Source organism: Rhodamnia argentea, chromosome 3, assembly GCF_020921035.1.
Source record: "Rhodamnia argentea isolate NSW1041297 chromosome 3, ASM2092103v1, whole genome shotgun sequence".
Classification (NCBI taxonomy): Eukaryota; Viridiplantae; Streptophyta; class Magnoliopsida; order Myrtales; family Myrtaceae; genus Rhodamnia; species Rhodamnia argentea.
Window position 1 is genome coordinate 33,118,463 of NC_063152.1, and position 139,426 is coordinate 33,257,888.

At 40.4% G+C, this 139,426-nt stretch overlaps 14 protein-coding genes and 1 non-coding gene across 26 annotated transcripts; 11 read left to right on the forward strand and 4 right to left on the reverse strand.

Annotated features, from left to right (window-relative positions):
- The first annotated feature begins 20,107 nt into the window (after nt 1-20,107).
- Nucleotides 20,108-24,700, forward strand: LOC115748062 (auxin response factor 9-like). The gene is made up of 14 exons (XM_030684438.2): nt 20,108-20,642; nt 20,772-20,896; nt 21,053-21,148; nt 21,484-21,540; nt 21,633-21,785; nt 21,875-21,959; nt 22,080-22,170; nt 22,277-22,441; nt 22,533-22,646; nt 22,743-22,815; nt 22,935-23,085; nt 23,188-23,798; nt 23,886-24,073; nt 24,175-24,700. The coding sequence occupies exons 1-14, from the start codon at nt 20,621-20,623 to the stop codon at nt 24,311-24,313; spliced, it is 2,070 nt and encodes a 689-aa protein (XP_030540298.1). The 5' UTR covers nt 20,108-20,620; the 3' UTR covers nt 24,314-24,700.
- A 1,730-nt stretch (nt 24,701-26,430) lies between these two features.
- Nucleotides 26,431-29,734, forward strand: LOC115748070 (26S proteasome non-ATPase regulatory subunit 8 homolog A). Its single transcript, XM_030684466.2, has 6 exons — nt 26,431-26,631; nt 27,533-27,611; nt 27,947-28,049; nt 28,239-28,502; nt 28,866-28,977; nt 29,379-29,734. The coding sequence occupies exons 1-6, from the start codon at nt 26,527-26,529 to the stop codon at nt 29,517-29,519; spliced, it is 804 nt and encodes a 267-aa protein (XP_030540326.1). The 5' UTR covers nt 26,431-26,526; the 3' UTR covers nt 29,520-29,734.
- A 2,335-nt stretch (nt 29,735-32,069) lies between these two features.
- LOC115747981 (probable disease resistance protein RF9) lies at nt 32,070-37,737 on the forward strand. The gene is made up of 4 exons (XM_030684333.2): nt 32,070-33,288; nt 33,390-33,500; nt 34,960-36,620; nt 37,564-37,737. Exons 1-4 carry the CDS (start codon nt 32,286-32,288, stop codon nt 37,735-37,737), a joined length of 2,949 nt encoding a protein of 982 aa, XP_030540193.2. The 5' UTR covers nt 32,070-32,285.
- A 14,093-nt stretch (nt 37,738-51,830) lies between these two features.
- On the forward strand, nt 51,831-55,593 carry LOC115747982 (probable disease resistance protein At1g58602). The gene is given in 2 exon segments (XM_030684334.2): nt 51,831-52,964; nt 53,891-55,593. Coding segments are annotated over 2 exon segments (2,715 nt in total). The 5' UTR covers nt 51,831-51,952.
- Nucleotides 55,594-69,507: 13,914 nt separating this feature from the next.
- On the forward strand, nt 69,508-72,199 carry LOC115748069 (protein ABIL3-like). Of its 6 annotated transcripts, none has more exons than XM_048276896.1 (10): nt 69,508-69,609; nt 69,737-69,868; nt 70,125-70,207; nt 70,300-70,450; nt 70,793-70,892; nt 70,986-71,114; nt 71,258-71,300; nt 71,366-71,451; nt 71,590-71,683; nt 71,827-72,199. In XM_048276896.1, exons 2-10 carry the CDS (start codon nt 69,764-69,766, stop codon nt 72,011-72,013), a joined length of 978 nt encoding a protein of 325 aa, XP_048132853.1. In that variant the 5' UTR covers nt 69,508-69,609; nt 69,737-69,763; the 3' UTR covers nt 72,014-72,199. The 6 variants fall into 6 exon arrangements, with proteins under 6 accessions (XP_048132853.1, XP_048132852.1, XP_030540325.1 ...); XM_048276895.1 differs by having other exon boundaries at nt 69,512-69,637; XM_030684465.2 differs by lacking the exon at nt 71,827-72,199 and adding an exon at nt 71,784-71,806 and having other exon boundaries at nt 69,527-69,868; nt 71,586-71,683.
- A 282-nt stretch (nt 72,200-72,481) lies between these two features.
- On the reverse strand, nt 72,482-78,699 carry LOC115748064. Of its 5 annotated transcripts, none has more exons than XM_030684443.2 (13): nt 78,506-78,699; nt 77,984-78,218; nt 77,767-77,838; nt 77,591-77,665; nt 77,115-77,212; nt 76,660-76,900; nt 76,090-76,164; nt 75,180-75,277; nt 74,682-74,922; nt 74,194-74,331; nt 73,590-73,835; nt 73,424-73,485; nt 72,482-73,094 (listed from the first exon to the last, which is right to left on the reverse strand). In XM_030684443.2, exons 1-13 carry the CDS (start codon nt 78,608-78,610, stop codon nt 72,927-72,929), a joined length of 1,854 nt encoding a protein of 617 aa, XP_030540303.1. In that variant the 5' UTR covers nt 78,611-78,699; the 3' UTR covers nt 72,482-72,926. The 5 variants fall into 5 exon arrangements, with proteins under 5 accessions (XP_030540303.1, XP_030540302.1, XP_030540306.1 ...); XM_030684442.2 differs by having other exon boundaries at nt 77,767-77,841; XM_030684446.2 differs by lacking the exon at nt 77,591-77,665 and having other exon boundaries at nt 77,767-77,841.
- A 5,637-nt stretch (nt 78,700-84,336) lies between these two features.
- LOC115747983 (putative disease resistance protein At1g50180) lies at nt 84,337-89,142 on the forward strand. Its single transcript, XM_048275683.1, has 5 exons — nt 84,337-85,348; nt 86,218-87,857; nt 88,294-88,345; nt 88,479-88,542; nt 89,085-89,142. Exons 1-5 carry the CDS (start codon nt 84,337-84,339, stop codon nt 89,140-89,142), a joined length of 2,826 nt encoding a protein of 941 aa, XP_048131640.1.
- Nucleotides 89,143-97,168: 8,026 nt separating this feature from the next.
- Nucleotides 97,169-101,447, forward strand: LOC115748058 (protein NLP7). Of its 2 annotated transcripts, none has more exons than XM_030684433.2 (5): nt 97,169-97,595; nt 98,221-98,792; nt 98,947-98,994; nt 99,102-100,020; nt 100,152-101,447. In XM_030684433.2, exons 1-5 carry the CDS (start codon nt 97,286-97,288, stop codon nt 101,294-101,296), a joined length of 2,994 nt encoding a protein of 997 aa, XP_030540293.1. In that variant the 5' UTR covers nt 97,169-97,285; the 3' UTR covers nt 101,297-101,447. The 2 variants fall into 2 exon arrangements, with proteins under 2 accessions (XP_030540293.1, XP_048132847.1); XM_048276890.1 differs by having other exon boundaries at nt 97,263-97,584.
- Nucleotides 101,448-102,069: 622 nt separating this feature from the next.
- Nucleotides 102,070-105,143, reverse strand: LOC115748068 (beta-amylase 1, chloroplastic-like). Its single transcript, XM_030684454.2, has 4 exons — nt 104,479-105,143; nt 103,520-103,730; nt 103,326-103,442; nt 102,070-103,089 (listed from the first exon to the last, which is right to left on the reverse strand). The coding sequence occupies exons 1-4, from the start codon at nt 105,018-105,020 to the stop codon at nt 102,301-102,303; spliced, it is 1,659 nt and encodes a 552-aa protein (XP_030540314.2). The 5' UTR covers nt 105,021-105,143; the 3' UTR covers nt 102,070-102,300.
- A 2,857-nt stretch (nt 105,144-108,000) lies between these two features.
- LOC115748063 (luminal-binding protein 5) lies at nt 108,001-111,765 on the forward strand. Its single transcript, XM_030684439.2, has 8 exons — nt 108,001-108,230; nt 108,969-109,236; nt 109,315-109,529; nt 109,639-109,881; nt 109,967-110,446; nt 110,575-110,729; nt 110,839-110,921; nt 111,030-111,765. Exons 1-8 carry the CDS (start codon nt 108,173-108,175, stop codon nt 111,529-111,531), a joined length of 2,004 nt encoding a protein of 667 aa, XP_030540299.1. The 5' UTR covers nt 108,001-108,172; the 3' UTR covers nt 111,532-111,765.
- Nucleotides 111,766-112,840: 1,075 nt separating this feature from the next.
- Nucleotides 112,841-125,823, reverse strand: LOC115748059 (glutamine-dependent NAD(+) synthetase). Of its 2 annotated transcripts, XM_030684436.1 has the most exons (14): nt 125,812-125,823; nt 120,627-120,835; nt 119,727-120,032; nt 119,079-119,302; nt 118,766-118,869; nt 117,959-118,093; nt 117,273-117,441; nt 116,394-116,529; nt 115,289-115,427; nt 114,989-115,165; nt 114,452-114,619; nt 113,850-113,945; nt 113,450-113,578; nt 112,841-113,357 (listed from the first exon to the last, which is right to left on the reverse strand). In XM_030684436.1, exons 2-14 carry the CDS (start codon nt 120,818-120,820, stop codon nt 113,151-113,153), a joined length of 2,184 nt encoding a protein of 727 aa, XP_030540296.1. In that variant the 5' UTR covers nt 120,821-120,835; nt 125,812-125,823; the 3' UTR covers nt 112,841-113,150. The 2 variants fall into 2 exon arrangements, with proteins under 2 accessions (XP_030540296.1, XP_048132848.1); XM_048276891.1 differs by lacking the exons at nt 113,850-113,945; nt 125,812-125,823 and having other exon boundaries at nt 120,627-120,981.
- Nucleotides 123,227-132,363, forward strand: LOC115748060 (ABC transporter F family member 3). Its single transcript, XM_030684437.2, has 18 exons — nt 123,227-123,611; nt 123,972-124,187; nt 124,343-124,532; nt 124,700-124,908; nt 125,015-125,170; nt 125,826-125,954; nt 126,049-126,150; nt 126,290-126,436; nt 127,076-127,138; nt 127,380-127,426; nt 127,517-127,576; nt 128,680-128,762; nt 129,064-129,158; nt 129,433-129,519; nt 130,855-130,942; nt 131,124-131,209; nt 131,683-131,745; nt 131,836-132,363. Exons 1-18 carry the CDS (start codon nt 123,408-123,410, stop codon nt 131,956-131,958), a joined length of 2,148 nt encoding a protein of 715 aa, XP_030540297.1. The 5' UTR covers nt 123,227-123,407; the 3' UTR covers nt 131,959-132,363.
- Nucleotides 132,364-132,798: 435 nt separating this feature from the next.
- Nucleotides 132,799-132,869, reverse strand: TRNAG-CCC. Its single transcript has one exon. It is a non-coding gene; the product is annotated as a tRNA-Gly (tRNA).
- Nucleotides 132,870-134,250: 1,381 nt separating this feature from the next.
- Nucleotides 134,251-135,241, forward strand: LOC115748072. The gene is made up of 2 exons (XM_030684470.2): nt 134,251-134,671; nt 135,156-135,241. Exon 1 carries the CDS (start codon nt 134,306-134,308, stop codon nt 134,660-134,662), a length of 357 nt encoding a protein of 118 aa, XP_030540330.1. The 5' UTR covers nt 134,251-134,305; the 3' UTR covers nt 134,663-134,671; nt 135,156-135,241.
- LOC125314507 lies at nt 134,664-136,957 on the forward strand. The gene is made up of 3 exons (XM_048276900.1): nt 134,664-134,919; nt 135,125-135,241; nt 136,669-136,957. Exons 1-3 carry the CDS (start codon nt 134,881-134,883, stop codon nt 136,846-136,848), a joined length of 336 nt encoding a protein of 111 aa, XP_048132857.1. The 5' UTR covers nt 134,664-134,880; the 3' UTR covers nt 136,849-136,957.
- Nucleotides 136,958-139,426: the final 2,469 nt, after the last annotated feature.

The window sequence follows — 139,426 nt, forward strand, 5'->3', positions numbered from 1 at the left end:
GGAATGGATCGCGGGCGATCAGAGGCCCTACACGTCGGGGCTTGATGAGACCTCGATTTCGATCGTCCAAAATTGGAACTCGAGATTGGTGGGGGAGCAATCAAGACGGAACCCTAGCCGCACACGTGTGCCCCGGGCCAAGAAAAAGCGACACATCCATTTTGGGCTCTCTCTAGATTCAAATTGATATTATGGCATTGATTTGAATAATTTGCTATGTGGAGTATGGAAAATTGCTATAAAAAAAAAACAAATTCTATATTTATGTCAATTTATTCTTTCTTTTTTTTTTTTGCATTTGTGCCAATTTATTACCATGCTGACTCGCCAAAGTTGGTCTGTACCGGAATAGGTGCATTCAAGATCTATCGAGATGCTGAAAAAGTTATGAAAATCCTTCCAACGCGTCGCCGCCGTCGGCACATACTAGGAAAAAGATTGTTTTGCGAAGCAATGTTGTGTCGTAAATGCACCCACCAGGAGGAAGAGATCTACCGTGAATCTTTTGAAATCCTCTGAAGGAGTGTCGGCACTCACAAGGCGATGCACCGAGAGGCGACGAATGCTGAAGTGGACCTTCGTTTTTGGATTAGCCCGCAATCAATGGCTTTTCTCCCCAAGACGTCGGTTGGTGGTGTCCCAGCAGGACATGGACTCTTACGGCCCGAGTCCAAAGTGGGCACCGTGTTCCTCGCAACGAGGAGTGCTCCGATGTAAACGAGTCGCGATCGCGAAGATCCGGTTCTCGACAAACGATCGTGGGTGGGTGGAAGTGAAGATCCTAACAGGTCATGGACGGTTGGAGAAGTTGCGGTTCGATTTGGCTTCTTCTTCCTCCTGCGTTGAGAGCTCGGAGGCACTGTGCCGCCTGTGATCTCGCAAGTGACTCGAGAAAGTCTCCCGAGGCTCGTGAGACGAGACCCTTCTGCATCAGTTCAACAGTGGACCCATGTGACGATCGGATTCGTGAATCTGTCTCTAGACGCCTCTCCACGGCATGAACATCTCGTGAACCCAAAAAAAAAAAAAAAAGATGTTGGAAGTGGCCCGTGCTTTACGAGTCGAAGAAAAAGACAGTCCGAGGAATAATTAGTGTGGACGATCAGCGTTACTTCTGTCCATACTTATAGCTTCATTAGTGAAATCAAGGGGGATAGGCTCGTTCCATAGGTTCTTGAGAGTGGAACTCGCCGACGCGGCGACGCCGATCGACGCCTATGAAGATATAACTTTCCGAGGAACACTTGCCCTCCTGGCCTCCTTCGTCGATAGTTGTTGAGTTACCATGGAAAGGGAAAAGGAGATTGCTATGGTGAAATGGGACTAATCGGGCCTTCTAAGAGCTCGTATGACAACCATTCCGATCCGAAAAATTGATTCTGATTAAAATGACTTTTTCTGATTCTGCTCCCGGAATAAGTTTTAAAAAATCAAAACGCGCTTGGTAATCGTATAAAATTTATGTTCCTAAAACATAAACGCGTTTGGTAATCGCACATAATTTCTGTTCCCGAGAACAATTGCTCTTCTCAATTTTTGTCATTTAAGTCAAATAATTATGTAGTTACTTTGTGAAATTTCATCCTACATTTCGAATTAACCGAAAATTAATTCATATCGATTCTCTTATATAACATATTGCATATTGAAATATGAAAATAAATATTAAGAATCATCACAAGTCATATTTTCCATATATTGTGGGGTTTCATCCAACTCTTTTAAGCGAGCGGACAATCGATACGAGCGACACTCCCGTTTTTGCAATGAAAATGCACCGCACTGCGCTGCGCTACATTGGTGTGCATTTTTTGTTCTAGGCAATCAAATCTCAATCTTAATTCATCCAAAACTTAAGAACGAAAGCTTGCTAAGTATTCAAGCTGTTTTTTTTTTTTTTTTTTTTGTCTTTTTCCAAAATTTTCTAAAACTAGACTGCATCTAAAGTACATAAACTTATGAAAATCACAATCAATAAAATCAAGTACACAATCAAGGAATCATGGCATTGATAAATCGCATCATAAAACCTTAACAAAACCCCGAGGGCTTAAAGAAATGCGGTTCGAGTTTAATTTTAAAGGAGTTTATGATTTTCCTAAAAAAAATATAAAATCTAGGAAATCTAAGCCCAAATGTATGAAAATTCAGTCAATCTAGGCTAATCTAAGCTTCTTCTATTTTTATGGATTTTTCTGAATTTTTTTTTTTTTGGAATATTTCCAATTTTTTCAAATTTTTTTATTTTTATTTTAATTTTATTATCATGTATATTTTTCTTTGAAAATGAGACCTCATTCCGTTTTAGGTCAAGGGAGCTAAAAGGAAAAAGTGAGAGATGTTGGACTTCATTCTATTTTGTGATTCTCAAAAGTGATTCTTTTTTCCCGAACCAACTTTTTTTTTGTCCTTGTTTTTGCTCCAAAACTGTTTGTAGAAATAGAATCATAGTCGGAATCGGTTATGTTACCAAACGGAATTCCCATCTTTTTTTTTTTCCTGGGAATAGAATCAGAGAACCGGAATGGTTACCATACAGGTCCTTAGAGAACTAGACAGTGAAGTGGTTGAAAAGAGTCAATGGAGAAACATTTGAAGGGGGGAAAAAGGTTATGATTTCACCAATAATAGAAGCATCATGGTACCTGTAAACCGATAATTCATCGAGTTGTAATTGGAGGGAAGAGGCTTTTAAGCTCTCATTGCCCGTTGCCCGGACAAATGGGCCGAATTCAAATCATGGGCCTTGCCCTATAGGTTCCATATTCAGGAGAGCCCATGTCCTTCTCACAAGCCTCTTTCTCGCTACCCACTACTGGCCCACCTGAACTCATCTTCAGTTCTCTTTGGCCCATGTCATACGTTTTTCCTATTAATTCCCTTTCTAATAACACTATTTCACGTGGACAAAAACATAAGTAACCAAAGAAAGTGAGAAAACAAAACACAGAGATTATGAAACGACTCCATACACGCACGAAATCCTATTTTTGAGGTGTTCAGATGCCGCAGCAATTCACTCGATGTTCTACGTTCTTATCGGTTGGATCGAGCTGGGTTCAACACATCGAATGCCACGGGCATGTCATTAGGGACCTACGTTCGGACCCCAAAAGGAGATTTGTAGTCCATTGACCGTGGACGGTCAAGGGAGGGTTCCGATTTCTAGTAGCATGCATAATCATTTTTTAGACTTTTGGGTTTATCAAGACCAAACCCTACTTTTGTAGGGCCATCCACCCAAAAACATCATTAGCTTCGGCAAACATTCTTCGCTTATGGCGTTGCCCCATAGGATCGAAGGTGGACGAGGGAATGGTCAAGATTACCACTTGATAATGGTCAAGATTACCACTTGATAATGACCCAGTTTTGCGTTCTTTTTAAATCCAAATTTAATCTATCCACGAGCGAAAGTGCCACATACTTCGTTGAATCCCCAATTCTTTTTTTGCCTTGAGATCCCAAAAGAGAGTTTCGGTTGGACATCAACCTCAAACTTCATCATAAAACGATGGCGATTCCACGATTTAAAAGCTCGAAGATAAGAGTACCAAAAGGCGTGCGCAATGATGATTTGGGAGTTGATTAATTAAGATAAGATAGGGTAAAAACTTAATGGTCTTGGTACAACAAGATAACGCTATTAGCAGACCTACCAAAACGGACTTTCCCTATCTACTGGCACTGCCCGATTCGCTAATGAATGATTAAGCAAATATAATTAAGTTTAAGCAACACCTCATCGATTCGTCATGCTTATGTCACTAACTCGTAATGAACTTTGCATAAAATTTTTAATGTGGTAAATTCGTGGTGGAGTCAAAGCAGAGGGAAGTAAGATCATTGTTCTTGTTGACGCTTTAGATGGAAGTAAGAGACCCCGGAGAATGGAAATAGTCAAGTCCTTAAAGGATGGTACGGTGAATAATTTTTGCTCGACTATGGAGTCTGCCCCTAGTAATGAAAATCAAGAAAATCAGAATATTGACCGGTAAGGAATTTTCTTCATGGGCCTCGTATTCTTTCCAAATTATGAAGATAGCCCAATTATATCTTTCGGAAATTTGTTTCGTATGTCGATTTGACCCCTAGAGTTATATTTTTACATCACTTGCCCCTACCTACATTTCCACATTGCAGAATTGTATTGGGACATGAACACCTTGAATTAAGCTTACTAGACCAAATATAGGAAAACTAAGTAGTGATCCTCGAGTACTAAAGATGCGCTCTCATTTGTTTCTTCGGCCTCAAATTCATACAACCGGGCACGCACGCTAAACACGGGGTCTATTTATTCGAGCGATTATCAACGTTTTAAGACAGGAATATCGTCTTACATCAATGAAGATTGGTCAAGTACTCGAAAAGCTCAAGTGCCCATAATTTGTTTAAGATTAAAATTTTGCGATTACAACATTGTTTGAGTGCCTCCTTGGGGAAAATGCACGATTAGGCCCGCCCACTTAATCGTGCAAGCAGCAACTAATCTCAAGATCAGTGGCTCTCATTTCTGGAAAAACCGGAAAATCAGTAGGCAAGCAACACCTAACAACCTTGGACAATCATATATATTTTTTTATTTTTAAGTGATTGATTTAAATAATCCTTTTTTATAAAAGAAATTAAATTCGTACGTGAATATGTAGGACCATCGCAAGTGCATGCTTATTCCATTGGAAAAACATTGAGCAAATCTGTCCTTGAGATTCTGCCCACCCGCCCAAAAAAAAAAAAAAAATGGTCCTTTAAGATGTTTGCAATTTAAAGATAGATTGTGACATGCTGTTATTTAATTAAGCAAGTTGTTCTTCGTAATTGAGCAATTTGTCGTTAATTACATGTTATCCATGACTAATGAAACCTTGGGTGACGCGTAAAAGAATGAAAATGATGCCACTTCTTGAGATTGCATTTTCAACCTAAGCATCCGATAATTTTTAAACTTGGTATTAGTATCGATGCTTATCCTCAGATGCTGGAGCGGCTGCCTTCGTTGACTCCCCACAAAGGAATCGGAGTCTCCGGATTTAAATTGCAAAAACGGAAAGATTTGTACAAATTAGACCTTGCTAACTAGCGTACCTCTCGTATATATGCAACCAATGAACTTATGTGGCTGATGTCTGCAGTTGAATTTGTGCTGCACGAAGAACATAACTAATAATTAACAATGAATCACAATATGTTAGAATTAAATTTTTAGGACGAGTGGAAAGCGAAATTTAGATAAGTTTTGGTAAGCGAAAATGGGCAATATAATTTTCAAACTAACATCGACATATTATCTTCAGCTCAATTATTATAAGGAATTCCTAATGTGTCTTCCCAGGCATTGCATAACAAATTTAACAATCCTTTAATTAGGAAAAAATCCAATTAAGGACCCAAAGTGCCCTCATTTTCTCAAATAAGAGATTGAAACGGTCTTTATTTCAAATAGGGGCTTGAAGTGCCATCCTTATTTCAAGTAAGAGCCTACAGTGGTTATGCTTATTTCAAATAAGAGCTTGATCTCGCTGGCCAAGCTAAATATTCCAACCAATGAAGGGCATATTTGTCAAAATACAAATTTAGTTCGATTTTTAGTTAAATTAAATTAAAAAATTAAATTTAAAATTAAGATTAAAAAAAAAAAACCAAAACAAAAAAAGAGGAAACACATGCGGGAGAGGGATATGATTGCCATCGGCGTCCCAGCCCTCTTCAAGGTGCCGGCAACCTCGACGGCAACTCTCGTCGTCCCACCGGGGGTGAGGTAGCATCCACAAGCGGGAGGCAGCCCCTCCCTCCTATATTTATTTTTATTTTTTTATTTTTTAGAAAATAGAAAGAGGAATAACTAAAGAAAAAAAATTATAAAAAAACGTAAATGATGAAAAAGCTCTTGATCAACTGGTGGGAGGTCCTTTTTTCAGACCGATATGATCATTTAGGGTTTTTATTTAAAATAAGATTCACTTCAAACCCTTATTTAAGACAATAAGGGCACTTGGGATGCTTATTTGAAACAAAATCCATTTTGGGTCCTTATATTTGAGAGAATGAGATCACTTTGTGCCCTTATTTAGATTTTTTTTTTTTTCCCTTTAATTATGAGAACAGCCCTTTTCTGTTGGGATTGTAATACATTTGTCCCTGAGCATTAGGGACAGACAGAAACAGTAGTCCTAGAAAGCGTCCACAGGAAAAGAGTATGGAATATGTGGTTTTAAGATTCTACTTCTAAACGCGCATGTTGGGCGGCTCAAAGGTTGAGGTCGACCTTCCGTTGAACGGGGGGAGACTTTGCCCAAACAAAAAGCGACGACCAACGGTCAGACGACCCCATTTGACCCAAACAAAAGAAGAAGAAAGGCTCCGATAGAAGTCCCCAGCGTAAAAACAGGTGTTGACGAAAGTTTATCTCATTCATAACGTGCGATCTGTACTTCCCGCGATGCTTAAATGAGCGTAAAATTACTCAAAAAGTATTTTAATTTTATCAATCGAGTCTTAAATTATTTAACATTTTATCAATTAAATCCATTAAGTTAATTTTGATTGGAAATCAATAACATGGATGTTGGTCATCCTACATGACACGATCGATATTGACGTGAATAATTTCTAATATTTATTATTATTATTATTTATTAATTTTTCCGTTTTTATTTTTTCCTTTTTTTTCTTTATTATGTTTCTACTTAAAGTGGCCGGCAAGGGTGGTAGCCCTCGCTTAGATATGAGCAAGGTTGCCTCGCCCATGGCCACAGTGGCCTCCTCCAAAGCTTGTCAAGAGCCATGACTCCCACCGGCCACAGTAAGGAAAAAGAAAACGAAGAAAAGAAGAAAAAATAAAAACGGAAGTTTGTTTGCGTGAATAAATTCTTGCCGCTAATATCGTATATCGTCCGTCGGATTTGCATATCGTCCGTCGGATTTTAATATCGTATGCTCTCGACATAGAGCATGGTTGTGGTGTTTGAATGACCAAAGAGAGATATCGATAACTCGTCAAATGCACGTGACGCGGATCCAAACATGTACACAGGGATAAAAGATCTCTATCCATCGAGAGTCGTCGTAACTCATTGAAATGGAGAGGATATAAGGATCAAGGTGCACGCATTCAGTGGTCACTTAAGTCAACGGCTACTGACAAAAAACAAAGAAATTAAGAGCCGTCCGTTGACCATCTTGCTGAGCATTTTGAGCTGAGCCCAAGGAAGACGTTGACGAGATCTTTCTCCATTGTCCCTTAGAGGTTAAAATAGAAGTTTAGTTTAGTCTTTATGTGCACCTAGGTTGTTTGCTCATGTAATTCAAGCACCCTTCCAATTCAAGTTTGAGTGAACCATAGTAGCTCTAAGTATTTATGTAAGAGATGTTGACTGTTTGTAAATTTACCATTTCGCCCTCGCCATGTTAACTGCAAAGTCCCCAGTTGGCCTAGTTCTCGGCCCCTCTCTTTTCTCTCTCGATCTTACATCAATCCACGACCTTTAATCATCCGAATCATACGTATCACATCTATTGATTTTAGATTTGTCTTATAATGACGAACTTGCATTGCCAGTTAGTGAAGGTCGACAATCCGTCGAAGCTTCCGCGATAAGGCTACATCGTGATTTTGGAATCAAGTAAGCTTCAATCGTGCTCTCCATCTGCATTTGTTGCTTATCAATATCCTAGATCTAGTTGCATCGTTGGGATTTTATTCATTATGCTAACAATCTATCCGTTGAAGTTTGGTTGCAAAAAGTTGCCTTTTTTAATCCCACATAGGACGAAAAGAAGAGTGCACGTATCTTTATTAGTTAAAAAGCTACTATGGCCTCACTATACCGGCGTGTGATTGCGCGATTATTAGACGCGCTTAGCACTTTGCATGCTTGTGTGCAGTGGACGGAAATAAACCTTAACAATTTTTTAAAAATTTATTTCGAAATCAATTATTTTATAATTATATTCCATTATTTTTTTAATTGTGACTATTTGGACATAAACGATTGCGTCCGAACGGCGGTTATCACACACGAACGGTTGTGTCCGAATGGTTGTTATTACACACGAACGATCATGTCCGAATTGCAAGTTTTCGGAGATGAATAGACACGATGTTTCGGAGATGAATAGGTGCATTTGTATATGAACAGTTTGGATACCAAGATGTGTGTTCTATAAATATTATATAATGGACAATTCTGTTCAATTTCAGTTAGTTACTTTCATTTTTTTTTCTTTTTTCCTTTTAAAAGAGAGATATCCATATTTCAATTGTTTCGCAGAGAGTTTTAGCAAATTTACTGGAATTGCTATCCAGTATTCTCGTCCCGACTTTGATGTATCATGAAGGGAATTTGCCAGAAACCTATAGTAATTTCGTGGGGCAAATTGATCTTGAAATAGAGTGATTACACGCATCAAAGTCCGACTATATTGTTCATCCACTTACTCCAGTTATTTTCCAACACAATCATCAATTAAAATCCCCGGTAAAATCTCACAAGAAAAATCTACGAGCCCGAAAGGCTAAACCCCGCTTAAAAGCTCAAGAACTAAGTTGAAGAACATGTGAACTCGCGCAATCTAAATGCCGAGGCCATCGCTTGATTGGGTTGTGCGAAAATAGTACTTGCGTCTTCCAGGATCTGATCTAGAACTACTCAAGGGTGGGGCCGGTTCCCTTATAAGTTATGACCAGCTAAGTCTAACCGGTTCTTAAGTTGAATTAGGATCGTCATCGACCCATAAAAGAGCACACTTGAGCTCAAGCGTGGCGTTAACTTGTCCAAAGATTCGGAGAGAAGCGAGGAAAATGTACCCTTAAATGTCAAATGATTCAAACCATAAGATGCGTAATATATTTTTAGACAGAGACAAAATCACAGAATTAACCAAAAAGAAAGAAAGAAAAGCGAGGAAAGTGATATCTTAATACCAAAAGGGTAAATGTTGGTTCTTTATTTCTAGATATCGGAAAAAACACAAAAAATCTGTACTTCAAATTATAGCTCGGCAAAATAAAGACATTACAAGATGGTACGTGGACGCATTAACTACTCCGGCAACCGTCACATGCCAATTTAATGCCGTATGGACAATCACCTATTGTTGAACATCGAAAAAGAGAATATTCCCTTTATTTCACGAAGAATCAACAATTTGATTACAAAAATTGTGATTTCGATTGTTTCCACATTTAGAAAAACGAGTCAAAAAATGAGAGTATCTTTATTAATGAGGACCATCTATGGCTATAGAACTTCTATTGGGTAGGAGAATATTTTTCGTGAACTTGTTTTCCGAAACGACATGACTAAAAGGCAGTACGACAAGTTGGAGGGACCGGAAAGTTTAGTCTAGTGACCTTGCTAAAAGGAGGCCTACTTAAGCGATGACGAAATAAGTAGAGTACCATTAGCTTGTTGAGTACTACTTCAGCCAAATAGCTTTTAGGCCCTTAGCTTCATAATTTTCTTTGATCATGTCGCAACAATTTTCATCCCCTTTGGTTGGCTAAAACTACCTTTGTTCATTCTCATCCAAGTTGGTTGATAATTTTAGCCCTAAAGTAGATTTGCTTTAGGGTTTTGAGCATCCAATTAGAGAGTGGTAACATGGAGACTTTGTGATAATTGCTCCCCGAGTTATGAAGCTTGACCAATCTTGAGATATTCTAATTAATAATTTTTTTCTTTTTGGTTTGATAAGCATCGCGAGGTGGGAATTGTGGAACTTTTAATCGGTTTTAACAAAAATTAAATGTTGATCGCAACCTCGCAAATCTTTTGGCTTGGGAGACCCCGCCCTTAATGTGATCTTGGCCAAGGTAAATGCTCGACGAATGTTGCTTTCTCTAATCCTCGTGACTTTTTGAAGACTTGTGGGGCAAAAATTAGAGCCAAGTTCATTTGTAATTGTGCTTTGACTCCGTCATCATTCCTTTCTGATGTGAAATTAAGGATCGTCGAGCGATTTCGGGCAATGATTCAATTGATCTATTCGATCAAATTAGCTGAGAAATCATTTCTTTTTGCTATGTCCTATCTTATTTACTATTGTAAATGACACAAACCTTTGATTGAGATGGTAAATCCACTCTCAATTAGGAAGTACAAACGATGGGCCCTATAAAACTCGTAAAAATCAAATTTGAGTATGTTTTTTTTCCCCCTACTATAGGACAAGACATTTTGTGGTGGCCAGCGATTCCACATAAACATGTTATGTGTCCGATTGGCTATTTCCACGAAGGACAATTCGATTTATATGCTTTTCGACCCTTTTAATTATACGAAGACAAAGGGGGTATGAAATTAGGGGTCCAGTTGAACTCTTAAGATTTTTGGACTTTGGACAAAGAAGTCCACATCAGCACAAGCACCCAAAAACGAAGCCTCTGACGTGGACGATCCGACGGGGGATTGAGAGCCTCAAATTCAGGTCAAAAGGAGAGTCAAACTTGTTCTCTCCCCAAGGAGGAGGAGGGGACCAAAATGCCACTTCCAAACCCTAAAATTTGTACGCCCACCTCTCCCTTTCATTGATCCATTCTTGGACATGCTTTACAAGGAAGAAACGAACTCAAAAGCCCACCCACATAAAAACAACAAAAAATTAGAAGAGAGAAAGAGATTAAACATAGTATAATGTCACCATGATTGTCTTCACATGGATTCCAACACAAAAGGGTTGAAGAACATTTAAAATTTTGGAGGGTGGGAGGGGGGGATTAGCTTTGAGCCTCAAATAATGGAAACCCTAATGGCAATTAGTTTAGTGGTTTTTTTTTTGTAGGCTATACCCCAACAGAGTAATGGGTTTAGGGAGAAAGATGCTGAAAATGGCTTTGACTTGGGTAGAAATTTGAGGGGAAAGGGGGGAATGTTTTCAGCTGCAAATTCTGGGGGGGCTTTTGTTTAGTTTTGGGGAAGAGAGTAATTAGGGCAAAAGCCAAGGAACACCATCCAAATTGGTCTCCACATGGGGAAGTGCACTCATTTTGTCATGAGTTCTCCCAATCATAGAGTGCACACTTGCACACACGCTCCCACTTTAACCCCCCCTCGCTTTTGTTTTTTCCATGGGTTTACGACTTGCCTTTTGGAATGGTCCTCCCACCTCTTTTCTTCTCTTGGTTACTATTACAATCAAACTTTTTTTTTTTTTTGGGTATCTTTTTAGAGCATTGGTGGCTTGATTTATGGTAAGATGTTGACGGATTAATCAAACTATAAAAATTCGGTGAGAGGACGATAAAATTCGTTATCGCTGTCATAGGCATAGTTACGATGTCGAGATCTTAAAATTCTTTCCATATATTCGATGTTTCCATTACAAGATGCCCAACTTATTGAACACTGGTAATGGTAATTGTTCTTTTTCAAATGTCAATCAATCAAATAACCTATTCAACTTTCTTTTTGCTTTTTATGGTAAACGTTATCTTGGGGTAACTAATTTGTTCTTTCTCATTGACTAGTCGTTGGATAGAATAGATTATTGAGAATTTAATTGGATCGTTACATAACCTTTCTCATTCTATTATATCTTTGATACTTATTCCTTTTTTTTTTCTCTTTTGGGCTATCTCTGGTCCTGCCCTTTGAAAATTGTGTCATCGCATATCCACTCGATGTCATGGATCAACCTCGTATTGGCATTACGTTACTTATATATACTAGCAAATGCGCACTCGAGCTCCATGTATGCACTATGTGCAAGCGTGCGGGTAGTTAACACTTAGCACGTAGTGGCAGCAACTATCCTAAGGGACCTAACAAGACATCATGGGTAGTTGTCATCTCCTTAATTATTAATAGAGAAGGGGAACATAATTTGTGCGTGGCTATCATCTTTTGAATTAGTGGATGATTGGTACGCATTTCTCCAACCGCTTTGATCTTTTTGACGGGTGATTAATGGGTTGGTTTATAATAATAGGTCTCAACGAAAGAATTAAGGATGGAAAAATCAAGGACATCTTTTGTAATTAAGCAAAACCACCTTATTAGAAATTGTTAATGGAAATAAGCTGTTGATAGAATGTACAACAATAAGAAATTATCAGAAAAATGTTTGTAAAAAGAGAAAAGACGTTTCAAATTTTGAAATCTTCTAAGAAGATTGTTGTCGGATAAAAAAAATTCAAATTCTAAGATCGAACCGCGTGAGAAGTAAAAGAGAATTAGCAATTAACACATTTATTCAAAAATAGGAAAAATGCAGAATAAATAATTAAGGATTTGGAAAAAAAGAAGAAGGACAAATTAAGTGAGATCTCTTAAAAGTAGAAGGTCCTCTTTGTTTCAGACAATAATATTGATGTAGGTCATATATACTTTTCATGCATCATTATGTCAAACTGGATTGTGATATATGCTTGTGAGCTCCTCTCGGCTACAATCACCATAAAGAAGGATTCAAAAATCGTAGACCTACTATACAGCGGCCAATTTAGTCCTAAACATTTTAATTTGGTCAATTGAGTTCTAAATCTTATGAAAATTTTTCAATATAGTCCTTATGGCCAATTTTTTGCTGGAAATTGCTAATGTAAACAACTTTTGTAAAATTTTTAAAATATTTTGTAATTTTTTTGTTTTATTCTATTCCTTTTCTTTTTCCATTGTGGATTGACGAAAATTGTAAGATTGTCCATGTCAACGTCGGCCTTGCTGCGTAGGGTGTCAACGGTTTTCTACCAAAATTTTGCCGGAAGGATTACATTGTAACATCGTCAAAACGTTTAGGACTAAATTAAGGGGCGAGTAGTTTCCAATCCGATCCGGTTCTCAATTTTTAGGACCGTGAACTGGACCGATAGACTCGAGAAGAGAACCTGACCGGACCAGACACAGGTGATCTAATGGAACCGGTTAAAACATCATCTTCTGGGAATATGACTCTCAACTCTTTAGCCATACTTCACTACACAGCATCTTTCGTACCTTACGTAGGACTTGAGTCTCTCAATTACATATAATTTCAGAACAAAATGGTTGAGACATACAATGCATAAGATTTGGCTATACTGATAAACTACCGCAATGCATTAACTCCACCAAACCAATTAGGCAGCCAACCCATTCATGACAAGAAAAAAGGAGATGGTCAGTGAACGTAAATGAATGTTTAAACAACAAGGGACTGTTGGAATTGGGAACATGCAATATTACATTTAGGGTTACTTTAAAAAAGTAAAAATAAAAACAATCGGTCCGGTCTTATAACCCTGGAACCGAAAACCAGATCACCCGGCCACCAATTCCAATATTAAAACCATGAGCCGGAAACCACCACCCTTTAGAACCGGGAACCGGACCACTAGTCCGAGTAGTACCCAGTACGATTAGTCCGATTTGTTCACCTCTAGACTAAATTGATCAAATTGAAAAATTTTGGACTAGATTGGCCCCCGTACAATAGGTTTAGTACTTTTCAGAAAATCCTCTCAGCATTGGCATCCGCTTGTTTAGCGAAAATGAGTTATTTAAAAAATATATTTTAATAAATGATCACTCATATCGCTTACAAAAATAAGTGAACAATAGATACTTTCATTGTCTTAGCGAATTGTAGACACAATTTGTTGTTGGTAATGAATTTTTATTTCGTTGACAAATTATTTCAAGCAATGCAAGTGATCGATTATAGAAAAATATTTTTCGAAGCGCTCGTCCGTGAATCAAATGGAGCCTTAGGGGAAAAGAGTATTCTGACGTGGACACGAACGGTTTGAATATTTGCACAATCTAATGTAATATTCATGCCACGATGATTATCTGAATTCCAAGTCCATCAACCGTTCGAACCTCGATATCTAATCACCTCTTTTATAGAGAGAGTTAATGCTTGTTAGGTATTTTGATTTGACATTGCTTTACAAGCCCCCAAAGGAACGTGAATATCTAACGTACATAACTATCGCCACACGTGCGCACGCGAACTGTCACACACGTGTAATTGTCCAAAATTGCAGCATCTTTCTTGAAATGTAAAAGAAACGACGTCGGCTTCTTTGCACCGAACGGCGACGCCAGGGAGAGACAATTCTGTGTGGCACGGGGGCGAGAGCGAGAGCGAGAGAGATTGGATCGTGGCCGTTCAAATTGAAGGGTTGGTGGGGGGACTATTGAGGCATTGTCTCTTGGTGGGTGAGGTCAGGCCGGGCTGGGAGGGCGGAAACCGGTCAGGGTCAGCCACTTCCCTTCAGTTTAAATAAACAAATAAAAAAAGAAAATGGTCTTTTCGTATGCCAACCGGCCAAAAAACTGCCACCGTGTAAAACAATGCCCTCCTCAAATTAACCGAATCAAAAGACAATAAAAGATGATTATGACGAGGTTTTAAATGTTCTCCTCCGCCGCTTCCAAAATTAGCCGGGACTTTAATGCTACCTCGTGCGTTACGTCAACAGTTGAGGATGTTTAGGTCCACTGATTAGTTTATTAGGACGGACACGAAAAATCTAGACATCATTCTCATGGTACGAGAGTCGAGTTCTGCCCCCGACTTATTTCACGCGCGAGGGGTCAAGACCCGCGTGCGCGCACTTCGTGATTTCTGTTCCTTCCTGTATCGACGAATAGTGAAGGTGCATTTCATCATCCTCCTCGATCAACTTGCTCTGTTTTGCATTGACCGCGTAACTAAGTGAAGCTTCGCATGTACATTCTCTGTCCATGCTCTTTTCCAATCTAAAGATTTCTCTATCGCTCACGTCATAACTTGTTCGGGATAAGATGAAGCTGTCTCGCCTCCTCTCTAAATTATTATTATTTTTCTTTCTTTGTCAATGCAGAGTCCTCACTTTCTATTAACCAAACAAAACCCGAAAGCAAAGCAAAAGTGAGAAACAAGGAATCGTTGAATAACCGTCTCCCACCAGAACCTCTCATCCAATTTCAGATCATGCGCAGTGGCAATTGTAGTACCGACTCTTGAGAGGAGGCAAAGGCCAAAATGCTGCTAAAAAAACTAGAAAGCACGGTTCACCTATCGTTAGCAAAAGGGACACGTGTCGGCCCATAAAGCTGTGCTTAACAAATTTATCAATTTGTCCTAATTATGCACCAGGGACATACGAACCCTCACTAATCCAAACCCTGATTGGTTTGTCCTTTTGTTCCCCCTCTCCCTATTTCCCCCTCCTCTCGTTAAAAAGCACTCCAAAGGGTTTTTTTAGTACCTAAGTTTGAGAGAAAGATGCTCATCCACACCCCCCCACTAGAACCCAAAAAAAAAAATTAAATTAAATTATTAAGTGGAAAGCCATGGTTGACGGGGACTCAACAGAGATGGGTCATGCTTACCTAGTTTTCTTTACAAATGTGATGCCCCGTCATTTATGGACAAAAAATTCACATTAGGTGACCAAAAGTCGGTCCTTAATTTACTTACAATTGATGTCGTCATGATCGGTTCTAGGTTGAGTACGGCTCTGATTCGACGTAACCATGCCTTTTTCTGAACATGAAGAATCACCATTTAACGACGCTCGTGTCCATCGACGCATATGCCGGCGTTGATAAGATCGGGATGCGGATTACCAATTGAGAGAATTTCCATCGCGAATTCGGAGCGTTATTCTATGATTACCACATAAACTATTATATCGGAATGGAATGAGAATACGATATAATCGTCGGTCGATGGAGAACAAAAGCATCGGCTCATGGGTAAGCAAGCATCTTGGACATTCCTCATTGGGGACGCCGGGATTGCTATACAATGTCGTAAAGGTACAAAGCTAGAGCACAAACCGTAGGGTTAATCAATTCGTTTTTCATTAAATTAACCGACTAATTTAGGTAAAAGTTAGGTTCTTAAACAAATGGCGACCGCCTTTATGCTGTCTTCCAGGAACGAGGAAGGAAAAGGAGGAAAAAAAAGGCTTCGTCCTTCGCCAGACCTGTTCGCTTTTCACTGGTTTCTACAACTCATCACCGCAATAATGTCTGACGAGAATAAGGAAATAATTTCGTCTGGGGGGGCTCAGCCAATCTGCCAGGGTGTGTGCAGTCCTTAGCCGACCTTATAACGTGCATTTACAAAACCACGACCGTACTGTTGGGGTTGGACGAGATGGGTGATTTGATCATCGATATGATGCCTTAAATAAGCCGAGAAAGTTGTCCGAGAAAGTCTCGAAGTCGTTAGATGACGGTGAATGCAATCATATAAACTTTGCGACTTCGCCAAATTTGGTGTTAAATATTTTAACCATTTGTTAATATAATCCTTCCAATAATTTTGGCGAAAAATGTCGTTGTGACACCGGCCATCATATGTGGTACAACCGACATGTAAGTGATTTCCGATCAAAATTAGTCAAAATAAGTATATTGGCAAATTGTAAAAAAAAGTTAGAATTAAATTGATAAAATTAAAATAAGCTTGGACATGTCAACTGTTCCATCGGACCAGAATCTTTGATTAGGTTAGTGCTTTTCCTTAATACATTTCTACATGAGTACAATCTTTGGCTAGTGGGCTCTCTCTCTCTCTCTCTCTCTCTCTCTCTCTCTCTCATATCTTCCTAATTGTGTAAGTATTTTTCTCACTAAACTTATCTATTAAAGTCAATAATGGAAATTGAGTTAATATCACTAAAATTTCCAAACTGGTACGCACGTGCCGCATTTACCCCAAACTAAATTTTATCACGGAAAATCCTAAATCATCATATCTATATCATATTTACCCCAAACTTTTTGTATGGACAAAAATTTCGTACAAAAACTCTCAAGTATGTCGAAAGCTAATGATTTGAGTTTGAGATAAGAGAAGTGAGGCTAACAGGTAAGAAGTGTCCAGAGGTTTTTTATAATTGAATTAATCAGCAGCAGGAAAAAATGGCTTAATCACATGTTAATAAGGTTGGACTTTGGAACAAGATACTTAACAGATATTGATGTGATAAGAAACATTTTAACTAGGCTGATTTTTTAGATTTTTTGTCACACAAAAATAAGTTTGGGACAAATGTGCCGCCGGTATAGTGGTTTCAAATTTTTTGTGACATCAAATTAGTTTGGGGCATGTGGCACGAGTACATCAGTTTGAAATTTTTCATGACAAGAAAATCGGTTTGGGATAACTGTGAAATGGGAATACCACTTTGTGATTTTTGTGATATCAGCCCTTGGAATTGTTATAAAGGCTAGCTAACATTAATGGTGTAGTGTTTTAGTTTGTGAAAAATAAATTGTTGTAAAGCAAATGAAATCCATGAAAAAATGTTAGACATCCCGAATACAATTTTGCGATCATTTCATATTGGATTCGAGCTAGAATATGGTTGGATAGTCCGTGCAGGCAACATTAATAAGGGATTCATACGACTTCTTGCGTATTAATCGATTCAAGATGGTGGCTTGCCAAACAAGGTATGTGAATTCGATTCAAATTTGGGTATTCTAAATTCTATATACGGGTATTAGGTTATTGATTTTCAAACAGAAAGGTATATACATTTCTATTTTACTCAGCATTATGCACCCTTTGTAACTTAATGTAGTTCTTTATTCAGATTTAATATGTAATTATGACTATCGGATGACTATCTAATTTGAACCATTGACCATAATTCATTGTGAATGTCATCAAGTCAAGAACTCAACGACTGTGGGATGATTTTCATTTGTAATCTTTTATGTTCTAAAATATTGCTGATTCATATATTGCGCTATCAGTTTATCACAAAACGTTCAAAAGGGTTAGAGTGACGGTGTATGTTACAAAGGGTTTATTAACGAGGATCGCCTCGCCCAGGCCCTTGCCAGGCAACTTTGGAGGCCAGGCAACAGCAAAAATAAAAAAAAGAAGAAATAAAAAAGGACAAAAATAAACTAAAAGTAAAAGACTAAACTATCATAAGATTAGGTTTTTATTCAAGACTATTATGACAATTTTAGTTTCACATTCAAGGTAAAATTCACTTTTGGCATTTATTTGAGATAATGAAGGCACTTCAAATTTTTATTTGAAATTAGACTTCAGATCATTACTTGAAAAATAATGAGGATACTTTAATTTCTTATTTGAATTTTTTTCCTAATTTCTTAATAGACTGCTTAACAACTACTTTTCGATTGTTTATGTAACGTCGGCCCTCTAATTACTCACAAGTTCGAATTTGAAACCAACGTGGACCGAGAGGATAACACGATGCGAGTACGTAATCATTGCAGCCTGACCTCTGTCCGATCATCGTCTGTCCGCCCCCCCACAACCGCATGTGCATCGCAGCAGCAGCACCTACCGAGCAAGCCCTGCTCAGTTCTCGGGTCATCATTTCCTGTACGTCCGGACACGTCACCATCACCCCCTCCCCAAAATTTCAGACCAAAAAAAAAAAAAAAAAAAGGAGAAAATATAAAAAAAAAAGAGAGAGGGGGAAGGGAGGGGAGTTTTGCTACAGTGCTGCTGCGTCGCAGGGGAGCTAACGGTGCTGACACGTGGTCCCCAGACCCCGCTTCCGACCTAACCACGTGGGATCGCCAGGTGACGTCCCGATGACGTGGGCTCCCCTGGACCACTAATCCTGTGGGGACATTGGGGTTCGGACAAACAGAGTCCTCCACTGACTATACAGTTTCCACCCCAGCGGAGGAACCCTTTGCTTGGGGACAGGACTTTTATATCGAGGTGTGAAAAGGGCAAAAAAAAAAAAAAAATTCAGAAAAAAACTTTTGGTATGATCGTCGCGATTCTCGTGGGACGCGGGAATAGTTCCGACGATTTGACCGTTCGGAAGGACGACACGATTCGCCGATGTGTCGAGCCGCCGCCAGTTCTCCACATGACTTGCTCGTAGATCGGTTTTGACCGGGTAATCTTTTTAGCTGTGGTGCGTGTTTCCGGTCGAGGGGGAGGCCTCCCCTCAACCACGTACGTGAAAAATGATTTGCACGTGCACGGCTCTCAAGTCATTTCTCCTCTTGTGTTGACACTAGTTATCAAAGATTATTATAATTAGGGTTGACACTATTAATAATTCCAAATTGGATTTCCTCGGTCCAACATTTATCTCAAAGTTTTTTTTTTTTCGCTTAAGAAAAAATGCTAGACTGATACCTCGTGCCACTTTTACCTCCCAAACCAATGTTCGTATTGCAAAAAATTATGGGTTCTAGCATATCTCTGAAATTCGAGGGCCTTCTTAAGGCCACATTAGTATATTTGTGAAGATTTCTCTATTTAAGATTTTCGTGATTTGTGAATATTTGTCGTGCAAAAATTACTTATGGGTAAATATGGTACGTGCGCATCAGTTTAAGAATTTTGTGACATGAAAAGGTATAAATGATAAATGTTGCTTGGATCTGTCGATTTGAAATTTACGATGGCATTAACCCTTAGTAATTATCATTCGGGAGGACTAGATGAGTTTTGTTCATTACAATTTAAAATTGTTGGACGGTAAATAAGCAATACTTTGAGTTTTGTTGATTACACTTTTATTTTTGGGTCGAAGTCTATTACACTTTAGTCACCCATAAATAATGTGAAATTTATTAAGAAGGAGAATTCCATCAACACATAAACAAAATCCAACATCCCTATTTCCGAGGGGACTGCGAAAGGACTCTTCATTAGTCACCGCCCAGCGAGGACAGTGGCACGACCTGTAATATCCGGTCAATGCGGGGGTCAAACTATGAGACCCGATGAATAAAAAGGAAAAAGAAAAACCTCGCCGAATAAAAAGGAAAGAAGAGAAAAAAAGAAAGAAAGAAAAGAGTCCCCCAAAATTCTGCCGGTGTAACTCTAGCCAACCGTGTTGCCTGCTTCGAAGCAGACAACACAAGGGACGGCCCTCCTTAACGGCGACCCGACGGCGACGGACTCCGTTTATCCGGGACCACCTCCGATCCCATCCCGATGCCCCCGTCCGTACAGGCCTCCCAACACCCAGCACACTCATTAACTAATCGAAACTCCACTAAAAAATAAAATCGACCCCCCGGTCCGTTACTGTACCTTTCCGTTACCGTCGCCGTGAGCGTTAACCCGTCCCTCCGGTTAAACCGCGGTTAGCGTCGCGCAGGGGCAAACAGAGAGTTAACCAATGGCATCGCACAACAATGCACACAACACGCGCAGAGAGAGAGAGAGAGAGAGAGAGGGCGAGGTAAAGTGGGGAGGAGAAGCTTTTTGCGTATAATAAGTCGAGCAAAGCGGTTTCGTTTTGATTCTCTCGAACGGCGTTTTCTCTGTGATTCATTTCTCTTCCAGCAAGAGAGAGAGGCGCTAGAGAGAGAAACCAGAGGGAGAGGGCGAGGGAGGTGCTTTTGGTCTGGTGCTGGCGAGCTCCGCAGAGGAGGCGGCGGCGGCGGCGGTGCGGGTTGTAACGGCCGTCGGGGTTGCCGAGAGGACGGTGCTGCTGGGGTGTTTCTCCGGCGTTACGTTTTTTTGTTTTGTTTTCTCTCTCCCGCGAAGGAGGCGAATCGCATTTACAGTTCGCGAGCTGTGAGCTTTGGGCGTCATTATTTTCGCGGCGATTGTTGCGGTTACACAAGGAGGGCGGTCTCTCCGTGCGGACGGAGCTAGCTTTTGGACCTTTCGTCTGTGATTTCGTCGCCGGCGGAGGTACAGCTTCGGACCCGTTCACTCAGGCAGGGCTCAGATGATGCCGGATCGAGCTGAAGGTGAGTTTGCTTTTGAGTTTTTCTCGTCCTCCTCTGTCTTTTTCTCGCGTTCTCTGTTGGTTTTGGGAGGAAAACGTGAGGAGCTTTGTTCTTTTTCCCTTCTTTGGCTTCTGTTTCCGACGATGATAGGTTGTGGAGGTGGGGGACGAGATGAGCTCTATAACGAGCTGTGGAAGGCCTGTGCGGGCCCGCTGGTCGACGTCCCTTGCCGAGGAGACAGGGTCTACTACTTTCCACAGGGACACATGGAGCAAGTGAGTGATTTCGGTTCAAAAATGTTAGATCGGGTTGAGAATAATTTCATTTGTCTGCTTTCTTCGTTGCTCGAGTTTGTTTCCATGTGTGGATGCTGCTTCTTTTTGGGTAGTGGGAATTGAGTGTTTTTGGTTGCCATTTCTGTGGATTTGCAGCTTGAGGCATCGACAAATCAGGAACTGAATCAGAGGATTCCGCTTTTTAGTCTCGCTTCCAAAATTCTTTGCCATGTCATGCACGTTCGGCTCCTGGTATGCTTCTTCAAATCTTCATTGTTTTCGTGAGAATTAATGTTCTTGTTTCTTCCTTTATTGGGTAATTTGCTTGGTTTAAGAACTTCCACTGAGGCAAGCCACATTTCAGCATTCGTTATTTATATTTATGGTCATGATAAACTCCCAGAGGCACTCGTCAAATTTGGTGGCAGTAGGGTTTCGATTTTCCAATAGGGGGAGAGGAACTGTATTAGTTGCTTCACGGCAAGGTTTTTGCCTTGCAATTGGAATTCTTGACGACAAAAGGTCGCATTGGTTGAGCTCTTGGAAAGCTTTGATAGTAACAGGTTTGTTTTCTTGTTTATTTTCAGGCAGAGCAAGAAACAGATGAGGTTTATGCACAGATTACTCTACTTCCAGAAGGAAATGTAAGGTTCCATGTCCTTAGATGTTTTCCCTAAGGTTGTGATTGCATATTGTGATGAACTCGAATAATTTGTGTTTGTTATCTCTTATTTAGCAAACAGAGCATACCAGTCCTGATCCACGCTCTCCAGAACCTCCAAGACCGAGAGTTCATTCTTTCTGCAAGGTTCTAACTGCCTCAGATACCAGCACACATGGTGGCTTTTCTGTCCTCAGGAAACATGCGACCGAATGCCTTCCCCCATTGGTAATGGATTGCGAAACTTGAACGACCAGGCTTTCTTCAAACTTTTGTTTGGTCTTGTCATTTGGGCCTTATCTCCCTGTCTTCATCAGGACATGACCCAGTCGACCCCAACCCAGGAGTTAGCTGCCAGGGATCTTCATGGATATGAATGGAAATTTAAGCATATATTCAGAGGTGTGTAGCTCACTCAATCCTTTTCCACATGAAGTGACTTTTATATCTTATGTTTGGTATTGAACGGACTGATGCTAAAAGGTGTCACTTGTGTTTTTATTCTGGCCTGAAACTGGATAGGTCAACCGCGAAGGCATTTGCTTACTACGGGATGGAGTTCGTTTGTCACATCGAAGAGATTGGTTGCTGGTGACTCGTTTGTGTTCTTAAGGTGTTTCACCTTATGATTTTCTGTTTAGACACCAGTTTTCCTGCCCTATCCGGGAACTTTTTTGCTCTTTGTCCTGGAAGTTAAAGATCAGTATTTGATGTGATAGGGGGGACAATGGCGAATTGCGCGTTGGAGTGAGACGAGTTGCTCGTCAGCAGAGCAGTATGCCTTCCTCAGTGATTTCGAGTCAGAGCATGCACCTTGGAGTTCTTGCAACTGCCTCTCATGCTGTCTCGACTCAAACTATGTTTGTGGTTTATTACAAGCCAAGGTTTGATGCGCCAAATTAATGTCCTTTATGAGTGTATGACTGTTCCTGCTGAATCACACTTTTGATAAAAACACTTGCCCTTTCTATTCAGGACTAGTCAGTTCATCATAAGCTTGAACAAATATTTGGAAGCTGTTAACAATAAATTCACAGTTGGAATGAGATTCAAGATGAGATTTGAGGGCGAGGATTCTCCGGAGAGAAGGTATTGGAATATAAGAACGGCCGTTCTTAAAGTTCCTTGAGATTCAATTGTATTTTTTCTTGTGTTTTATATGTCCCATGTGTTTTGTTCCATTAGGTTTTCTGGTACAATAGTCGGGGTGGAAGATTTCTCACCTCAATGGACCGATTCAAGATGGCGATCATTGAGAGTACTGCTTTGTTCTGTTTTTTTAATTATTTTTTATTTTTTGTTCCTTTTTTTTTTGTGTGGGGAAAAAGTAGATCACTATCGGGAGATAATCTTATCACAATTATCTTTCGTCCTCAGGTTCAATGGGATGAACATGCATCTATCCCAAGACCTGACAGGGTATCACCCTGGGAAATTGAACCCTTTGTGGCTTCTGTGCCTGCAAGCATCCCTCAATCAACAGCAGTGAAGAACAAGAGGCCCCGTCCATCCTCTGAAGTCCCTGCAGGTTGGATATATTGTTTTGCTGTACTATGTGGTTCAATCTGTCAGTTTGATGCTACATATTAAGGTTGCATTCTGACATCCTCAATGTCACTTGGTGTTCTAGATGCTACTGCTGCGTCTGCTATCTGGAATTCTGGATATACACAGACCCATGATCTGAAAGAACTGAGAGTTACTGATGAGGGAAAAAGTAGTGATGGCCGTTTTTTGTGGAATTACAAGTTGGCAGATGTCAACAGCACCAGCAGTTCTATAACAAGGGCTCAAACAGAAGGGGGATGGCTGCCTTCTCCATGCTTAAGTGTTTCTCAAAATATTCTACCTGATGCAGTGGATGACAGCAAGAGCGTCTCTGCTTTGCCTGTGCCCTGCAGGCAATCGAAAACGCATCCATCAAGCTTGAACAAGGAACCAATGCCCAACCCAGTTGAGGACGGTAAAAAAGTTGAGACAACTTCTAGTTGCCGATTGTTTGGTATTGATCTGATTAACCACTCTTCAAGTTCACCTCCTTCGGACAAGGCACCCCTTCAATCTATGTGTGTATCAACTGCTACAACTGAAGGACATGTTCAAACCCCCTTGTCGACAGCTGATTCTGATCAGAAATGTGATCTTCAGAAGGCTTCTGAGGAAGTAAAACAAGGACAGTTGCAGAATCCAGGGAAAGAGACTCAGACTAAGCAAAGTTGCTCCACTAGAAGTCGTACAAAGGTATGTCTTAAATAAAATCAGACTGAGTTCATGCCCTTCGTCGGTCTCAAAAATTCAATCTCAAAGGTGGATTCATGTTTTATGAAGGTTCAAATGCAAGGAATTGCCGTAGGTCGGGCCGTGGACTTGACCATGTTGGAAGGGTACAGTCAACTGATAGATGAGCTAGAAGAGATGTTTGACCTCAAAGGACAGCTTCGACCACGAGATAAGTGGGAGATTGTCTTTACTGATGATGAAGGAGATATGATGCTCATGGGTGACGATCCCTGGCCGTAAGCATTCTACTGAGCTATCCAATTTCAACTTGGTGCGGAAGTTTCCCCGTATGGCTTCTATTTGACTTGAATTGCTTGTGCCATTTTGGTTTTTTCAGGGAGTTCTGTAACATGGTGAAAAGGATTTTCATATGCTCGAGCCAGGATGTGAAGAAGATGAGCGCCAAAAGCAAGCTCCCCGTATCCTCGGTACAAGGGGAAGGCGCCATAATAAGCTCAGATTCAGCAGATAACTGAATCGACAGGGCTCTCTCTGGCTCTCTCTCTCTCTCTCTCCTCGTCGCTTTCTTTTCAAGTCGTCATTCCGTTTTGTTCTTCGATTTGTTCATACAAAAGGAACTGGTTTACATTTATTTGGAGGGATGATGTTAGTTTGAACAGTAATGTAACTGGACATCTGTAAGCTCGTTTTTAGGGAGCTGCTGACTTCCAAAAGGAACCTCATTAAGTAAAGTGAGCTCGAGGGCTGGAGGGAGTTAATGCAAAAGAGTTAAGCGCTAGAGTCTGTGAATACTTTCAATTTCTTCCCCGGGTTGAGATTGACGTGGGGTCTCTCGTCTCTTTGTACTTGTAAATATGTCTATGGCAGTACGATGATCTTTGTTAGTGACTGCATAGTTTTCTAAGATTAGTTTTGTCGATTCTGTTTGTCTTTTTATTTTCTTTTGATGTACATTATCCTGCTTTCGGCTGTCCGTAAAAGAATCGATCTGTCATCGTCGCTTGAAGGATCTTATGTTGGCAGTCTTGGTTGTTGGCCTCGTTCCGGGAGGGTCTCCTCTTTGTTTGTACTTCAATTCTACTTTGGACCCTAGTGTAATTTGTACTTTGCGTGGCCAAAAGATGAAATGAGTCCCATAGGCAGTTATGTCATTGTGAGAAAATACCCTTGGAAGGAATCAATCTCATTACATGCGCAGCTGAATTACTCGGAAATTGCATGTGTAAGAATCACTTTTGAGTTGAAAGAATGGACTTGTCTCGTTTTTCACATATTAAATGTACATGTTGCCATCCCTGGAGAGGTCATTCGTCCCGGAATATGCCGTTCACAGAGAGAAGTGTTCTTTCATCGCGCTTGGGAGAGTCCGAGAGAAGAAGTCAATAGTTGTCTTTTATTTTTCGCGTTGAGCAACAATCGTGGCAATGTCACGTTAGAGATTAGTAAGTAACTGCCTTTTGCGGCGATCTCACTTTTTGAGACACTAGTAACTGTTAGGCAGTTGCTTGTAGAAGTTGTGGATAGGGTTAAGCCCACTCATGGGCGGTTAACCCATATCCAATCAACGAAATCCATCACGATGTATGACGAGGAGTTTCTCCATCAGCGAACCCGTTTCGTTCCAAAGTTGGGGCCAATGCTAATTGTAAACAAAAGAAGCACAAGTTCTAATATTAAAGATATGTATATGATCTCCTATGAACGAATGTCCAGGAAGAAAGGCAATTCTTTACCCACATCGTCCCCTTTTTTCGCACCAAACTCCATTTTGTGTGGAAAATAGATCGTTGAAGCTTTTGATTTTTGTCACATAGGTTATCGCTTGTTCTTGGTTTTTCTCTAATTTTTTGTGACCTCTCCGAGATTGCAATCGGTCAATTCATTCACGAGGTTTACGTAAACCAGACCGCGTTTCATGTCTATACTAAATGGTTGCTAATTCCTGTCTATATCGCATTGCAACCAAACACAAACTTTTCAATCTCGAACCGCGTCGAGTTTCTTATAAATCTTTCATGCGAGTCAAATCTTGTTTTCCTCTCACCTCTCTTCAATAATATGACTCCATTTTATAAAAGAGACCGCATTCAAATAGCTGCAACTTCTCAAATCTTCTAAATCATTTGAAACATCGTCTAAGGTTCTCGTACTCTCCAAATGTGTGGTGCCTCACATTCAATAAAGAAGTGATGACTTTCGCATCGTACGGAAAATCATAAGTTCTCTCTTGTCTAGAGATAAGTAGAGAAGGCATTGGATCGACTCGACCGAATAGATAAAATGGATAGCTTGTCTTATGATATTCCAAGCGAGAATCCCCATTAACATCTAAAATCGATTCGTCGATCCACTAGCAATCAACCAGAAAATTACCAATGCTTCGAACTTTTTTGGAAATTTATATTCGCATAATAAAGGTTTTTGGAGCGCTTGAAAATTTACAAAAATTATTCAGCTGATGCTTCTTTAGGCATTTTGGATTGATTGAGATGATCCAGGAAGATCAAGTTCTTGATCATCAAGCCCGTTCTCGTCTGGACCATCTTTGGGCCCATTATAATTCTTCGAGCCCAGCCCAAACGAGACCCACGCCGGCCTCCTTTTGCTTCTCTTTCTTGTCAGGAAAGCAAACGCAAGCCTTAGGCAAAGACAAGCAACCAGCAGGACCAAGCGAAGGAGAGAGAGCGAGCTAGAGAGAGAAGAGAGGACAGGAGAGGAGAAAGCAACAATGGATCCGAAGCTCACAGAGGTCTCCCAGCAGTTCGGTCGGTTCAAGGCTGCTCTCGTTAGGAACGACTTCACCACCTGCACTAGCCTCCTCTCGCAGTTGAAGGTAGATACCGAAGGGAAAAAAAACCCTAGTTTGGCCCCCCCTCTTTGAGCTGCTTGTCGATGGCGGATGCTGATTTGGTGCTAGTCTGAGCGTGTGCGGTGAGCTCTGTGAGCGGATGTTTTAGTTTTTAGCTTGTTTTTGGGCTTTTTTTTTCCCTTCCGTGATATCCGTTGAGCGATGGATCCTGGTAATCATCACTCTATGGGACGTCTTCAGCCTCATTTCTGCAGATTTTTGTTGTTTTGGCTCAATACTAGTGTCCGACTTTGAGAATTTTGCTGGCACTTGTGGTATTCGTCCTTTCCAAGAGAAATAGCATGTTGTGCCCTGATCGTTGCAGTAATAGTTTTCTTTTTGTTCTTTTGCACTTCTAAGTGTCAAGCGGTAGAGATAGCTTTATCCTTAATGGGCTGGCTTGTTAATGGATTTGGAATTAAATGAGCAGAGATGTTGTAAGGTTCGATTGATGACTGGATATGCCAAAATTGAATCAAAGTCTTGATTTTTGTTATGCCCAATCGACTCCAGAAGTGCTGCTAGTGTTATATGGAGAACTGAATCCGATTCACAGTATGCCATGTGCCTATTTTGAACTGATTGAGTTCAAGAAGGCCTTCCCTGGCATGAGTTGCATTCTGTTAATGCTTGAAGCCCGCAGATTTGCCCCCATTTAGGACGAGGCTTGAGCGGAGAACATATTGGATGTCTCCTTATATAGAATTTCTAATCATAATGGATTTCGATCTGTACAATGTTATTGAATGTAGAGTTTTGCTCGCCAAATTTGGTTTGTAGAGAAGAGTATTGACTGAGAACCCCCAACTTTAAAATATGCTGACTTTCTTATACGTGTATCTGTCATCTTATGTACGGAATAAGAAGAAAAATATCCATTATACAGGTTTTACTGACAGAATTCAAAAGTCTTCCTCCGCTGTTTGAGGAAACACCCAAGGCTGTCCATGAATTGACTCTTGCAAGTAAGATCAGGTTTAGTCTTTATTGTGTTTGATTCTTTGTCCTTGTTGTGGGCCTAGAATGGTGCTTTAGTGGTATGCAAATGGAAGTGGAGAAATTTGAATTTTTTCATGGACACTGCAAATTCCTTCTCTATATTGATATTTTGTATTAAAAGTGGACAAGAAATTTCTTCTGCTGAGTCATATGCTTTATAAACGTGTCCATTTAAGGGATCAGTTAAATGTTCTCAAGAAATAATTTTGATAACTTTTAGCCTGTTCATTCCGGTTGTATGCTTATTATAAGATAGGTGCCTATAACAATAATTTTATTTTTGTGCTCTGTCATTTCGCAGGAGATATTTACGAGCAGGCTGTTATTCTAAGTGTGAAGATGGAAGATCAAGATGCATTTGAGCGAGATTTTTTTCAACTGAAGCCTTACTATACAGATGCAGGGTAAACTTTTGTGCTGGAGTTGCTTAAAATTGTTTTGTGTGTACTCATGCACGCGCATGTGCAGACGCTATAAGGCATTTGACCTGAATTGCTAGGTTTTGAGAAAGATTTCCCATCCTTATTGCTTTATTAAATATTTTGCTCGTCAGTTTGATGTATACTTACTTGAGAATTCTTGTGGTTGAGCAGTGGCCGTATTCCACCATCTCCTCAAGAGTACCCTATTTTAGGTCTCAACCTGTTGAGACTCCTTGTGCAGAACAGAATAGCCGAGTTCCATACTGAACTTGAATTGCTTTCATCTAAGGCCCTGGAGAACCCTTGCATCAAGCATGCTGTTGAGTTGGAGCAATCTTTCATGGAAGGGGCTTACAATCGTGTTTTGAGTGCTAGGCAGACGGTGCCTCACGAGACTTATGTTTATTTTATGGATCTTCTGGCCAAGACAGTCAGGTAATTACTGTGCCTTTGTTGATAAGATGTTAAATCGGTCAAAAGCTTCAACTGGATGTGACTGGTTAGTAATCAATAAAATTAGATGTGTCTGTTCATATATTTGCAGCAGAAGGTATTTTTGGAGATGTATGGCATTTTTGAAGGGGGGATTGAGTCATACATTTGTGTGGCTTTTTGTTGCTTTTGAATTAGATACACGAGTACATGGCCTGCACTAATTTATATTGACCATTGCAATATACAAATAGGAGCATAAAGTAGGATCCATAAGGATTTCATGGTTTTAGTTATATAGTGAGATTGTCATGCTTATAGATTGTTTTATGTGTGCTTACTCTATTCTTTCCCTTTGTACAACAGAGATGAAATTGCTGGATGTAGCGAGAAGGCATATGACTACCTGTCAATTAGTGATGCACGGCAAATGTTACTATTCTCCTCTGACCAAGAGCTTGCGGAATATATCAAGGAGGTAAAAATTATGAGAGGACTTTAGCTTTTTCTACCTGGAATTTTATCCTAATTGACTAATTAAGTCAGTAGGATAATATACTCCCTGCACCAGTTCAGGCCTTGGGTACCTCTTGTATTGAGTTGCTAGTTTATATCCTTTTCATTGATTGTGATAGGTTATCCAGTTCTGGTATCACAGACAGATATAAAACTTACACTTGCCACATCTACATATGATTTGGCCCTTGCTGTAGCTCTGCTGGGGTCGGACATCGCAAGGTGGCTTGAGTTCTAAAACTGCGAGCTTATAAAAGTGCTGATGTAGATAGTAAATGGTAGATGCATAGTGTGTTGAAGAATTTATCCATGTAAATAGATGTAATGTGGATCCTGAACATTTCTATATCTGTTGGAATGCAGGAACATCCCGAGTGGGAGATTAAGAGTGGGTTTGTATATTTCCAGAAGGCGAAGGAATCTGCACCTTCGAAGGAAATTCCTTCCCTGCAGCTTATCAATCAGACTTTGAGTTACGCAAGAGAGTTGGAGCGGATTGTTTAGGACCTTCTGCCGTGCGTGGTGGTTTGCACTGGTATTTGCACACTTCAAAGATTGGTTATTTTGTGCTAATGGCATCTTGCCTTTTGCCCATTTCAAGAGAGTTCTGTAACTTCATTTGATAATTGTGCTGGAATTTATCTCAGCAATCAAGTTAGCACTCATATCCATGTCAACTTGTTGAACAAATTCTGTATTTGATCGGGTAGGATATCTTCTTTGTCTTACCTGCTCGGAAGAAGCAGATATCGAAGTTAAGTGTTGTCACATGGAGATGGACAACTGGGAAAATGCATACGTTGCTCTTAAACAATCGGACCTTATAAGTAGACCAACTCACAATTTGGTTTAACCTGTTCTTATAGTAGAATCGACTCTATGGAAATGAAAGATTTCTAAAACTCTTTTTCATGTTTATTCCGTTATTTTCGAAATGGTTGTTGCTTTTTGTTGTTTACATCTTACCATGTAGTCTTGCTTGATCTCGTATCTTGGCGACGGTATTGCCAAATTCACGAGTGCAAAGATTTTGCCGCCTCACTTTTAAATGGGATTCACATGATCTTTTGCGAAAGACCTCCCTATGGTTGGATGTGCATTACTGGCCGATCACCAGCGAAGGCTTGAAACGTATATAGAAAAACGTACTGCATGAGGTAGAGCTGGCCTATATTAAGATTAGATGTCAGCCAGTCACTGAATTGAATGCTTTAAGCACCCCATCTTCTGACTTCCTAAAAGAGCCCATTGATGACTCATTCTGCATGATCATATCAGAAAAAACTGTTTGGCTGGGGCAAACTGATTTAGGAATGTGAGAGACCAACCTTGTGTAGGCTGATGAATGAGATTTACACTAAGATTTTGTTTATTTCGCGGAAAAGTAATATTTTTGGAAAATATTTTTCAAGAAGTCATTTTTCAGTATTTGGTTGAGATGTGAATATGAATTGAAAAATATTTTCCGTCATTTGTTAAAGAAAATTTAATTTGATTTTTTGTGTCATTATATGGTTGGAAATTGCTGATGTAAATGATGATTATTTTACATGGTACGGTCGGCACTAACGCGAACAATTTTTATAAATTTTGTTAAAAAGTAAAATTTTAAATTGTTTTACGCTTTTTTCTTCCCTTTTTTCCTTTTTCCTTCTGCCTCCACTGAAACCGGCCAATGGCAGCCACACGGCCACGTTTGTGGCTGGTTGCTAGTTGTCTTGCCGTTGCCAGCAACCGGCTGAAGAAGAAGGAAAAAGGAAAAAGGGGAAAAAAGAAAAAAAAATAAAATTAATTAAAAAGAAAAAGAATGTGAAGGAGTGTATGGAGGAATGGTGAGGCAAAATGATTTCTTCTTTAGGTGTTTTTTGTAGACAATGTTCTCCTTGACCAGTTTATTTTCCGTGAACCAAACGCCGTAAAATTCAGAAAATTTTTTCTTGGAAATTATTTTTTGTGAAACAAACAAAGCCTTTCTGACAAATTTTGTTCAAGAATTAAATTGAATTCATCATCAAGCAAAATTAGATGGAACTCCCAACGACTTTAATAGCGATACCATTAATTATAAATCATCAGCCCTAACATGATTTTTATGTAGGCAAATAGCCGATTAATCTTTTCTTTTAAAGTCTAATGTACTGCGGCTCAATTGATGAAAAGATTCAAGCTAATAGAAACCAACGGCCGATATATGTCGGTTGTGTAGAGGATTGAATTACCGTGTAGTACCAAATGCCAAACCGACACAACATCTTAAGAAGGCTAATGTTTTCGGTGCGAATGGAGACGATTGTATTACCCACGATCAAGAAAATATATTACACTTGATCTTCGTGTAAGAATAACTGGTAGCACTTTCTCTTACTAGTCACGTCTAGTGGAGATACCAACGAATGATGTAACTTGTAAGCCAAATGGACGTCAGTGGAGCTTGAGTCAGTGAGAATCTACCTTTAATGCTCGATATCTAAGGTGAAGATCGAGCTGCTATTCCGGTTATGGCCTTTTGAATATCTTTCTTTCCTTTTCCTTACCAACGAATGTTAGCGAGCTGAAACTAGTTTCGGGAATGTGTTGTCGTAGATAAAAAGGGAAAAGAGCAGGTAATGTCAGCTTCATTTTCGCCGTATGTTCTTGGTGAAGGCGACGTACCATTTCGTTGGAGGAAGAACTCCAGGGATTTCGAGGAGCTGGCGTGTAATTGCTGCGAGAGCAATAGCACTTTCGATAGCTTGATTAATCATGGCGGGAGGGAGATGAACTACTAATACGGGCGCGAAATTAGCTTAAAAGCCTGTTGAGGAAGACTGATGATGATGACAGGCATTTGTTCCGCTCTTGTTGACCATACATTCAAGACAAACTCACCATGAGTAAGCCTTTAACAAGAAAGCATCCTATTCGTGATTGCTGTCAAAGCAAATTCGTGATTCGTCCTTCATACAAGAGAGCCAAGTCATGATATTCTTAGATTGCTGTCATAACCCTTTTGACAAGTTTAATGACATTCTTCTACCTGCGTAGAGAATAGATACCTGTAAACTTCCCAATTACTCCATTCTTTTCTTCTTGGGGTGCTTTTCTTGTGTCTGTGGATATAGAATGTGTATTATCAACGCAATATGTAACTTTCTAAGTACTTATTCCTTTCCTCTCTTCTTTGCAACTTGCAGGCCTATATGTTCGCAGCTTGTTATCGCATCAGAAGTTAATTCTCAAGTCATTCTCCATCATAAGCTCTACTGATCGCAGTCAAGTAGTGCAATACCAATGGCTGAGTCTGTTGTTTCGTCCGTGGCGCAGACAATAGGAAAGCTGCTCATCGACGAGGCCAAATTCTTGTGGGGCGTGGAGGGCAAGGTCGAGGATCTGCAAAGGGAGCTGAGGCTGATCCAGTGCTTGCTGAGGGATGCGGATGCGAGACGAGAGCACAACCAAGCAGTTGGAGAATGTGTTGCACAACTCCGAGACATTGCCTATGATGCAGAGGACGTCATCGAAAGATACATCCTCAGAGCGGCGCTGAGGAAGGGACAAAACATCATCAAAGCGTATGCTTGCTTTGTTTCAAAGCGCCCGTACTTGCAGGTCCATGTGGTGGGGACAGAGATTGAGGGCTTTAAATCCAGCATCTCCAATCTTAGAATGAGCATGTTGGCTTTTGGCACACAACATGCCAATGAGCGCGAACACCAACGCAGAGCGTCGATGCTGAAAAGGAATTATGGCCATTTTAAGGAAGATTTTGTTGGGAGGGAAGATGGTATTGAGGAATTGGTAGAGAAGTTGAATGATGAAAAGCAGAGAGTTATTTTTATATGGGGAATGGGTGGTTTGGGTAAAACCTCTCTCGCCAAGAAAGTGGTCGCTCTTGACAAAGTGAAAAAGAATTTCGATGGTTCTGCATGGGCTTGTGTATCTCAAGAATACCACGTGAAAGATATCTTGGAGGGAATTCTTATCAAGTTGATCCCCGACCAAAGAAAGAATGTTAAGGAGATGGAAGAAGATGAATTGTTGAAAACTCTATACGAGATCCAACAAACGAAGAGATTTATCGTGGTTCTTGACGATATTTGGTCCAACGAGGCATGGAACAGTCTCAAAGCTGCATTTCCTCTCGAGGACATGAAAAGCAAGCTATTGATAACAACCCGCAATAGACAAGTAGCGGAGTATATCGATCCTCGAGGTCATTTTTATCAACCTCGGTACCTTTCAGATCCGGAGAGCTGGGATCTCCTGAAGAAGTGGGCGTTCCCTAAACCCAAAGGTAAGGTTTCCCTAAGGTTATTGTAATAACGTATAGTAGCTTCAAGAGACTATATATTGCTTGTTTGATCCTGATTTTTGGTGCTTTCGTTATAATTGCAGAATTAGCTGTCGGACTTTCTTCGGCTGGACCTGGAGTTAGTGAAGATATTGCTGCGGGCCAAACTGTAGAAGGTATCACAAGACAATCAGAGATGGAGGGACAAACACCAGGTACTTCATTGCTCAGTTTTCGGAAGCTTTAACAAATTATGATTCGACAGTTACAATGAAGTTCAAATGATAGAAATATGGAATGATAGGCACCATAATTTCAATATTACGGGAATCAGATGCCCTTTTCTGTTTCTTAATAGCTAACTATTGTACCTCTAAGTAAACATCCAAAACTTTGTTCCTCCTCTTCTCTAACGAGGATAAATATTGAAGAGGCTTTTATATGGCCAACATAATAAGCTATTTTGACACGATTGGTGGAATAATGTGAAGACTAGCAATTTTACTTCTTCCATGAGCTTCATCTCAGGTCCACCTTTTTTGCGTTTGTGAATAGTAGGTTTAACAATAGGAGTTGGGATTGTTAAGAAAATCTGGAATCTTTTTGCGGCAAAGGAGAGCGGCAACATGATTCCATTAGGTAAGGTTTCTCTAAGGTTATTCTAATAACATTTAGTAGCTTCAGGAGACTATATATTGCTTGATTGATTCTGATTTTTGGTGCTTTCGTTATAATTGCAGAAGGAGCTGGCGGACTTTCTTCGGCTGGAGCTAGTGAAGATATTGCTGCGGGCCAAACTGTAGAAGGTATCACAAGACAATCAGAGATGGAGGGACAAACACCAGGTACTTCATTGCTCAGTTTTCGGAAGCTTTAACAAATTATGATTCGACAGTTACAATGAAGTTCAAATGATAGAAATATGGAATGATAGGCACCATAATTTCAATGTTACGGGAATCAGATGCCCTTTTCTGTTTCTTAATAGCTAACTATTGTACCTCTAAGTAAACATCCAAAACTTTGTTCCTCCTCTTCTCTAACGAGGATAAATATTGAAGAGGCTTTTATATGGCCAACATAATAAGCTATTTTGACACGATTGGTGGAATAATGTGAAGACTAGCAATTTTACTTCTTCCATAAGCTTCATCTCTGGTCCACCTTTTTTGCGTTTGTGAATAGTAGGTTTAACAATAAGAGTCGGGACTGTTAAGAAAATCTGGAATCTTTACGCGGCAAAGGAGAGCGGCAACATGATTTCATTAGAATTTGTAAGGGAGACTAGTAGCACACTCAAGTCAAGGGAGATTACTAGCACACTGGAGTTATCCTTGTGCTACTTTCATGTTTGCTCCATCAAGTAGGATTATCGTTGTTATACATTTGCTTGAGTCATTTAATTCAAGCCACATATAACAGAAACAATACATTTCAATTGTTAATTTACGGTTCTTGATCTTTCAAGGGTTAATGGAGACACATATAGGAGCTTTGATGCGGTCCCCATAGTCTTTCCCCTTACAAAAGCATAAATGAACCACAGATTATAAAGAACTATAGCTTCTTACTCATATATCTAAAAGAAAATCTTCATTGTTGAAGTTATCTTTTTATGACAATTTATCTTCCTATGACTGCTGAGTTGCAATTTGATTGCCTGATATTGTGTAGGAATCACTGAAGATAGGAAGAGCATAGGAGAAGAACTGCTTAAGAAGTGTGGCGGATTACCCTTGGCTATCATTGTGCTTGGTGGACTTCTGGCGAACAACGACTGGAAGACGGTTTCCGAAAAGATTAAATCATATTTTAGTGATGAGAGTGATGTATTCAAAGTATTGGCCTTAAGCTATGATGATCTACCATGGCATCTAAAGCCATGCTTCCTGTATTTGAGTAGCTTTCCGGAGGATGCAGAAATCCCTGCAACAAATCTTCTTAACATGTGGATTGCTGAAGGCTTTGTGTTGCAGAATGATTATGACGAAGAGAGAGATATCCAAGTGGAAGATGCAGCAGAATATTTAATGGAGTTGGTTGGTAGAGGGATGGTTCAAGTGCGATTTAACTTGAGTGGAAAAATTAAAACCATCCACCTTCACGACTTGATGCGGGACTTATGCATCTCCAAGGCTAGGCAGGAGAGATTTCTGAGCAAGCGTAACATTCAGCAGGACAATGAGACGGATAATCGTTCTTCTCCATTGGCACTAAAGTCGAAGTCAACTTGCAAAATGCGAAGGCTTTCTCTCAGTATGAAAGCAAACTCGATTTCGGGCGTGAAATCAATAGGAGGGCCTATGCTCCACCTTCGAAGTCTCATGTTCTTCGGATCCATCGAAGGGAAGGGGAAGCGTTTTCAACCTATTTTCAAAAGCTGTAAGTTTCTCAGGGTTCTGAAGCTAGAATATCTTTTCGATATGAAAGGAAAATTACCCAAATCAATTGGAGACCTAGTCCATTTAAGATTCTTAAGTTTAGCAAGAAGTGGATTTGAGGGTTTGCCAAAATCTGTGGGGAATCTTGTATGCATGGAATTCTTGGACTTGCGAGTAAGGGTATTGACGATGTTTGCAGTGCCGGATGTGCTGTGGAAGATGAGAAGGTTGAGGTACCTCTATCTCCCCTATTCATTTTATGTCACTGGGAAACTCGTGGGTACTTGGAAGAAGTTGCGATTGGGCACTTTAAAGAATCTTCGGAGATTGAAAAACTTTAGTCCGCTGAGGTGTGATGTGAATGATGTAGGCAAACCGACCAATTTGCAAAAGCTCACCGTCGGTGATTGTTATGAGTTGGAGATAATTCCACAATTTGCTAAATTCAGTTTGAAACATCTTCGATCCTCATCTTTTATGTTCTATGGCGATTCATTCACCGAAGGTGAATTGAGTAGAACCTCAAGTTATCCCTATTCCCGCAAATTGTACATACATGGGGAAATAATTGAGAAATTACCGGAACATAAGTATCTACCCCAGCAACTGACGAAGCTGGTCTTGTTTGGCTCCAAACTCAAAGAAGATCCGATGCCAATATTGGAGAAATTGCAGCACTTGGTTGTTCTCATGCTGGCGGGTGATGCTTTTGTGGGAAAGGAAATGGTTTGCTCTGCAGGAGGCTTTCCGCAACTCAAGCATTTACTTCTTTATGAACTGCCAAATTTGGAGGAGTGGAGGGTGGCTGAAGGAGCCATGCCTGATCTTTCTCAATTAGGGATCAGCGATTGTCCCAAATTGAAGGCGGTACCTCAACTTGAAGGAGTCTCCACGTATGACTGTTGGGAAGACGTGTGTCGTGAGCATCGGAAGGCGGGGTCTCTGATATTCCGGGTAGGCGCACCATATTTTATAAATTAACTCAGCAGTTCACCTGAAAAAGGACTTTAGCAATAACTATTTTATCACTCATCTCCCTCTCTCCCTCCTTGCTCTCTCTCTCTCTCTCTCTCTTCTTTGTGTCTCTATTTTCTATGCAACTCCTTTTCCTGAAAAAAAAAATAAAAATCGTTGATAACTCCTCCATGGCTTCTTTTTCATCGTACGAACGTTGGAATTTGCCCATTTTGTTCGCTTCATTTTCCCTCTCATCCTCCTCGTGGACGAACCTGTCGTTTCGCTTGCTGCCGAGAGATCTCGCGACTTTGCTCGGGCGAGATTGCGTAGCTCGCCAGAGCGCCGTATGGAGGTGGAACGAACTCAAAGCCTCTCCAGAGACGCTGATGGGAGGCATATGAAGGAATAAGAGCAATCGCTTGAGGTGTTGACACGTCCTCGTGAAAGCTGCGTTGGAGAGGAGCGGAGAGGAGACCCGGCCATCTCATAGTGCTGGTCAGATGTTTGACGAAATGCGCATCTGCCGTTGTGCGGCAGTTTGCGCTGGTATTTGCACCTTCGAAGGTTGGGTTTTTCGTGCTAATGGCATCTCATCTTTTTTCCAATTCAAGAAACTCGATTTTTTCCTTCTTTTTTTCCAAGTTTGTGGCTTTATTTGATGATTGTGATTGAATTTATCTCAGCAATCATGTTAGTACTCATATCCACGTCATTTTGTTGAACACAAATCTGTATTTGATCTGGAGGATATTTCCTTTGTCACACCTGCTTGGAAGAAGCAGAAATCTGAATCAGTCTGTAACCTGGAGAATGTATGGATGGCTCTTAATAAATCGAATCCCCTGAGTAGACCTAGATAAAACTAGGTTTAATCTGTTGTTACAGTAGAACCGAATCTATGCACACTTGATGACATCAGTTGTCTTCATTGGTCAAACAGTTGCAAGGTGTTGTTGTAGGAACAGGGCAACAAGGATTGCTCGTGTCCGGCTCGACTAACTTTCAGTTCGGTACGGTTGAAATAGTCGTCACACCGGCCATGCGGTTGTGCTTACTCTTGATTGTTGTTATTCAGAAGCCATCTTGTAAGATTGATTTGGACGAGATGGCATAGGAAAATCATGTCAGGTTTTTCCTTTTTCGCTGTTTTCTCTTAAAACTCCAGACTGAGCTCTGCCAAGCTGTGGTATACATTTGCTGCATAAAAGCTCTCAGGACAGGGGCAGAATCAATGATTCTGGGTTTTGCAATTTTGTAGTGTCTTGCATGATCCATGATTTAACTTCCGAACTGGGTAGACCAGTCAAAATAGGTCTTAAACCCATATATAACTTATATTTATAGTAAATGAGTCGTATATGGATTAATACTCGATCTCGTATACTGACGATGATATTATTAAAAAGTCCTCCAGTGCAAAGATTTTGCCGTCTCACTTTTGATGGTTTTACAATGATCTTTTGCAAAATCTCACTTTTATTGGATCTGCATGCACAGTGGACCACAGCGAATGCTTGAGACTGACATAAAAAAATGTACTACATAAGTAAGAGTTGGTCTGTATTAGATTAAAAGCCGTTCAGATATCGTCTATAATAATGTGTAAGCCCCACATCACCTGGCTTCCTGAAGGAGTCCATGCGGATTGATTTTCGGGAAAACGAAAATATGAATTGATTAACAACTAAATTAAGCGCGACTATCCATTGATGATTCCATTTTGCATAAACAGTTCCGAAAGATATCCGGTGAGTGCGAATTAAGTTAGGAATTTGACTGAATCTACATTGTTAATGTAATAGATCCATCTTGTGTAGGATGATGAATGAGATAAGCCCATTCTTGAGTTTAAACCAAGTCTGACAAATTTTGTTTGGAGAATTGGACTGAATTCATCAGCAAGCAAGTTAGATGGAAGTCCCAACGACTTTAACGGCGATACCATTATAGTTTACTAGCCCATCATATGACTTTTCATGTAGGCAAAAAGCAAGTTAGTTTTTCGGTTTTAAATGAACCATGTCTTTTTCTTCCTATCTTAATGTAGCGGGGCTCAATTGATGAATATACTCGAGCTCACAGCAACAGAGGCTGATGTATGTCGGATGTTTAGAGGATCGACTTCCGTGTGGTACCAAATGCCAAACCGATTCAGCATCTTTCACACAAGAAGATGGTTAACATTTTCAATGGACGCGAGTGAACAAAAATGATCGTATTTCTCATGACCAAGAACAAGTGTAATATAATAATAACTCGTAAAACCTCCTCCCACGGGTCATGCTGCGCGTAGATATCGAGGGATGAGATAACTCGTAAGCCAAATGAACAGGACGGGCGATTGGATCAGTGAGAATCTACTTTAGATCATTAGATGGAAGAAAATGCTCGTACATGACAAGCTTATATGACGAAAGCTTTCATAAACACTGTGGATCACTTGGGCTCCCTAACTTATAAGGTCAACCGTGTCCTGGAACAAGATTGAGGAAGCATCTGCAATTGAGCTAAGAATTCTCGTGTTCTATTTGTAATACTGTAGATTTACCATTTGCTGTGTCTAAAAAATGCAACTTTATAAGAAGAATAAAGTTCTTGAAAATCTGAGGATTACTCCAGATAAACTCCGTGACGTGCTGGATCAAATCACGTTGGAACAATCTAATTAGCAGAGCAAAAGATGTTGACGATAATATGGAAAATGGCATGGAGAACTACTTCTCGTACTGTCACATTGTAGAGTGTAATATTGAACCCCTGTTTATGTGTTTTAGAGACTACGAATGTGTGAGATGTTCGTAGACCAGGGAGGCCTTTCTCAGCAGTCCCTTGCAATAAGAGCTCCGAAGCACCGCATGACACGCTTCCCTTCACAAGATTAGTCATTGGTTTATTAAGACCAATTAATTTGGATTTGGCTCATGCTTGAGAATTTCTTTCAGTTTTAAAGGCTAAAGACGGTGGAGTCAGCAGGAATCTGCGATACCGCATGATTGATCTATTAAATGTAGAAAGTTCATGAGTCACAGAACAGAACAAGGTGATAACTCGCTCATCGTTTGCACGTGTTGAACTTATTCCATCAAAAAGAAGAACGTCAAATGCTACTACTGATGTACTGATTACATTTTTTCTTTCCGAAGACATGTATCCAAGAAATATTGAGACTTCCGCATCATCTGTCAGGTAGCTGTTGATAGAATCTGTGCTAATCATCCTAGCTTCGAAAAGACCCGATACCGACGGTGGGACCCTGATGCAGGAGATGGCATTCGGCAACACAGTTCCCACAATCCTCCCCAACTGGCACCTCTACATTCGCAAGTACTTCATCTAGTAAAATGGCAGGTCAGCACACTTGACCTAAATGCTCCAGATTGCCATACATAACGTTTATGTCGTTTTCATTCCCTGTGATTGTATCATATGTCGTGTAGTCAGAGTAGCTCCTAATGCAAGCTGCACTTTTTCTAACCAGAAAAACTCGCCTCCCCATTTCAATTTTAACTCATGCGTTCGGGTTCTCTGGTCGATGGGTCTACATCTCCAAACCCTTCTATAGTGCAAAAAGACGAGTAAGCACCGATGAAGTTCAATGCAGCTTAGCTATTAAGCTTTAGTTTTGTTGGACATATCTTGCGGACATGATCTCTTGTGACCGATACTCTTATACGTACACATGAACGTCCAGTACCCATCAGAACCCTGAAGATCCACTTCAATGTCTACTCGTTTCAGATCAGACAGCTTCAAATGAACTTGGCACTATAACACTCCACATAAAAAAAACGGCTAAGCCTGTACAGATTCACGTGTGGTAGGCACAAGATTCTTGTGCACTCCATCCAGATTCTGGACAGTAGCAATATGGTTGATTGAGCAATGGCATGGTTAAAAAATCCAAGATAAAAACTGGGACACTCAGCCATCACTTTCAATGGATCCCTATCTTCTTCAGGGGTCAACTTTTCATCATTAGCATCACCGTGAGAACTGCGTGAAAGAGATGCTTCAGAAACAGGATTGTTGCTGCAGCATTCGGGGTCAGCTTGTTCATGAGAAGGCTGCAAATGTCGTTAATTTCAGCAGATGTACATGCTAGTCATACAAAGCTCAGTGAAATTGAGAATGTCCTTGAGGTAAATAAAGAAATGCATTTTGGACTGGGATGTATTAGAGAATTCAAGCAGGTCCTCATGCATCTAGTTTGAAAATTCCCTAAAAGCAGTTGCTATCTGCTGCTAATTTGAATTTAATTCAGTCCGGTAGTTTGGACCGAAGAGTTTCAACAAACATCAAACCTCATTAAGTTCTAATGGAATTTCAAGATGCTTACAGACACAACCTTGCCACAGACGGGTGAAAATAGAGCTGAAAGAATTGATTGCTGTAAACAGAGTAGGACAAGTAACTGTGAAATACTTGTGAGTTGGTAATTGCAAAGCCCCACGTACACTGCAATTAATTGAAATCAGAGGCTGAGCTTGATGATATTTTACAATGTCGGATGAGGAAACATACATTGCGAGAAAGCTATCGCTAGCATCAAAAGAATGCTGAAGTAAGTGAAATCGCACTAAAACCAACCTTTAGACTTCGGGAGACCAGGAAAGCTTACCATAAATTACTTGACCCACTCGAATAAGATAAAATTATTTTCATTGTGCCTAAATCTAACTACACATGCGAATCAAAAGGCAGAAGACGATCCTCACAAAGAGAAATTTCTCCATAGAGTAATCACCATCACGTAGAGGCTTGGTCTCGGGAACTCTCCTGATGCAATCTGTGCTTTTCATACCAGATATTCCACTGTTTGAATCTTAAAACTTCGAATCACATTGTGGTGAAACATCACTTTGGTAAGTACTGTGTATCCCCCGACGACACCAACTGCAGAGCAGCTAAGGGACACGATCGATGGGAATATAACCAATCAGGGAGAAAATTTTGACCATCTTTTTGCAGTTAAGACTTTAGGTCAGGTGGTCAGGCAATTTACGTGCTTGGCAAGGATTCATCCTCGACGATTTGCATAAAATGTCTAGCAATCCCTGTGCTTGTAAACTATACTTATACGGCAAAATCAAGAAGATGCCAGAGAACGACTATTTGCCCCTACATCTGGGGAGGTTGGTCTCGGTCGAGCTATGGAATTTAGAGAAACGGAGAGCTGCCAAAGGAGCCATGCCACATCTTTCTCATGTCCGAATTGATGTTTGTCCGAATTGAGGACCGCACCTGAAGGAATCTACGTATGCTACCCTAAGGAAGGCATTGTTGAGGCCGTTATCGAAGGGAGAAATCTATACACTATGCGAGTAGTCCTTGGCGATGTGCTCCACCTAGTCCTCAAATTTAAAGCAATATTTCGCGAAAGAAAATAATTTTGCTGGTAAAATTGCTCATTTTGCAAATTAAGTAGCAATGGTATTAATTGGTTTGAAATCATCATGTTAAATCAAATTCGAGACTAAAAAACAAAACTTGTTGATTTAACGATTTTGCCATACCAAACCAACCCGAATCTCTCCATCCCATCTTAATTCACTCCTTTATGTTGCTATTGGACTTGCATTTTTCTTGAAAACGTCGATGAAAATCGTCGAAGAACGGGAGAACGTGCAGGAGTGGAGAATTAGGGGCAGTTACCAAGAAACTCTCTATAAATATCGCGGGTCATTCAGCGAGAAGGACCCCTGAACAACTCAACAAATAAGTCTTAACTCTTTTACCTAGTTCTAGTCTAACTGTAGCTTTCAGATTCCCATCGTCGATTCAATTCCGGTGAGGGTCATACCCAGAGTTAGCTATCGTCGATTAAATTCCGACGTCTGCTCATTAAGTCCAAGATCGTCGATTCAATTCCGGTGTTGTACTCATCACTCATCCTGTCCAATACCGTCAATTAAATTCCGGTATTGTGTCCTATATCCACCGTCCAGTGTTGTCGATTAGATTCCGGCATTGTGTCCTACAATTTGGTTCGGCCGCGTCGATTAAATTCCGGAGTTGTACCTTGAGTCCTAGTGCGTCAAAGTTGGTCTCATTGTCGAGCAAGTAGGCTGACGGATTGCCAAGAGTTTGTATCATACCTTTCGTCTTAATATAAATATCTTTCGCATTTGACACTCTCTATTCAAAATTGACCCGGAACTCCTTATTGGAAAACGAACGGATTAAGTTCGATAAAAGATTCCCGGGTGGATAATCCCTTTGGGCCTCGACCTTATTTGGGCCAAAGTTCAAGAGCTCGTTTGGGCTTAGTCGAAGGGTTTTAAACGCACAACAGGTGTATTTGATAATTGAATCTTGCTCAATTACAACATAGTTGAGGCAAACTCATGATTACGAGTTTTCGTTCCGATTAGTTTCCCTGAACTTGTAGGACAATCTCACTATGAGTAAGCCTTCGACAAATTTTGCTTTAGTTACAACATCATTAACTAGGACCGCTACTAAAATAGGTTCACGAATAGAACATCATGAGTAAGCCTTTCCTAAGGGGGCCAATGGTCAATATCCTGGAAACTTCTTCTCTTTAGGGTGTGCAGGTTCAAGGCACGATTTACAAGAAAAAAAAAACTTGAAGCTTATGCTTGTTACAACTCCAAGAGAAAAAGAAGTAGCATATTTACCAGCTTACTACACTTTGAAAAGTTGGAAAGCTTCGAGACCTAATAAGCCTCAAGTCATTCCTGGGATGATTTTCTTGCACCCATGGATGTAGAAAATGTATTATCAATGCAATATGCTACTTTCTAAGTACTTATTCCTCTTCTCTCTTCTTTGCAACTCGCAGGCCTAAATGATCAGAGGTTGTTAACGCATGAAAAGTGAATTCTTGAGTCATTATCTATCATAAGCTTCACTGATCATTGTCAAGTATTGCAATACCAATGGCTGAGTCTGTTGTTTCGGCCGTGGGGCAGACAATAGGAAAGCTGCTCATCCACTAGGCCAAATTCTTGTGGGGGCGTGGAGGGCAAGGTCGAGGATCTGCAAAGGGAGCTGAGGCTGATCCGGTGCTTGCTGAGGGATGCGGATGCGAGACGAGAGCACAACCGAGCAGTTGGAGAATGTGTTGCACAACTCCGAGACATTATTATTTTGAAGAGGCTTTTATATGGCCAACATAATAAGCTATTTTGACACGATTGGTGGAATAATGTGAAGACTAGCAATTTTACTTCTTCCATGAGCTTCATCTCCGGTCCACCTTTTTTGCGTTTGTGAATAGTGGGTTTAACAATAAGAGTTGGGATTGTTAAGAAAATCTGGAATCTTTATGCGGCAAAGGAGAGCGGCAACATGATTTCATTAGAATTTGTAAGGGAGATTAGTAGCGCACTCAAGTCAAGGGAGATTACTGGCACACTGGAGTTATCCATGCGCTACATTCATGTTTGCCCCGTCAAGTAGGATTATCGTTGTCATACATTTGCTTGAGTCATTTAATTCAAGCCACATATAACAGAAACAATACATTTCAATTGTTAATTTACGGTTCTTGGCCTTTCAAGGGTTAATGGAGGCACATATAGGAGCTTTGATGTGGTCCCTATAGTCTTTCCCCTTACAAAAGCATAAACGAACCACAGATTATAAAGAACTATAGCTTCTTACTCATATATCTAAAAGCAAATCTTCATTGTTGAAGTTATCTTTTTATGACAATTTATCTTCCTATGACTGCTGAGTTGCAATTTGATTGCCTGATATTGTGTAGGAATCACTGAAGACAGGAAGAGGATAGGAGATGAACTGCTTAAGAAGTGTGGAGGATTACCCTTGGCCATCATTGTGCTTGGTGGACTTCTGGCGATCAACGACTGGGAGACGGTTGCCAAAAGGATTAATTCATATTTTAGTGTTGAGAGTGATGTATCAAAAATATTGGCCTTAAGCTATGATGATCTACCATGGCATCTAAAGCCATGCTTCCTGTATTTGAGTAGCTTTCCGGAGGATGCAGAAATCCCTGCAACAAATCTTCTTCACATGTGGATTGCTGAAGGCTTTGTGTTGCAAAATGATTATGACGAAGAGAGAGATATTCAAGTGGAAGATGCAGCAGAATATTTAATGGAGTTGGTTGATAGAGGGATGGTTCAAGTGCGATTTAAGTTGAGTGGAAAAATTAAAACCATCCACCTTCACGACTTGATGCGGGACTTATGCATCTCCAAGGCTAGGCAGGAGAGATTTCTGAGCAAGGTTAACATTCAGCAGGACAATGGGACGGATTATTGTTCTTCTTCATTGGCACTAAAGTCGAGTCAACTTGCAAAATGCGAAGGCTTTCTCTCAGTATGAAAGCAAACTTGATTTCGGGCGTGAAATCAATAGGAGGGCCTATGCTCCACCTTCGAAGTCTCATGTTCTTCGGATCCATCGGATCTGTCGAAGGGAAGGGGAAGCATTTTCAACCTATTTTCAAAAGCTGTAAGTTTCTCAAAGTTCTGAAGCTAGAATATCTTTTCGATATGGAAGGAAAATTACCCAAATCAATTGGAGACCTAGTCCATTTAAGATTCTTAAGTTTAGCACATAGTAGTTTTGAGGGTTTGCCAAAATCTGTGGGGAATCTTGTATGCATGGAATTCTTGGACTTGCGAGTAAGACGAATAAGGATATTTGCGGTGCCGGATGTGCTGTGAAAGCTGAGAAGGTTGAGGTACCTCTATCTTCCCTATAAATTTTACGTCACTGGACAACTCTATGGATACCGGGAGAAGTTGCGGTTGGACTCTTTAAAGAATCTATGGACATTGAAAAACTTTAGTACGAAGAGGTGTGATGTGAATGATGTAGGCAAACCGACCGATTTGCAAAAGCTCACCGTCGGGCGTTGTGAAGAGTTGGAGATAATTTCACAACTTGCTAAATTCACTTTGAAACATCTTCAATCCTCATCTTTTATATTCTCCGGCGATTCATTCACTGAAGATGAGTTGAGTAAAATGTCAAGCTATCACCATGATGGGGTTTCGGGATTGACAAAACGCAGTGGAATATAAATCTAAACCGAAACCCTAGATAGGATTCATGTGTATATTGAAATCAATGAAAGCTCAAGTCGTACCTTTTGCAGATCGAAGTTAGATTGACGATCGATTGTGTCCGGATTAGCGCCTCAAGTGTTGCGCCTCTACCGGTATCTACACACACGAACCGAAGTCTCCAACGATCCAAGTGCTAGCTTACGGATCTTGGATCTTCTCTTCTTTGATTGCCTTTCTGATTTTCGACTCTCTCAACAATCTCAAAAAACAGAGAACGACTCTCCGCATTTTCTTTTATTCTCATAGACGTCTCTAGGATTTTCTACGTCTATATATGGTCTCAATATTTACGTGTAATAAAAGAAGTAGGGCCGGGCGATTCAGGCTTGCCAAACCGTCTATCTCCAATTGTACGTTTCATCGTTATCTCATAACGTACACGATCGCGTAGATATTTATAATAGGAGAATATATTAAAATCTACTTCTTAAGTAGATCAAGGCATGTAGAAAATATAAATTCAGTTCGCTATTGTGTGCGACCCCGTAGGTTCACTAAATATTAATAATGTGCTCAAAACTCTTTTTGGCCCACAAATCATAAGTGGTCTCTAGCAACACATTATGACTATCTAAGTATAGCGAAGGTTGTTTTTTGACACAATCTAATCCACAATTAATGTTAGAGTATCAACTTTGATTGGTTTTAGGGCAGGCCGCTATACCACTAAGACACCAAACCCGTAAGTTGAGGATAGAAGGAAAAATAGAGAAGTTACCGGAACATAAGTATCTACCCCAGCAACCGAGGACGCTGGTCTTATTTTACTCCTATCTGAAAGAAGATCCGATGCCAATATTGGAGAAATTGCTGCACTTGGTTGTTCTCATGCTGGGGTATGAGGCTTTTAAGGGAAAGGAAATGGCCAAAAACTGCCACCGTGTAAAACAATGCCCTCCTCAAATTAACCGAATCAAAAGACAATAAAAAATGATTATGACGAGGTTTTAAATGTTCTCCTCCGCCGCTTCCAAAATTAGCCGGGACATTAATGCTACCTCGTGCGTTACGTCGACAGTTGAGGATGTTTAGGTCCACTGATTAGTTTATTAGCACGGACACGAAAAAATCTAGACATCATTCTCATGGTACGAGAGTCGAGTTCTGCCTCCCGATTTATTTCACGCGCGAGAGGTCAAGACCCGCGTGCGCACACTTCGTGATTTCTGTTCCTTCCTTTATCGACGAATAGTGAAGGTGCATTTCATCGTCCTCCTCGATTAACTTGCTCTATTTTGCATTGATCATGTAACTAAGTGAAGCTTCGCATGTACATTCTCTATTCATGCTCTTTTCCGACCTAAAGATTTCTCCATCGCTCACGTCATAACTTGTTCGGGACAGGATGAAGCTGTCTTGCCTCTCTAAATTATTATTATTTTTTTCTTTCTTTGTCAATGCAGAGTCCTCACTTTCTATTAACCAAACAAAACCCAAAAAGCATCGCAAAAGTAAGAAACAAAGGAATCGTTGAATAACCGTCTCCGACCAGAACCTCTCATCCAATTTCAGATCATGCGCAGTGGCAATTGTAGTACCGACTCTTGAGAGGAGGCAAAGGCCAAAATGCTGCTAAAAAAAACTAGAAAGCACAGTTCACCTATCGTTAGCAAAAGGGACACGTCTCGGCCCATAAAGCTGTGCTTAACAAATTTATCAATTTGTCCTAATTATGCACCAGGGACAGACGAACCCTCACTAATCCAAACCCTGATTGGGTTGTCCTTTTGTTCCCTCCCCTCCCTATTTCCCCCTCCTCTCGTTAAAAAGCACTCCAAAGGGTTTTTTTAGTACCTAAGTGTGAGAGAAAGATGCTCATCCACACCCCACATTAGAACCCAAAAAAAAAAAATTGTAAATTATTAAGTGGAAAGCCATTACTGACGTGGACTCCACAGAGATGGGTCATACTTATCTAGTTTTCTTTGCAAATGTGATGCCCCATCATTAATGGACAAAAAATTTCACATTAAGTGGCCAAAAGTCGGTCCTTAATTTACTTGCAATTGATGTCGCCATGATCGGTTCTAGGTCGGGTACGGCTTTGATTCGGCGTTACCGTGCCTTTTTCTGAATGTGAAGAATCATCATTTAACGACGCTCCTGTCCATCGACGCATATGCTGGCCTTGACAAGATCGGGATGCGGATTACCAATTGAGAGAATTTCCATCGCGAATTCGGAGTGTTATTCTATGATTATCACATAAACTATTATATCGGAATGGAATGAGAATACGATATAATCGTCGGTCGGTGGAGATCAAAAGCATCGGCTCATGGGTAAGCAAGCATCTTGGACATTCCTCATTGGGGACGCCGGGATTGCTATACAATGTCGTAAAGGTACAAAGCTAGAGCACAAACCGTAGAGTTAATCAACTCGTTTTTCATTAAATTAACCGACTAATTTAGGTAAAAGTTAGGTTCTTAAACAAATGGCGACCGCCTTTATGCTGTCTTCCAGGAACGAGGACGGAAAAGGAGGAAAAAAAGGCTTCGTCCTACGCCAGACCTGTTCGCTTTTTACTGGTTTTTACAACTCATCCCCGCTATAATGTCCGACGAGAAAAAGGAAATAATTTCGTCTGGGGAGGGGTGGGCTCAGCCAATTTGCCAGGGTGTGTGCAGTCCTTAGCCGACCTCATAACGTGCATTTACAAAACCACGACCGTACTGTTGGGATTGGACGAGATGGGTGATTGATCGTTGATATAATGTCTTAAATAAGCGGAGAAAGTTGTCTGAGAAAGTCTCGAAGTCGTTAGATGACGGTGAATGCAATCATATAAACTTTGCGACTTCCCCAAATTTGGTGTTAAATATTTTGACCATTTGTTAATATAGTCCTCCCAATAATTTTGGCGAAAAACGTCGTTGTGACACCGGCCATCATACGTGGCACAACTGGTACGTAAGTGATTTCCGGCTAAAATTAGCCAAAATGAGTATACCGGCAAATTGTAAAAAAAAAAATAAAGATTAAATTGATAAAATGAAAATAAATTCAGACACGTCAACTGTTCCATTTGACCAGAATCTTTGATTAGGTTAATGCTCTCCCTTAATACATTTCTACATAGGTACAATCTTTGGCTAGTGGGCTCTCTCTCTCTCTCTCTCTCTCTCTCTCTCTCTCTCTCTCTCTCTCTCTCTCTCTCTCTCTCTCTCTCTCTCTCTCTCTCTCTCTCTCTCTCTCGTATCTTCCTAATTGTGTGAGAATTTTTCTCACTAAACTTTTCTATTAAAGTCGATAATGGAAATTGCGTTAATATCACTAAAATTTACAAATTGTTACCCACGTGCCACATTTACCCCAAATTAATTTTCTTATCACGGAAAATCCGAAATCAGGATATCCATATCATATTTACCCCAAACTTTTTGTATTGACAAAAATTTCGTACAAAAACTCTCAAGTATGTCCAAAGCTAATGATTTGAGTTTGAGATACGAGAAGTGAGGCTAACAGGCAAGAAGTGTCCAGAGTTTTTTAATAATTGAATTAATCAGCGGTGGGAAAAAATGGCTTAATCACATGTTAATAAGGTTGGACTTTGGAACAAGATACTTAGCAGATATTGATGTGATAAGAAACGTGTTAACTAGGCTGATTTTTTAGATTTTATGTCACACAAAAATAAGTTTGGGACAAATGTGTTGTCGGTATAGTGGTTTCAAATTTTTTGTGACATCAAAATTAGTTTGGGGCATGTGGCACGGGTACATCAGTTTGAAATTTTTTATGAGAAGAAAATCAATTTGGAGTAACTGTGAAACGGGAATGTCAGTTTATGATTTTTATGATATTAACCCTTGGAATTGTTATAAAGGCTAGCTAACATCAATGGTGTAGTGTGTTAGTTTGTGAAAAATAAATCGTTGCAAAGCAAATGAAATCCATGAAAAAACGTTAGACATCCCGAATACAATTTTGTGATCGTTTCATATTGGATTCGAGCTAGAATATGGTTGGATAGTCGGTGCAGGCAACATTAATAAGCGATTCATACGACTTCTTGCGTATTAATCGATTCAAGATAGTGGCTTGCCAAACAAGGTAAGTGAATTCGACTCAAATTTGGGTATTCTAATTTCTATATACGGGTATTAGATTATTAATTTTCAAACAGAAATGTACATACATTTCTATTTTACTCAGCATTATGCACCATTTGTAACTTAATGTAGTTCTTTATTCGGATTTAATATGTAATTATGTCTATCGGACAACTATGTAAGCCGAACGATTGACCATAATTCATTGTGGTTTCGCTCCAAAGATCGCCCATTGGCTTCTTGAACTCTTCTTCTTCGTCTTCTACTTCTAATTCGCTCCCCATTTCGGACTTGGGTACGTGGCCAACGATTTTGAAGTGGAAGAGGCCTGCGATGCTAGATATACCGGTGGGCGCACCGAGTTTTGGGGTTCCGGCTGTTATAAATCAGTATAATTTTCTTCCTTTGCTCGTGTCGGGACAGTTGACATGCTTCTCTTGGGGGTGCGCCTTTACAACACCTGCTTACGTGTCTTCTTCAAATCAAGTCCCTCGGAGTGTCTCTCCCCGTGCTGTACACCAACCGAAGACAACCACGTTGGAGTCTGATTCTACGTCTCGTTTAGGAATCTACCTCCTTTATAATTTTGAGATTTCTAGTTCTGGTTCTGGTTATATATATATTTTTTTTTGGTCATAGTTCTGGTTATATTTGTTAGCCACAACATTTGTGATTTTTTACTAACAATACAAATAATCCCCTAAACGAATTCAATCGATTTTGTGATACATCATTTGTAATCGCACCAGGCCGAAAGAACATTACAAGCTTTTCTAACCCAAAAAGATCTATATAACGTGGATAACAACCGAAGGCCCGCATCTAGATCCTCCAAGGCGATTCTTCTTAGTTCATTTCGCCCGGGCATAAGGAGCACGTCTACAAAATCAAAATCAAGCCGAAGATCCAAAGTCTTCTTGGCGTTTATCAGCATTGTCGCTAATAAACCTGCATTAAGTTTTAGAAAGACGCCTCTCAAATATATATATGATCTCATCCGGTCATTTTCACGAATGCTTGGTGATCCCTTCAAACAAAGAGCACAGAAGCATCATCGAACAACTAATTCCAACCCAGACGATTTCGGGGACATTAAGACATGCTCAAACAACTGTTTTATACTAATCGGTACTCGATTTTTTCTCAAGCTTCAAATACTACTTTTGGACTCAGCTTACTAAAACAAATCAATGATGTACGTAACTCCGGTGACATTAAAATATGATGAGTTTTAGGAGAGGCCAAGTCGGCGATTTTTGGAGTCGGAGAGGCGACGATGGCTATAAGGACGAACGCGAAGAAGAAGGAGGGGAGGGCTTGAGGTGAACGAGGGAGAGGAAAATTATTCAGTGGCTTGCAATAAATACACGGCACATAGACTTATGACGTGGTAGTTGTTAACCACTGAATAATTTCTTAGAAGCAACCGAGGTAAACTTTTTGATGATATAAGAAAGCTCTGTTACCAATTAAGTAGTGAGAGAGACTAGTGAGCAACCGACGTAATTTACTAGTAGAGGCGTCCAGAGATGAGAGAGCCGTTCCGATAGACCTTGCGGTCTTGCTTCACGTCCAGTGATTTTAATTGCGGGAAAAGTACACTAGAGGTGCCATAACTTGTGTACGACGTTCACTTAAGTGCCATAACTTTCAAGACGTTCACTTAAGTACCATAACTTTCAAGACGTTCACTTAAGTGCCATAACTTTCAAAAATCGTTCACTTGAGTACTACGTTGGAGCAAAATCGTTCACTTGAGTGCTACAGTAACTTTTCAGGCGTGCCACGTCAGCTTTCCGGCATCTACAGTAATTTTTCCGGCGTGCCACGTCGGCCTTCCGGTGTCTACAGTAACTTTTCCGGCTGCCACGTCAGATTTTTTGGTTGCCACGTCAACATGGCACTTAAGTGAACGATTTTTAAAAGTTGTGGCACTTAAGTGAACGTTTTGAAAGTTATGGCACTCAAGTGAACGCCGTACAAAAGTTATGGCACTTCTAGCGTACTTTTCCCTTTTAATTGCTGCTTCACCGCTCCCTTTCATTTGGCTTTCTCCGACCAAAAAAAAAAAAGCACTTATTCCTTTCCTCTCTTCTTTGCAACTTGCAGGCCTATATGGTAGCAGCTTGTTAACGCATCAGAAGTTAATTCTCAAGTCATTCTCCATCATAAGCTCTACTGATCGCAGTCAAGTAGTGCAATACCAATGGCCGAGTCTGTTGTTTCGTCCGTGGTGCAGACAATAGGAAAGCTGCTCATCGACGAGGCCAAATTCTTGTGGGGTGTGGAGGGCAAGGTCAAGGACTTGCAAAAGGAGTTGAAGCTAATCCAGTGCTTGCTGAGGGATGCGGACGTGAGAGGAGAGCACGACCAAGCTGTGGGAGAATGGGTCACGCAACTCCAAGACGGTGCCTATGATGCCGAGGACGTCATAGAGCGACACATCCTCAGAGTCACGCTCAAGAAGAAGGGACGAAACATCATTATAGCATGTGCTTGGTTCGTGGCGAAATGCATGTGCTGGCATGTTCATCAGGTGGGGACAGAGATTGATGACTTAAAAACCCGCATCTCTAATCTTACAACACGTATGCGGGATTTCGGCATACAACCTGTGAATGACGGCGGACGCAAGCAGGTGAGAGCTTTGATGCCAGAACTTACTTATCCCTATTTCGAGGAGGATATTGTTGGGAGGGAAGATAGTATTAAGGTGTTAGTGGAAGTGCTGAAGGATGAAAAACAACAGAGAGTTGTTTCTATATGGGGAATGGGTGGTTTGGGTAAGACCACACTTGCTAAGAAAGTCTTCGCTCATGATGAACTGAAGAGCAATTTCGATCGTTTCGCTTGGGCTTGTGTATCTAAAGATTTCAACAAGAGAGAGATCTTGATGGGAATTTTTAAAATGTTGATCCCTGAAAAAAGAGGGTTGGTTAAGGATATGAGTGATCAAGACTTGTTCAAAGCTCTATACCAGATCCAAAAAAAGAAGAGATGTATTGTTGTTCTTGATGATATTTGGAACAGACAGGATTGGAAAGATATTCGAGCCGCGTTCCCTGTCATGAACACGAGAAGCAAGCTATTGATAACAACCCGCAATAAAGAAGTAGCGGAGTGTATTGATCCTCATGGTTTTCTCTATAAACCTTTATGCTTATCGGAGGAGGAGAGTTGGAAGCTGCTGATGAAGAGGATATTTCCTAAAACGGAAAGGAAGGTTTCTCTGTGGTTATTATCTTCACATACATTAGCTTATTGCTCGTTCAATTTTGATTTATGGCACTTCCTTAGGGTTAGATCTTGGACTTTCTTCTGTTGGACTAGGGAGTGTTAGGTATTACTTGTTCTGGCCTTTTAGAAAGTCTAACAATTGATGAATTGACAGATATTACTGAGTTTGAATGATTGACAAAGGGAGTATTAGGCATCGATATCTTGATGTTTGGGGAAAGAGAAGCTGCTTTTACTTCTTACTAGATAGCAATTGTACGTCTAAACAAAAATCCAAAACTTTGATCCTCCATTCCTCTGATCCAAGAGGCATTTGATATAGGCAACCCGATGAGTCATATTGATAGGAAGTCATTGAATAATATGGAGCCTAGCTATGTTCCTTCGTGGACGGTCCTTCTCCTTTTTTTTTTCCTTGTGAATAGTCGTCCAATATTAAGAGTTGGGATTGTTTAGGAAAACCGTGAATCGTTATGCTTCAAAAGAGAGCGGCAATATAATTATTTCACTAGAATTTGCTGCTGCAATGGAGATTACTAGCACACTCAAATCACATAAGATTACTAGCACACTCGAGTTATGCCTATTGTTTTTCTTTTTCTTCATCCAGTACGATTATCGTTGCTATACATTTGCTCGAGCCGCATAATTCAAGCCATAGATAGCAAAGTCGATACATTCCATTGGTTAATTTAGTGTTCTTGATCTTCCAGTTGTAGGTGGAGGCATGTATAAGAACTTTGCTGTGGTCCCCAGAGTCTTCCCCCTTACAAAAGCATAGATGAACCACATATAATAAAGAAATAGAGTATCAAACCACAGATATTCATCCTTAAAGTTATCTCCTTATTACAATTTTATCTTCCTATGACTGTTGAGTTGCAATTTGTTGCCTGATATTATGCAGAAATCACGGATAACATGAAGAGGTTAGGAGATAAACTCCTTAAGAAGTGTGGAGGATTACCCTTGGCTGTCAAAATGCTTGGTGGACTTCTCGCGACCAACGAGTGGGAGAAGATTTATAGAAACATCAATTCTTATTTAGGCTGTGATGATGATGTATCAAAAGTGTTCGCCTTAAGCTATGACGATCTAGCATGGTATCTAAAGCCATGCTTCCTCTATTTGGCTAGCTTTCCCGAGGATGAAGAAATCCCTGTAAAGAAGGTTCTTCACATGTGGATTGCGGAAGGCTTTGTGTCGCCCACTGCATATGGCGAAGAAAGAGAAATTACAGTGGAAGATGTAGCGGAGCGACATTTAATGGAGTTGGTTAACAGGGGGATGGTTCAAGTACAATTCAACAGGAGTGGAAAGTTAAAAACCTGCCACCTGCATGACGTGATGCGAGAGTTATGCATCCGCAAGGCCAAGCGGGGGAAGTTTCTAAGCGTTCTTAACATTCAGCAGGACCATGAAAGGGAGGAATGTTCTTCTTCAATGGGAACAGAAGGAGAGTCAACGTGCAAAACACGAAGGCTTTCTCTTAATATGCGTGTGAGTGCTGAAAGAAACACGACTCTGGGAGTAGAACAAATAGGAAGGACCATGCTCCACCTTCGAACTCTTACGTTCTTCTGTTCTGGGGGATCTGAAGAAGGGATGTGGGATCAATTTCAACCTATCTTCATCAACTGTAAGTTTCTTAGAGTTCTGAAGCTGGAGGATCTTAGTATGAGAGGAAATTTACCTGAATCAGTGGGAGACCTGGTCCATTTAAGATTCTTAAGTTTGGCAGGAAGTAGATTTGAGGGCTTGCCGAAATCTATGGGGAATCTTGTATGCATGGAATTCTTGGACTTGCGAGTAAGGGGAATGAGGACATTTGCAGTGCCAGATGTGCTTTGGAAGCTGAGAAGGTTGAGGCACCTCTATCTCCCCCATTCATTCGATGTCACTGGGAAACCCCATGGGTACTGGAAGAAGTTGCGATTGGGCACTTTAAAGAATCTTCGGACATTGAGAAACTTCTGTCCGGATAATTGTGATGTGAAGGATGTAGGCAAACCGACCAATCTGTAAAAAGCGAGAGTCATTCATTCTAAGGGAGGGGAGATATTTACACAACTTGCTGAATTCAAGTTGAAATATCTTCAATCCTCATCTTTTGGCTTCAGAGGATTTGGTTCGATAAATGCAGGTGAATTGAGTAAAACCTCAAGTTATCCCTATTCCTGCAAATTGTACATACATGGGGTAATAATAGAGAAATTACCGGAACATAAGTATCTACCCCAGCAATCGACGAAGCTGGTCTTATTTTGGTCCGAACTCAAAGAAGATCCGATGCCAATATTGGAGAAATTGCAGCACTTGGTTGTTCTCCTGCTGGGGAATTTTGCTTTTGTGGGAAAGGAAATGGTTTGCTCTGCAGGAGGCTTTCCGCAACTCAAGCATTTACTTCTGGGATATCAGCCAAATTTGGAGGAGTGGAGGGTGGCTGAAGGAGCCATGCCTCATCTTTCCCGACTAGGGATCTGCAAGTGTCACAAGTTGAAGGCGGTACCTCAACTTGAAGGAGTCTCCACGTATGACGGTCGGGAAGACGTGTCTCATGAGTATTGGAAGAATTGGGGTGGAGGAATTAACTGGGGAGTTTTAATTTAGAAAGGATAGAGTAATTTATTTTATTTTGTGTTAACAATTTCAATTTGTTTCGACCAGGGTTTTTTTTTTTAATTTGCACAGCTGGCAATGGGAACCGAACCGCCATTCTCTCTCCCTCCATTCATAACTTCTCCATGTCTTGTTTAATCTCGAATTTGCCCATTTTGTTCGTTTCATTTTCCCTCTCATCGTCCTCGTGGACGAATCTGTTGTTTCGCTCGCGGATGGGAGGCATACGAAGGAATAACAGCCATCGCTTTGAGGCCTTGAAACGTCCTCGTGAAAGCCGCGTTGGAGAGGAGAGGAGAGGAGACCCGGGCATCTCCATAGCGCTGGTCAGATGTTTGACGAAATGCGCAATCGAGTAGGAATAAGAGCCATTGCTTTCGGCTTGAGTAATTGATTTCTTTGTTGGCACCCATATCCACGTCATTTGTGGAACACAATTCTCTATCTGATCTGGGGGACATTTCCTTTGTCTTGCCTGCTTGGAAGGAGCCAAAATCTGAATCAGTCTGTAACTTGGAGTGCGTATGCATCGCTCTTAATCAATCTAATCCCGTGAATAGACCTAGACAAAACTAGTTTTAATCTGTTGTTACAGTAGAACCGAATCTATGCACACTTGAGGACATCAGTTGTCTTCATTGGTCAAACAGTTGCAAGGCGTTGTTGTAGGAACAGGACAACAGGGATTGCTCGTGTCCAGCTCGACTAACTTTCAGTTTGGTACGGTTGAAATAGCCGTCATGCCAGCGGTGCGGTTGTGCTTCCTCTTGATTGTTGTTATTCAGAAGCCGTCTTGTAAGATTGACTTGGACGAGATAGCATAGGAAAATCATGTCAGATTTTTCTTTTCCCCTGTTTTCTCCTAAACTCCCAGGCTGAGATCTGCGAGGGTGTGGTATACATTTGCTGCATAGAAGCTCTCAAGACAGAGCAGAGTCGATGGTTCTGGATTTTGCAATTTTAAAGAGTCTTGCCTGATCCATGAATTAGCCTCTGAACGGGTAAATTCTGTCGCCAATTGCTGGTGCCCGTCTCTGGTAGTTGATGTTCCTTCTACTGGGAACGAACAATGGAAAGTCATCATTAACTTGTTCAATAGTGAGTTTAACCACAGCGAGAAATGTACCACATAATTTAGAGTTGGTCTATGTTAGATCAAAACTCATTCAGATACTGAACATAACGTGGAAGCCCCACATCATCTCACTTCCTAAAGGAGTTCTTTTTTATCTTATGCCGGTTGATTTTCTCAAAAACGAAAATATGACTTGATTAACAACTAAATTAAGCGCAACTATCCATTGATGACGCCATTTTGCATAATCGGTTAAAAAAAAAAAAGGTCTGGTGAGTGCAAATTGAGTTAGGAATTTGACTGAATCCACATTGTTCATGTGATGGATCCATCCTGTGTAGGCTTATGAATGAGATCAGCCCATACTAGAGTTTAAACCAAATCTGACAAATTTTGTTGGGAGAATTGAACTCAATATATCAGCAAGCTAAGTTAGATGGAACTCCCAACGACTTTAATGGCGATCATAGTTTACCAGCCCATCACATGATTTTTTTATGTAGGCAAAAAACAAGTTAGTCTTTTATTTTATTTGAAAATATATTTATTGTTTTTTCTATCTCAATGTAGTGGGACTCAATTGATGAATATACTCGAGCTCACAGCAATAGACAGCTGATATATGTCAGTTGTGTAGAGGATCGATTTCTGTGCAGTACCAAATGCTAAATCGACGTGGCATCTTTCACACTAGAAGACGGTCAATGCAATGGATGAGAGTGCATGAAAATGATTGTATTGTTAGGAATGGCGTACCGATTCCAGAAAAATAATCCAAACAAATAATCAATATTAGCATAATATAATAATAAAAGAACCGAATCAAAAAAACACACCAGATAATTTGTTATCGAAGTTCATTCAAACTTGGGCTACGTCTCCGTGTAGAGGCACTCTACGAATTCACTAGTTTTCAGAAAAGTAGTAATACAACCGATGATCTTCTCACAAGATCAAAGTAAAAAGAAATCGAAAACACTCAAAAATGCCGTCATGGCCTCTCTTTTTCTTTTTCTCTCTTTGGCTACTTTGCGCTTCCCTCTCTCTCTCTCTCTCTCTCTCTCTCTCTCTCTCTCTCTCTCTCTACGGCTACTATCTATATATTCCTAATATATGAGGTATAGCTTTTAACCTAGGAGCAAAAAAAGGACAAAAGATAAAAAAAAAAAAAAAAAACTCTTAATGAAATAGTTGGCTTCACACGCCAACAATCTCCCACTTGAAGACAAAAATATCGATGCACCCAAGCAGCTTTACATCCATCCTCTTCAAAAACCAAGAACCGGAACTTGTGCCTCCGCGATACTCCTTATCAATTAACATGGAGTAATGCCAATAGTAGTAGTACATAAAGTATTCTTCTCTCTGTCTACTACCTTAGTAAACATGTCATTTGGATTCTTTGAGCCATCAATCTTCTGTAGCTTTTAACTGTTATCTTTAAATGTCGACCTAATAAAGTGATAACACTTCTTGATATGTCTAGTCCTTGAGTGATAAGCTGCATTCTTTGCTAAGCGCCCTGTACTTTGACTATCACTCCACAGTGTGCTCACTAATTGCTTTTGATATAGCTCCTCCGGATAATTTTGTAACCACATGATTTCCTTAGAGGCTTCCGCGATTGCCACGTACTGTTTTTCTGTCGTCGATAGAGCCACTACTTTTTGTAGTTGACATACCCAACTCATTGTTGTACTTGCAACCGTAAGACATATCCAATAGTACTCTTACCACTATCTCGATCACCCGAGTGATCTACATCCACATAACCCTACGATTCTAGAGATGTACCTCAACAACAAAGAGTGTAGTTTGATGTACACGCTAGGTATTTCAATATCCATTTTACTGCATTTCAATACTCTCTGTCCGGGTTACGCAAATATCGACTCACAACTCCCACTACATGTGCAATGTCTGGTCTCGTGTTCACCATGACATACATCAAACTTCTCACTGCTGATGCGTATGGAAATACCGCAATCTCATCTTTCAAAGTTTGAGTACTCGAACACATTTCCTTGGAAAGATTGAATTGACTCACTAGAGGAGTCACAATCGGTTTTGCCTTATCCTTGTTGAATCTCTTCAACACCTTGTTCACATAGTCTTCATGTGACAACCATAATTTCTTATTTTTCCTGCTTCCGATGATTGTCATGCCTAAAATCTTCTTGGCCTCTCTTTACTCTTTCATAGCAAACTATGATGCTAACATCCTCTTTACTTTTGCGATTCTTCATATTAGAACTAGCCACTAGCATATCATCAACATATAAAGAGAGATATACAATATCACCATTGTATACTTTTGAAAATAAACACAATGATTAGCCTCACAGTGTGCAAATCCTTTTTCTCCCATAAAACCATCAAACTTTGAGTACCATTGTTGCGGAGCTTGCTTCAAGCCATACAAGCTTTTCTTCAAGCCATACACCATGTGTTCTTTACCTTTGACCTCAAAACTTTCAGGTTGCGCTATGTATAACTCTTCATCTAGATCACCATGCAAAAACGTTGTTTTTACATCTAATCGCTCGAGATGAAGATCCTCCACTACAACTATACTCAGCAAAACTCTGATTGATGTCATCTTCACTACTGGTGAAAATATCTCGGAGTAGTCAATCCGATCTTTTTGAGAAAAGCCCTTTACTACAAGTCTCGTCCCGTATCTAATACTACCGGCAGCTTCATTTTTTATTATGTACACCCATTTGTTTAACAAATCCTTTTTATTAGTGGGCAACTCGGTCAACACCCAAGTTTTGTTCTAAAGTAATGAGTTTATCTCGTGTTTCATAGCATGCTCCTACCGCATGTGAGATGTGTCTTTCTTTGCCTCATTATAAGTCCCTGGCTCTCCCAAATCTGTATATAAGACATGGCTCGGAACAATATTAGTTGATGGATAAAAAATTACCTTTGGCTTTCTCACACGTGTAGATCTCCTCAAAATAGATACTTCGGGATCGTTAGTCTATTTTGGATCACTACATTCCTCTGGAGCCGCTTGCTCATTGATAATATGTTCATCTTGGACCTCCCTTTTAGGTGCACTCTGATATGCTTGAATCATCTTCACGGAAATTGTGTCCAGCTCAACATATTTTGGTTCTACTACCGTTTCATGCTCTGTCTGACAATCTTTGTAATCTTTTCTTCATGGAACATCGCATTCCCTCTGCGAAATGATTTTATCATTCTCATAATCCTAAAGCCTAAATCCATATTCATCGATGCCATATCCAATAAAGAGGTACTTTTGGGACTTAGCATTAAGCTTCTTCATGTTCTCTTTGTCAATCAAAGCATATGCAATACAACCAAAAACTTTTTTTTTTTTTTTTGGTAAGGTACAACCAAAAACTTTTAGATATGAATAATTGACTTTTTTACCTGACTATTGCTCTTGCGGTATTCCTCCATCCAGCGCACTAGATAGACTCATGTTAATCAAATATATAGTTGTATCAACTGTAGCAACTCATAAGTGTAGTGGGAGATCCACATGTAGTCTCATGCATCTTGCATGATCCAAAATGGTCATGTTCATCTTCTCAACTACACCGTTCTTTTGAGGAATTCTAGAAGCGATCTTTAACCCATTTATGCCTTCCCGGCTCAAATATTTTGCAAATTCATTGCTCGTGTATTCACCACCATTATCGGACTTCAGAGCTTTAATCTGATAATATGTCTATTTTTCTACCACGGTCTTCCATATTTTGAACACCTCGAATGCTTCTGATTTTGGGTCTTTCTTATCGCATCATCAATGAAAGTGACAAAATATCTCTTACCACCATAAGAGAGCTCTTGAGCCGGTCCCCACACATTAGTATGAACCAATTCTAACTTTTGCGCTTTATTCTATCGCCCATTCAATTGAAAACTAACTGCTTTTTATTTTTCATAAATGCAACTCTCACGGAAATCTAATTCAGCTTTTGCAAATCCGGAAGCAACTTTCTTGAGTGTAAGCGCTTTACACCAATTTCGCTAAGATGTCCCAAACGATAATGCCAAAGAGTAGATAAATTACATGTAACCATTGTAATTGCAACCACATCAATGATATTGTTTCCCTAGAGAAAGTAAATTGTACCTATATGCTTTTCCTTTGCTACTACTGTTGCCTCCGAGGTTGTTTTCCACTCTCTGCATCCAAAAGTTGTTACCATGCCTTCTTGGTCAAGTTTACTAGTTGAAATTAGATTTTTCTTCAACTCGAGAATATACCTGGTTTCCCACAAAATTAGACGTCGTCCACTTGAAATGTTCATAAGCACAATTCCTTTTCCTACAATCGGACACATGTGGCCGTTTCCCACACTTAATTGTCCAAAATCCCTATTGGCATAATCAACAAATATATCTCTTTGCGAGGTGCAATGGAAAGAAGCACCAGAGTTAAGAAACAACTTATCCGTAGTCAAGTCAAACCCCGCAAATAAAAACAAGTTCTCTAGCAAAGGCTCTTTGCTTACCACATTAGCTCCTTAATTCTCATATTGTTGCTTCTTTTTGTAGGCTTCACATTGAAATCTATGATATCCATTTTGGTGACAAAACCAGCACTCATCTTTTGCAACCTCTCTCTTCCCCCTTGATTGTGACCTACCATGCCCGCTGAATTTTTCTCTGATTTTACTTCTCACTACTAGTGCCATTGAAGATGCGGCTTTCTAGAAGGGAACTAAAAACAATAAAGCTTGTAGCTTCATTTCCAGATTTATGCCTGTAAATTCTAAGCGAGCTATAACCTGCGTTAAACTGTTAATATGCTCTGCAACTGAATCTCTGTCGGATAATTTCATATTAACCAACTTCTTTAGCAAAAATATTTGATTTGATGTGAACGGTTTCTCATATACCTTCGTTAGAATATCCATGGTTTCTTTTGCAATCTTCACTTTCGTGACGTGATACCTTATCTTTTTCCTCAGCCCTAGACAAATTGCACCTAATGCCTTTCGATCAAGAATTTTTCATGCGATTCTACTTGTCGGATTCACTTCCATAAGCTTAGGTTTCCAACCCTCAAGTGGTGCATATAGATCTTTCTGATAAAGATAGTCCTCTATTTGCAGTTTCCATCATTCAAAATCCCGCCCACCGAACTTATCGATTCCGATTTTATCTTACGCCATACAATTTGCTTTCAATCTAACGCCACCGAAAACCTTCGATGTTTTACGTCGGTCAACCCAGGCTACGATACCAGTTGTTAGGAATCGCGTACCGATTCCGGAAGAATAACCCAATCAAACAATCCACACTAGCCGAATATAATAATAAAAGAATTGAATCAGAAAAACACACCAGAAAATTTGTTATCGAAGTTCAACCAAACTTGGGCTACATCTTCGTGCACGGGCACTCTGCGAATTCACTAGTCTTTGAGAAAAGTAGTAACACAACTGATGATCTTCTCACAAGATCGAAGCAAAAAGAAATCGAGAGCACTCAAGAATGCCATCATGGCCTCTCTTTTTGTTTTTCTCTCTTTCTCTACTTTGCGCTTCGCTCTTTTTTTTTTTTTTTTTTTTTTTTTTTTGCTCTTGACGGCAATTACCTACATATCCCTACTATATGAGGTACAACTTTTAAACTAGGAGCAAACAAAAGTACAAAAGACAAAAAAGCCCTTAATGAAATATTTGGCTTCACACGCCAACATGTATTACTCAAAATGGAGAACGCATATTACACTTGATCTTCGTATAAGTTCAAGTGTGCAGCTACATAACGAGCTAAAAGTCTGATTTCTTTTGGTCAGTTGACTCCACAATTTCTTGTTTCTCCTCAAGGATAGAATTAGTCCAATTTGTGATTGATTTACGAATCTGCAAGCACCCATCGAACCACCGATATAAGAAGCTGTGTAGGCACTAAATGAATTTGATTTAATTCTTTGCTAAGGAAAAGGAAAGAAGTTGGCTCCAATCTAGCTCTTGCACCTAAGCGGCTGAATGAACTTTTGGATTTTGGACATTTCATCCCGAACAATGAAGAATTCATGCCCGAAGCATCTCTTCTCTCTTTGCAACAATAAACTGGAAACTAGTGTATTTATTTTCAGCCGTTATGGGGAATTTGTTGTTTCGCTTGCTGTCGAGAGAACTCGCAACTTTGCTCATGGAAGATTGTGTTGCGCGGAACAAGCAATCGAATAATAAATAGACATAATAAAAAAATAAATCGGACATCGGATGAAGAGGTGTCAATATGGGTCTTTGACCCACTTTTTAACTCACTTTTATTTATTTGGGTTAAATATGGGTTCAACAAACTTAAAAAATGGGTTAAATATGGGTTTAGGTCTATTCAAATGTGGGTTTTTAACTAAACCCATTTTCAACCCATTTTCGACCCGTGACCTATAGCTTCATAAGACAAGTTTTATTCACTTGTAAACCGCCGCCCACCTTCCATATGCCGACATCGCCTGCCTCCACTACTCTCCCGCCACGGTTGCATGCTCGCAACCCCGCTGCCACTTGTCCATCCGCCTGTCGCAACGGTGGCCCACCCCTCACCGCCACTCGCTGGCCGCCCCCTCCCCTGCCGGCTTGCCCCTCTATATCCTAAAGACATCAAAATTCAAAAGGGCTCTTTAGTTTGACCCCAATTTTCACTTCATGGGAGATTAAAGAGAGCAACGGGGAGAAGAAGATCACATCGATGTTGTTCTTCGACGACTATAATGTCGTCTACAAAAAAGGAGAAGATGGGAAGATAGAACCACGACCACCTTTTTTGTCCTCACTTCGTCGTTCATCCTTTATCTTTGGGGACATGGTTGTAATCATCATTGCCCGGTCACTCTAAGTGCCCTGTCATAATGGTCAAACTCAAATGCTTGAGTATAATAAGAAAACTAGTGGGGGGCCACGGTTGTGGTGGCGGGTGAGCGGCGGTGGGTGGGCTACGGGGCCGATAGAAGGCGGGCCATGGTGGGCAATCGGTGAAACAGTTTTTACATTTTTTAATTTTATGCAACAAATATTTCATAATTTGGTTAAATATATAAGTATGTAAATTATACGAGTCGGGTTGGGTATGGGTTGAGTTTGGGTTGAGTCGGGTATGGGCCATAAAATTTGTACTACGTGAAATTAGATCAAAACGGGTTAAATGGGTCGGGATAGTATTCAACCCAATCCAAACCCAACCAGACCCGACCCGACCAAACCCACCTATTTGACACTTATAACCGGATGTACATGGTTCGATCATAGCGACCTATGTCTACGGGAAGAGCAGCAACGAATTCTATTACGGATCAAGCGATACACAAAAATTACAAACCACGATTGAGTAATTCAAACACTTTCGGTGTTTCTCGGCCCTAATTACAATAAAATAACCCACAAGTGTTTACCCTTGGAATTTCTCACGAAATAATATCTCAATCTCACTAAGAAATTATACAAATCTAATGGCAAGATTTAGTAGGCTAAAAACACTAGAATACTTGATGTAATTCCACTAGCAGAAACTCCTCTTTGATACTCTTCATAATGAAGATTTGCTTCTAATTTATAGATAATGGTTGGATTCAAAATAGGAAAACCTTCTCTAACTAGGATTAATAGATTTCCATGAGATTGAAAACATATCTTATCCAATGCGGAATCCAAGATTGCATCCTAGCGTAATTAATGACCTAACCAAGGATTAAAGATCGATTCACCGACAATTACGCGAGGTGAGTACTAGGGCTGTCAAAAAGACCCACGCCGACCCGGCCCGGCCCAACCCGACCCGACCCGGACCGGCCCGAAAATTTAGGGAATTTTCGGGCCGGACGTTGGTACTGTTTCAATAAGGGCTGGTACCATTAGCCCTAATTCGGGCCCGAAACTCGGAAAGCCCATCACGCTAAGCTCTTCGTTCCCTTCACGCCTCTCAAAAACCCTAACGAGTAATGACGACTTCTGGGTCACTTCCATCGTTCCTTCTTCTTCCTCCTCCTTCAAAAAATCACTAGAGAACTGCTGCACTTTCCCCCATCGACACCCTCGCGGTCTCGGTTGCCACCGTGATAGGTCACGTTCGTCAGGTTGTTCTTAGTGCGCCGGACCGGTAACGGGACGTTGTATCTCTCCTCGTTGAGATCAACTCTTTTACTTCCCCCCATCGGCTTAACCAAATCTCTTCTCGTCAAAGCTATAGAATAACCACGTTTTCTCGGAGTTTGCTCATAGATTAATTGTCTTTTGGTCGTTCGTGGAGGTGGAGATTCATGGGTAATTGAGAAGTAGGTGCTTCAATTGGTTCCGAGCGTTTTCACTGTAGCGAAAGTTTGGATCTTGCTTGGAGGATTGTTGATTGGACCGAGAAACGAAGATTTTTTGCGTAGTGATTGGCTCAAGGTTTGAAGTGACTCCACGAGTTGGTTTTAACTAAGTTCGACCATTGGAGATTGAAGTTTTTTCTCTTTTTCTGTTCTTTTTCCGGTGTTCGTGGTTGAAAGTGCTAAGCGATGGCGGATAAGAAATGGGTTTAAGTTCAAGCTGGGTTTTTGCTCGATTCATTGATTTATATCTACTTCAACGACCCTGAGTTGACTCTGAAGCTTAAAGCTTCTTAGCTAGTAATGATGCTACCTCTTCGTTTTATGTTTTTGCTTGAAGAGGTAAAGAAATGAGCAACTTATGGATTTTGAGAGAGAGAGAGAGAGAGAGAGAGAGAGGCATCTCTAGATTGTTCTCCATGCTCCTTTTCATTTCGTGTTGTGTATTGGATGGAGGTAGATTTATTTTTATTTTTTTTTAAAAGGAGACACGGACCCGGTCCGACCCGACCCGACCCGAATGTCTTGGACATATATGATTCGGGTATCGGGTCGGGCCGAGTTTGGTATTGTTTGAATTCGGGCCGGGTCGGGCCTTTATGAGATCGGGCCTGACCCGACCCATTGACACCCCTAGTGAGTACGTTGGCGATCCTTGAAAATCCTTTGAACACGAACTTGGACTTAATTAGATCACGGGCTCTAATTCTCGAACAATTTGGCTCAATTCCTCGACCACAGGCCAAAACTCTCGCCCAAGTTGGCCCACGAGCCTGGCACGCTGGCCCGGACACTCGGCCAACTTGCTCAGACACGTCCCAGGCGAGGTCCAGGTCAAACTAGGCCACAGTCCACAGAACTGGCCCGCGAACAGGGCACACGTTCCAGGACATGGCCTGATCACACAGGCCAAATTTCTCGTACACGGCCCAGGCTCTCGGCCATTTCGCTCGGCACACGGCCCAACTCGACTAGGTACAGGCCGGAACCAAATGGGCCACAGCCCAACACACTAGCCCACGAAACAAGGCACTTTGGATCAGAACAGCGTAGGCGAGTCGGTGGTGGTTGTGGCGGCTATTTTGTGGTGGTTCTCGGCCAACAACTAGGAGCAACAGCTCCACAGGGTTCTAAGGGACTCACGAGGTCCGTGGATGGACGGTGACTATGACGGAGGGAGGCCGGAGGCGACGAAACAGCAGCTCGGGACAAAAACAGGGGAGTCCAAAACAAAGAAGGGGCGGTGTAGGGCTGAGGCTCAAAAATCAGGGACTGTTTGGGGTTTGCTTGGTGACGGGACGAGTGGTGGTGGCTTGGCAACATCAAGGGACGTCTGAGGGTGGTCGGGACAGAGCGGAGTACGGCTGGAGGCGGCAGAGCAGCGTTGGACAGCTGCTGCAAACAGAACCGAGCGAAACATAGCAGGGCTCGATTTTGGAGGTCTGTCCGGCTTCGATGGCTACTCCGGAGCTCGTCGGACGGTGACCGAGGTTGAGGGACAGTGGAGGGTGACGTGTGGTGGTCGAAGGAGGCGGTGGTGGTGGTTGAGGGCGCACGGAGAAAACTGGACAGAAGCAAAACCGACGCTGGACCAGGGCTAAAACAGGGGAACTGGGGTTCCCGACGGCTGTTTGGACTTGCGGCAGCGGCGATGGTGGCCTGAGGTGGTGGCATGCGACTGCTAGAGGAGGAGGGGGAGCTGGGGGAGTGGTGCAGTGGCGGTGATGGTCTGGCGTTGCTCAAGACAGAAGAAAAAAGAAGAATGAAGAGGAGGGAGTCGGTGTGCAGGGCAGGAACGTACAGGGGAAGAAAAGAGGTAGGAGAGAGAAAATAAAAAGAAAAAGAAAAAATAAGAAAATCAAGTTGAAAATATTGACTTGGGGTGAAGGTTATGAGGTGGGAAGGTTATAATCTTAGGGGTAAAATTGTCATTTCTTAAATTATCCGGGGGCATTTTGGTAATTTCCAGCCTTTACGAGGGGCAAAATGGTCATTTGGCATCCAAGGGTAATTTAGACGTTCAATTTTCCGGGTGTCACAATATCAACATCAACTTGCCTTAATCTCCGTCTGGGAGCAATGGTACACGCATCTTCAACAAGGCCCTCACCTGCGGATGGATGCTAGGCTTCAAGTAAGACTAGAAGACCCAATCTCCGTTCCGTCCTTCGATCTGATCGCGTGCCTTCTCTGGTGCATCTGAAAGTCAAGGAACAATTTCTTATTCAGAGGTCAGAAGCCTTACGCGGGTAACTAAATCAACGAAGCGAAGATTATACTGGAAAGCTACAGGAAATGGAACCCCAAAGATCGAAGCTTTATGCCAGACTGATTGCCCTTACCTCATAATTGGAAACCACCGACTGGATCCGACTGGAAACTAAATGTCTTTTGTGTGCTAACATTACGCTTCCCCTTTGAACAACAGCAATGAAATTGCTGGATGTAGCAAGGAAGCAGTATGATTATATGCCGCTTAGTGACGCACGGCGAAGGTTGCTCTTCTCAAACTTGCGGTATATATCAAGGAGGTAAAATTTTTTAGAGGATTTGGGCTTCTCTCTACCTGGCATTCTATTCTCGATGGACTAATTAAGTCAAAAAGACAATATCCGCTCTGGCATCAGTTCAGACCTGGGAACGGTCTCATAAAATCTCTTCTATGCACATTTGGTGACATCAATTATCTTCGTTGGTCAAAGAGTTGCAAAGCGTTGACGTAGGAATGCCAACTAGGGTTGCTCGTGTCCAGTTCAATTTTCAGTTCAGTAGGTTGAAATAGTCACCGGCTGACGGGCTTGTGCTTACTCTTGATTGCTGGTATTCCGAAGAGACGGCATAGGAAAACCATATTTTCTTTTCCCCTTATTTTTTCCTGAACTCCAGATTGAGCTCTGTGAACATGTGATTTCTCTGGGGTTTCCAATTTGGTAGTCTTGAGTGATCCATGATGTAGCCTTTGCATGGTAAAATGGTCGCTAAATGCTGTTGCCCCTCTCTGATAACTTGTGTTCCTCCAACTGAAAAGAACAATGAAAGTCATCTTTAAATTCCTTAATCGATACTTCTGACGGATCGAGAAAGAGCAAAGAGGAACAATTTAATGGGTGGGTATCTGACAGTGGTCCGCGTCTTCTAAATCATGGTGTTATGATGATTGATCCTAGCTGTTGGGAAGTAACCATCACTGACGAATCTCATCATATCGCATGATGATGTAACAACGAACGTCTGATAAGGAATTCCCAACCACCCGAATGTTTTCAATTTCTTAAGACTTATTTTCTTGCTTATTCCATTTAATTTCATATTATCGTTGGCTTTTCTCGTTTCTTTTCAAGTAGGCCCTTCATGCTCCACAATCCACGTTTTGCTTCCATCTTTCCATGTGGTCTTACCCCGATCTCCAAGGGGACGGTACTGATAAGAAAGTTGACGAGTGCAAAGATTTTGCCACCTCACTATGAATTGGGTTCGCAGGATCTTCTGTAAAACCGCGCTTTCATTGGCTTATGGAGAGAAAGGTTAAATGTCGTTCAGCTGCTGAATTGAATTTGCAAGCCCCACGTCACCTGACTTCCTGACAATGTCCGGTTGAGTTAGGAATATGAGTGAATCCACATTGTTAATGTGATAGATTCACCCTTATAGGATGATGAATGAGATCAACCCATCCCTGAGTTTAAACCAAGTCTGACAAATTTTGGTGAAGAATTGAACTGAATTCATTAGTGAGCAAGGTAGATGGAACTCCCAGCTGACTTTAATGGCGATACCGTTGTAATATACAAGCCCATAACATGATTGTTTAAGTAGGCAAAGAGCAAGTTAGCATTTTCTTTAACTTAAACAAGTCTTTTTGGTTTTTTTTTTTTTTTTGGAAGGTAAAGTGAATTCCATTATATAGCTATATGCAATGCGCAAAAGATGTCTGTATGGTTTTTCTTTTGGAATTTTTCTCTACTGTAATGCAGCAGGAATCAGTTAGTGAAAATAGTCAAGCTCAGAGCAACTGACACCTGATGTATGTCGGCCGCGTGGAGGATTGACTTCTGTGTAGTACCAAATGCCAAACCGACAAAGCATCTTTCACACAAGAAGAAGGTTAATGCTTTCGATGGATGGGGTGAATGAAAATAAGTGTATTACCCACGATGAAGAACAGATGTTACACTTGATCCTCGCACAAGAATAACTCATAAAACCTCCAATCACATGTCATGCATTGAGTAGATATCGAGGGATGAGATAACTCGTAAGACGAATGAACGGGAGCGGCGATTGGATCAGCGAGAATCTATCTTTTATGCTGGACGTGTAAAGCCTTAGATTAACAGGTGGAAGAAAATACTCATACATGATAGGCTTATGGGCAAAAACAGTGACTAAGAATTACCATTCTTGGATGTCTCACTTTGGTAGTTTTCTGTTTGGGTGTGCGTTGCTTTCAGGACTTTATTTCCAGAAAACTCAGTACCTTTCTTGCCCTCGTTAGTACGGTGTAGCCTTCACCACACCCCAATTATTGGAAGGACATGGGTTAGATTAAGAATAGGGGAAGAACAACAAGAAGAAGAAATTACGTCTTCATAATTTGGCAAGATAGTGAAAGAGGATAGAGAAGGAAAATATTCTTTCTGTTACGAGGAAAAGTTAGAACTAGGACGAGACGGTGTCTTGGAAATGGTTAACGACAATCAGTGCACGCGGGTGTGAATTTGAATCTGATTGCTTCATCTTCGCTGCAACAGGTGAAGATACTCTTAAACTTTGGTCTGATGGATGCTTCCCAGTTGCCTTCTTCAGTTTCCACTCCTCAGGACGCTTCGAACTATGATGAGATGTCCATGAAACAGAGCTTGAACTTCTCAGATAGTCTGAAGGTACTGAGTTTTCTTCAGTACATGACTACTTTTATACTTATTCTGGGTTTACCTTATAATTCGATCTGATGTTCCTTTGCGTTCCAACTTTTTCATTTGCATATTTTCATGTGTTCACGAACTTAACTCTCCTCTAACTTTTTCACTTATTCAATGATCAAATTTCGTGTGATCTAGTCTACATTCTGACCGAATTCTAGGGTGAAAAGGTTCGGATTTGTTTTGCATGCTAATTGTAGCCTTTTTCAATAATCAGGACCTGAAGGATCTTAGGAAGCAGCTAAACTCAGCTTCTGACTATTTTGAATTGTCTTACGAAAGACATGATCAGAAACAAATGTGAGGCGCATGGTTCTTACTTCATTGTAGTGTACCAGCTTGAGCAATTTTCCCTATCGCACATTTGTTTACTTGACCTGACAAAACTGTAGAGTGGTGAACACATTGAAAGATTATGCGACAAAAGCTTTCATAAACATGGTGGATCACTTGGGCTCCATGACTTACAAGGTCAACTGTCTCCTGGATGACAAGATTGAGGAAGCATCTGCGATTGAGTTAAGATTCTCTTGCGTTCTACAGGTGTGCTGAATAATTAGCTTTTCCTTGTTTTGTAGCATTAAGGATGGGAAGGGCCTTCATACCTTCCGATTTACCGGGAGTAAGATCTAATAGTTTGCAACTTATGACGAAGAATTAAGTACTTGAAAACTTGAAATTACTCTAGGTAAACTCCACGATGTGCCGGATTATATCGCATTGTGACAAACTAAATAGCAGAGCAAAAGAGATCCTAAATAGCAGAATACATCCTGCTTTGGCAATTATACTGAAAATAGCAGGAAGAACGGCTATCTCTCGTAATATCTACTCATATATCTCACATTAAAGAGTACAATTTTCATCACTGTTCTTGTGTTTTAGAGACTACGAACGTGTGAGATGCTCATTGACCATGGAGGCCTTTCTCAGCAGTCACTAGCGATAAGAACTCCAAGGCACCACATGCGATATATCTTACCAGGCATGCTTCCCTTCACAAGATTTATCATTTGGTTTATGAAGACCAAAAATCTTGCGTGGGCTCATGGTTAAGAACTTCTACTCTCAGTTTCAGAAGACAAAGATGATGGAGTGGGCAGGAATCTGCAATACTGCAAGACAAGTGACGTAAATGGCGAAATGTCCACAGGCGAACATTGTATGACACTTTTCTGGTTTAGCCACATTGCATGGAGCAAAATTGGTGTCTTATATGTAGAAAGTTCATAAGTCACAGAACTAGCTGATATCTTGCTCTTACATTTGCATGTGTTCAACACATTCCATAAAAAGAAGGATTTCCAAATGCTACTGCCGACATACTAATACCCGTTTTTTTCCTTGAAGACGTACATCCAAGAAATATAGAGACTTCTGCATCATTCATCAGGTAATTTTTTATAGAGTCCATGCTAATCTCCCTAGCTTGGCGCTGACAGTGAAACTCTGATGCAGGAGATGGCGTTCGGCGACACAGTTTCCACAATCCTCTCCAACCGGTACTTTTTCATTTGCAAATACTTCATCCAACGAAAAAGCAGGTCAGCACATCCTTGACTTAAATGCTCCGATTTGCTATACACAGCATTTACATCATGTTTTCATACCCTGCGGTAGTATGATATGTCCTGTAGTCGGAAAGGTTCCTAATGCCAATTGCACTATTTCTAATCAGAAAGACAATCCGCCACCCTGCTTCATTTTCAACTCACACGTTCGGGTTCTCTTGTTGATAGATCTACATCTCCAAACCCTGCTACTGCCAAAAGACGAGTAAGCAGCAATTAACTCCGATGCAGCTTAGCTAATTGCTTCTTTTTTTTTTTTTTTTTTGGTTGCCTATATGTCTTGAGGACGTGATCTTTTATGACTGAATCTCTTCTGAATTGCGATTATATTACCACATGAACATCCAGTACCCACCGGAACCCCGAAGATCCACCTCAATGTCTACTCACGTTGAGAGGAATAGGAGAACTGATATCGAGCTATACTCCAGCAAAAACAAGCGTCTCTTCAAGGCCTTGCTTAGTATGCCGAAATCAAAAAAGGACAGCAAGTTATACAAGTTCTTGGACGAGAGCTAAGAAGAACAGGGGATGAAGGAAAGCGGATGGACACAAATCTCAGTTTCTTTGCATCGCAAGTATGACCTATGCTGTACTTGTTATCGCAGCTTAAGCTTTTGAGAATAATTTAATGCAATAAGAAGCCGAACAAAAAGACAGTCCAGATAAAATTATACAATTTCTACAAGGAATTCCTTTGGAAGATCGTTGCCGCTCTATAGTCTATATAGTTCACTATTGCCTGTTATTGCAAGCAGAGAAGGTAAAGATTAAAGATTGCTTAAGAGATACTGTTTCCTCCTGGTAATTGATTAATGATAGGCTCAAAGTCACAACTCGCCAGACAACTAGTTGGTTAAGCTTTGGAAGGAACCAATAAAATAGCTTAATGCTTTACCCTCAGTTTGATCACTGAGAAGCTGCCGTTACATGAGCTGCATGCTAAGATACAGCTAAAATTGGGTAACCTTCAATGGCTGGAAACTTGTTATCCTGCAAAATATATAAACTACGCATCATCCTCAATAAGAACCGAACAGTCATTATCTACAAATGAACTGTCTATGATGCAACTTTTCCCTGCCATTTGAATAGTTGAAGGACATGAGATGCAAAATTCTTTCTGCTTCCTCAGCTGAACTTCTTCACCATCCGTTCACTTTTGTTAATTTTAACTAGTACCTGAGTATCTCATCAACATGGGTGGCCTCTTTGCATTTGTATACATTGACATAGTGTACCTCGATATGTTGAAGATTACTGGAAATATATTGATTACGTCGTATGACTAAAACTGTTTCTGATAAGACAGCTGAAAATGAAGTTGTCACTAAAGCACTCCACATAAAAACAAGCGGTCAACTGTACAAATTTCATGTGCACAGTCTTAAGCACTCCATCCAGATTCTTGACAGTAGAAATATAGTTGATTGAGCAATGATCAGGGTTCAAAATCCAAGATCAAAACTTGGACACCCGACCTTCGCTTTCATTGGATTCCTATCTCCATCAGGGGTCATCCTTTCGCCATTAGCATCACCATGAGAACCGCGTGAAAGAGATGCTTCTGAAGCAAGATTGTTGCCGCAGCATGGATCAGCTTGCTCATGAGAAGGCTGCAAATGATAATTGGAGCAGATGCATATGCTAGTCATGCAAAGCTCAGTGCAATTGAGAATGTCCATTAGTTAAATAAAGATCTAGATTTGGACTGGAATGTATTAGAGAATTCAAGGAGGTCCTGATCCATCTAGTTTGAAATTCCCTATATGCAGTTGCTATCTGCTGCTAACTTGCTTCAGCTTGTACAGTCGTTTGCACCAAAGAGTTTCAACAAATGTGAAAACTCGCTAGCTTAGAGTCACAACCTTGCCACCGATGGGTCAAAATAGAGCTGAAAGAATTTATCACTGTAAACAGAATAGGACAAGTAGCTGTGAAATACCTGGGAGTTGCCAATTCCAAAGCCCACCATAGAGTGAAATTCATTGAAATCAGAGGCTGAGTCTCATGAGATTATACAATGTCAGATGAGGAAATATAAAGTACGAGAAAGCTAACATTAGAATTTAAAAGAATGCTGAAGTGAGAGAAATCACACTAAAACCAACCTTTAGACTTCATGAGACCAGGCAGCTTACCATTGCCAGTGGTATAAGTTAAATTTCCAGTGTCCACATTCTCCAATGAAGCTAGCTTAGCAGCTGGCGCTCTTTGTCTTTGAGCACTGTCAGAAGAATTATCTGAATGCTGAAGGTCCTTTGTTAGTGAAGCAAAAGTTGCCTTCCTCTCATATGAATTTTCCGCAACGGCAACTTCATGTAATGGTTTTCGGAGGACTGACAATATTTGACTGGCTGCATTGATGGGATTACAAGAGATCATTTGCAAGCTGGAGTAACAATAAACACAGTTTCCCCCAATAAACATGAAAGATAACTTCAAAGGAAATGCAAAATAAAGTGACAGTGTAGCATCAACATCAATAAGACCAAACCCAAGCTTAATTGCATGACATTCTTCTTTCTAGAGCAGGTCCATGAACATCCATCCATTTTGTGGGCTTTATGAAGCTTATTGTAAAATATTTGATGCACCTGAATGAGATAACTTTATTTGCATTGTGCCTAAATCTAATTACACATGGGAGAGATGGTAACATCAAAAGGCAGAAGAGAATCCTCAAAAAGAGAAATTTCTCCATAGAGTAATCACCATCACGTAGAGGCTTTGTCTCGGGAACTCTCCTGATGCAATCTGTGCTTTTCATACCAAATTTTCCACTGTCTGAATCTGAATCTCTTGCTGGATGAATCTTCCCTGAAGTTTTGTCTCCATGTTTAAGCCAGAGTACTGTAATATCCAAAGATAAAGCGTTAGGAATCAAATAATTGAGGCACATAGAATTAATATCTATGGAAGAAAGAATTAGATGCTCCAATTCTGAATCATCTTGAGGTGGCCATATCAGGTGTACAATCCCCCTGATATAAGTGCCCCTACTTGGTTAGGGGGGTAGCAACATGTTCTTTCAACATATTCATTTACAACTCTATCTTCATACCCACAGATCCACCTAAATGACCTCTTTGGTACTTCACTTGGACATTACAAAGAGGATGCATAAAAGAAAACTGCAACTGAATACGGTAAAGATATTGAAACATCTGAACAGCATTGGATGAATCAATAATGCTGCAAACCTCCCAGGATTGATTGATCAACTTTAGCACCATCCACCTCCTTGTGGCCTGTCCTCATCTCTCCAGCACGGAAACATGGTTCACGATCATTCAAACCTATTGGCACCTTTTCTTTTACTACATGCTCCCCAATATCAACCAAGTGAGAATCGAATACCAGCGATTTTCCAGTTCCCAATACTTCATCTTTCCTAAGAAATTTATTCACCAAGACTTTCCTTCCAGCATCATACAATGTGACCTGAATGACCCAAGGGAAAGAAAACAATGAGCAAAAAAATAATTCCTGGACCTATAAATAGGGGTGCAAAAGGCCTTTGAACTTTTTTGGATAGTGAAATGCACTTAAATTAGTGTGATACTTGGGGCGCACAATGAGCCACTATCCACAAAACAGAAGTGATTCACGTTGGATCAGCAAACAAAGTGGCCAGCCCAGTTTAATGAAAAAACAGTGGCTTAAGGATGAAAACATCCTTGGAAGTGCTTCGGAATGACCTGCCTCCCTAGGGATCCGCGAACTTCAAGCTGCAAAAAACCATCATGGTATTTCTTGGCCTTTTGAGTTACTTGTGTTGTGTACAAAACCTGCCATTCTACATGACAGGAAAATGTCAATCTCCAAGTAGGACATGCTCGGTTAAACTAACACAAAACAGTGGGAGAGCATAGCCCACAAAAGAACATTCACATGCTCATGAGTGTTGAAAACGGCTGAAGAATATTAATGGGCCCGTTATTGATTTCATTATTTTAGTAACCTCAAGCTTAAAGAAGGCAGTAAATACACAGCAATATCAAGAATATAAATGGCTAATTAATGAAAACTTCATTAGAATGTCTCTCGGGAAGCAGAAAGCAACCGGCTTGTTACTGAAAACTTAAATAGAAACCGTAAAAACCCTAAAGGAATATGCCAAGGAATCCATGTGACACGGTCCATTGCCCTCCTCTTTTGAATATGCTCCTTTTAAAAAGGATACGTTCTTTAGTACCCAAAGCATGCTGCTAGAGCTAGGAAAATATTAAGAACATAACCTGACAAGGTGAATAGTGGATTATCCAAGTGAAAAGACACCTTTTGACCACCACTGAAGCACAAAGCTGAAATCTTAATAAATAGATTTATATTTGGTGAATCTTCTATCTAGTATACATTTTTTCCTTGTTAACTCAGGTGTGATATCTGTCGTATCTAAGGAATTTCAAGAATCCATCTGGTTAAGCAGTATAAAGTTTTGCCTATGACAAGTGCAAAAGTTTACTAATGGACAACGTTGATTTCACCAAGAAAAAAATGTGAGTTCATAATCATGTAAGAACATGCAACAAATGTAGAGATAAGGTAACAAGTAAACACTCGTAAACACTCGTGGCAAACTGAACATGCATCTAAGCAAATGCTGACCTGTTACGCTAGATTTTCCAGCATCTAATATACTCCCCTTTGCCCCATTCTGATGCATCTGGCCATTTTTTTCTTCTGAAAGAGTACTAGTGAATACATGTTTCAGTGGATCACAATCAAAATCATGTAATCATTGTAGACCACGCAAAACATGAAGAGAAGGAAATCATGCTCCTTAACGCAAAAGAAGGGAGAATATGGTAACCGTGATGACTTTCAGTGTCATCTCTCTTATCTGGTCAATTAAGAAAGTGTTGGCCACAAACGAAAACAAACGAATTGACTCTCGGCATCTGAAAGTTCAAGAATTTGTGGAAATAAAAATTTGAATCACATTGTGGTGATAAATGATTTTGGTGAGTATCCTCCAATGACATCAATTGTAGAGCAGCTGAATGATAGGATCGATGGGAATATAAACAATCAAGGAGAAAATTTTGACAATCTATTGGCCGTTAAGACTTTAGGCCAGGTGGTAACGCAATTTACCACCATCGAAAGACAAAATAGGAAAAAAATCAATTAATAGAACACTATGGAAGGAATCAAATTGAAATCTATTCCAGTTACCTTTTACAGCAGAATTAACGGTAGTAACATTATGCTGCTGCTTTTGCATATTTAATTTGTGAAAAGAACTGAAGCTGTTTCCACATGCATTTAGATCCCTCAAAGATTCACTCTTTGCTTCGCGGTTGCCAACTTCAACCAAATGACCAGGAAATACCATCATCTCCCCAGGGCTTACTTCTTCAGCTTTGTTCAGGAACATGCTATCTAAAAGTTTCCAGCTCGTATCATACAAGAAAACCTGGTAAAACACCACCAAAAAAAAAAAGGTTTCCAGTCCTCTGAGCCATATTTATCCTGATAAAACTTTCTTACAAACATGCTGAGAAGTGCATGCACCAGGTAGAATAAAACCAACTAATAAAGGAAGGAAGAGTTGAAATTTAATTCAGCAACAAGATAGCGTATTATGTAAGGTTAAAGATCAGTAGGAGATGGAGACTGTAGAGCCTGACCTGCCTAGTCATAGGTCCACTGCTTGTACAACGTAAGAAGCCATCATGATATTTTTTCGACTTTTGAGTTAATTGCGTTGTATACAAGACATGCCAATCTATATCAAACGGAGGATCACGTCAACTGTAGTGCTGAGACAACAATGACAAACTTATGGATATAACTAACAGAATATTCAGACCACTTTGCTGAGGGAAAGTTTGGAACTATGCTAAGAAGTTCCCAATGATTTTCAAGAGAAGCCACGAAAATGTGAACATAAAACCACTGTGATCGAGAAGATTTGATATACAAAGCGTCGGAGTTGAGAGAATCTTTATCGACCCTGAACAGATTCTATGTGTAGTATAAAGATATGAAGAAACTGTAACCCAAAGAAAATTAAAAATTGATTCACAATCCAGGATATGACAGCAAAAGAAATGATTCCCAGCCAGGCATGGGCACATATGAATCTGCAAAAGTCGAAACTCACCTGCCATACTCGATGTCCGTGAGTTTGGACTCGCCTGTAACATGCCATACTTGTTCATTTCATTCTTCTTGAATTCTGGAAGAAAGAAAAGAAAAAAGAAATGTGCACGCTAAGTTTTCTACGCAGCTTTTACTAGCAATCAAGAGAGTTAGATTCTGTAGGATTTCATCACCAACCTCTAATAATTTTCTGCGATGGGCTTAGGCTGATTGTCTGCTGTTTATCCTTCTCCACTTTGGTCTTCTCATCTTCTTAAAACATAAGCCAAGGGGATTATTCAGTAATACACGTGGATGATCACGACATTCCGACTGTACAAGTATGAGTCGTCAAATTTCAAACCATCCGAGACACTAGCATAAAGAAAAAAATATATGTAAGAACAGACAATACCGGCGCAATCTGACACTTTGACGAACTTGTTTCTGTGAAGGGAAGCTCTTCCCTTAGGAACTCTATTTTCTCGGCTGCGAATACAAGTATCATCTAGAGGCCTCTGCCCTTCTTCAGGCTCTCCAACATCAACCAAATAAGCATTGAACGCCAGTGTCTCACCAGAACTAACAACTTCATCATTCTTCAAAATCCTGCATTCCAGCAGCTGCTCGCTGTCATCGTAGAGCATTACCTGTCAAATCATCCGACCATCAATCACGGCATGGACTAATCTACTCAGAACAAAAGCCACAGAACAGAACAGCAGGCGGCATCCGAAATGTTGCTATTCTGTTCGATCGAGCGAGCTAAATTCGGGGAGAAAACGGCAACGAATCGGTTGCCGCTGCAGTTTTTTTGCAGAGACCAGCCAATCAAACCGAATCATGTCCGAGTCCAATCGCAGGTAACAAATCAAATATGCTAATGGAATCGAGCTGGACAATCAATGCTGGAGACTAATAGCGAGCCCGAACGTACCTTTCCGGTGGAGGTGTGGAGAGAGAGGAAGCCGTCGCAATAGACCTTGCGCTTCTGCTTCAGGTGCTTCGTGAAGGTGACGCTCCATTTCTTCAGAGCTTCCATGGTGGTTGCATCTGGGGATGGGAAGAAGAATTCTAGGGATTTCGAGAGCTGCGAGATGGATGGACAGCGCTTTTGAGAGCTGAAATAGTTGTGGCGGGAGATGGATTACCAATACGAGCGCGAAACGAGTCTAGCGGCGAAGTCACTACGCAACCACACTCGCGCGACCTTTTGCTTTAAACGGGATAGCGTTTTTGATATTTGGGAAATGATACTCCCCTCTTGTTTCTAGATAACTACCGGGCCGTAAACGGTTCGGTTTAATTCGATTTTTCGGTTTTTCTAAAAATCGAACCGCACCGTTGGGGCAAATCGAAATGAATTGAATTGCGAATCGAACCAAACAGCAACCCCAATTGAATACGAACCAAACCAAGAATTCAATTTGGTTTGGTGGTTCGTTTTTCAGTCTTCCTCCTTTCAAACTTTTTTTTATTTTTATTTTATTTTACTTTTTTTTTTGTTAAAAGGACCGGCATCCCCCATAGGCCCTTAGGCGAGGGCCGCGACTTCCTCGCTCATGGCTAGTGAGGGGCTTCGCAGCCCTCATGCCTCTCGCCCATCGGCCAGCGGGGGTACTCAACCCTTAAAACCAAAATAATAAAAGAAAAGAAAGAAAAAGGAATAGTAAAAAAGAATTGTTATTTCTTCCCCTGCTGCGAATATTAAGAAGAAGGGAAATTTTTAATTCGGTACGATTCAGTTTTAGGATAGCTTGTCATCGGTTAACCGAACCGAACCGAAATAAACGGAACCCGAACCAAGAAATTGAACCGAATCGAAATGCATGAAATTTTCGGTTCGTATTCTAGTTCGGTTTTGACACCTCTATCTAGCTATGACAAACTTCTGTTTCGATTTTTTCCCCATACTTTTAAGACAAACTTTCCATATCAATAAGCATTTGACAAGAAATCATGAAATTCAATGAGAGCCATCAAGCAAGAGGAGAAGTGTCAAAAAAGTCCTAAACCTATTGCATTTATGCCAATTCAGTAGTAAATCTTTTTTTAGTGCCAATTCGGTCATACACCTTTTGCATTTGTGCCAATTAAGTCATAAACCTTTATTGGTGCTAATTTAGTCCTAAATCTTCTATATTATTGTCAATTCAGTCCTAAATAAGAAAGCATCATACCTTCTTAGATTGCTGTCATCACTCTTTTGGGAAGTTTTATCACATTTTTGCTTGGGGCCATACTTCGCGTTAGTCCAACGTTTTCATGATGGAGAGACATAGAAAGGGAGCTCACAACATAATCCGTTGGTGATCTAATTGGACTCATATTTTGTCACATCCTGAAAATTTCTACCATATCTTATATTGGGTAGAAATTCGTAGGCGATAGTTTTCACACGCGAGAATTTAAGTTGGGTGACTTGCATAGTTTAGGCGAGACACGAAATATATTTCGGTGTCTATGATTCTTGAGAAATATGTTTTGATTACTCGATATTCGTTTTGTATCAATTTTATAGAATGGTGATGAAATACGATTAATTATTAATAGAGATCGATATGCTTCGAGTTTACGTAGTAGATTTTAAATTTACTGAAATATATATAATTAATTACGTTCAATAAATTTCACCAAAACGTTTCGATAGGTTTGAAATATTTTTTAACGTATATGTTCGAAACGAATTATTTTGTTTACGTAGCAATTGCTCTCTTGACGCTTGGGGAACACTTCATTCCTTAGCTTGCCAATGAAGCTCGGTAAAGATGAGGTCATGCATTGCCTCAACAAATTTGGCCTTAGTCCATAAATGCATGTAATGTTTCGATCCAAAACTTGGCCCACGGGAACCACTCCTTCCTTCATTTCATCAAAATGTCCTCCCTTATAGCAAATGGAATGGAGCCACATGCCCTACCTATAAACCTAGGGGGCACTTGAATTAACCTCATTAGACCACGTATTCTCTGTATTCATTAGTTTAATCCCAAGACATTTAACCCCTTTACCCACAGTTGAGTTTCTTTCATCCTTCACTTACCAAATGGGCAAGAAACTCCTAGTATAAAAGGTAGTGAGGTCCCCACTTAATTCACTGCATCTAATGGCTTTCATTCCTTTTCTCCACTCTTTCACTTTCAATAGAACGAAGGCCCCGCGCTTGTTACTAACGTTTCTGTCTCGGTCATTCGATTTCGGACGAGGTATATTTTGATTTCCGATAACTTTCTACCAACGATATTTTTCGTTTTCGAAATAAAGCATTCGTTGATTTCCCATTTTGTTATTTTGAAGGGAAATACAGCTTTGAATTGTGCTCAAGTTATCTTCAAGGTAAGAGAAAACTCTAAGCGCTAAGTTAGAATGATCTACTCAATGCTCTGGACTTGGTTGTTTGTTGTTCGCTCGTTAGGTTACACTTAAAAGAAAAATTAAGTGAAGTTAACATACTGATTTGTAATATCTTGGTTTGTTAAGATGAGCGTTGGATTACTCTATTTTTTATGAGAACTGGTAATGCATTGAAAAAAAAAAGAGTTTTACCGACAAATGGAGTTACCGAATCTATGGGATGCCAGAGTCGGTAGATTTGACCATTCATAAAGTTGCCAAATGAGAATTGTTATTACTGTTAGGGAAAAAACCACCAAAAATCTTGAATTATGTCAATTGTGACATATTTACCCTAAACTTTTTTTTGTGACACCAAAAATCCCAAACTTTTACTCATGTGACACATTTACCCCAAATTTTTTCTTGTGACATTGAAAACCCTAAACTTATACTCGTGTGACATATTTACCCCAAAATATTTTTTTGTGACATCAAAAATCCTAAACTTATATTCGTGCGACACATTTACTTCAAATTTTTGAAGTAAATGTGTCGCACGAATATAAGTTTGGAGTTTTTAGTGTCACAACAAAAAGTTTGGGGTAAATGTGTCACACAAGCACAAATTTAGGATAAATGTGTCACATGCGTACAAGTTTAGGATTTTTTGTATCACAAATAAAAGTTTAGGGTAAATGTGTCACAGCTGGCATAGTTTAGGATTTTTGGTGGCTTTTTTCCCTACTGTTATAATAACATAATTATAAGGATAAATAATATTATAGTTATAAAAAAATAAATAAAAATGAATGAAATGATGAAAATAAAAGTGATGATGAGTTACCGAATCAAGTTATCGAATCTGCATATGGAGGCTGACCCAAAGTCAATTTTGTTGACCGACTTTTGCAATACTATTATAATAATAATATAATAATAATATAATCACTTACCGAATGGAGTTAACGAATTCCTGTGTTGTTGTTCGTCAATTAACTTTGTTCACTGACTATGACATGTTACTGATAGTATTATTACCGAACTGTACTTGGAGTTTCGATTATTTTAATAATATAACTGGCCAAGAAAATTAAAAAAAAAAAAAAGGCAACAAAGTTCAGATTCCGAATCTGATTCGTAACTCTGGTCCGAGGAGTTGACCGACTAGGGGAGGTTAATAATAATAATAATAATAATAATAATAATAATAATATAAAGAAGAAGTTACCGAATAAAAAGAAGTGTTGTATCTCTGTAATGTTACTGTTGGTGATGACGACTATGGGTTTGATTGTTATAATAAAAATAATAATGCATTATAATAATAAAATGAAATAAAATACAACTAAAGTTGCCGCATTCATGAATTTGCCAATTGTTGTGGATATTACTGATCTTGTTACCAAACAGGGAGTTCCCGATTAAAAGAATATATTATAAAAAAAGAAGAAGAAGAGGAGGAGAATTTACCGATTTCGTGAAGGATTGAGATGTAGTTTTTGAGGTGCTCATTTCCTGGGTTGCCAAAATGATGTATGAAAATGCATATGCTTACCGAAGTGATGCATGGATGTAATTATGCATGATGAGTTGAGAAACACGATGTGAAAATGTTGAATTCAAGCATTTTATGAGCATATCTTTGCATGATAATTTTAAGATGATGTTCCGTCAACCACTCGAGGTGGCGACGATGCCGCGGAGTTGCGATACCCCGAAAAGAAAGTAGGGATGCCCCGAAGAGAGGGTAGGGATGCCACAGAGTTGCGATGTCCCGTGTGTCGGGATGCCCAAAAGAGAGAATAGAGATGCCCCGGGAGTTTCAAGATGAAAGAAAAGATGAATATGCATATTCATGTGTATACATTGACGCATGATGATGACACACTAGGTGATGCGGTTTCATTGTGATATAACACGACATTGGCATATATCACGTGCACGATATTATGATATGACATTAACGAAAAAAATCATGCGCATGTTCACGCACTAATGTATTACTCTGAATACTTGTGATTATGGATGTCAAGGTGAGTGGTGAGAGGATCATCCACCTTAGACTTAGAGATTTCATTTCTTGGGTTTCGACTCACCCCTTTATTTTCTCGGATATGTAGGATGGATCATCGGCCACCGCTTTTTGGAGCCGTCGAGCATGTAGAGTATATCTATGAAGATGTCTTTGTGGTCGAGCAAGCTTTAGTATATACTAAGTGTACAACGTTCATATGGATAGATGTGGGACTTGTGCAATGGGTCCCTCATCTCTACGTGGCCTGGTACTTTAACGCTGAGGGCAATTTAGTAGGACCAATTAGAGGTTTTGATGATCCTCCGGGGTTGGGCGATGATGGCCTATCGACGGGTGAAGTTATTGATCTGTAGTTGTTGACTAACGTTTACACAGGCGAACTTTTGATGATGGAGAGGCATAGTAGAGGAGATAGGTGACCCTACCCTTTTCCCAGGCCTATGTTATCTTGTATTATATGACGCGATAACCATGTTTATAAAATATAAATAATTGACATTACATCCGGTAAACTAGTGGTACAAAATAAATGATGCATATGTATTTAGTGAACTTGTGCGATCTTGTGTCGGGGATGATGATGTGAAAATTTTCTTTATGCTTCCGCATGCGAATACTTTTAAATAATATAAATAGCACATGTAGCGTGTGACGTTCTGGGGCGTCACATATTTTCTTAGAAGCTTATACCAATTGAATTACGAGTCAAATAGGTATCATCAACTTCTTTCTTCTAGTTCTCAACATCCATCCGATGCAACCGCTCTTTCCGAGGCCCTCCTCCTCCTCTTCCAGTTCAAACCACGCGGAGTTCCGGTCATCTAATTGGCACTTTTGTTTCCATTTTCTTCACCATGCTTTTAAGACAACCTCACCATGAGTAAGTCTTCGACAACAAAGCATCAAACCTAACAAGCACCAATCAAGCAAACTCATGATTCGCCCTTTAGCCATTAAAGCATTATACCTTCTTAGGTCGACGTCATAGCCCTCTTGGGAAGTTTAATCACATTCTGTTGGGGGAACTCCACGTGAATCCGACACCTTGGTAATGGAGATATCCAAAAGGGAATGCACAACTCAACCGACAAATCAAATTGGACCATATTTAGTCAAAAGATTAAGCAATTGAATTATGTGCCAAGTAGCTATTAAATTGTCTAGGAACATCTGCGATTGTAACTACAAAACATTTCTTCCGCCTGCGGAGAGAATATATACCTGTAGACTTCCCCTTTAGACATTCCTTTCTTGCATCGGTGGATAAAGAACATGCGTCACCAATGCAATATGCAACTAAGTACTTATTCCATCCCTCTCTCTTCTTCGCATCTCGCCGGCCTTGAGTCATTCTCTATCATAATCTCCACTGATAGTAGTCAAGTAGTGCAATACCAATGGCCGAGTCTGTTGTTTCGTTCGCGGGGCAGACAATAGGAAAGTTGCTCATCGACGAGGCCAAATTCTTGTGGGGCGTAGAGGGCAAGATCCAAGACCTGCAAATTGAGCTGAAGCAGATCCAGGGCTTCCTGAAGGATGCGGACACAAGACGAGAGCACGACCAAGCTGTTGGAGAATGGATCGCACAACTCCAAGACATTGCCTATGATGCCGAGGATGTCCTCGAGCGATACATCCTCAGAGTCGCAACGAAGAAGGAACAAAACATCGTCAAATCGTACGCTTGCTTCGTGGCGAAGTGCACATGCGCGCAGGTTCATGTGGTGGGGACGGAGATTGAGCGCTTAAAATCCAGCATCTCCAATCTTAGAACGAGAATGGAGGGTCATGGCATACAATATGTGCAGCAAGGTGAACGCAAACATGCGAGAGCCTCGACGCCGAAACGAACTTATGCCCATTTCGAGGAGGATCTTGTTGGGAGAGAAGATGACATCAAGGAGTTGGTAAAAGAGCTGTTGAAGGATGGAAAACAGCGTAGAGTTATTTCTATATGGGGAATGGGCGGTTTGGGTAAAACCACACTTGCTAAAAAAGTCTACGCTCATGACCAAGTGAAGAACAATTTCGATGGTTTGGCTTGGGCTTGCGTATCTCAAGAATACCAAGTGAGAAATATCTTGGTAGGAATTCTTTTTAAGTTGATCCCTGATCAAAGAGATGGGGTTATGAAGATGACAGATGATGAATTGTTCGAAACTCTATACAAATTCCAACAAGAGAAGAGATGCATCGTGGTTCTTGACGACATTTGGACCAAACAAGCATGGGATGATCTTCGAGCCGCATTCCCGGTCGAGAACACGAGAAGCAAGCTATTGATAACCACCCGCAATAGAGAAGTAGCGGAATATATCGATCCTCAAGGTTTTCTCTATGAACCTCGGTACTTATCGAACCAGGAGAGCTGGGAGCTGCTGATGAAGAGGGCGTTTCCTGAAACGAAAGGTAAGGCTTCTTTTAAGGTTATTATCCTAGCATATGATAGCTTCAATAGGTTATTGTAGTCAGAGACGGTGGGACAAATAGGATTTACTTCATTGCTCAGTCTGGCCTTTTAGAAGGTTTAATAATTATGAATCGATAGTTACTATTGAGTTCCAATGATCGATATGTGCAGTATGAGGTTTTTTTTTATATTTGAGGATGAGATGCACTTTTGTTTCTTAATAGCTAGCTATTGCACCTCTAAACAAACATCCAAATCTTTGCTCCTTCTTGCCTCTGATGAGGACAAATATCGAAGAGGCTAGCCTAGCCATGTCCCTTCTTCCTTAGGCTTCATCTCAGGTCCACCTTATTTATATCTGTGAATAGTTGGTCCAATAGTAAGAGTTGGAATTTTTAGGAAAATCGTGAATCTTTATGCAACAAGAGATAGAGGCAACATAAAGTTTGCACTAGCTAGAGTTTGCGCCACAATGGAGAAAAGTAGCACACTCAAGTCACATAAGATTACTAGCACACCCGAGTTATCCTTGCTGCTTTGCTTTTTCTTCATTCCATAGGATTGTTGTTCTATACATGTACTCGAGCCACTTAATTTAAGTCGCAGATAACGAAGACTATACATTCCATTTGTTAATTTAGGGATCTTGATCTTCCGGACATAGGCGGAGACATATATATAGGAGCCTTGCTGTGGTCGCTATATTCTTTTCCCCTTACAAAAGCAAAACTGAACCGCTGATTATGAACAGCTATAGCATCTTACTTATATATCAAAATGTAGATATCCATCCTTGAAGTTATATTCGGATTACAGTTGCATCTTCCCATGACTGCTGAGCTGCAATTTGTTGACTGATATTGCGCAGCAACCATTGACAACATGAAAACAGTAGGATATGATCTCCTTAAGAAGTGTGGAGGATTACCCTTGGCTGTCATCATGCTTGGTGGACTTTTGGCAGTCAACAAGTGGGAGACGGTTCAGAGAAACATCAGTTTACATTTCGGCGACAAGAGTGATGTAGCACAAGTGTTGGCATTAAGCTATGATGATTTACCATGGCATCTAAAGCCGTGCTTCCTCTATTTGGGTAGCTTTCCGATCGATAAACCAATCCCTGCAAAGATGGTTCTTCCCATGTGGATTGCTGAAGGCTTTGTGTTGCCCAATACATACGACGGAGAGGGAGAAATCTCAATGGAAGATGTAGCAAAGCAATATTTAATGGAGTTGGTTAAAAGGGGGATGGTTGAAGTAAAATTCAGCTTAAGTGGAGAGATCAAAACCTGCTGGCTCCACGATCTAATGCGAGATTTGTGCATTGTGAAGGCTAGGCAAGAGAGGTTTCTAAGAATCATTGACATTCAACAGGAACGTAAAACGGAGGATTGTTCTTCTTCGATAGAAGTAGAAGTCGAGTTACCTTACAAAACACGAAGGCTTTCTCTCGATATCCGCGTGGGTGCTGAAGGAAGCACAATTCCGAGAGTTGAAAAAATAGGAGGGACTCTGGTCCACCTTCGGACTCTTATATTCTTCAACTCTGGGAAATCTCTCATAGGGACGTGGGAGCAATTTCAACCTATATTTATTAACTGTAAGCGTCTCAGAGTTGTAAAGCTGGAGGGTTTTCGTAATATGAGAGGAAATTTACCTGAATCGGTGGGAGAGCTAGTCCATTTAAGATACTTAAGCTTAGCAGGAAGTATGCTCAATGGCTTGCCGCAATCCATGGGGAACCTTGTTTGCATGGAATACTTGGACCTGCAAGGACTAGAATTTTGGAAGATAATTGTGCCAAATGTGCTGTGGAAGATGAGAAGGCTGAGGCATCTCCACCTTCCCAGCCTTTTTGCCGTCAGTGGCCAGAAGAAATTGCAGTTGGACTCTTTGCAGGATCTACGGACATTAAGAAACTTTAATCCAGAACAGTGCGATGTGAACGATTTAGGCAAACTGACCAATCTCCAAAAGCTGACAGCCCCTCTCTTGCGCGGTGCCGACAAGTTGGCGATAATTCCACAGCTTGCTAATTTCACTTTCAAACATCTTCAATCCTCGTCTTTTGAATTCTGGGCCCCTTCATTCACCGAAGGTGAATTGAGTGAACTGTCAAGCTATGGCCATTCCTGCAAGCTGTTCATTAAAGGAGGAATAGAGAAGTTACCGGAACATAAGAATCTACCCCAGCAGCTAACAAAGCTGGTCTTGCTGGATTCCCAACTCGAAGAAGATCCGATGCCAACACTGGAGAAATTACAGCACTTGGTTGTTCTCCTAATGGTTAATGCCTTTGTGGGAAAGGAAATGGCTTGCTCCGCAGGAGGCTTTCTTCAACTCAAGAACTTGCTCCTTCAAGGCCTGCCAAATTTGGAGGCGTTGAGGGTCGCCAAAGGAGCCATGCCTCATCTTTCTCGATTGGAAATCGGCTACTGTTCCAAATTGAAGAAGTCTGCACATACGGCGGTTTTGGAGATGTTTTCACATCCCGGAAGCATCGTCAAGGTACCTTATCAGAAGAATTTTCTTTGTTTTACTTTCACTAAAGTTTTGCTATTAAGTGCACCAATTGGTAAATTACCTTGGCAGTGTACTTACAAAGGATATTTTCGATAAATTTTTGCTCCAATTTTATTTGGAAAAATATTTACGCTTCGCTTCACATATATTATAAACCACATGAAATACCGATGACAATATTGTGTTCCTAATTCAATTTGTTTAAGTTGTTCCCAAATTCGTTAAGTTTGTTACATTTCTATAATACATTACTGTTTAAGTTGTCTTTGCGCTCGAGTACATTGCACATCATTTCCACCGTAAATTATCAAATAACTCACGGATTATATCTAGTTAATTACATTTACATTATGGGTATGGGACGTGAATAGTGCTCAATGGTTTTTCCATCCGCTAATTAGTCCAAACCTTTTCACTGCAGTGGGAGGAGGAGACTGAAGAGAGCTGGGAGGATCTTGGAGGTTCCCCAGGAGGTAAACGACGAGTTTCTGAGCAATTTGCATATCTGAGAATGTCTTACTAATCACATATAAATCTCTTAGCACTTCTCATGTAACAAATTACATCTTTGTCTTTTGATTTCATCTTTGTATCTTTGTCATGCAGCAGAGAAAATGAAGGCGAAGAGCATGAGAAGAGAACTAGGCTTCGAACTAGGAGAGATTCTCGGGTAATGCAGTTTCGTTCGATGCTTACTTGGGTCACGGTTCCTAATAAATAAATTTCGCATACTTCACCCGTCTTCTATTTTCTAGGATTCCAAATATTTGGCTGAGCTAATATATATATTGTAGGCTCAACTAGTTAAACGATTAGCTCATGAATCAGGCAATCTGAGCTGAAAGGACTTGGTGCTTTTAAACTTTAGAATGGTGAGAAGAAGAATGATAACATGGATAAGGGGGGTTGAAAAGAAAAGTGAAAATAGTACTCTATATTTCACTGGCAAAGTAAGAAAGTACTAATTTGATCGAGCTTAAGGGTGTGTTCGTTTCGCGAAAAAATAAGCAATTCAGGAAGTATTCTTCGAAAAAAATAATTGCTTAAATGTTTTAGAAAAATTAGTCAACGAGCAATATCATAACTTAATGCCTCTATTTTCCTTTACCTTGTTTTCTGTCATGATTATTTGGATAATTTCTTCTCCTTTCTAAACTAATTACCTATTACCAAGACATGGTGTGATTGATCTTAAGTCTTGTCTCCATTCAGCGAGATAACAGTAGGAGGAGGAGGAGAAGACGAGACATTTGATGAGTGGGCAATGTAGTTTCGTTTCTTGAATGCTTCTGAGGAGTCCTCAACAGACTTGACATCGTCTAATCATCATTCCTTATGAAACCTCATCTCGTAGGGAATGCTACATGAATTTGCCAGTGAATTCATTGGATGACGGAGATCCAAAGCCGCAAAACTTATTTATTTTCATGTGGTTGTCAAAGGGATTGCAAATCGTATTTGTGTCCGATCGTATGTATGTTGTAGTAAGTATCTCGAGCTCTGTCCTGGGGGGCAGTCAAGCAACGTTGAATGTTGTATTCTACTAATGTTGTGGAACTTAAAAAGCTGATCCACTTGCTTAGTGGTTTAAGGCCCAGTAAATTGAGCATTTTCGTTGTAGCTTCCGTGTAGCATACTGATTATTAGGAGAGAAATCAGGATATTAGCTGGCCGAGCAAAGTACAAAGGGCAAAGCGTCACATCAGCGTCGATCATTCTACATGACATCACCGGAGTCCAAGTCAACGGTTTCTGGCTAAAATTGGCCGGATGGACTTAATTGATAAAGTGTCAAAAGAATTACGACTCAGTTGGTAAAATTGAAAGGTTTAGGATTGAATTGGTCAAAGTGTAATAGATTTATGACTTTTTGGATAATTTTTCCGCACTAATGACTCGAGAAGTTACTGTATAGTTAGCTAACATATGGACAATTACTCTCAATAAAACCTATCACACCCACCAACGGAACAAGATAATCGCTTCTAGTGAACTTCATTTAGTAAGATACAAATGTCTAAATCCAAGATTATCAACCAACCCATGCTTGGATTGCCAATATTCCTTAAAGCCATCAAGAAAAGTCCATCCAAATAAGATTTTCATGGTACGCATGAATTGTAATACTCGTCTTGTTACTAGGAGTAAAGCGACATATCAAGTCGTATCGGTTTCGAACTAGTTACATCGTCCCAGATTCAGATCTCTCATTGAATTTTTCTTCTTTTATTTTTTGATCCGCACTCTTTTGCCTTGGATTGCTTTCATGAACCGAAAGTATGTGGGATCTGCTTGGCTTAAACAACTCCAATAATTAGAGCAATTGACTCTACAGTTTTTTATTTTATCCTCCACGATGAAAAATTAGCCCACTCTGTAATGATTTCTGACTCGATCAAGCACGGACAAAACCACTAATAAAAAGCTGTACATGTAGGAATCAACTCATACAGTTCTTTATTTTACGCTTAGCCTTCTCTGTTGAGTTAACAACCCTTATATCTATTGAAGTGTGATTAATACTTTCCTGCGATAGGAAATCTCGTAGGTCTCTCTCCACGCCGAGCGGACGGGGATCCGGGGAAGCTGCTCCAATAGGGGTCTCAAGGGGGCAGCGCCCTCTAGACACTAGAGGAATTTTATAATTTAAGCCTATAATTTTTTATTAATAGTTTGAGTTTGAGCTCATGAATAATTACTGATATATATATATATAGCTTGTAATTGAGTGACGTAACGAAAGATGCAATGTGCTGATATAGTGAAATCCTCTGCTGGAAGTAGCCTTAATTTAAGAATGAATCATGATAAAATCTCGTGTCTCAATTTTTTCTTTTTCTCTCATTTAGTTTACTGTGATTGTACGCCGATCCTAACAGTATCATATGTGTAATCTTCTTTTCTTATACCTTTTGAGTGATGCAACATGAACAGAGACAGATCATAATTTCCGCCAAGTTAAGTTCGTAATGAGATTCAAATTCATAGGCTAAGTGAAAAACCAAAGTAATTTTCTCGAGATCACCGACAGAATTTAAGGGTCATTTTTTAAAAAAATTTATCCGATTCCGTGAGCCTTTGATTGGAGCATTTCAGATAGGGTTCTTACACGGGATGATGAATTAAAAGTTAATCAGATATTTAAGAGACCTACGTCAGCCTAAGTAATTTAACTTATATAAGAGATATGTTACATAAAAATCGGGAACATCCCGCTGAGTGAAAGGTAGAGAGGGAGGTGAGAATCTGAGGTGGCCTGCCTCAAGGACCATGAAAAATGAAATCTAAAAAATAAAAAGTGAGGATGATGATGGCGATGGCGATGGCGATGGCGATGGTAGCCATAGTTTTTGCTGATGTGGACATTCAGAATACATCCAATTCTTTCCCACATGTATCAAGTTGTAAAGAAAAAAATCTTCATCTGGCCATAGCCGAAAATGTAACTTGTTTTCCTGCATCCTGTCGAGTGTCATGTCAACAATCGATTCTCATATTTTAATTTATTACGTTTTAGTCCTGAAACTTTTGATTTTTATCTAACTTATAACTAACTAATTCTCATGTCCGGTCCTTCGGAGAAGTAAACCGTGGTAAAAACAAAAAGAAAAGAAAGAAGATAAACAAAAAAAATTATGAAAACTCAGATTTTTTTTTTCCAAAAACGTGTAAAAATGATTTACGTCAGCGCTAGTTGTGATACGTCGAACTATTTAATGAAATAAGATCGGAAGCGATCGATGACATGATAGAATTGTGTCAAAGAGTGCTCTTATGGGCCTATTTGATAACGATTTTCATTCTCAAATTCTATTCACCGGAATAGAAAAAAGATGAAAGATCTATTTGATAACGTAAATGATTCTAATTCTCAAATTCTCTTATTTTGTTCCCGAAAATAAATTTGGAGTAGAATAAAAATAAAAATAAAAAAGGTGATTCTTTGTTCCAAAATCACTATTAAGAAACATGACCAATAAAGTGAGAATGCTTAAAAAAGACTCCCACTTTGTTCCCTCCACCCAAACAAAAAAAAGAACAAAGCCTCGGGGAAGAACGCTCGACCAGCCAGCTCCCCTCACTCATCCACCGCTCTTGTCGCTCAACCAGCTAACTCCACCACCGACGCACACCACCATCGTCACCGGTTACCAAAGCAAAAAGAAAATAAAATTAAAATAAGTAAATAATTTTTTACAAAAATTAAAAAAAAAACACTAAAAGTATATTGCATGAAAGTGTTTTAGCAATATCAATTTTCTTAACAAATTATAAAAAAATAAATGCTCCATTATTTTGTTAAACATAGAAGTGTTTAAGTAATAAGGATTGGGTCAAATATGGGATAGATTTGTATCGCATAAAAATAGGTCAAAACGGATTAAATGAGTCAATATAGGTTAGACCATATTCGACCCGACCTGCTCGTTTGACACATCTACTCATCGTTTAATTCCATGACCTTGTATTTTCAACTTTAGAAATCTTATTTTTTAAATACTTTGCAATGTTTATGTTTATCGTAGCAAGAAATTTAAGTGTAAACTCGTGGAGCTATACCATTGAGCTTATGTTCAATCCATCTCTACATGATTAGCACCATCATGGAGCAATCTATGGGTTATTCAAACTTCTTTCATAAGCTATTTAATTGCAAGTTCGTGGAAAAAAAATTAAGTGCAAATTGTCAATTGAGCTTGTATTCTTTCTTAAGAATCTTGCATATGTTTTCATGCTCCACGAAATAAATAGATTAATTATGGATTATGCATAATTTGTATTCATTTTATTTGCGATACTATAAAGTTTGACTTTATAATGACGAGCCATAATTATTTGACTTAAACGAAAAATTTGGAAAGAGAAATTGTTCTCGGGAGCAGAAATTTTGTCAAGTTATCAAACGTGTTCGAATTCTCTTAAACTCGTCCGATGAACAGAATTAAAAAAAAAAAATCAATTCTGAACAGAATTAATTTTCGGATCAAAATTGTTGCTAAATGCTCTCTAAAAGTCTTTTACTAAATCATCAAAATGAAGTGAATTCGTAAACTTCAAAACATCAAACTCGCGTGCGACGTGCATGATTAATATTTTCGAACGCGCACGGATCACAAGATCTCCAGTCACTATGACCACACATGCGGTCTCAAGTTCCAAACCATTGGCCCTCTGTTCGTCTTTGGCACGCTATATAAATGAGTAGCCACCAATGTCGCCATTCACCGTGCGGTGCCATTCACGTAGACACCATTCGTTTTTTTCTTTTCTCTCCTCTCAAGTATTTAACAAAATTTAAATCTGAAATCATGTATTTATCTGATAATTTTAACTTTTTCGAATAGTTGGCAATAATCCTACAAAATATTTCATAATCTTGCTCGAGACGACGCGAATCAATCCGATGCACTTATCCCTTTTTTGGTAGAGGAGATTAATAGGTGGGAGCTACTGAAACGCTGCGATATTTCTTCCTTGAACTAGGCCTGCTCCTTCTATTTATTTATACTTTTTTGGGGGCGATATTTCTGCAAGAATTCTAAAAATTGTATTGATTTGGTACTTTGAAAACTTGTTATTGTCCTTCATGTTAGTCCTTCCGTTACCTCCGTTGGCTTTTAGTGGACGGAAAAATCGAAGGTGACATTTTCTATTAAGTTTTTCGTCCACATAGCCGTTAATAAGTTGACGAATACGTCGAAATCCAAAACTACATCCGTTTCGGGTCAAAAATAGTTTTTTGAAAGATAATGAAATAAGCTGGATTTCAAAACACTGAAAATACAAATTAATAAAAGGGTTAATGCCATCGAAAACTCCAAACCGATACACATGTAACAAATTTATCCCCAAGTTATTTTTTTGACCACCGAAAATCCCAAATTGGTACACTTATGACAAATTTCCTCCAAACTAATATATTTGTAACAAATTTACCCTATGTTAGTCTTTGTTAAATCTAACTGTTAAATTGCTAAGTTGAAGGCATGTGGTGTTCACAGATGTACCAGTTTAGGATTTTTACCCTTTGTTTGTCACGGGTTTATTAATTTGAGATTTTTCATGGTATTAATCCAATTTAACAGAAGGTAAATTTATCATAGATGTACCAGTTTGAAATTTTTCTTGGTAAAAAAAATTAATTTAGGGTAAATTTGTCACAAAAATACCAGTTTAGGGTGATTTTTGATTGTCAAAAAAAATAATTGGGGTAAATTTATCACGGATGTACCAGTTTGGGGTTTTTCGTGGTAAAAAAAATAGTCTGGAGTAATTTGTCACAGCTATATTAGTTTGGAATTTTCTATGGTATTAACCAAAAAAAAAAAAAAAAACGGGTGGGAGGGGATTCGAGGTGAGAGCACGGTCGGGGGACATACTGTATGATCTAGAGGCTTTTGCGTGCTTATTAATTTAGATGAGTGTAGTTCAATATGCATATTTTGCTCAATTGAAACATGCTTGAGGCAAACTCGTGATGGCAAACTTTTTTTCCGCTTTCTTACTCGCATTTCTAAATAGATCTTACCATGTCCAAGCTTTTGACAGATTTTGCACAATTGCAACATATTTAACTGACTCCACTACAGAGGAAGATGTCCATTATAGCAATTTACTTGCATATATAAAAAATAAAAACAAAAAAACAAATCTTCGCCCTTGAAGTTATCTTCTTATTACTGTGCATCGTCCTATGACTGCTGAGTTGCAATTTGATGCCTTGTATTGTTCAGTAATCACTGAAGACATGAAGAGGTTAGGAGATGAACTCCTTCAGAAGTGTGAAGGATTACCCTTTGCTATCACCGTGCTTCGTGGACTTCTGGCGAACAGCCAGTGGGAGACGGTTTCCAAAGACGTCAATTCATTTTTAAGCGAAGAGTGATGTATCGAAAGTGCTAGCCACAAGCTATGACGATCTACCATGGCATCTCAAGCCATGCTTCCTTTACTTGTGTAGCTTTCTAACCGCAAAAATCCCTACAATCGTGGTTCTTCACATGTGGATTGCTAAAGGCTTAGTGTAACGACCTGGGCCACCAGGCGCAAGATATTGTCCGCTTTGGACACACAGTTCTCACGGCTTTGTTTCTCTGAGGATCGCTCAAGCAAATCCCATAAAACGTGTTTTGCAAGTTAAGGGGGTCCAGCACCATATAAGCCAACCCGGAACTTCTCCCTCTAAGCGATTTGGGACAAGAAGATGTGCACATCCCCTCAGCGGGATGTCACACTTAGTGTCACCACATGCACATGCCGAAGAGTGTGAAAATACGGTGGAACATGTGGCGGAGCAATGTTTGATGGAGTTGGTTAATAGGGGAATGGTTCAAGTACGATTCACCTCGAGTAGAAAGATCAGAACTTGCCAACTCCATAGTCTAATGCGAGATTTATGTGTTGTCAAGGCTAGGCAGGAGAGGTTTTTAAGCATTCTTAATATGGAGCAGAAAAATGAAATGGAGGATTATTCTACCTCAATGGCAACAGAATTCGAGTCAACTTCCAAATCACGAAGGCTTTTTCTCAATATGCGCGTGAGTGCCGAAGGAAACACGAGTCCGAGAGGAAAACAAACAGGAAGGACCATGCTCCACCTTCGAACTCTTATGTACAGCAATTCTGGGGGATCTATCGAAAGGACGTGGGAGCAATTTCAACCTATTTTCATCAACTGTAAGTTTCTCAGAGTTCTAAAGCTGGAGGGTATTTATACTAGGAGAGAACCGCGGGAAAGCGATGCTTCAGGAGAAGCCGGACTGTCGCCGCAGCACTTGGGGTCGGCTGGCTCGTGAGAGGGCTGCAAACGATAATTGCAGCAGATGTATGTGCAAGTCGAACAAAGCTCGGCCAATTGAGAATGTTCACTAGGTAAATAAAGAACTCGATTTTGGACTGGGAATGTATTTAGAGGATTCAAGCAGGTCTTTGATGCATCTTGGTTTGAAAGTTCCCTTCAAGGAGTTGCCGTCTGCTGCTAATTTGCTTCGGCTGGTATTGTACAGTAGTTTGCACAAGAGAGTTTCAACAAACGTCAAAACTCATGAGGTTTTCCAATGGAATTTCAAGATGCTTAGGAGTCACAACCTTGCCACCGACAGGGTCAAAATGGAGCTGAAAGAATTGATTATTGTAAAACGATCAGGACAAGTGGCTGTGAAATATCTCGGAGTTTCCAATTCCAAACCGAACAAGAAAATGAATCGGACGTCAAATTTACGTAATTAGGCATGTGTGATTTACGTCTACGGGGAGAATAGTACAGAGTTCCTTTTATTTGCTATATTAACTATTACATCATCGGACTTATGTTGATACAATGTCGTCTTATTTAAAAAGTCTAAACCGCGTAAACACGATTTAAATACTTAAATGAGCTAATGAAAACAATGCAAGAAAACTTATGTAAAGACCATGAAACTATTACATGTCCTCTCAAATGAGATGGCGAATAGACATTTCCAGTTTAGCCATCATGTATACCGATCATGCTATATGCGATGCATCATCCTCTCGCCGATTGTAAAGTTTCCTTAATAATATAGGGCGACAACTACTATTAATCAAATTAAAAAAAAAAAGGAATAGAAAACACGATCGACTCATCGGGACAGTAAATTCAATGACAAAGCTACCCGATAATAGTCGTTGTGAAGATTTCGGTCACATTACATAGTTACCAATAGAGATTGTAAGCGATAATTAGAACTTCTAAAGGTATGTGTTTTCCTTATTAACTCAAAGAAGCATCAATATAGGCGCGCTCATCACATTTCAACTCATAAAGTACGTTAAAGAAGATGTTGTGTTGCTTAGTTCTACGGAAGATTAATACTATTAAAAATTTGACAAAAAATTTCGAACCGATACGTCCGCTCTAAATCTATCCTCAATTAGCAGTTTGGAATGTGACGTGGATGTTAAATTTGGGTAAGAGATACCGAATCGAGGTAAATGTGTCGTAGGAATTTCGGTTTGAGATTTTAACGGTACTAACCTTTTTATTAACGGGCGGATCCAACAAATAATTGGAAATATCCCATCAAAATAGAAAATTGTATATACTATATTGTCAGAACACTATGGTTGACAAAACAATTTTCCTTTTCTTACAGAATTAATTATTATTATTATTATTATTATTAATTTTTTTTCCTCAGATTGTCAAAGTAATTTACCTGAGAATAAATCCTTCTGGTGGTTCTGGCTGCAGAGAATCGCTTCCCCTTTATTTTATCACTTGTTGGGCAACTGGGCCAACTGTGTGGATTCCCACTAAGAAGAGAACGGACAAATGAATAAGAATCACCGTCTCTCCCTCTCCAACTGGACCAACTCTCTCTCAACTCAACCATCTTGTCCCTCTCCTCCACTCGTAACTCTCCCGGAAAATTCCGTTGTTTTCCGAGAAAATGCCCGAGCAGGAGGACGACGGCTCCGCGCACAACCACCCCAAGAGCCTGGCGAATCCGCAGCCCGAGGCGGCGACCCCGAGGGAGTCTATCATGGACCTCGATCTCGATGTCTACAGTCCCTGGCCGATGGATCACCAGCTCCCCTTCGCCGCGAACCCCGCGTCTCCTCTTTTCTCGTCCACCACCGAGCAGCCCAGCTCCCCTCTCTGGGCCTTCTCCGACTGGTTCCAGGACAAGCTTGCCGCCGCAGCAGCCGGCGGGGGATCCGCCGGGACCCGCCTCTCCGATTGCTCTCGGTTTGTCACATGTCAGTCTTGAGTTCGGTTCATTCGGTTTTGGTCTCGAGTCGGGTTTTGCGGATTGCGATTGATTGAGCTGGAGTTGGGGTCGTTGAAAAGCTTTGTTCTCATCTGAGACTGAGAATCGAGGGTTGACTATTTCTCCACCTGCGTTTCTTTTTTTTTTTTTGGTCGAACTCCGCCTGCGTTTACTTTGCTTATTTTTTTGTCTTCTCTCGGTTTACGATGTTTGGAAAGTTGAAATTTTTCCTTGTTTGGAACTACTATGAATTCGTTGTTTGGTACTTGACCTTTCTTTCCTCTTTGACTAATCTGGAAATTTCGGTCTGATGATTCAGTTTTATTTTCTCTCGCTTCAAGAAACTTCAATTTCTGATGTTTTTCTTGCAAGGCAAGGAGTTTGAATTAATTGGTGGGATTGCTCCTTCTTCAAAACCAGTGGCTCTTTGCCACCTCCACCTCTTATTTTGCCCGATTTCGTATTATTGTGTGACAATTGTGAATTCTGAGAGCTCTTGCTCTGAACTATGAAACTATGAAGTAGCCTCTTGCTTGAAGTTTGATTTGTTCTGCAATGGCATGTGAAGCCACGGCTACTGATTTTTGACTGAGAAGTTGTTTCGAAATATATAGGCCATCAAAATTCGGAGACTGAAGCCCCTGCTGAGGCTAATGATCGTAAAATGCTGCCATCACCATATTGGGGGCTGACGGCATTTGAAAATCCTGATGGATACTGTATAATCAAAGAAAGGATGACCCAGGCTCTTCGTTACTTCAAAGAATCGACTGAACAGCATGTTCTAGCTCAGGTTTGGGTACCAGTGAAGAATGGTGGTCAGCACGTTCTTACCACTTCAGGGCAACCCTTTGTTCTCGGTCCAATTACTGATGGGCTTCACCAGTACAGAATGGTGTCCCTGATGTATTTGTTTTCTGTGGATGGGGAGAATGATGGAGTATTGGGGCTTCCCGGTCGTGTTTTCCAGCAAAAGCTGCCTGAATGGACTCCTAATGTACAATACTACACCAGTAAAGAATATTCAAGGCTTGATCATGCTGTTCATTATAATGTTCGGGGAACCTTGGCTTTGCCCCTCTTCGAACCATCGGGGCAATCTTGTGTTGGTGTGCTTGAACTCATAATGACTACACAGAAGATTAACTACGCACCGGAGGTTGATAAAGTCTGCAAAGCACTTGAGGTTGGGTTTGTTAAAGAATTATGCTTTTCTTTCTTCTGAAATTCTCTTATTTGGCATTGGTGACAGTTTCGTTCTTTATTGCGTCAATTTGTCATTTGTGATGTGGAGATAGCAGTACAAGAACTGGCAGTCATACAATTTCAGTTTTATGCAGGCAGTGAACTTGAAAAGTTCTGAAATTCTGGATCATTCAAACCTACAGGTAAGGTGCATCAAGTTTGCACCACATCCCAACTTAATACTGGATATCAAGATAGTACAGTGGTTTTCTTTTTCATTTTTCTTACATACTTTAGCTTTTGAAACCAGATATGCAATGCAGGGCGGCACAATGCATTGGCTGAAATTTTAGAGATATTGACAGTCGTATGCGAAACCTACAAGCTACCTCTGGCTCAAACCTGGGTCCCATGTTGGCATGGCAGTGTTCTGGCTGATGGTGGTGGCCTTAAAAAGAGTTGTTCTAGTTTTGATGGTAGCTGCATGGGACAAATCTGCATGTCCACAACTGATGTGGCATTTTATGTTGTAGATGCTCATATGTGGGGCTTTCGGGAAGCTTGTGTTGAGCATCACTTACAAAAGGGTCAGGGGGTTGCTGGGAGGGCTTTCTTGTCCCAGAGCTCTTGCTTCTGCAAAGACATCACCCAATTTTGCAAGAACGAGTTCCCGTTAGTGCATTACGCACGAATGTTTGGGTTAACCAGTTGTTTTGCAATCTGCTTACGAAGTAGTTATACTGGAAATGATGATTATATTTTAGAATTTTTCCTACCCCCTGGCATCGTCGACAGTAGTGAGCAACTGTCATTGTTGAGCTCTTTATTGTCTACAATGAGGAAGCATGTCAAGAGTCTTATGGTTGCTTCTGGGAAAACACTTCAAAAGGAGGGCAAATCAATTGAAATTATTGATGCTGTGCTGAATGAGAGACTTGATTCGAGAGTTGACGTTCTTCAAATACCTACAAATTACTTACCCAACAGAGGAGCATCAAAGCCGTTAGATTCATCGAAGCAGCTGGTGGTGGATGTCATTGATGCAACCAATGATGAAGTCAATGCTGTTATAGCAATCGCAAGTGAGAATGCTGTTACATTTCCAGAAAATAATGTGATGAAAAAGAAATCTGAGAAGAAGCGTGGAAAGGCTGAGAAATGTGTTAGCCTGGAGGTTCTTCAGCAATATTTCGCTGGCAGCCTTAAAGATGCTGCAAAGAGCCTCGGCGGTATGATCAACATCTCTTGCTGCTGTTGGCCAGTATTTATCTCATCGTTTTTGCATGGTGTTTCGCCTCGCATAAGAATTTGATTGCATTTTCTCATTTATTTCTAAAGTTGAATACTTGCCTCTTTCCAGTTTGCCCAACAACAATGAAACGAATCTGCAGACAGCACGGGATTTCAAGGTGGCCGTCCCGCAAAATTAACAAAGTCAACCGTTCTTTGTCTAAGTTGAAGCGTGTAATTGAATCTGTTCAAGGTGCTGAAGAAACATTCAGGATAAGTGCTTTAGCTACAAGTCCGCTTCCTGTTGCTGTTGGTTCCATTTCGTGGCCTTCCAGCTTGAAAGGGTCCAATGAGCAAAACCCACCTGAAGACAAAGCATTTGAAGCACGAGGTGAAAGGATGAATCCGTCCCCATCCAAGTTACCCGGAACTGATGAAGAGGCTGCAACGCAAAATAAATCTCATGAGAGGGTGCCTCCCGAGGAGCAGCTCTTGAACGAGCATGGTGGGTTTCCACGAGAATTTGCTGGAGCATCAAACAGATCTAAATCTAAAAGTGTCGAGAGAGAACACAGTTCCAGTACACCCACCTCTCATGGTTCGTGCCAAGGTAGTCCGGCAAATGAAAGTTTGCCCGTGAAGGATGAGTCTGGTTCTCCGCACAATGATCAATGCATAAAAAGAGGGGGCTCTCCAGAAATGATGTTTAAGTCAACAAATGCGCTGAACTTCTCCGCTGCATATTCAGTGCCTGATGCTCTAGCAGTTACAGGACTTCAAGAACCATTTGGAGGAATGCCGATTGAGGATACCGGAAGCTCAAAAGATTTGAGAAATCTGTGCCCATCAGTTGCAGATGCAGTTTTGGAAGATCGGGTCCCAGAGTCCAGCTGGACGAATCCCCCATGCTCTGATATGGCTTCCAAGCAAGCGGCAACTTTTCTTAGAACAACGCCTGGCACTACACCTAGGCAAGACATGACAAGTGTGACCATTAAGGCTACGTACAGAGAAGACATTATAAGATTTAGGATCTCACTGAGTTCTAGCATCGTGGAGCTGAGGGAACAAGTTGCGAAGAGGCTGAAGTTAGACGTGGGTACTTTTGATATCAAATGCCTAGACGACGACCATGAGTGGGTTTTGATAGCCTGCGACGCAGACTGGCAAGAATGCATGGACATCTCGCGATCATCTGGTTGTAATATGATCAGGCTGTTAGTTCATGATGTGATGGCGAGCCTGGGAAGCTCCTGTGAAAGCTCAGGAGAATGACTCTTTGGAATGTAAATATAGTTTGTCCGTTATACCCCTTTCTTTTTGTTAATGTGTCAGGTTAGAATCAGATTTTGGTTACAAAGAGATTGTATGCTCGCGAGTTGTGAAGATTTTTTTGGAGAACTTAAGGTAATTCTTCCTTTGTTAACTCTTATCATACGAAAACAGTTAGGTTTGATTTGACCGTCTCCATAGTACTGACATCATTCTATCATCACTGCACCCTTTCTCTAACCCTGCTTTTACTAGGAAGGGGAAAGTCACTATGGCCATCTGCTTCACATTATTCATCCCGTCTTTCAGAATTTCCCGTCAGAGCTTTGAAAACGGATGAATTCTCTCCTTTTTTTTTTTTTTAATTGCATTTTTTTTAATTACATTCAAAGTCTTAAAATTTATGACGATAGTGCGATTGAATCCTAAAATTTTAAAAAAATACAATTAAATCTTACAATTTATTGAAATATAATTAAATCTTTAAAATTTTAAAAGAAGCTTCAAAACTTATCTAATTGGTGAAATCGGATCATTTCGTTAATTGCATTTTTTTAAAATTTTAGGATTCAATTGTCATTTACGATAATTCTAAGATTTTCAATGCACTTATCCCTTTCCTTAAACTTCGAGCCACCAGAGGCATGAGATCCTCGAGTATTGCTAGTGGAGTTGGATGGCCACAAGGAAGTGGGTCATTCCCGAGCAATCCCACAACAAAACAATGAGTTACATGAGGATACAACAAAGAATCTACCAATCAAAGGAACACTAGATTCCAGAATGACGTGTATATAATATAGGCCTGCCATTTGAAAATTCATGGTAAGGCAAGATAGAGTTTTCGTACACCAAATAGTTTCTCGTTCTCAGTGACGAGCATAAAAAGGCAATGAAAAATGGGTATTTCACATTTCACAACACTAGACCAGGGTTGAAATACGTACGAGAATATACATCAGATGGCATGGGTAAAATAAATCTCCAACTAGACGGAGGCAGCTTCATCAGCTGTAGGCAAAAGCAAATCCGAGTTTTGCAGAATCTCCTGCTGAAGAATGGACATCGGGAGAGCCTAGCCTGGCTCGAAAAATATTGGCAACAGACATTTGCCTCACAAATCGAGTAAAACGCACCCAATTGTTGTATTCAAACATGTTTTTATCCATCCTGAAAAAGTTGAACGAAAAGGTTGGCTTTTCTAGACCATCTGTGTAAAACTTTGACATTTTTAGGACCTGCTGAAACGACCTGTCGTCTAAATTGCTTGTGCAGTTTTCACCTTCAAGGGGTACATCACAGACCCTAGCAGCCAAAAGGAGCTGTCTAAGAAAGCCTTCTGGGCTACTGACCGGGTTCATCTGCTTCTCTTCCACATCCTGCATTTCAAAGCATGTAGAGCATAAAGTAAATCCATACCTACCAAACATGCGAGTGATTGGTAGGTAGCCATCTCTCGTTGAAGTATTGTAATAGCCTGCAGTTAATTCAGATGGATGAGACTTTGTGCCATAGTGCCAGTGGATTCCAGCCACTTTTGCTGATGTATTCACTTCAATGCCGCGGAAGATTGTCTCAGCTTCCCTGCATATCCTCTCCCCATGCAAAAGCAGCATCCCTGAGTACCACTCAAGGAAAAATTTACCATAGGCTGTGTTCCAAGAGCCATCATCACTTTTGAAAAACACAGTATTCTCCGGGTCCTGCATCAAATTGCCAGTGCCTATAGGGCCTCCATTTCCCCATTCATGCATTCCAATCCCTCGTGCACAAGCGTTTAAATTTGCAAGCATATACTGGCCAGAGCAAGGAAACAATAACAATGTCAATAGAAGTCATAGTCTAGGATTATAAAACCAGAAGACAAAAGAAAAGGAGAGAGCAGGCCCTTATATGGGGAAAGGGAGTGGAGACCAGTAGAAGCAGCCAGGTACAAAAAGAAATAAAGCCTGATTGAAACCTTTTCCGTGCAAATACAGCATAAACTTAGTTTTCCACTTGTTGGTACTTAATGCTTCCCCTGCATTCATACCTTATCATAGCATTGAAACTCTCCAAGTTCACGGGACCGCCAAGCCCACGACAGCTTGTGGGAAGGACATGAAGGATACCTTAATTCACCAGCAGGACCCATCCCAACTTGAACTCCCTAAAGAGAATAAGATTAACAAATGGGCAATTGAATCTAGGATTTATGTATCCATGAAACATGCCATATCATCTTACCGTGATGACATCGCCAAAGAAGGGCCTAAATGAGTCCCTGAAGTTCCTCATAAAATCCGCATATGCTTGGATGGGTGATCGTCCTTGCAGCACAGGAAGAATATCACACCCTAGGGAAAGGTATTCCATACTCCTCCTCCCAAATCTATCTGAATAAGCTATATCAGGGTCTTTATCCATCTCTTGAAGCACCCACACAGGCAGAGGTATCCTACAATAACATAAAGTTTTCGGAGCCATAAAATAAGACTGACATAAAACGGCAATAACCAAATCCGGATAACTTTGAAGCAAGACAAATCAGTCAAAGGGTACTGTTAATTTAGGGGAGAAAACGTTAATCAACAGAAAAGAGAAAAATTGTGACAAAAAAATGGACAATATCTCAGTACATTTAAAATGACAAACTTGGTTAGAGATCCTTGAATTGAGTTAGATGAAACTCCCAAGAACAAATTTCATGGACTTACTACATCAAGGTATCATGCAAAAAGCATCACATAGTACGCATAAAAGACTTGGTATGATTTCCTTCAGGGAACTTAGATAATCGCAGAAGTTTTTCTGTCAAACACCATACCATGTATAGCTCTAGGCAAAGTAGCTTCACAATCAGGGACACCAAATCATGGTTGAAAATATCGTTATCTGTTTAATGACTTTCTTAAAAAGTCAGTGACACAGGACCCAACAAGCCAAAAGATTTAGAGTTGCCAACATTTCTCGAAAAGATTTAGAGTTCTCATCTATTGTTTAGCGGACTAAAAATAACTTCCTTTAACCCCCACTCATACAGCACCCTATCAACCCAGAAGGCCCCGACTTCATTCAAAGTGATCTACCTCTTAATCCTAACAAACAGTTCAAAAAAAATTGGAGAACCACATTGCGTTTATCAATCAATCATCACAAACAATAGAGACCACGAACATATCCAAAAGCATAAAAATTACACCAACCATTGAGGATCCCCAGGCCCAGGGCCACACTGGTGAAACCCCATCACTGCCCTAACCTTCAACCCACAGCGCCTCGCCATCGTCACAATCTCCCAATATCCATCCCAATTGTAAACCCTAGGCTCTTCCCTCTCCACCAGCCCCCACCACACTTCCATCACCACCCCCTCCACGCCCGCCGCCGCGAGGGCCCGGAACGACTGCGCCATCGCCTTCCTCCGCCTCATCTGCGCCGCTCCAAGGCCCACGGCATCCGTGGGGAGCGCGACGAACACCGGCGATCCCCCCCGGCGGCTGGCGGCGGAGGAGAACGCGTGGTGGAGCTCGTACTGGTTGAGGTCGCCGTTGTCCGGCGAGACGGAGCCGCCGCCGGCGCCGGAGGGAGTGGAGGAGTTGAGCCGCGCCGAGATGGCGGCGAGCCGCCGATGGGAGTGAGGGAACGAGGCGGTGATTGGTGGGCAGCGGGTGAGGCGAGCGGAGTCGGCGCGACTGCAGCAGAAGGAGGCGGAGAAGCTGGGAGCCGGTGGAGATGCGATCGCCATTGGAGGGGACTTGGAGGTGTTAGGGTTTGGATTCCCCTTGGCCCTTGCAGAAATGGAGAGGGAGAGGGAGAGAGAGAGAGAGAGCGAGAGGAGGAAATGGGGGTGCTTCCTGTGCACAGCAGTGAGAGGAGAAATCGGGACCACAATATTCATTTTTGTCCAAGTTGTTTTTTAAATTTAATTAGGCTAAAATAATAAAAATTTAGTGCGTAATTAGATTTTTCTTTTTTTTGTTTTTAAATTTTAATTTTTTTCATTGAATTTTTGAAAAAATATCTATTAATAAAAGCATGAAGCGTCATGATTTTCCTTTCATATTTTCCTAATTTAAAAAGAGAAATGTTTACGTGATTGTCCTTAATCTATTGTGATAATAATAATAATTAAAAATTATCTCGAGATCCAATTTTTTCAAGAATTTGTGGCTCACGACAGGTTGTTATTTTCTCGACAGCCTAAAAACTATTACGCCGGCGAAACCCGTTAAAAAATGACATGAGTTTATGTAATTACTTCTTAAGGATTTAATCCTTCTTTCCTACCAAAATAATAACACCAATAAAAATGAAAATAAAAATCAGAAATGATACTGTTAGTGAATTTTTTTTACAATGGAGATTATGATTTCTGGTATTATTAAAAAAAAATATATTTATTTTTTATTTTTGAATAAATAAATTTAGTTTAACATAGTTGTTTTAAATAATTGATAGTCTTCAAAATATACAAATATTAACGTGTACAGTTTATATTATCTAATCTTACTTTTTTTCAGACTCAAAATATTTTTCTAAAATGTAAAATTCGATGGGGAAGATCATTAGCGGAAAGTACAAGCAGTTCTTTTAGAGTTTTAAAACCAGTGCTTTACCTAAAGGTATACACCAAAACTATTTACAGCTGGCTTTTAAGATCCATGACAAACAGTTCTAAGAAAGTGACTTGCTCACAAACTGAATACATTAATCCACATTAAGAATCTCACTTTAGTTGATAAAGACCTGCTTAATATCTTAAATGCGCGGCCAAAAGGTGCGCATTAGTGTGAAAATGTCCCCATGTTGTTAAAACTAGCTATAGTAGAATGGCAAATGGACTATAGTAGTGATGTCGATGAAGACGTCGGCGATGGTAAGATATACGCACAATCTTAAGAGGAATTTAAAAAAATTACGCAAATCCTCTTTAAGTCAGTTTGAAATCAAGTGAAATCATGCCACAAAAACGGTTTTTTTTTTTTTTCAATGAAACCAATACTCAAAGGAATTAAGGCGGGGTGGCTCACGGTGGCGCGTGTGGTACCTTCAAACTTCTATTAACAATGAGAATTCACGATGGCGAGTTTGGCGGTGGTGTCGGCTTCTCAAAACTAAAAATGAAAAGCCAAGAATCGAAGGCCAACAACATGCGTCGTTTGATGTTGACTTTGCTATTGGAGCCGAACAACATACATCCTTTGTAGTAGACTTTTTGTCAAAACAATAATTGAACAAACCCTGTTGATAAGTAGGCGAGGTTACAACAAGCGAAATAAGTTGTTTTTGCCGAGTGAAAGCTACTATGCGAAAACGCGTCTTCATGGCGCCAAAAATTACTTACATAAAAAGGCAAAGCTCAATTGGAACACATCGCCAATATCATAACATGACCAACGTGTCGCTTCGTCAGACGTGAATGAGATACTTGGTGAACAATGTCGAGTGACAAGATGGATTTATTTTGCTATAGGGTGCGTCCAATGCACTAAAAAAGGAGGCTATGATACCAAGTTTTGTGATAATAGAGATATATTATATTTTATAGGATTTATTAGATGACGATTTAAAAAACATATAATCAATATATACGAACAATTTCGACTTTTATATATATACACACACGCGCGCGAACAATCTTGAAAGATAGAGAGAATTAACAAATTATCAATATCTCTAACATAAGAAATTATCCTCGAAAAATTTCATGATTATCTCTAACATTATAAAAGGGGGGAAATTGTGCTAAAATGAGGTATCGTAGGCTCAATTTGTTTTCCAGAAAAAAGTGAATTATGTTGAAAATTAGTTTCTTAGAAATGGTCGTTTACAAAAATTAATGAATAGAATTATTTTTATTGTTCACAAAAATGTCTAGACATAAGTTATTGTCGATTATGAAAATACCAAGTTTTGTGATAATAAAAAATATTATATTTTATAAGATTTATTACATAACTATTTAAAAAACACATAATCAATATATATATATATATGAAAATCTGGAGAGATAGAGAGAATCAACAAGTCATCAATATCCCTAATATAAGAAGTTGTCCTAGAAAATATTCATGATTATCTCTAACATTATAAAAGGGGGGAAATTGTGCAAAGACGAGGTACTGTAGGCTCAATTTGTTCTGCGGAAAGGTGAATTATTTTGAAAATTAGCTTCTTAGAAATGATCATTTTCTAGAAAAATAATTTCCAAATTATTCACATTCAACAAAACAAACGAAATCTTAATTTTAAGAATAGAGGTGTATTTTTATCCCCGTATTAAAACTCCAGCTTATTTTATTTATAAATTTTTCAAAAACGATAAAATTATTCGTTTCTATAAAAACTAAAACAATTATAGTTGGGCAAATTATCTGTTCTTCTCAAAATCTGTATAGAACAAATATTTGGCTCAGGTGGCTGAAACGGCAATTCGTTTAACGAGCCTCACCCTCTGGGAAAAAGTATTGTCAACACGACACCGTCGTTCAAAGAGCATAGCGGGGCCCGATCAAACGCGTCGCGATCGCGACACGTAAGCTATCTACCGCATCAACGGCCAGGAACCTCCCAACGCAAGAGCAATTGCCATTGGCTCGACCAACCCGTCCTCGCAATCTGATTGGTCCACGTAATCACCGATGACATGTTCCGACGCGGCACCTCCATTCGATAACTAACGTGCGCTCGATGGAAGCGGACATAGACGGATTTCACTCCCTATTTAAAAAAAAAACTCGCAAAGCTTCTTAACTCAGAAAAACCTGAAGAGCGACGAGCATTCTGTCGAAGAGCTTTTCCCTTTGGCCGATTCGTCTCTTGCGGAAACCTCCATTGTTATCGGATTCGAGCTCAACGAAAGAGCGAGAGGAGGGAGACAGAGGGAGTTAGAGCGCCATGGCTAGCTCGTGGAGGGCTCGCGGTTCGTTCGTCGTGCTGTCGATCCTGCTTTTCGGTGAGATTTCCCTCTCAGCGATTCGTGCTCTCGCTTGTAGATCTTTACTTGCTTGTTGGTTGAAGATACTGGTTGTTTTTGCGAGTTTCAGAGTGTCGTTGATCGCTGTAATGTGGTAGATCTGGTCGATTCGAGTGTTTCGGGATCTGCTGGTTTGGCTTGCGACGTCTTTTTTTTTGGGCGATCGTGTAGTTTGATCGTCTTGCGATAGCTTTGATTTGTGCGATATCACTGTAGGCATGGTTCTGAGGGACATAACATGGATGACTTTGAATGATCTCTGTTGATGCGTTCACATCATGTATTGCTTGGGAGCATTTAACTTGCGAAACTGCTCAATTCTCGAATTTGAGACAAGCGAGGTAGAGAGGGGAGAAATATTGGAATTCTTTTTTCGTTGTCGACTAGCTTGGGAATTCGGATAGGTTGTGTCAGATCATTGTACCGATTCTTTTGGATGTCTCCCACCGGTTACTTCTAACTGGCAAGCTTGTTTGCCCTTTAGCTGGAGTATCACACATAATAAGTACGTGTATGTAATTAACTAAACATGTAAGGCCATGTTAGTGTGATTTTCCTTTTATATTTGCCATCAACTTTAAGTCTATCTGTATGTTGCATCATGATATACTACTTAATGCTCTCATAAGAATTTGGAATTAAAAGTTTCTTTTGTTGAATTGCTGTTGAGGACTGTGAGCATTTTTCAGAGCCAATAATCTCTATTCTGGGTTACAGGATGCCTATTTGCAATTTCCATCGCAAAAGAGGAAGCCACAAAATTGGGTACGGTTATTGGCATTGATCTCGGCACAACCTACTCATGTGTTGGTGTCTACAAGAATGGTCATGTTGAAATTATAGCAAATGACCAAGGAAACCGTATCACTCCATCATGGGTGGCATTCACTGACAGCGAGAGATTGATCGGTGAGGCTGCTAAGAACCAGGCAGCTGTTAACGCTGAAAGGACGGTCTTTGATGTCAAGAGACTTATTGGAAGAAAGTATGCATCCTTCTCTTGTCATGTCTTAGTTTCTAGATTTTGTGGGATATGATGCTAACTGAGACCATTATTTGACAGGTTTGAGGACAAAGAAGTTCAGAGGGACATGAAACTCGTTCCATACAAGATCGTTAACAAGGATGGTAAGCCTTACATTCAGGTCAAGATTAAGGATGGTGAAACCAAGGTTTTCAGCCCTGAAGAGATCAGTGCCATGGTTTTGACTAAGATGAAGGAAACAGCTGAAGCATTCCTTGGAAAGAAGATCAAGGATGCCGTTGTCACTGTTCCAGGTTTGTGACTATCACCTGATCTTTAGTTTACTTTCCCTTCAATGTGGATGAACCTTGTCAATCACTTTGGTCGTCTTTGTCTGTTGTGACACTTTTTGTGAATATGCAGCCTACTTCAATGATGCCCAGAGGCAAGCTACTAAGGACGCTGGTGTTATCGCTGGACTAAATGTTGCTAGAATTATCAATGAACCCACTGCTGCTGCCATCGCGTACGGCTTGGACAAGAAAGGTGGTGAGAAGAATATCCTTGTTTTTGACCTTGGTGGTGGCACATTCGATGTCAGCATCCTGACAATTGATAATGGTGTCTTTGAGGTTCTTGCCACAAATGGTGATACCCACTTGGGAGGTGAGGATATGTACTTTTGACTAGATAGACTTTTAAGGTATTGGATAGATAACAGGATAGATACTAATTATTTGCTTTTTTGCAGGTGAGGATTTTGATCAGAGAATCATGGAGTACTTCATTAAATTGATCAAGAAGAAGCATGGCAAGGATATCAGCAAGGACAACAGAGCTCTTGGTAAACTTAGGAGGGAAGCTGAGCGTGCCAAGAGAGCTCTGAGCAGCCAGCATCAGGTCAGAGTGGAAATTGAATCGCTCTTTGATGGCACAGACTTCTCTGAGCCATTGACCAGGGCAAGGTTCGAGGAGTTGAACAACGATTTGTTCAGGAAGACAATGGGACCTGTGAAGAAAGCTATGGAAGATGCTGGTTTGGAGAAGAACCAGATTGATGAGATTGTTCTTGTTGGTGGAAGTACCAGGATTCCTAAGGTTCAACAACTTCTTAAGGACTACTTTGATGGGAAGGAGCCCAACAAGGGTGTGAATCCAGACGAGGCTGTTGCTTTTGGTGCAGCAGTGCAAGGAAGTATCTTGAGCGGAGAGGGTGGTGAAGAAACCAAAGGTATGCTCAGCTTCATGGACACATGCTTGAATGCTTGTTTTTTCAAATGATTACAATTTCTTAGGCTTGCTTGGTCATGAGAGATGATTCACTAGACTACTCATTGACATATGGCCTCCTCGATTCAGATATCCTTCTCTTGGATGTTGCCCCCTTGACTCTTGGTATTGAGACCGTTGGTGGAGTGATGACCAAGTTGATTCCTAGAAACACAGTCATCCCTACTAAGAAATCCCAAGTTTTCACTACTTACCAGGACCAGCAGACCACCGTATCCATTCAGGTACCCTTTTTCTCCTCCTTTTTTTTTTCCTTATTGGAAATAGAGCTGTTAGAAATTCCTTATGTTAGAAGGAATGAATCTTAGTCGGGTTGCTTCGGTCTTGTAACAGGTGTTTGAAGGTGAAAGGAGTCTCACAAAGGATTGTAGGAATTTGGGGAAATTCGATTTGACTGGAATTCCCCCAGCTCCAAGGTTTGTTTCCTATCTACCACCTTTCTATTATTTGGTTGATCCATCATCAAAATCGCTTTTTTAGCTGCTTGTTGCTAGTTGAACTCATACGATTCTTATATTGAGCAGAGGAACCCCTCAAATTGAAGTCACATTCGAGGTTGATGCCAATGGTATCCTAAATGTCAAGGCTGAGGACAAGGGCACTGGTAAATCTGAGAAGATCACCATCACGAACGACAAGGGTCGTCTCAGCCAAGAGGAGATTGACCGGATGGTCAGGGAAGCCGAGGAATTCGCAGAGGAAGACAAGAAGGTGAAGGAGAGGATCGATGCGAGGAACAGCCTCGAGACTTATGTCTACAACATGAAGAACCAGATTGGCGACAAAGACAAGCTCGCCGACAAGCTCGAGGCCGACGAGAAGGAGAAGATTGAGACCGCCACCAAGGAGGCACTGGAGTGGCTCGACGACAACCAGACCGCTGAGAAAGAAGACTACGAAGAGAAGCTCAAGGAGGTTGAGGCTGTGTGCAATCCGATCATCACTGCCGTCTACCAGAGGTCAGGTGGAGCCCCAGGCGGAGGAGAGTCTTCTGAAGATGATGACGATTCGCATGACGAGCTCTAAACAGTTTCTGGTTTGATCGAGAACTTGTGCCTAGAAGGCGGGAGAGAGAATGGACGATTAGGTTTAGACTAGGGAGACTCGGGTGTTAAATTTTTGTGACATGGAATACTCGGGATTAATGGTTCCCCTTCGCTTGGTTCTTTCAGGATGATGATACATTTTAGATCACTTTTCTTCTTCTTCTTAAGTGCTCTGTATTCTACTTCTCTGAAAAACTATTTCCCACGTTTTGGTCATCGTCCTTGCGTTCTCTAGTCTTCGTGCTTAAAAGTTGAGAAGTGGCCTAACTCTCCTTAGGAATGAACATGATTCCCTGTTAGAATCGAGAATCGTACTTGCGAGCAGATCGGGTCTGGTTCCCATAGGAATCACCAGACCACGATCTGCTCCCCACAGGAATCACCAGACCAACCAGACCCGGAACTCAGAACTGGTACTGGTGAGGAGATCGAGTCTGGTTCCGTAGGAACCACCTGGAACTCGGAACCGTGGAACCAGAACTAGGAACTGGGAACTGGTGGAAAATCCTAAAATAGAGCGAAGCTTGTCGTTTGAAAAATTACTCTCTTGGTTGATTGCTTCAGTGAACAAAGGAAAACAGGCGAAGAAAATAATGGAGACTCAGAAAGTTCATCGTTTGTCTCAGTTCCTCTTCGACAGTGACTCTCTTCACGACGCTCTCCATCATCGTCATCATCAATTCATCATCATATCAGAGAGAGAAAGAAGAGACCGCCCGTGACTTTTCGTCGTGACAAACCCCGTAAGAACCTGCTCTCCTCCCGTCGCTTGTTGTCGATTTCCAGTGATTCTCCCTGGCTGCGATTCGGCATTGCCTTCTTCTCACTTTGCCATTTACTTTTAATCTCGGGATTCCCTCTTCAGTTTAATGGCGCGTATCGCTAGACTCCTTGAACTTCCCCAACCAAAGAAGAAGAAACAATGATTTATCTATTTGTTTCTTTTTCGTTTGATCTACTATTGTTGCGCTGTAATGCGGGTGAGCTTGATGTGTATTTCATTCATATTTTGGTTTGTCTCTTGTTCTGTACCATTGTGAAGCAGATCTCTGCTTCTGGACCCTATCTGAAATTGGCCCTTAAGAAAACGAGTCTTTCCCTGGAAGAATTTGAAAGGGGAAGGTCTTCACTATCAAAGGCATCTTCTTCTCCGTCTATGAGAATCTCGGTGGGATTCAACTCTTGTCAAATGAATGGAACGTTCTGGGTTGTGTGATATGTTGGGTATTGTGAGGGTGCTATTCAAAGTCGCACGTCAGCAAGATTGGAGTCTTATTGGGACGACCAAGGACCACAAGGATGGTCACCATTTTGTTTATTTTCGGCTACTCATCGTCTTTCCCTTAAATGTGCTCGTGTACAATTTCAGTATTCGCTGCTGAAACAAATCAAAGAATGCAGAGCCAATACTCAGGCTTACGAGTAGTTACAGGCTGTTATGACAGGTTGGGAATGGAATGAATATTGACGTATATGACAAGGACTGAAGGATTCTAGTGTAATCAATTCACCCAGACAGGATCATCCGAAGAGCAAGAATGGTTATTATTATTTTGTCATTTTTTGGAAACACAGGAGTTGGAATCCATCTTGGTCGAGTTAAACACCGGCCTTAGGATCCCCTGAGCCTGCTGCCACGACTCCCATCCCCCCTCCATCTGATGTACTTGAGGTCGATTCTTTGATCACAATCTTGTCACCGTCCAACTTCTGGACGAGTTCATCAATCTTGCGGAACTGGAATGGCCACCTCGCGTTGTAGAGAAACTGACGGAGATCAAACCTGTTATCTTCGGGGGAGTAACTCTGCGGCAAACGAGAGAAGTTAAGTGATTATTCGAGAATAGACTTCCTTGAATGAGTGTTAGACAAGGGACTTGCTCTCTGCAGCAACATACCTCTGCATGATAGGAGGGTGTCAATACGGTCATTTTGTGTCTATTAATGGAATAGTACTTGAAGAAATGCTTCACTTTCTCAGCCACCTCTGCAGGAGTCAACTTTGTGCCCCATCTATAGCAGAGGTTCTGCAGTAAGCAACATTGCGCAGAAATCATTAAGTCCTCAAGTAGGAAACATCATAAATGTGACATGAAATGGACAATTTATTAACTACTACTCCTAATAATTAGGTCCATCAGAGGCTAAGCACTTCAATAAAGATCCACAAATATCCATTGTTTAAGATTCCAAGTAAAATGTCCTTGGTATTACAATTCTTCATATATATTTGGTCTGAAATGTCGACAGCCTCCTCAAATTCAACGAAAAAAAGGAGGAATGGAGTGTAGAACAAACCTGAAACATTGAAACTGGACCGCAGCGGAAAATTTTCCTCAATCTTCCATAGACGGATAGTTCCTCATAGGTCATGCCCATATCAACTTCATCCAGCTGCGCACAAGAAAATATGACTCAACAAATGAATTGGATGTCTTCATTCCCTTTAATCCTAACTTAGCCGGCAAAATAAGACAATTTAGGAATGGCTAGTGCATTAAAAAGGCAGACTATCAAGACAACTAAGACATCTCGATTCATTTTTCTGTTTTGGTTTACATCTTATGGTTAAATCAGGATGACATATGTGAAGCCAATAAAACATTAACAATATGGCAGGGAGTGAGATGTATGAAGTTCATTGAATAACTTGACCACAACTTAACTAATGGTCGCTCTCTCTTCCTGTTATGTTTTTCACTTGACAGAGGAAAGAGACACGAGCCTACTTTGGTGAAACTCATCTATAACCACTATAATCTAGCTGATATAATCATCCTGTGTTTCAATTAGACAACTCCACCACCCCCACATTAACCTAGCATTTGATCTCTAAGGAAACATGGAGGTTCAATAAGGATCATAAAGGATTAATTATTCATGCTACTTTGAAGGAGGACCTGGCTATAGTCAGAACGTATAGGCTCCAGTTCAGCAGTAGGAGGAGCTGCTTCAACCTCTGCCAAGGATGAGTAACCAAGATGGTCGGCAGCCCATCGCAAAAATGACCGGAGATCCTGCTTGCTAATACTTCCAATTGGATTAATATCTGCGGAGCTACAATCATACTGCAAAGGAGACACGTTACCATATGAAGATTGTTACTACGGACCGAGCATGATGGTACAAGTACAAAAAGATGCTTTCAATGGAAACGCACATATGCACTCGCTCATGGCTGTACAAACACACCCACCTACCAGAATCCATGCATACATACACAGTCACAAGTACATCCAGGAATATCCTCATTAGATCTTGGATGTCCAAACTCGCTCTAGCTTAAATTGTACATAGGCCTGTGACGGTAAGCACTTAGAACGGATGTCTAAATATGAATAGTTTTAGCATCTATCTATCTGTCAATCTACATATCTCATGTGCAAATGAGTACAAAGCTTAGGCTGATAAGAAGAGGAGGTAAAGTTATAATAAACCTTCGTCAGGTAACCACGCAATCCTTCATCCACATTGGAGCTACCCAAAACAAGATAAAACCCCGACTTGTTGTGCACCCAGGGCAAGAGTGATGCCAACATAAATGCCAGGACCATTCTGATTCGTGCTTGAATGTTCTGCAACCCCAGGTTCTCAGCATTTGATCCCCCATCAACCTTCAAAAGAAAATTAGAATTTGAGAACATTTGAATAGAGAAATTTTTAATTGGCATCCGGGCTGAACAATTTTGTGCTTTTATTAGGAGACTTGCACACGTTTCTCTATTATGCCACTTTACCTTATAGCGTGGTCTCTTTCCAGTGAGCTTTTCAAACAAAGAGAGAAGTGCAGAGACAACACCATCTATGCAAACATCAAGATGCCAGGCACCGATCTCATCTGCCAAAAACTTTGCCCGAGACCTTGTGGTTTCTGAACTGAGAGAAACAAACCCAGTTAACAAACTAAATAAATTTCACAATGCACATAGAATGGCAAACAATCGCATAAGTTGGTCTTCTAGTCAAAAGATCCATTTAACTCTATTGAGAATCAGGGTCAATGAGTAATCACCATGTCTTCCATATTTCTCTTTTTTGGCACACAAAGCAGTCAATCTCTCCTAATAGATCAAGATGGCTGTCTTCTACATGACTTTTACTCGTTTCTTAACAAAGCTTTGTATTTGACTTTATTAAATGACTTGTTCCTCCTTTTTGGCGATCATCAGCGTCAAGAGAGGCTTCACAAAGAATCAGGTATTAATTCGTGTCCAAGGATCTGGTATTAATGTCTGTCCAAACTGACAAATGACTTGGCCCTTCCTGATGTTCATCAGTCGGAAGTAACTTTATTTTCTCTTTTGATGGCCGGAACCATGAGAAACCAAGATTTTACAAGGAGCTGGAGCTCAGTTGGGAGCAGATATGATCCTAATCTTCAATTTGTCTATCCATTACCTTCAGTCAATTCACATGTCTGGTGATAGCATGTTTACTCAAGTACTGCCATGAAAAACTTGTAATTTCAGGTAAGGTCCAGGTACTTGGCATTACAGAAAATGTGGACAGCACAACTGACCAATCAATAGAACAATCTCATTGTCTGACAAGAACAAAAATACATATGACAATAAGTTCGTGAAATGACTGCTCCGAAATCTGCTCAAATGCTACTACAAGGAAAGCTACAACACGTACCCACCCAAATTCAGAACAGTAAACTTGTAACACAAACAGCATCTAAGGCATGAGATCAATTTTCTTCATATCATTCGTGATTTCTACAGAGAAAACACATGCTTCTGTTTTTTTCATTTTTTTTTTCTTTATTGAGTGCAAACCGAAGCACAAACTGGTCAAGGAGCTTCACATGCAATGAGAACTTTAATTAGCAAAATTTACCTGTTTTCAGATCCCATATAAACCGTGTAAAATATGCGCTTTGCAAATTCTTTGTTGTCAGTGGGGAACTGTCCATCAGGATACTGTCCAATGCGTATTGCATCAGCTTTCACTTGTTCATCACCATGTGCAATTTCTGCAACCACGAAGAAGTTTACACTATCAAGATTGCCTGGTGGTGTGCAGGCTTGTGAAATAGGTTTAGAGCACCAAAACTGCAAGAGGGCTCAGCCAAGAGGATTAGTCATTCTAACCAAATTACAAGATATCCTCTAGCTACTTCAATGACACTGGCTAATGACACCAATCTGAAATAGTCAAAACAAATAGAAGATGGCAGGCTCCCACAATCAACAAATACCACCAAGCTTTTCCCACTAGGTGGACCCAGCTATATGGATCCATGCTTATGCCATTTTGTCCAATCTTGTACCAAATGCTAAGCGACAGTCTAAAACAAGCTAATTTGAAGTTTCTAATGCAAAAGTGCTAGTGCCCCAAATCCTATCTGTCTATGAAGATGACTGAAAACCATCAATGCTAAACCTATGCAGTGGCAAGTGGACCTGGCTACATGGATCCATTCTCATGCCATCATGTCGTCTCTTGTAGCAAAAGCTATGTTACAGTCTCAAAAAGGCTAATTTGAAGTTTCTAATGCAGAAGTGTTAATTCCCCAAATCCTGTCTGTCCACAAAGACAGATGATAACCATCGACTCAATATCTATACATGTAGCCACTCTGCATTCACAACTATCCACTGATAATATGAAATAATCAGAATCTAAAATGTATGATAAAGATCTCTGAAAAGAGAGGAAAAATATTTGAAGGGCATGTTGAATCTGTGCAGATTAATGTCTCTGTTAAAACTTGACCTTTTATGACAAGTTGGCACATGCAGCCAACTATGGCAGCTACAGATGAGCTGTCTGCACCGCCAGAGAGAGGAAGCAAAAAACCAGAGGCTCCACTTCTCCTTAGATAATCCCAGAGCCAGCAACCAGGCCCCAAGGCTATTTCCTCCTCAGGAGAATGATACTTGATCTGTATACATTATGCAATTTGATAATGAGTCAGATACTTAATGAATGCTGCAGACAGAAATTGAATATATTAAACTCTTTATCTGGTACTAGCAAGAAACAGCAACTCTGCAAGATGTCAATGAAGTTATTGAAGGAAAACAAGATCCATTAGGTATATGATTGAAAAAAAAAAGAACTATCTTTGTTGCCAAATCACTTAATTTTATAATCATGCTTTTAAATGAGCCAAATGAACGACATGTCAACCTACTTCGGCTCAGCAATATGAGCTCCACATAATTACGAGACAATAACATTTTTTCAACGAATCTCTTATATTTAGATATTGCAAAATCCTTTCCCTTTTCCCATTTCTCATTAAGTCAAATCGAAGATGGTGTGTTTCTATGCAAGAAAGAGTTTCATGTTCAGACAGATGTGCACCTTCCCTAGCAATCATTTACAGAAATATGAGGTCAAAGGCCAGGTCTGTGCGAGAAAATCATGAGCACAAGCATTTCTTAAAGAGAACTCACCTTTAGTGGACCTGAAAGGCACATTCGAAGATGGAATGATTGACAAAGATTGTAAGGCGCTGCTACTGATGGTACTTTAGTCTTAGCACTTGCTTGTTCTTGGAAACTACTAATAGATCCTCTAAAACTAGCAACCTGCCATCAATCTCACAAGTTGAGGAGTCTATCAAATCCATTTAAAAGTTAACATCAATTACACAGGATATCAGCGAATAACCATTTTTTCCTTGTAATTAAAAGAATTCTTTTGTTACAGCATATAAAATCAAAACATCAATGGTGCAAAATCCATTAAATTCTTTTATTTCTGGACTTGTGCATTTGCCAACTGCCACACAAGTTATAATCAACTAACAAGAAGAAGGCCAGAGATCATGTCATCCCGTCAGAGATCGCAGCTCGTACCCTTTACAGTGTCTCTAGTGTTTTCATATGGTCAATGGTTTCAGTGTAATATACAAGACACTCATCCACAATCAAAATCAAGATTTTGTCTAAAAGAATGAGTTCTAAAGTAACACCTTGAATCAAATCTACTAGCCTATCAAAGGCAATACTATCTCTTCCCACCCCATCCCCCAACCCCAACAACAAAAAAAAAAAAAAAACACCCACCCTCCCACACACACAGAGTCAAGTTCATAGGCTATGTGTACATACGCTGAAAATGGTATCTGCAACTTAAAAAGTATTTATATATGTGTGCACATGCGCATCTGTATATAAGTAAAGTAAATTGAATATTCAGATACTTCCTACACAATGTTTGTACATAAAATATCAAAGTAGTGTCGCAGTGAAGCCTACCGCATCCAGATCGATTTCAGCAGTTACAACCTCAACATCCTTCAAGGAAAACTGGGATCCTTGAGCAACCACATCACCATTTACGATCACACAGGAACATCCATCTGAATTAAGAAATTGCAACAACATCAATAACATTAAAATCTGACAGTTCAATCGAAGATTAATTATGACAACAACAACAAAGAATGACTACCTAAATAAAGGAATTGTCTGTACTTAAGAAATCAAAAGCATGATGGGAATTAGGAAATGAAAGGACAGTAGTCATTCACAGTTGGCATTATTCACAGTTGGCATTCATGCCATGTACCATAATATAGGCGGCCACCATCACATCCTTGATGATTGCTGTACATGTAAACTCCACCCCGATAATAAGTTGCACCTATAAAAGCATGAAGACGGACATCGAGCTTCCTAAGTTGATGGTGACTTCCACTTGCATTCATAAACACTTCAACTCCATTCAGAGCAAGCTCCGCATGAGGGGGCAAAGGAGTGAACAGTTCCTCACAAACTTCAGCAGCAACAGCCCTGTCAAAAGTGCACGGAAATTCTCAATTAAAAAGCACGAGCTGAAAAGGCTTGAAAAGATGAAAGAACGTGACAATAAGTTTGAGATATGCTATTTATCCCACAAGCCTTATGGATATAGACATGAATCATATTCCCAGTGATTTGATGCTAGCCAGATAGCCATTGCAAAATGGATTACACCTCAATTATACTGCAAGTGGCATGTCTACCCTTCCAAATGTAGCATAGTAAAACAACCTTGATCAATTCCGTCACTCCTCAATAGCATCCATTGTCTAAGGGCATTTTCACCCAAAGATAACGAAAACCAAACATGCCATCCAGAATCTTTGCAAATTTGAAAGAGGAAGACACATGTTGTAGAGATATGTGATACAAGAACAGAGAGGACACGAATAGGGCAAGTAATTCTGCGACTCACGTGTCCAAAAATTGTATATATCCATATCCAAAAGGTACTGTTTTCTGTGACACGGCCTCAGCTATTTCAATGGGAAGCTGAAAGTCATCAAGCTGGTTTTTTTGCTTCCATGGTGTAAACCACCGAAGTTCCCGGTAATTTCCATCATTTGCAAGCCACATTTTTGGGCGGATCATGATGATTTTTCTGTTCATGCAAAGAACTTGGCAGTTGTAGCGCTCTGATCCTTTAATGATAGGCATACCAAAGCTGCAGAAAATTCCATCGGTCCAGTCGCCAAGTAAAAGGTCCTTCAAGCATCCCCACCTGAAAGAGCACCAAACCCAACATCAACATTAATCGAGAGAAGATGTAATATGGGAAGTGAAATTGTTGAAAAGTAATTCCCTCCTTGTACTTCCAAGCAAAAGATTCGTGCTTGGACATTTTATAGGATGTGAACTGTATAAAAAAGATGCAGACCTTCAGTGCACCAAATAGACACGGCCAGTAGTGAGTGTGAATGATACCAAAAGACGGCCAACTTGCCCCAATCACTATGATACCAAATAGACGGCCAGTAGTGAGAAAGCAATATATCACCTCAATCTCTATGAATTCCAACCCCACTAAATGAATTTCACAATCCAATGCTAACTTAGCCAAGCACCGGCTCTCTTGATGCTACCACGCCTACACATTTCAATCACAAAGTACTCTCTCCCACTGCAAAACTACATAATGCCCTCAAAAAATAGAAAAATACTACTCGATCAGATCAATCCACCAGATGCTACTCACTCCGGCAGAATCTACTCCAATCCAAGAACAACCGCTCACTGCAGACTTGGAAACGTTTGTCCGCCTAGTTTATCCAAAAAGGACACGAAAGTGAAGCGACGAGAGGCAAGCAAAACTCACGCGTGAGTGACAGTATCCAGTTCAAGGAAGTGGTCCTCGCAGCCGTAGCCAGTAATCTCCAGCTCGGGGCCGAGCCTAATCACCGCGCCGGCTTCCTTCGCTTTGGCAATCGACTCCTTTATGTTCTCCATATTGCAGTCGAAATCCATCGCCCACTGGTTCAAATTACACGTCGCCACCTTCAGCAGCCTCATCGTCGAACACCTTACCTGCGGATTTCCGACACGGGAATGAGAACAATCACCAAACGGGCAGCGTGATCGGAAGCTGAAATCTTTCGGCAGAGGTTCGTGATTCACCTTTGGAGATTCTGGAGACCGATGTGGAGTGGAGAGGGTGGAATCTTGAGGCCTTGCGTTGGGAATATTTTCACGAATGGCGGCTTCGGAGATGAAATAGGGGGACATTTGCCGTATTGGAGGGTCCTGGACCGTTGGACGGGTTCGGTTTCCCGGGTGGACACGTCGGATCCTCCGTGGACTTTGGACTCGTGTCCACTCGCACCATAGAGAGATCTTTTTTTTTTTTTTTTTTACCTTTGACGTTGACGGATATAATTTTTTCTCCTGCATATCTCTATTTTTGAAAATGCATATGTTTATATTTATACATATATATAAGTTTTATCTATGGAGATTGCTATTCTTTTTTTTTCTTTTGTTGAAAGAAAATTTTCATTCATTAAGCAGAATAATACTTAAGAAGTACATGCAAGGATTTCAAACCTAGAAAATCTCAAATAATTGCAGAACAAAACAGATACCATAAAGCATATAACAAAACAGACTACGTAGCTAAAAAAAAACTCTCATCCCTTAAGAATAGATCTATCACCAGATGCCAAAATGAGTTTGTAGGGAAATTTTCAAACTAGATTAGGATATAGATTTGGGATCGCCATACTTTGCTTACATAAATAGAACTTCCCTTTCGAATTTGATTGTCTCCAACTCCTAAATTTGTTGCTAAAAAGAAAAAATCCTAAATTTTCACAACCACCAAAACTCTAAGCAAGGTGCCAAAATGAGTTTTGCAAGGGAATTCCATCCGGTCATTTCGACGTACGATTTCATTTGGAGGCAAATGAATAATATTCGATAAAAAAAAAATGAATATGTGCACGGTCATTGGACAAAACATGAAATACTATTTTTGAGTTTTAATTTTTTTCCTCAATTAATGACTTGAGAATTACGGGGCTACGAAGAAAAGGTTGAATTTTTCACATGACCTTCTTCTTCTCTTTTTTTTAATTTTTTATAGCGAAAGACTTTTCATATGAGGGTTTTTTTTTTTTCCTGGTCGAAAGACTTTTCATATGAGTTTGGTAAAAGGGTCTTTGGCATCTGACTTGTTGAATGTTCGGGGAGCCTTCTTCCTCTTTGCGTGGAGCGAGCACGAAACAATCTAAGAAATTGGGGGCGTTGTTCATATTTAACGTAATCTCACGTGAAGTCCAAATAATATGAAAGCAGGGCTGTCTTTCCTTATGGACAAACTTTTAAGGATATGAATAATTGCAGTGAAAGTCCCTAAAACTTGTCAAAAAAGTGCGACCGAGTCTCGAAACTTTCAAAAAGTGCAATTAAGTCTTGAAATTTAAAAAAAAATGCAATCAAGTCCCGAAATAGATCAAATCAACGAAATCAAATCCTTTCGTTGATTATACTTTTTGATAACTTTTTATGACTCGATAATACTTTCGTGACAAGTTTTGAGATTTGATCGAACCCTTTGAAAGTTTTGAGACTCGATTACACTTTCGTTTTGATGACGGTTCTGATAATGCCTTCTAATTATCCCTATATTGATTATTTTGAAGAAGTTAGTGGCAATTTCAGACATGAGGGCAATTTTAGATTATCATGTTTTTAGAGAAAAAAAAAACACGGCTGGGGTAGAATTGAAATTCAACCTAAAATGATTTTTTTTTTAGTAAATTAAGCCTGTAACTTGTAATTTAAAAAAAAAAGTTTTTTTTTGGTCAAAAAATGAAAACTCGGATATATTTTTGGTATTTTTCCTAATTAATAATTAAACTTGTAAGTTTGTGGTCCGGTGCCTTAAATCTCAACTTGGATTGAGCAGATAGTCTGTTTGGTACAGCTGCTGTTATGTTGAGGTTGTGTTCTACTATGTTGCATCAAAGTGTATGCGTTTGGCAACGCGTCATTTGAAGATGTTGTCATGTTGCTACTAATAATTGGTATGTTTCGCAAATGATCATAAGAAATTGTTGTGACTATCGAAATAACAAAAAAGACCCATGATGATGTTGTAAAATTGTTATTGACGTTTATGTTCTTAATTTCGCAACATATCATTTTCACCATACGATTAATTATTATTAAGATATATGCTTTTGAGTCTATTATCATCGTTAACCATCTAATATCATTGATTATTGCTTCAAATTTCCAGTAAGTTATTCGATGACAAGAGGAAAAAAAATGGGGTTTTTGCATGGGCATTTTTATCCTAATAAAAATTTCTTGAGAAAGTTCTTTTTTTTGGGGGGGGGAGGAGAGTGGGGGAGGGGGAGCGGAATTGAGAAAGTTTAAAAGTTACGATACCTCACGCCCGTATCAAAAGCACCTGGGTCGTGCGCATCCCAAACCATCCCGGAACGACCCGTCGTTTCGGCTGCCGTTACAGCACCGAAGAAAAACATCAGAGCTTCAAAACGACGCGCAGTTTATCCGCCCCCGTGCCTGTCAACCCACGAAGCCGAAGCGCTCCCTTCAGCTTCCGAGTCTCTGCAAAAACCCTGCACCCCGAAGGATGACTGAAGTGGCGAGCTCGATCGTTCACGACGTGCTGGGCCCGAGGCTCCAGGATGTGGATCAACCTATCGTCGACTACATCGTCAACGTCCTCGCCGACGAGGATTTCGACTTCGGCGACGACGGCGACGGCGCCTTCGAGGCCATCGGCGAGCTCCTCGTCGGCGCCGAATGCGTTTCCGACTTCGACGAAAGTCGCCTGGTACATTCCGGATTCTTCGTTGAGCAGTTCGATTCGGCTGCTTTTTTTCCTTTTTTCCTTTTCTTCTGCGATTTTGTTGTGGTAAAGTAACAGTCGGACGTTCAACGAGCTGTTGTTCGATCAATTCATGCTTAGTAGAGCCGTTCGATTTTGTTCAAGCATGATATTATTAGTTCGCGAGATGTCAATATTATCGTTGGCGGCAAAGGCATTTGAGTGAAAGGCATTGTGTGTGTTGAGTTTTATCTTTTGGCCTTTGCGGAATGTGGAGTGTGCTTTCTTTGCCTGACTGGTGAGACGTGACGATGAGGTGATGATGAGCTTGAACTTCTGTCTCGTCATTTGCACAATTTGTGATAGGTCTGCAGCAAATTGACTGAGAAATTTGGGAAGCATGGTCTGGTTAAAGCTAAGCCGACAGTTCGGAGTCTTGCGACGCCTTTTAGAATGGATGACGGAATGGATGAGGAGGTGGTTACTAAAAAGAAACAAGAGGTCTTTGATGGTCCTATTCTATCTGAGCGCGATCGACAGAAGATTGAACGGAAAAAGAGGAAGGAGGAGCGGCAGAGAGAGGTAGTGATTTGACTCCCTAGTCTTCGTGTGTTTGATTTTGCTGCCCCTCACCTAATACTGTGGTGAATTTTGGTTTGTCATGATGATTGAGATGCATAAAGCTGATGGAACATTTTCAGTATTCTTGTAATGATTCCTTTTGGATGATTTCTTAGGCAGAATACCAAATGCATTTGGCAGAGATGGAAGCAGTCAGAGCTGGAATGCCTGTTGTATCTGTAAATCATGATGGTGGTACCGGACCAGCTTTCAGGGACATCCATTTGGAAAATTTCAATGTGTCTGTGGGTGGTCGTGATCTCATTGTAGACGGTTGCATAACGCTTTCTTTTGGAAGGCATTACGGTGAGTTTGCTTTCCCTTTCAAATAAAAATCACTTTCCCACTTGTAGAAACAGTAAAAGCGAGGAGAAAATATAATGTCTTTGAAAGGTATATGGATTGATAAATCTCTTTAACTTGTGGTTAGTGCTGATTAAGACTTCATGGTTGCTTCTGTACCATATCTTCAGGCCTTATTGGTAGAAATGGTACTGGAAAGACAACTTTCCTCAGGCACTTGGCTATGCATGCGATCGAGGGTATTCCTCGAAATTGCCAGATATTACATGTCGAGCAAGAAGTGGCTGGTGATGATACCACAGCCTTACAATGTGTTCTTAACACTGATGTTGAAAGGACACAGCTCTTGCAAGAAGAAGCTCGATTAGTTACCCAGCAGGTATGCAAAAGTTGAGATATGTTGCTTGTTGAGATATCCTGCCTTCCCTTTTTTCTCTTTTCTTTTCCTGAAATTTATCCGTGGGCTAATGTGATTCTCTTAATAGAGAGAACTGGAGCTTTTCAGTGTCAGTGAAAAGAGAAATGGGGATCTAAATGGGCCAAATGCAGATGCAATTTCACAAAGACTTGAAGAAATATACAAGAGGCTTGAGCTTATTGATGCTGATTCCTCAGAAGCTCGGGCAGCTTCCATTCTAGCGGTGAGTCTTAAATTTTTTTTGGCTAAGTAGGTTCACAAACTACACAGCTTACACATAAGACTTTTCTTGTTCATCCTACCACATCATTGTTGAGGTCAGATTTGGCTTTCACGAGATTATTGAACAGAGTGAATGATGCTTGAACGTGTAAGGAAGGGGATTGATATACTGCCTTTGAAAATTGGAAAATAGGATGAAAGTGCTCCTTTCTTGATTAAAAATGAAATTAAGGAGGAAGGTTTGGGAAAGTGGACATTTGCTATATATGTTTGACTGGGCTCATTGAGCATACCAACCTGTACCGATGACAAAGTGGGGCTGCTTCAGACTTCTTGCTTCTGATATTGCCTGGTGCTCTTGGTCCTTGTTTTATTGGAAATATCTTTAACTATAGTAGTTTGGTATATGCTAAAGCAATCTAATCTGTGAAATAGGAGCAAGATGGGGTCATCTGATTGATTTTTTCTTGGGAGGACTAACATGTAGTTGTGAGTATGCATGTGTAAATTGTGAATACAAATTCAGGAATAAATATACATACTTCATGTGATTATGCATGTTGGCCCACTTGCAGATATGATCCACCGGTCGGCTTTGTTTCTGTATCAATTTTGTTTTTTAGACTGATTCTTCTCTGAAACCTACAAATTTCCAGGGTCTCAGTTTCACTCCAGAAATGCAGCATAAAGCAACAAAAACTTTTTCTGGTGGATGGAGAATGCGAATTGCACTTGCTCGGGCACTATTTGTTGAGCCTGATTTGCTGTTGCTTGATGAACCTACAGTGTGTCCCTGATTAACCACTTTCAAAGTTTGAGCTTTATCAAAAAATAACACGAAATAAAATTATAATGATTTTGTGCAATGTCTTTATGTAGAACCATCTTGATCTTCATGCCGTTCTGTGGCTGGAATCTTATCTTGTTAAATGGCCGAAGACTTTTATTGTTGTTTCTCATGCAAGGGAATTCTTGAACACTGTAAGAACTCTTCAGCTTTCTTTTTCCCCTTCTTTACTTTCTTAAGATGTGATTCCTGGAAGCTTGGAATATTGAATAGGCAACTCCCATAGTCACATTTGTCTTGACATTTCCTTCTAACATAATTTTACTGTCTCAGGTAGTGACTGATATTATACATCTACAAGGGCAAAAATTGTCTACTTACAAAGGGGATTATGACACATTTGAGAGAACACGAGTGGAACAGCTTAAGAACCAACAGAAAGCTTTTGAGTCTAGTGAACGAGCGAGAGCACATATGCAGGTGTGCTTTATGCTTACAGCTAGTTTTTTAACTATGCCATAAACTTCATGTTTTCTTTTCATGGTAACTGTGTTCCTGGTTTTCTTTAGTTGATGAAATTACATTTTCTGTTGCCTTTCTGCTATTGTGCAGCAATCATCGTCTTTTTTAGGAGGCTTGCGTTTGCAATTGATACATGAAGCTTCTTAGAGGAAAAGGATTTTGTCCTATACTTTTTATAACTTCTGCGTTTTGTAACTACACAATTGAGAAGCCTCTCTCAATCAGCTAATATCGTAAATGCATGCTCAATCACTCATCTTTATGGGGGAAAATGGCTTGTTGAAAAAAAAAAAAAACACTAGTCTGGTTAAGTTGAAACCTTTGGGGTCTGCATTCTGCTTAGAGTTTAGGTCGATCTGTTGCCTATCTCTTTCTTCAAGTTTAGATGACGATAGGTATATGCTGTTATGTTAGGCTAAAAGGTCTGCAAATGTTCATGTTCTTGGATGGTTTATTCTCATTTCATTTTTTTTTGGGTAAAGAGTTTATTCTCATTTCTTCGGTCCTATAGTTTCCATTAATTGGTGATGAATTTCCTTTTACATTAAGAAGAAAGGTATGAGTTACGTTTTTAACACGTACGAGTGCAATTTCCAGGCCTTCATTGACAAGTTCCGCTATAACGCGAAGAGGGCCTCGCTTGTTCAGTCAAGAATCAAGGTATTATGTTTGAAACACAACCCCCCCCCTTTCTCCTCTCTCTTTCTCCTAAGTGTTTCTGGGTCCCGCTTTCTTGGCATTTTGCTGAAGTTCACTTAAAATTCTTCATGAAAAGGCTGCATTTCATTCAACAGTTTTCTTGAGTCAACAAAAGAAAATCTTATTGTAATTTCGATTGTTTTAGCTTATCTAGATGCTTTTATTCACAATGCTATATCACCAAATAGCCATTTAATTTCAGGCATTGGACCGTCTGGGTCATGTGGATGAAGTTGTCAATGACCCTGAGTATGCTCAATCTTTCTGTTTATGACTTGTCCCTTTTACTATCAATTTTGACTGTTAAATAATTGCATCTTGTCTGTCCTTCGTTTGCAGCTACAAGTTTGAATTTCCAACACCTGATGATAGGCCTGGCCCTCCGATAATCAGTTTCAGGTTGGGATTGTACTGCAACAGCTTATTGGTCATCATCTATGTGCTCATACTAGTTTTGGGGTTTTGCAATGTGCATGATTCTGCAAAATCTTGTTAAGATGTCCAATAAATGAACATCTATTATGTCGGTATTGACGAAGAAAAATACTAAATTAAGTGTGTCTATCGGACCTGGTGTGGAGGGTTCCAATTTCACGACCATAATGTGTGGCTGTTACCCACTATGAACGTCCAGTGTATCTGCATGTAGTTCATTGGAGAGGTGCCAATTGCGAAAGGAGAAATGCTCAATGAGTTACTTTGCTCAATGAGTTACTATAAGTCAATAACCAATACGCACCAAGAAGTTGAGTTTCAAGTTCAAGAAACTATATATAAATTTAATCAAATTAGCATAAACGGAAAGCCCTGCTGTCTTCAAGTCTCTCTGTAGTCCAAATTTAGGGCATTATATTTGAACTCCCTAGTAAGTAGTCGTTATAAATTAAATTTATTGCCTATTTTAGGGATGCCTATACTTTTATCTACTCATGCCATAAGGTATGTTCATTATGCCCTCCGTGACTCATATATAAACAACCAATTCGTGAGGCAGTTGGAGTTTACACAAGAGATATCGTATTTTTTGCTAGTGGATGACTTACAAACTAGATTATAGTTGAAGGCTGATTGAAAGAGCAAGGATTAACTTAAAAAGGGTTAAAGGCGGAAAAATTGAAGGGCAAACTAGTGGGACGCCCTCCATATTTTTCCTTTTGATGTAAAACTAGATACCATAATAACTAATACTTCTAGGGGTATATGGTGATGTTATACGAAATGATTTGCAACCACGATATTCCACTTCAACTTTTGCAGGTAGTTGTGATATTTATTATTATTATTATTTTTTTTTTTGAATTCTTATAGCTTATCCTCTATGTCACCATCTCTTATGTGCACTTGCCGAGTTTAATGGAAACCTTTAATGGAATGTGATTTCTCTAGTTGGCTTATAGGGCTGGATGCTGCTCCCTTTCCCTTTGTTTCTCTCCCTAAGATGGGAGGTGTATATACTAGGATTGCTTGGATTCTTCGTTTTACAGTTTTGTACTTGGTTGCAGTGATGCATCATTTGGTTATCCTGGTGGGCCCCTACTGTTCAAGAATTTGAACTTTGGCATAGATCTAGACAGTCGCATTGCAAGTAAGCATGATTTTACTGTCGAGGGGTAACTCTTTATTTTACTTATTTGCAGTTTGAATAGTTTTTCGGATTTTTTTGTTCACAAGAGTTGTGACCCAATATGAAGCCTGACATAGTGCTATCTCATTTATTCTACTATTTGAACAAGTGCACGTCATTCTGGAAGTATGAAGTTCGACTCTGAAACAGAAACCCACATTTAATAGAAACATTTGATGTATTGTGTGCAGTGCTTAATGTCATGCTGCGTCTATCATTTTCTGGACTTCTGACTAATTAAAGAGTGTTTATTGTTATATAGTGGTCGGGCCAAATGGCATTGGCAAGTCAACAATACTCAAACTAATTGCCGGGGAACTACAGCCGAGTTCTGGGACAGTTTTCCGTTCGGCGAAGGTGTGTTGTCTTATTTTAACTGATCATGCTTCTACATATTCTGTTTACATTGCAACTGTTGTTTTCCCGACATGCACGGTACAAGAATTTTGCTTGTTTACTTAAATCTTTCCGAAATTCATCAGTAATTATGAATGGTGACTATTAATTTGGTTCACATCGATTATCTCAGACTTAAGAAGAGTACTTGACAACGTTACTTCAATTTTTGCTAGTGTGGAGCTTTTTTCTCCCTTTGGTCTGATTCTTTAGGCTTAAATATGATGTTTGACAGGTTCGCATCGCTGTTTTTAATCAGCACCATGTTGACGGGCTAGACCTGTCCTCAAGTCCACTTCTATACATGATGCACTGCTTTCCTGTAAGTTCTTGTGTTTTTATTTGTCTTGCAAATTGATATTTTCTGAACAAAAAGTTGCTCCTCTCAAGGCGGCGTTTGCTGTTATCTGGTGGTTTAGTTTATGCATGGCGAAAAGGAGCACTGGAATGGTCTTAGTTCCCAAATATTCAAATAATAGAAAAATTTAAAAAAGAATAGAACATTAAGAATAACATCGGGTAAATGACACAAATAGTCCTTAAGTTTAGTCCAGTGTGCATTGTGGTCCCTGCTCTTTAATCTTATATGCAATGCCATTGCTGAACTCTTAATTTGTTCAATGTGGTCTTTAGATTTTTGATACATGTTCAATTTAATCCCTAGACTGTATGCAAATGTCCACTGCTGCCCCTAAACTCAAATTAATGGAAGGACAACATTTGACATTTTCATACAATCCAAGTGCTTAATTGCATATATACCAAAAGCCCAGGGACCACATTGAACAAATTAAAAATTCGACGACGACGACATTGCAGATTGGGCTAAATTTCAGGGACTACATTGAACAAATTTAAAGTTCAGGGACCACATTGCACATTGGGCCAAAGTTCCAGTACCATTTATGTCATTATCCCAATAACATTCTGTAGCATCCACTCTAAAGGAATACAGTATATAAAGTAGAAAAATACTATTAAGTAATATAATAGTAATCAAATAGCAACATCTCTATAATAGGTAAATGCCTCTTTTTATATGGACTTAGAGGGAGATCTTTCTTTAATTCTCCACATGGATGAAGAAACACTTATGAAACATTTGTCATTTGGTCCTTGTCTTTCAGGGAGAGTCCAACCACCATAATGAGGGCTTTAAATCTAAATTGTGATTATATATGTGGAAGCTGTGGTGTGAATGTGAAGAAAGGGAACACAGCTTTTTATTTTTATGGTTTTCTTTAGAATTGACAACCTTCTTTCTATTGAGAATGATCCTTCGTAGCATTAAGTGGGTCGACTGGGATAAATTCCGGTGCAGCTCATGGCTTTAAGCTTTCAATAGAACTCCAATTCATGACAGCATTGATATTCATTAAATCACCTTCCATTTGGGTCTTTATCTCTGGTGGGTAGGAACTATTACTTACTGCTTGGTAGAAATTTTTTAGCTAATAGACTTATGCTTGTTTGGTTGAGATTGTATCAATATGCTGCCTGCCTCTGCGTTTGCACGGTCAGCAGTGACCTCTGGGGCAATCTATTCAGTTCTTTAAAGTATCAGTTGTTGTCATTTACTCCATCGCAGATGATGAGTTAGTCATACATTGTGCCATTTTATCTCAAAATACCTTCCTCTGTGGCATTCTTCCTGCAGGGAGTTCCTGATCAAAAGCTTCGAGCTCACTTGGGTTCCTTTGGTGTAACCGGAAATCTTGCTCTTCAACCTATGTATACATTGTCTGGTACATCTCCTCCCTCTCTGCTACTCTTGCAATGTAAATTTTTAGGTGAAGTGATTTTTGTATAACATCATGAAGCTCCATTAGAGGTTAAATTAATTCGCAATGTGAATTGTACTGTGTACTCTGTTTTTTTTTCCTTAGAAGGATACTTTGTTACATTGTGCTTTGACCATGTAAATAGGCGGTCAGAAAAGCAGAGTTGCATTTGCCAAGATAACTTTCAAGAAACCTCACATACTTTTGCTTGATGAGCCGTCCAATCATCTGGTAAGTTCATTCATCTATCTCCACCCTTTTCCTCTTATGATTATGACTTTGGTTACCTTTTCATTTAGCTTGTTATTGTCCTTGCGCTAATTGAACTTTTCGGAATCTGATCTCTTTGTGGAAAATACAGTCAACCAATCAGTGATCATCTGTCATCATACATCTAACTTAAAATGTAACAGAAACCAATCTAATTGTTCCATGTAGCAAAGTTTTTGGAATAGAACGGTTACGCCAGCCCGATCAGTGTGAATGACAGTCATCTATAATACCAAAAAGTTCCGACATCTGTGCCTATAGGTGGTATTGAGTTCTGCATATACTTATGTGGACCTTTTATCTGTTTATAAATGAGGACTTTAACTTCTGCTTTAATGACCAGTGGCTACCAAAGAATTCTCTTGCTAAATTGTTAGTTTCTTGTCTAAGGATGGTTGAGTATGATTCTACTCTTTTGTTATCCACAACTGTAGGATTTGGATGCCGTGGAGGCGCTTATTCAAGGTTTGGTCTTGTTCCAAGGAGGAATTCTGATGGTGAGATTGATTTTCTTGCCAAAACATTCAATTTGACCAACGGTGGACCATTTTCAGAGCTAACAACCTCTTTTTGCCTCGATTTTGCAGGTTAGTCACGATGAGCATCTAATATCTGGAAGCGTGGATGAGCTCTGGGTGGTTTCCCAGGGCAGGGTGGCGCCTTTCAATGGGAATTTCGGGGATTATAAGAAGATACTTCAGTCCTCGTAGGATCAGGTGAATTTAGTTCCTTATTAGCAAAGAGATGTTTATCGGGGTCACCTTACCTTACGAAACAGAAAAGGAGGCCTGGCTACAGAGAGAGCGAGCAAAAAGGGACGAAGAGAGGATTGCTGCTGACACGCAGGACGTTCTCACAGTTACATCGGCCCGTGTCTGTCATTTATACGTGGTTAGGGCTCGGGGAAGGACGAGTCTTTAAGTTTTTGATATCGAGTATGTGGTCATTTGCCAATAGCTTAAGAAAAGAATCTAGATTGCTAGTCCTGGTATAATTCACGACCCATTGCGCATTTTGTCTGGAATTCGTCTCCCCTATACACAGTGAAATGATTTGATCACTTGCGAGAGAACCTTTTTAGCACACTATACTATTTTGCAAGACAGTGAGCACGACTTTTCACGTGGATGTCTAAATGCTTCTCTGTTCCATATTGATCCCTCCAGAAAAAAATAGAAGAAGAGCTTCTATGTCAGGGGCATCTAAGGGTCTATTTCACGAAAAATTAGCTTTGCGAAAATATTTTCCCCGTTTTCGCTGTTCGGCGCTGTTTAGAGAAATTAATTATGAAAGTATCCTCCTGGTCTACTACTGTTTGTACTTGCGTCTCTTTTAAGTACACAATTGCTTTCAGTACCTGTAATGCAAAATCATATACAATGATATTTTGTATAAGTACCTGGATTTGTTAGATAATAACCTTTTTCCCATTCATGCAAAAAGGGGGGGGTGCTTTAAACCAAAAAAAAAAGAAGGGCAGAAAACAATTCCAAACCATTCAGGGGAATTTAAAACAAATGAGGAAAAAAAGAAAAAGGGGATGCGACGTTTGCGCATCCGGGGAATCGAACCCCGGTCAGTACCGTGGGAGGGTACTATGATACCACTACACTAGATGCGCTGTACCACGACTTTCCTTTCTAAGGATACTCTATATGACCTATCTCTTGTTCACGTTTTTCTAGAGGCAAGACTGGTCAATTCCTCTTACAGGTCTTTATTTGATGCTTGCATATTTAGATTTAATTCATATGCAACTTTAGTAAGGAAAATACGTAGTAAAAGAAAATTGGCCCTAGCCTCAACAGCCCGCGCTCTCTCCTCATTCTCTCTTGGACTCAACTTTGTTCGTGATATCACATGATAGACGCGTCAAGATCGCTCGTCTCTATCTCTCTCTCTCGAGATCAACATCAATCGCGGCACGATGAGGTCGGTCGTGATGATAGCGAGGCCAAAGATAGCGGAGCTCCGAAAGGATTTTCCTCGCATAAGATGTTATGAAGAAGCCCACCAATTATTTCCCGGGGGGAAACTTCCCTCCGGTCGTCTTCGGGAGAAAAATACGATCGAAGTAAGATAACGCAATTAGTCTTTTACACTTGTATCTCGATACAATGGAGATTGAAAGTTCAAATATCGCTCCCATTTCTTCTTTGAAATGTAAAGTCCAACTCAAACCCAACTCGGGAAGGAAAAACGAAATGATAGTTTTAAAGGTTGGATGAAAATTATCAAAAAATCTATTATAATTATGTCAATTCAGTTCTAAATTTATATTTTGTCAATTGAGTTCTAAATCTTTTACATTTGTACCAATTCAATCCATTTCGCGTGGCAAGAGACGACGTTGATATTTTTTAATAATGTATTTTTATTTTTTTTCTATCTTTTTTTTTTTGTTAGGGCGAGCCGGAGGCTGCCGGTAACTAGACAAGGGCCACGACACCTCGCTATCCGCGGCGAGGGTTGCAGCCCTTGGTCGGATCTGAGATAGGACGGCGAGTCCTCGCCCAATAGTTGGTCCTAAAAAAAAGACATGAAAAAATTACTAAAAAATAATAAAATTTTGAAAATTATTATAATATTATTGAAAATTAACTACATTCACAAAAAAATATAATATTATTGAAAATTAACTACGTTAATATTATTGAAAAATATTATAATAAATGATTTAGGACTCACTCAACAAAAAAATAAATATTTAAAATTGAATTATCATAATTACGATAAAACTAAAACATCTTTGACAATTCTCTGTCAACTTTTGCGTTGGAATCGAGAAAAAGCTCCCATCTTTCATCGGTCACTTTTGTACAAAAATGCCTTTGCGCCTCGAGAGAAAATAGTATATAGTATATCACTGGCGTAATTTGACCAAGCACCACGTTGAATTTTGAACGATGCTGATTTGCTTATGTTGCCATGGAGCCCACCCGATCCGACGGTTTATATCCCGTCTTGCACAAAACACCTCCTCCGTTCTAACCGACCTTTTTTTTTTCTGTTTGGTGCCTCGCGCGCTCCTCTTATTTCGGCAGAAAGTATATCCCAATGCAAAATTCAGGCGTCCCCTCCCCGGCGAACACAGTAACGGAAATGGCAGAGAACACCGACAACTACGCCAGCGGCAACAACAGCAACGGCGACACCAACAACAACCCCAACGGCGCCATCATCTCTCGCGACGCCATTGACCAGGTCGCCGGCTGGGTCAGCGCCACCGTCGTCTCCGCCTTCTTCTCCTCCCTCGAGCGCTTCTCCTGCGTCGTCGTCTCTACCGCCAACCTCGACGACGACAGCGACGACGAGGACGGTGCCGCGGATCGCCCTCCTCCCAGCTCAGCGCCCGCCGCTGCCCCCGTCGCCGACGCTGGCGGCCAGAGCGACGTCGCCAAGGCCTCCGTCTGATCGGTCTGGGTAAAACTGTCTCGCGATTTGCGATTCGGGTTCTTCGATCGCTCGGCGTCTTGTTGAACCGATCGCCCCCTTGTTTATAGGTTTTCTGCTGTGTGAATGGGCGTTTCGTAGGTCGCCCATGTTGATGTGATTGGATTTTTCACGATATAGTATTTGACTGCCTTTATAGTGATAATTTGAGCTCCTAATTCTCTCTCTTTCTCCCCCCGATGTTGCATCATTGCTGTGTTTTCGCAATCGTCAACGAGGTTGAACCTCCATGTACTTGCAATTTCTGTGCCTTTGTTCTTACTTCATGGATACGTTTATTCTAATTAAGAAAGGAAATGCTCGAAATGCCCTTCCTTTACTGGAACATTGACAAAAAAGAACAGACCAATTAACTTGTCCGCTCGACCAATAGAAAAAAAAAAAAAAAACTTTGCTGCTCTATTTTCCTTGTCAATTGCTCAGGTGTTTGATCTATCTATGTTCGAAAATGTAGGTTCTGTTTGGCGGTACAATGGGACTGCCTCTTGTAATCATAGTGAACTTCTTTCCCTTGCTGGTTTGGACACTTTGTTCCTAATGGTATGTGATCTGCTGACTCCTTTGCAAGACGATCTAAATGATAATCTGTAGGAGAGAGGCTTACACAGATAGAGGGGATTTATGTGCGTAGGCGATGAAAGTTAGGAGGTATAAAAAATATAACACAAGATGAAAGGTGATCGTCTTGTTTGTTTATGGATTTGTTGCTGCATAAGTATGTAAAATATATGCACACGGTAATTAGTAATTTGATGCTAAACTGAGGGATCCTGAAGTTGACCACTTGGCTGTGAAATGTCATGATTCAGTACTATATCAGCAATCTGATATGGGGGTTGAAGTTCTTTTGACTACTTGGCAGCGAAATGTCATGATGCAGTAGCACACAGCAATCTGATATGGAGGTTGAAGTTCTCTTTTGAACAAATCAGTAGTCATTCATGCCTTTTGATCAATTTTACTACAGAAAGCAGAATGGTCCTCATAAGGACTTGAGCAGTTGCATAACCCGTGACTATTGTGGCAATCATGAGATTCGGGAAGAAAAGGAACGATTGTCGTAAAAACAATCATTGCAGGCCTCAGACTTTGCTGTTCTCTTTAGGCATGTCTGTTTTTCTGGGGTTTATGCTGCATGGAGTTGCTATTTCATACGTATAAGCAAATTCTGGCTCTTTCAGTATGTATTATACCTCTTGTATACGTTTCTCTACTGTATGTGCGGCGTGAATTTGCCTTTGCACTTCTACATTATCTTGTTTAAGAGAAATGAGAAATGGAATTTTCTTTGGAGAAAATGCTGCAAAAGGAAAAGGGAAAAAGATGAAAAGAAAAGAGAGAATTTAGTGAGAAATAGTCATGGACTTTCCTACTAATGAGATGAAGGCTTCGAGCATTGAGCCGGAAGGACTAACTGGATGTATATTCAATCCAGTTTCGTCTCTACATTTTTCACTTTAGGAAGCTACGAGGTTGTTCCATCAGTAGCTCTACCTTACTTTACAAAATAGGACCGGTGAGAAAGCATTGCCCGGACTCTGCTCAATCTCCATGTTCCTTCCAACAGAGCAGCATGAACACACATCTTCGAATGATATACAGCTTCGCTCTCTTCTCCTTCAGAGCCCCGCCGGTCGACCCCGGAACTTTGCCCTGCTTGTGCAGCGTAGTGTCGGATGATTCCATGCTCCCAAATCTTTCCCCTTTCCACTTATACGACACGGGCTTCACCCTGGTAGCCTTGTTTTTATAAGGAGGAGTTGCCCTCCCTGATGGGAATCGTTTGTAGGGGTCACTACTGCAGTGTCTTTCAGTATGTTTTTAGTGAGGCCAGTAAAATAATTGAAGAACAGTGAGGCCTGAGGTGACCTATAAATGCTCAAAGCTGATTCAGTCAAACAGCTAGTTTTTGGCTGCTTCCTGTTTGTGGTCTTCCGCTTCCCCGTGTCTAATGTCCATGCTTCCAGGTTGATTGTCCCCCCTCCTCAGCCCAACTGTATCAGCTTTCTGCTTCCAGGATTTATTGCCAAAAGGACAAAATGCTCATCCCAGATGATGAGTCCTTTTGGAGGGAGGGAGGGAGGGAGGTTCAAACTTGTAACTGCTGTGCAGTGTCATTAATCTGCGAGAGCTTGAACTTAGGCTGACTGAAGATGGGACCTGACTTCAATTGGCCCTTTCTGATATTTTAACCACTGGTTCTCCGTGTGCGCTCGTCGTTCGACGGAACTTTCTCTAGTCATATCGATCATAGGGTAATTTGTTTATATTATTGAGACGGTGAGTGCTACTTGTTTGCCTGGCATGTTTTCAGGTTGTCTGACCTATCTCGGATCATATTCACTGTGTTCATGCATTTGTTGTTTCTGTCTGAGAAGAGAAAGATAGCTAGGGACGAGGTTAGATTTTTGCATGGCCGAGGATAAGGAAGAATGGCGCTTTGAATGAACTGAGTGGGAAAATCTTTACGGGGAGCGCCGTTGCTTGCAAGCTCAATGCCCTCGAGCCATTGAATCGGGGTGTATCTCGTGTTTGGGATCACCTATTCGATGGTTGATGAGCACTAAAGCGCACGCGCGCCTCGTTTTTGCTGCGATCGTTCCCCATCGACCCCTTTGACCATGTATGCTTGCAGTCTCCGTAAGACCATAGGGTGACGAAATTAAGCATGCCTTGGTCATTGATATCATTGTGACTAAAGCTAGATTTGAACTGGTCCCTGATGGTATTGATTACGAATAGTGCAGTGGAGGTGTATACGTCTGTTCTTTTTTATTAGGGATGATCGGTTTCAGAGTGTGTACGTTCCAGATCGGGAGGGTGGAGAATATTAGATTAGAACCAGCTCTCAGTTTTTGAAACTTGAAATTTGTTATGTTTATTTTGGAACCTATTATGAAACCTACCATGTTTTTTATTTGTTGGCTTCGTTTAAAAAGCAAAATCAATACAAATAGCAGTTACTGCAAGGTAGTATGAGCACCAAAACAGATTAAAAGTAAAATATCGGTACAAAATAAATAGAAATATAGAGAAATAGGGATGTTGAGCTAATTTAAAAAAGATAAATTGCCCTCTTCCAACTTCATTAGACAGGTTCGACCGGTTCCTGTTGGGTGGGTAGGTACAGTACACAACCACAGTAGCGGTTCCAATTTGGAACCGGAAACCGGCCCGATTCCACTGGAACCGAGCCTGCTCCTACGGGCGATTCGGTCTGGTTCCCGGGTAAAAACGGGCCGGTTGTACAGCCCTACTTTTCATGCCATCATAGCCTGCGAGGGAACAAGTCCAGCCCATGTCCGGGCAAGATGGGCCGAGACCAAATCCACTTATCGGTCGCTATAAAGCCGAAGGTAGGGCTAGCTTGGGAGAGGGTTCACTGTTCTACCTTCAATGTCCTATCTTTTCATTTTCGTCGTCGATGAGCTCGACTCTCGGAGCAAATCGACCCTCGATTCTTCGTCGCATCTTCTTTTGGCGATGCGTAGTTCCCGGAATTAAGATTCTCTTTCGATCTCTGATCTGCATCGCTCCAGTGATGAACGCTTTCTGATGTCGTTCCAATTCCTGAAGCTCCGATCTCGCGGGATCGGAGCACCATTCCGTGTGGAGCTGAAGAGACATCTGAGGAGCTTGATAATATCCCTTCCCCACCGCCTCCCGCTTCGATCGAACACCGATTCTTCCTTCGGTTGCAGCTAACGGAAAGGGAAGATCTTCTTCTCCTTGCTTCTTCCTTTTAGCTTCTCCCGTTCCGTTGGACCGGGCGACATGAATGCAGCGATTCACGCTGTTACGCCTTTTTCTATAAATCGCATCTTTTTTTTCCTCTTTGGTTCGAGCCATACGGACTACAAACAAATCCCAGTACAGGAACTGTTCAATGCCTGACCAACAAAAAAAAAAAAAAAGAGAAACATTTTCGTGTTAGTTAATTTTCGTAAATATTGGTAAGTTTGAAATCCCGTTGATAAAGGAAATGTGACTGATAAATCGTCCGTCTGGCCGTTTAGAGTAAGTTGCCAAGCTCTTAACCATGGAAGTTCCGCTAAACTTAGCGGAGAGAACACCCACCTCCAACGGACGAATCGTGCTTTACTAAAGAAGGTAATGAAATCACAAATAGAGCAAAATCTCCTCGTAAGCCCGATCGATTGCCATCTCGTGTTCCAAGACAAAAGACCACCTAGGATGGGGGATTGCTTAGATACGTTTATACCCGGTATCCTCATTTTTTTTTCACTGAGGTTAGCGCAATTCGTTGCGATGCCTGGAATCAAATTTATGCCGCATTGTTATAATTTTGTGCTTCATTACGATGACGCGTCGTAACATCTTATAGTGTAGCTGGAGTATCCTAGGCATGTCGGCGAGGTGGACTTTGAGCATGTTTGCATGTCCTTTTACTTAGGAGATGATTTGCAAAAAGTCTTTGAAATCTGGGTGCATTAACCGCCGACAAAAATTGACATCTTGATGAGGAATCGGTGGGCGCGCTTTCGCGGTCAAACAATCTTATATTGACTTTTGTAACGCGAGATGATATTCAAAGTGCATCCTTATTTAGAGTTTCACGATAAACCCAAAGGAAAAATGACATAAATAGTCCTTAAACTTTGACCAAATGAGCGATGTGGTTCATGAACTTTTAATTTGTACAATGTAGTCCTTAAACTTTTAATTTGTGCAATATGGTCCTTGCTAAAGTTCAAGGATCATATT

Bases quoted from the DNA above. Each gene is read 5' to 3' on its own strand.
- LOC115748062 (XM_030684438.2), top strand. From the start codon at position 20,621: ATGATGCCGGATCGAGCTGAAG. The intron at 22,442-22,532 runs GTTTGATGCGCC...CTTTCTATTCAG, and splicing joins GTGGTTTATTACAAGCCAAG to GACTAGTCAGTTCATCATAA. The intron at 22,816-22,934 runs GTACTGCTTTGT...TTTCGTCCTCAG, and splicing joins CAAGATGGCGATCATTGAGA to GTTCAATGGGATGAACATGC.
- LOC115747981 (XM_030684333.2), top strand. From the start codon at position 32,286: ATGGCTGAGTCTGTTGTTTCGTCCGTGGCGCAGACAATAGGAAAGCTG. The intron at 33,289-33,389 runs GTAAGGTTTCCC...TTATAATTGCAG, and splicing joins GGCGTTCCCTAAACCCAAAG to AATTAGCTGTCGGACTTTCT. The intron at 33,501-34,959 runs GTACTTCATTGC...GATATTGTGTAG, and splicing joins GATGGAGGGACAAACACCAG to GAATCACTGAAGATAGGAAG.
- LOC115748069 (XM_048276896.1), top strand. From the start codon at position 69,764: ATGGATGCTTCCCAGTTGCCTTCTTCAGTTTCCACTCCTCAGGACGCT. The intron at 70,451-70,792 runs GTGTGCTGAATA...CTTGTGTTTTAG, and splicing joins GATTCTCTTGCGTTCTACAG to AGACTACGAACGTGTGAGAT. The intron at 71,301-71,365 runs GTAATTTTTTAT...ACTCTGATGCAG, and splicing joins ACTTCTGCATCATTCATCAG to GAGATGGCGTTCGGCGACAC.
- LOC125314507 (XM_048276900.1), top strand. From the start codon at position 134,881: ATGTTGCATCATTGCTGTGTTTTCGCAATCGTCAACGAG. The intron at 134,920-135,124 runs GTTGAACCTCCA...TCAATTGCTCAG, and splicing joins TTTTCGCAATCGTCAACGAG to GTGTTTGATCTATCTATGTT. The intron at 135,242-136,668 runs GTATGTGATCTG...CCATGCTTCCAG, and splicing joins TGGACACTTTGTTCCTAATG to GTTGATTGTCCCCCCTCCTC.
- LOC115747983 (XM_048275683.1), top strand. From the start codon at position 84,337: ATGGCCGAGTCTGTTGTTTCGTTCGCGGGGCAGACAATAGGAAAGTTG. The intron at 85,349-86,217 runs GTAAGGCTTCTT...GATATTGCGCAG, and splicing joins GGCGTTTCCTGAAACGAAAG to CAACCATTGACAACATGAAA. The intron at 88,346-88,478 runs GTAAACGACGAG...TTTGTCATGCAG, and splicing joins TCTTGGAGGTTCCCCAGGAG to CAGAGAAAATGAAGGCGAAG.
- LOC115748059 (XM_030684436.1), bottom strand. From the start codon at position 120,820: ATGAGGCTGCTGAAGGTGGCGACGTGTAATTTGAACCAGTGGGCGATG. The intron at 114,620-114,988 runs GTTTATTATAAC...TCTCCTTTGCAG, and splicing joins TGCGTGGTTACCTGACGAAG to TATGATTGTAGCTCCGCAGA. The intron at 113,579-113,849 runs GTTTGTTCTACA...TGCTTACTGCAG, and splicing joins GTCCAGTTTCAATGTTTCAG to AACCTCTGCTATAGATGGGG.
- LOC115748063 (XM_030684439.2), top strand. From the start codon at position 108,173: ATGGCTAGCTCGTGGAGGGCTCGCGGTTCGTTCGTCGTGCTGTCGATC. The intron at 109,882-109,966 runs GTGAGGATATGT...GCTTTTTTGCAG, and splicing joins TGGTGATACCCACTTGGGAG to GTGAGGATTTTGATCAGAGA. The intron at 110,447-110,574 runs GTATGCTCAGCT...TCCTCGATTCAG, and splicing joins GGGTGGTGAAGAAACCAAAG to ATATCCTTCTCTTGGATGTT.
- LOC115748072 (XM_030684470.2), top strand. From the start codon at position 134,306: ATGCAAAATTCAGGCGTCCCCTCCCCGGCGAACACAGTAACGGAAATG.
- LOC115748060 (XM_030684437.2), top strand. From the start codon at position 123,408: ATGACTGAAGTGGCGAGCTCGATCGTTCACGACGTGCTGGGCCCGAGG. The intron at 125,955-126,048 runs GTGTGTCCCTGA...GTCTTTATGTAG, and splicing joins TGTTGCTTGATGAACCTACA to AACCATCTTGATCTTCATGC. The intron at 131,210-131,682 runs GTAAGTTCATTC...CCACAACTGTAG, and splicing joins ATGAGCCGTCCAATCATCTG to GATTTGGATGCCGTGGAGGC.
- LOC115748068 (XM_030684454.2), bottom strand. From the start codon at position 105,020: ATGGCGATCGCATCTCCACCGGCTCCCAGCTTCTCCGCCTCCTTCTGC. The intron at 103,443-103,519 runs GTAAGATGATAT...TATTCTCTTTAG, and splicing joins TCTTTGGCGATGTCATCACG to GGAGTTCAAGTTGGGATGGG. The intron at 103,090-103,325 runs GTATGAATGCAG...TGCTCTGGCCAG, and splicing joins AGTTTCAATGCTATGATAAG to TATATGCTTGCAAATTTAAA.
- LOC115748070 (XM_030684466.2), top strand. From the start codon at position 26,527: ATGGATCCGAAGCTCACAGAGGTCTCCCAGCAGTTCGGTCGGTTCAAG. The intron at 27,612-27,946 runs GTAAGATCAGGT...GTCATTTCGCAG, and splicing joins CCATGAATTGACTCTTGCAA to GAGATATTTACGAGCAGGCT. The intron at 28,050-28,238 runs GTAAACTTTTGT...GTGGTTGAGCAG, and splicing joins CCTTACTATACAGATGCAGG to TGGCCGTATTCCACCATCTC.
- LOC115748064 (XM_030684442.2), bottom strand. From the start codon at position 78,610: ATGGAAGCTCTGAAGAAATGGAGCGTCACCTTCACGAAGCACCTGAAG. The intron at 78,219-78,505 runs GTACGTTCGGGC...ATGATTTGACAG, and splicing joins TCCACACCTCCACCGGAAAG to GTAATGCTCTACGATGACAG. The intron at 76,901-77,114 runs GTCAGGCTCTAC...GTGTTTTACCAG, and splicing joins GTGGACCTATGACTAGGCAG to GTTTTCTTGTATGATACGAG.
- LOC115748058 (XM_030684433.2), top strand. From the start codon at position 97,286: ATGCCCGAGCAGGAGGACGACGGCTCCGCGCACAACCACCCCAAGAGC. The intron at 97,596-98,220 runs GTCAGTCTTGAG...CGAAATATATAG, and splicing joins TTGCTCTCGGTTTGTCACAT to GCCATCAAAATTCGGAGACT. The intron at 98,793-98,946 runs GTTGGGTTTGTT...AGTTTTATGCAG, and splicing joins AAGTCTGCAAAGCACTTGAG to GCAGTGAACTTGAAAAGTTC.